At 39.7% G+C, this 124230-nt stretch overlaps 4 long non-coding RNA genes and 1 other non-coding gene across 5 annotated transcripts; 4 read left to right on the forward strand and 1 right to left on the reverse strand.

The window, feature by feature from the left end:
- Window positions 1-323: 323 nt before the first annotated feature.
- Window positions 324-92199, reverse strand: LOC148001098 (uncharacterized). Its single transcript, XR_015639022.1, has 3 exons — window positions 92019-92199; window positions 87883-87970; window positions 324-395 (listed from the first exon to the last, which is right to left on the reverse strand). It is a non-coding gene; the product is annotated as an uncharacterized LOC148001098 (long non-coding RNA).
- LOC120097237 (small nucleolar RNA SNORA17) lies at window positions 19920-20051 on the forward strand. Its single transcript, XR_015639193.1, has one exon. It is a non-coding gene; the product is annotated as a small nucleolar RNA SNORA17 (small nucleolar RNA).
- Window positions 40127-60758, forward strand: LOC148001099 (uncharacterized). Its single transcript, XR_015639021.1, has 3 exons — window positions 40127-40364; window positions 56776-56870; window positions 58124-60758. It is a non-coding gene; the product is annotated as an uncharacterized LOC148001099 (long non-coding RNA).
- Window positions 65601-70249, forward strand: LOC148001100 (uncharacterized). Its single transcript, XR_015639024.1, has 2 exons — window positions 65601-65771; window positions 69648-70249. It is a non-coding gene; the product is annotated as an uncharacterized LOC148001100 (long non-coding RNA).
- LOC148001101 (uncharacterized) lies at window positions 89962-98199 on the forward strand. Its single transcript, XR_015639023.1, has 3 exons — window positions 89962-90182; window positions 95855-96036; window positions 96160-98199. It is a non-coding gene; the product is annotated as an uncharacterized LOC148001101 (long non-coding RNA).
- The last annotated feature ends 26031 nt before the right edge of the window (window positions 98200-124230 follow it).

Genomic DNA, 124230 nt, shown 5'->3' on the forward strand with positions numbered 1-124230 from the left:
TTGCAGTGTTTGTGGTGGAGCTTGGTGGTAGAGCATTTGCCTAACACACAGAGGCCCTGGATTTGAGTCCCAGGAATAGCCATATACACATATGCATACATATGCACACATATACACTCACTCCACAAAACTGCATAAAGATGGTGGGTTTATAGCACCAGAATCATTTAAAAAACTAAACGTTCTTCCTAATTAAAATCTTGCACTGCAATCAATCCTAAATATTTGTGACAGGGGAGAAACTTTAAGGACTAAAAATAATTCCTGTTCTCTGTGGAAATGTATACCTTCATATTAATTATTAAAAATTGGTGTATAAAAATATTGAAAACTATTTTATTTCTCACGTTTCTGCCATTTCTTCAGGATGAAATCTCCAGTAATTTGTAAAACATCTAGGGAAAAAGCAAACCCATAAATTTGGGAGAGGTCATTTACTCTTTCCTTGATTATCAGAAAGTTAAATATTAAAAGGTTTTTTTGATAAGGTCTATTTTAAATATATAATATGTCTTCCACAAGGGAACTCCATGAAGGGAACTAACACACCATTCATTGCTAACACAGAGGCCCAGAACATGTTGCAGGAGACTCATGGAGAATGCCCTGAGTTCTTTTTTTTTTGTATCTACATGCTAAATATGCTCACCAGACTATTCTGAAATGCTTGCTTAGACTTTTCCATAGTACATCATTTACAGTGATGTGTTGGAATGTATAGCTTCAACTTTTCCATATATTCCAACTAAACAATCCAACAAGCTGCTCGAATTCCTCCCGTGATTCTGGCTGTAAATCGACGGTGATATATTTGGATTGGAATCAAGCTCTAGGCTCATGTAGCAGACTCTATATTAGACAAACTCCAAAAATTTTTACCAGGCTTTACATGCTGCAAAACGGAAAGGTAAAATTTCAGGCTTGAAAAATAAATGCGAAATGTAAAGTCCTTTATAGTGCTTCTTCTACAACGGGGGAAAAAAAGAGAAAAGAATATCTTTTTGTGGCAATAGATTGTTGATTGGTCAACCTTTATTTTTTAAATTTATCTTTTAAAAAGGCTTTAAAGATTTATTTTTATTATTTTAAATTGTGTGTTTGGGTAGGGGTATGTCTCGGTGAGGAGGGTGGAGTTTCAGGCTGCTGTGAACCAACAGATTACGAATGCTTAGGATCCGAGCTCTGTCTCAAGACAGTGTGGTCCCCTCTCTTATCTACTTGGCTATCTCTCCAGCCAGATTCTTTGATGGAAATGAAAACAGAGAAAGTAAAGTACTTCAGAGGAGAAGCAAATGAGAACAGCATGCAAGGGAAAGAAGCTCTGAGGAAGGACTCTCATGAGTCCCAGGAACTGAGGTGGTCTGGGGAAAGCAAAAACCACTTTTTCAAAGAGAATGAGATACGAGTCAGTGTGCACAGAAGAGTGGGACCCTGCCACCTTTATTTATGTTGACCTGGTCTGAATTGTGGTTTCTTTTCATCTTCGTTCTTTGGAACAGCTATGCAATGTCTTCTGCCATGGGACTCCAGTTGTCTAGTAAGCCTGGCTCCTCGCGTGTGTACACAGTGTACACAAGAGTCCCAGCGTCTTTTGTGGGCAGCTTACTGACGTACACAGGAAAAGTTGCCATGTAGGCCTAACTAAACGAAATGACAAGTCTAAACAAGATGGCGGCCGCAGAAGCGTCATGTGATAGGACCAGCTTAGTAAATTCCGGATTATCCAGGAAGTCAGTCCCAGATGAACCATTGTAATGGGAAAGAGCAGAAAGGGAACTGAGGCTGGAGAGGTGGCTTGGCATTAGAAGCATATGGCTTATAACCTCTTCTGACTCCTGCTCCAGGGGATTCACTTCCCAATTCCAGACTCTGCAGTGCTCTCACACACACATACCCACACAGACACAGAAACACCCATTAAAAAAAAAAAACTTGCTAAAAAGAATAAACATAAAGCAAATCTTAAGGAAGTTCCTACTGTTCTACACCGCCCCCCCAAAGTGTCATGTATATTCCTCTCAACATTTTGAGTATGCAAAATTTCCCAAATAAAAAGTATAATTTTAAATTTGCATCGAATCAAATCAAACTCTGTTTTCTAGCATGTTTTTCCCTTTTCCTACTTGTTATAACATTGAAGCTATATTTTTATGAGTACAAAAGCCCTTTGTAATCTTCCTAATGTAAATCATGAATACATCATCTGTGATTCCAATAATCCTCTATTGACACACATTTCCCATGCTTCCAAGGTTTTTATAGAACATCCAGTCAATAACGAGAAACACATTGAAACTACATTTTTTCATGCTTGTTCTATTATTTGTTTGAGACAAATTGCTAGGATTGAATTTATAGGAATGATTACTTGAGGACATTTAAAGTAATACACCTTAAAATTCCTTAGTGTGGGTTTTCTTAGTACTTTGTCATTAAAAATGCTTTTGTTTAATTCCCTTTCTTGTCTCCAAACTGAAAAAAAATAGTATATTAGTTCTATTTTTAGGTGAAATTTGTCTTTAACTAGCATGCTGTGTATGGAAGCTTTCTTCTTGGATGCTTTTTTGGTCCATGTTGAACCTGGCTCTTGGTGTAACTTCTGTTTTCGAGGTTGTCTATTATTGGTTGATTTTACGAACCTTTTGTCTCTTATCCTTTATGATTGAGACATATCCAAGTATGGAATCTCTTTAATGCTAATTTGTTTTCAACAGTCTCAGAGGTCAGTCACCTCTCAAAATATTGTCACTGCTCCAACTTTCTCCTCTTTTGGAATCATCTTCTCATTACTTTTATGTTCCTATGTTTTATACTTTGCGACTTTTAATCTTTGTGTAATTCATTTTGGTGAATCTTCTGGAATGCTTATTATCTCTTATTTTAAAAGTTACTTTAAACTCCCCTCACATTTTTCTTCTTCCTCCCTCCCTCCCTGTCTCCCTCCCTTCCCTTGAGAACATATTATCTAAGTGTATATCTGTACCCTTAACCATTTTCTTTTCTCGTCTTCTCATGATTGGTAACAACTTTCTTTTTCTTACATGTTGTTAGGGTCAGGTTATATGACCTAGTGTTGTATGTCGGTCCAGTCAACATGAGGTGGGAAAGAAAGCAGTCTTATGTGCTGATGCTATTAATTCACATAGACATGCTTTTGGAAAACAGCAACTTGGGCTGGAGTTTGTTGCTTCAGGGAACTTTCCAACCCAAGTCTGTTCTTTGCATCTGACCCTTACTTGGGGCTCACATCTTAGGAAGGCATATAACAGAGGTGGTCAGGGAGAAAGACAGGGCTCACATCCAGACTCCCAGCTCTCAAGTCATTTCTTTAGAACTTGTCTTTGCTCGGTTTCAGGTTCTTCATCTCTTTTACAGCATGGCCTCAAGGATATTTATGAAACATCAACTTGGTTGAGAAGAGATAGCTGCAAGTGTGTTTGGCTAGGTATTCAGTTATCCTCTCCTTATCTGTGGGGAATTTGACTGAGATGATCTCCTTCCCCATCACGGATCTCAACTTTTGCAATTTCAACTTAATAATTTGTTTGGCATATGGAACAATCTAATTTTACTTTAGAGATATCTATACCTTAGACAAGTTCTGAAGGGCAGAAAGTTGGTATTTGGACTTCTCTTTGACATTGGAACAAATTCCTTTATTCTATAGCTTGACCTTGAAATGTCTTCCAAAGCCCATGTGTTAAAGGCTTAGTCTCAGTATGGGACTATTAGGAGGTAGAGAGCACATGAAGAAGCAGAGCCTACTGAGAAAAGGGTAGGTCACAAAGCCTGACCTAACGGGGATTTTGGGATCTACTTCTTTACCTGTTTACTTCCTGGCTGCCTAAGGGTCAACAGCTCACTCTACCAGAAGCTTCTCCCATGATGTATTCTCCATAGACCCCAAACGATACAATTCGGCATGGTCAAAACTGCAAACTTACTATTCAAATTGAGTGACTAACTAACTAACACACTTTATTTTCATCTTTTTCTGAATAGTAAGTCATGATTTTGACTTTTCAGATGTTTTTAGTAAGTTTCATAGGCAGGAACAGAGTAAATGCTTTTTTAAAATTCCATAAATTTGTTTCTGCAGTCATTTGATCTCCAGGACCTGCACTACAACACTAATACTGTGATATATATATATATATATATATATATATATATATTCCATATAATGTTTTATATATAAATATATATTCCATAAATATGTATTCCATATAATACGTTTTATATATTTGCCTCATCAGCACTCTACATAATTCCTCCCACATCTCCACATCATCTTTTTTTAAAATTTACTTTTATGGTTTTGGTAACTGACTAAATAAATATAGTCATGAACACATGGCCATTTTCTGGAGTTTGGTCTTCTACGAGGGAACATAGAGTTAATGAAAACTAACTCTTCTCCTGTGAGAAGCCACCCACTGTAGTGACTATGTAGACTTCATTCCTGAAATTGTACCAGAGTCTAGCACAGAGCCTGGCATATATTATAAAGTCCAAAAATGGTTGAATGACTTAATAATGATTTAATAAAGATAAATACATTTTATTTTTATTTTTGGTCATTATAGCATTATTGCTCTTTAACAATGAGAAAAAAAAAGCTAACCCCAGTTGATTTAATAAAAAAGTACTTTCAATCGTACAAGTCAAGTGAAGAAGCAGCTAAGATCCCCCCCTTCATCTTTTTGTGTACACACATATCTCTTTGGTAGTGTTATACATCTCAAAAGAGGTTCATTCATCTGTCTAGGCTAGATGGAAAAGAGGAACGAAGGGTAGGTTATGAGTGAACAGTATTGCTTTAAATATCTCGGTCTCGTTGAGATATGTCTTCAAGAGTGCACACTGAAACCCTTCCAGCAGAATAGAACATGGCTTTGTTTGAAGACAATAAAGCTAAGTATATTGCAAATAATATTTAAGCATTTGTCAGTAGAGATTATATTGCAATATTTGAAAAATTCTAATCTAATTATTTTTTGAGACAAGTTCTCAATATGTAGCCCAGACTGGCCTAAAATTCATGACATTTCTGTTTCATGTCCCACATTTTAAAAGTAGATGAGTGCATACTTACCCTCTCATCTAATCTGATAGACTTATATAATATGATTTTGCATTCAAATATAGTTATTGTTGTACATTTGCATGTATTTAACTTTGAGCCTTCATCAGATCTTCCCCAACACAATAGTTTCCAAATGACGGGGTCAAGAGTAGTAATGGGCAGTCTATTATTACATTAAGAATCCAAGATCTTGCCATTGAACTATCCCTGGCACCCAGAAAGGCTTTCCCAGGGCCATTGCTCAAGTGGAACACGAAAGAGATATATATTCCTGGTCCATAATGCTTGGGGTTGTTATATCCTATGAGTTGTGTGATGTCATGTCTAAGCTAGTCAGCATCAATGTCCAGATATCCCAGTGGGGCGCAATCTGGGTCAATGTTCTGTGTCTCTTTGAACAGCAGGGTTTTGCCTCTGTGCTGCTGATTCTGTCTTGGTGGCATGAGGTGTGAGTGTGTGTGTGTGTGTGTGTGTGTGTGTGTGTGTGTGTGTGTTAGTCAGACGAGGATGGCAATCATAACATCAGATCTCTCAGTGCAGTTTCTCACATACTGTGCCCGTGATTACTTAAGGGAGATTGAACTCAATGCATCTTCAGGCCCTTAGTTGCTGGAGGAGGACTTCACAGAAGGAAGCGATGAAATGCCAGTCACCTGGACCCTCCTGCCCTGTCCTTCTCTCCTGAATTTCTGACAAAAGGCAAGGTTTTTCTGGGACTTTACCCTTTCACTGAAGATAAAGAATTCCATGTATAAATGAGGGGTAGTCCCACTGATATTGTCCTGACAGTTTCATTCCCATTAATTCAGACTCTATATGAACTAATGATGGAGCAGAGCTGTCAACGCTTCCTAATGAGTTGTAGGAACAAATAGCTTTGATTATTTCCTCATTCATGTGTTCACTGAAACAAGAATTAATCACAGGCCCTGGACTACCACTGAGATAATAGATAGGAATAATATCATTTCTAGACTCTCAAGTCTCTTATTATAAGATTTCTCATATCCAGTTCAATGTTAGTTAGTTTATTTTTCTATATAAAATTTAGGATCTGTTAGTTAGTTTTCTTTAAGTCACCCAACCAACAAGATTATTGTACAATACACACAACTGATATGAAATAATAGAGAGTTAAAGAGAGGAAACATTTGTTCTTCCTCTTTCATTTGAAGGTTTGTCATTGGTTTTGTTATGATATAATCTATGACCCTTTCCAGTATGTAACTGAAGGAACATAGCTGTTTGAAATGTTTATTAGGTAGTTCGGAACAATTGTATGATGGGGCCTACTAGAATAGAAGTACTTTCTTATTTTGAGTTATTAACATTTTTCATCTCTCAAGCCATTTTATATCTATTATTTTCTGTTATAAGGAACAAATATCACAAATAACAAGTTGAGTCTAGGAGGCATACTGCTGTAATTTTACCAAATATGTAAGGATAATAATTCATCAGAAAAACATTGTTTCCCAAGAATTGGCAGGTATTTGGAAATACAATTTCAATCCCTCAAACAAATGAGAAAAGAAGAAATATGCACAAAATAGGAAAGGCAGAACATTGGTATTTTCTTCAACTTCATTTTTTATTTGAACAAAATACTTGGGAAATCTGGGAATTTCAACCAATTAAAAGCATCCCTAATATTAAATGGTTTTCTCGAGTGTATATTAATCTGTCAATAATGAAACATGTAAGAATTAAGAGGTTAACATATATGACAGTGAACAAACAGGAGGATGTTTTAGCTCTGTGAACCTTAGAAAGAATTTGGGAGTACATGGATTATGTACATAGTTCCTGAATCGACTCATCCTTTTCCAAAGTTTCAGTTACTTACTGTACAAGGGATATAGCCAAGTTTAGAGTGAACAAGTGTTCCTAATTTATTTCCATAATAGACTTTTGCTTTCATACTATAATAAATTTCTTTCTTTCTTTCTCTCTTTCTTTCTTTACTCTTTCTTTCTTTCTTTCTTTCTTTCTTTCTTTCTTTCTTTCTTCCTTTTTCTGACAAAGCTACAGCTTATAAGGGCATAGTTACATTTACTTTCACAACAATCCTTCCAAATGATTCTGAATTTTTACCTCTTCTCCATAAAGTATTGTGTAGCCCTAGCCTGTATTGTGATTATTTCTAAAGGGTAATTACTTATTTGTACAGTATCCAGAAGTGATAATCAGTCATTCATTTATTGAACATATGCCATTTACCAGGCTAATTAGAGACACGGGAAATAGAAAGGTCACCGGAATCAGTCCCTTACCCTTGAGAGTTTTGTTGTTTATTGAAAGGCCTCTGATGCATAAACAGGCAAAGTTGCAATAAAATTAGGGTGCTATGAAAAGAAAGGTAGAAGTAATATATATTATAAATATTGTGAAAAAATAGTTCTGTCATGGAGAACTTAAGTAAAATTGATTCTTTTCATATATCTGGAAGGATGAAGAACTACTTAAATTTAGAAAAAGGAAAATTCCTTTTAAAAATTTATTTAAAAAATTCTACATACATACAAATGTAGATCTCTTTACCCACTGTGGTCACCCTTTATTCTCTGGTTGTTCCTCAGAGTGTCCTCTTCTTCCCAATTACTCCCCCTTCTACATTCTTAAAAATTCTTTTACAGTCACTGCCTTTGATTTAAGTTTGTAATGTGACCTTGGATGAATGAAGGGTCATTTAATGGAGCACAGGCAGCTGACCAGTGACTGCAGTGCTGAAGAAAATGACCGCCCACCCCTCACTGGCAACTATTAACTTGGATTAGCTCCTGTGGAGAGGGTGGAGCATCTTGGGTACCTCCCCATCCATGAAAGAATGTCCAGTCTCGTGCAGGTCCTTGTGTAAGTACTCATCGCTGCTGTGCATTTATGTTCTCCATGGCCTTGCTGGATACTAATGGCAGTTAAGGAAAGGAATTTTCAAGACAGAGCAATAATGCAGAAAATGGTCATAAATGGGTGGTGTTCAAGGTCATCTCTCGATTATGAACAAAAGCTTGATGCAACTGGAACTGAGGGTATGATGAGTAAATGCTGCATTCTGTTCACATGCAAAATATCCTTTTATGCTCTTTTTCTGAATTTGTTTTTTCTCCCTTTTGTAATATATAGATATCTGAAAATTTAAGCAAATACGTAATAGGAATCTATTTTCTTTTTAATGGAAGACAACTTTGGAAGCTGTGTGGAAGATGCTTAATGAAAGGGTGCTGTAGAATTAGAGGACTTGTTTAGTCATCAGTCGAGCATTGATAGAGACATGAATAAGAGAAGCTTATGGCTTAGAAGGAGAGTCTCAGGAGAAATTCAGAGCAAGAAAGATCATGCTCAGGACTTGCTATTTACTCAGGTAGAAAGTTTCCAGACAAAGAAAACATCATGTTTGGAGTATTTTTGGCTTTAAAAACTAGGTATAGAAAGATGGCAGGTAAGGGAAGCAGTCTAGCAGTGAGGAAAGGAGGGTTTAATTGTGGATGTGTCTATTCAACAGGTGTGTGGGACAGCCTCATGAATGTGTCCAGCAAGCTGTGCAAATATGATCTCTGCTGGGTTGATAGATTAGGGATGGTGTTTTGGGACTCATTAAAAAACAGAACTCAATAAAAATTATGGGCTTCAGTGAAAGCACAAACAATAAACCAAATATAACCAAGGATGCTCATGTATCAGTAGTTTTAGCAGAGTTCTTCCTCTCTCACACCATCATGTCTGTGGCTTACATCACATCAAAGTTCTAAGTTGCCTTGACATATTTTTTGTTTTTTGGTTCTTTTTTTTTTTTGGAGCTGGGGACCGAACCCAGGGCCTTGCGCTTCCTAGGCAAGCGCTCTACCACTGAGCTAAATCCCCAACCCCGCGTTGACATTTGTTTTCTGTCTTTATTGAAGACTTCTACTTCTTCCAATGTGGTTGTACCACGATAGCAGATACATTCTTTGTATCTCCTTATATATCTTTCTCTTTAACATGTCTCATAGGTTATGATAGTGTCAACTGCTGCTTCAACTTTGATTCTTGTCTAAAGTTCTTTTCTATATATAGTCCAAGGGGCCATTGTGAAGAGACCTTTTCCACACTTCTCTTCCATTCATAGCCAATGCTAACAATGGTAGAAACCACTTCAGTTACAGCACCAGCTTCACATGACTCTTACTTTTTCAATAAGAGTGAAAAAGAGGGATAACTCATGGATGTTAATATTTCATTCTGATAATGAACACATAACCATAGAATGAGAATAAATATATATTCATACATGCACATACCAAATGTGATTCTGTCTGATACCTTAGGATAATATACAATCTTGCCTTTAGAATCATTTTTAAAAACCATTTTCTGTTTGATAAAAGACATCTAGCCAAATTCGATGGACCTTAGACAGGAGTGAAGATCAGTGTGGTAAAGTTAATCATTTACTTGTAATGCCCTTTTCATGCCTTTGGAAGATATAAAAAGAGACAGACTGTCATGAGAGAATGTTATTTCTGCAAAAACATTTGTATCTTTACCAATTTTTAATATCATTTTTCTTCATTTTGTGTTTATTTTACTTGTGACTTGTATGAAATTCAGAAGGCTCCATGTCTCCTACTGTCGCACACACAGACACACTCTGTGAACACTATGCTGAAGTTTCTGAGATCGTGTTGTATGATTAAAATGATGGAAGGCTTTGAAAGGGGTCATAAATTAGACTGGGTGGAAGCATCCCGATGTGAGCTACACACGAAAACAATGATTTAAATGATTTGATTCATGACATGGGATGAATGTATCATCTTTCAATAGAATACATTACATATCTGTATGGTTGTAGGATATCATATGATTTTGTGATACCCTAGAGCAACTGTTTAACTTTATGCATTAGGAAATATTGAGGAGAAAGATCAAGTGCCTTTTCCAAGGTCACACAGGTACCAGTAAAAATGAATGCATATGGGAATTTGAGCTGTATGACTCTAGACCAAAGGTTTGTTTTCTTCTTACAACAGCATTTATATTGTTTGGATTCAACACTTTCATTTTTACAGTGAGTCTGTTTTAACACAGATGGAAACAAGGGGAGTGTGCCAGAATTAAATTCTCCCTCACAAATCAGGACTCTTGATTCCTAAGGTACAAGTATGCTTAGAGTATAGCTTATGGATCAAACTTATTTTTTTTTCAAATGTGAAGGTTACATTTTAGTACGCTGTCAATTTTTATGGTTTTGCTTTAGTGGGCAAAAGAAAAATGAAGGAAAGCAAGCCCTAGTGCTCAAATATCCACCATAAAATCCTGAGGGCCCTTAGTACAATGAAGTCAACCAAAGATAAATACAGGGCTGAGGTTGTAGTTCGGCACTAAAGTGCTTGCCTAGCACATACAAGTATGGGTTCATTAACCGACACACACACACACACACACACACACACACACACACACACACACACACAATGTGGGGATCGGGGAGAAGATATTTATATAGAACTTGGTATTTTAAAACATGAAATGATGCAGACAATTATAACCATCTCCTAAGAAGATGAAACCAAGGGAACACGTAAACCTTTGAACTTGCTGGTTTGAATGACTATTTACTGAGCAAAATGAGCTATGTTTTCATATCCCCAGCCTCCTGGTTTCTGAGAGCCCATCCCCAGTTTTGTTAGCATCCTGTGAACACACAAAGGGGATTAATGTTGAGCAATCAGTGCTTTGAATGCAGGCAAAAGCATGTATTTAGAGCACCTTTTCACATCTTACAAAGAATACATTCTTCATGTATAAGATCTCACCCTCCCTGAAGGTCCTCTGATTCTGGAGTCATTATTTGTGGTTTAGAATAGTCAGTCCTCACGGGCTCTACCTGTGATTTACTTTGTCCTGTGCTGTACCCAGCTGCTTGGAGAAGTGAAGACATGTGGGAGAAGTTACTACATGGCAAGGAAAAAGTCTTTCTTGTCGGACTTGAAAGGGTGAGAGTTTGGAAGAGGCTAGCGTTTTGATGATAATCTTAATTAAAGAAAATTATCCACTCATACTAATTCTGCAAGAGTCATCTTAAATAATATGTACTTCTTTTACATTCCCAAACTTAAAAGGTAAGTTTGCAATATTTTCCTCCCTTAGATCTTGAAGGGCAGCCTGGGAGCCAATAGCCGAGCCCAAGAGAAGCACAAGGATTGACTAAAGGGCAGAAAAATCTCACAGAAATGAGTCCTGGTCTGCTTTTATGTGTACTATTCTAGCTGGGTCTTTAGCATGTGCAATTCTGGGCTTGACTACCTCCAAAACAGATGTGATTCCATGGTCTTTTAAAGCACAATGGAAAAGGAGGGTCTAATCCTAGTTTTGGCCTTTTGTTGGGAAAATGGGTGGGCAGTGAAAGCATTCAATTTTTATGAACACCACTTTTCCCGTCTTTGGAATGAGGTGGTAGCATGTTTATTTTTTAGTTTTGATAATGATTGAAGTAGGTCAGGCACAGAGTAGGTACTCAACAAACAGGAGTTTTTGTTTAGTGTGCTTTATCTCTTCTCTTTCAGTGGTAAGTCTACCTTAATCCAGACTTTTGTGCCTATTGGACACTTACCTAAGTTGGTAGAGATTGCTTTGTATAGAAGTGAGAAAATAAAGCTGCCTTTCTTAGTGATTCGTTGACAGCACTTGACTCGGGTCTTAGTCTGAGAAACATTCCTTCCGGCCATTTATCTATATTTGCTGCCAAGGATGATTGCATAAAGCACATCTCATTTCTCTTCCATATGTTCATTTCCGGTTGCCCTCTCTTTCACACATTTCCCTGAATTTTTTTCTGTTGTAGACCTTCTCGGTTGCTTTGGCTTTAGGCAGCAAAGATAGCAATTCATTATACTAGGCCCTGCCAAAGACAGGTCTCAGTTTTTGATTCTGTTCTTAGTTGAGCTACCCTTGTCTACAATACTGGGAGTTCATGCCTGATATGGTACTGCCATGTGTAACCATGTATATGGTTCATTCTATTTCTGCTTATAAATGAACTTAAAGTAGCTCCCAGACATGTCACCCTGAAATGACTTCAGGTCAGAGTCCATGTCACTCTCTTTGTCCCCAGTGATTCTAACAAGAACATAGGAGGCTTATAAATATATTGCTGAGCAATTGAAAATACGAGAAAGAAGAGGAAGAAATATGCACATTTTTTGTCAACCTTCCCTTAACTTTGGACATTTTAACGTCCTTGTGTGGCTCTTAGGGTCCAATAACCATATTTAATAAAACCACCTTATTGAATTTTAGGTCAGATGTTTGAGACTCACAGACATTAAGGAATATTAAGTAAACACTTTGGAATCATGAAGGTTGATGCATGGAGAGACTGAGGCAGGAGGGCGCAAGTAGGAGACTATTTTGGGCTTCATAGGGTAAGACAGTCTAAAACAAACAAGCAAGAAAACCAGAACAAATCCCCTAAACTAACAAAAATGTATTTTTTTGAGAAATTAACTCTACATTTAAAAGAATGCTGTGGTTTAGGTTTGAAAGTTTCTAACCACTGAAAATTGCAGATGAATCAGCAAAGGTATTTTTGGTAGCATTTGAAAAAAATCAAAGTTATATGCAACCCTTTTATGCCATCAGATGTTTACTTTTTTCTATTCCATGTAGGTTGGCAACAATTAGAGTAGGAATCACATTCCATTGTAACAAGAGACTCCAGTGAGCGAATACATAGTCTCCCAATGGAAATCAACCACTGGTTTCTTCTTCACAGCATCAGGAAGCTAGGATTCTATTGTTCTTATCTGGACCACTGTCAATCAGGTTGAGAAACAAGGATACCCTATTAAATAAAACAAATGCGCAAACAAATATGAGGTTTAAGTTTTGAGGAAGGTACTCCCTTGACACACATGGGTTTTCCATGAAGAGCTACAGCCTTCAATGTAGTGAGACCTTTTTGTGTGAAAGCTTGGAGCTTGGCCATTTCCATCCCGTGGCCTCCAGCTCTCACCTTTCTCTCCAGTGGGTGTCTTGACGAGCACTTCTGCAGTGGACAAATGGGCCAGAAGAAGCTGGTGGCACATATCCCTGGCAAGAAGCTCCCAGGAGTGCCCTGGGGACTTTCTTTTGTAAGCAGTGATAAAAGGTGTTATTAGCAGTTCTCCCCAAAGTATATTTTCTCATTCATATTCATCATCTACAATGATAAAGTACCAATTTCTTTGTTTGCAACCATGTAGTGTTGTTTGGGAGAGCATGGGAACTTTTAAATAAAATTAACTTAAGAAATACACACATGGGGCTGGAGAAATGGCTCAGTGGTTAAGAGCACTGACTGTTCTTCCAGAGGTCCTGAGTTTAAATTCCCACCAACAACATGGTGACTCACAACCATCTGTAATGGGATCTGATGCCCTCTTCTGGTGTGTCTGAAGACGGTGACAGTGTACTAATATACATGAAATAAATAAACAACAACAATAACAACAACAAAAAGAAGTGCATGCCTAAAATATTTCATCTGGTAAATAATCCATTTAAACATAAATAAACAAAATAGCTTTAATACGATTGGATAATACCCTAAATAGAATTAAATGTAGAAAATTCTTTGGTAAGAACGTTGGCACTTTCTGAGCACTCTTAGATGGTCTATGATAAAAGATGTGTTGCAATGTTTTCCTAACAGGTGAGGGCAAAGTTGCAGTATATGAAATTAGTGTTTAAAAAAAATCGAGCACTTTCGTTGTATGTCAGAAAAGAACCGATTGGGTTTGAATTAAAAAGCGCCTTACCATTAAGATTAGCAATGATGAAATGAAACTCATCCTCATATACTTAGATATGAACAGTTGCTGTATCAATGACTTGTGAAAATGATAAACTATTAGTACTGGGTTATGCATTGTATACAATGTATTGAACTAACATGAGGATTCATCACAATGAATCTGGGGGCCAGAAAGCAGGTAGAGACTCTCTCTGAACCACACATGTGCTTTCTTTTAAAAATAATACTAACGACAACCTGAAGCATCAAACCTATTAAAAGTAAATACCACCTAAGGGATATGTGTGTACCTATGATGTTTCCCTAGTAACCATAGCCCATAGGTAAGACTCATCCCAACATTCAGTAGAGCGCACGTGGTCCTTCTTTGGGAAGAAGCAGAATACGGTGAGTAAGAGCCGGCTTTGTAAATAAGACAGATCTGGATCAAACTCAGAACTCTCCGACTGACAGAAGCGGAATGAATCCAAACAAGTGGCTTTAATTTTTTTCCTGGACCTTATCTTTATCATCTGTAAAGCATGGATGACAATAATTCCATCATTTAAATGTGATTGCGATGGCAATTCACTTAAACACTGTGTGACACAGTGTAAATGTCCAATAATGGATAATATCCAATCCTTAATGTATGAAGCTACATTGAAGCACTGTCCTCATTTTCAAGCTAACAGAATGGACTGCACAGTAAGGAAGGTTATTGGAAGAAATAACATCTTTCTACAAGGAAGGAAAAAGTTACTCATTTGTTTGGCTACGTATACATTAAAGGGCCATTTACTAAATGCTACTCATGTTACAGATTTTATTTGTAAAAGATGTGCTTCGGAGGATATGTTTGCTTGCTTATGTCTGTCTGTCTGTCTGTCTGTCTGTCTGTCTGTCTCTCTCTCTCTCTGTGTGTGTGTGTGTGTGTGTGTGTGTGTGTGTATGATTGTGTGTGTATAAGAGATCCACAAAAGGGTGTTGGATCTCTTGGAGTTGGAGTGACAGGTAGCTGTGAGCTGCCAATGGATTCCGGGACTGAATTCAGATTGTCTAGAATGGCAGGAACTTTTCATGACTGCTGAGCCATCTTACCAGCCCTAACTTCATAGTTTTTACTGCTCTCATTTGTCACCAAAAAGTTATTTTACGCAATTTTGTCCTTGCTCACACTTGCTACACATGCATATAGACGAATGTATATATTTTTATATTTTGCACTCCATTTGAAATTGCTCTCTCTTTTGTGTAAAGTCAGTGGAAAGGTGTGGTTTTACAAGTCAGGAAGTACACGTATTCATATACAAAACCCTACATAATAGTTCCATTCTAAATTTTTACCACACCACTAGTTTTGTTGAGACGGCTGATGAGAGTGTTGGCCAACTCATGAAAGCAGACATATCCCAGAGCTTTAAGGGGCATGGAGAGTATTTTAACCCTTCCATTCAAGCAAGACCTGAACTTTCATTTCTCTAGTAACTACACTTGGTTCAAGTCACAGAGCATTAGACTGGGGTGCTGGTGAGACAAACAGGAAGTTCTGCTTCTCTCCTTTGAGCAGGCAGTGTAGGTTCAGGAATCTGGATGTTCCCCACCTTGTATGGGTAGGGGGCTGTAACTTCAGAGGCAGAGTGCTGGCCTAGCATGGAGACAGTCCAAGTTCATTCCCCAGTACTACGTAAACAGGTGGTACAAGCCTGTAATCCGAGAATCAGGAGGTACAGACAGGAGGATCAGATGTTCAAAGTCATTCTTGACTATGTAGGGAGTTTGAGAGAACAGACTATGATATATGAGGCCTTGTCTCAAGAAGAAAAAATTAAAAAGCCTGGCATGTTTATATTTATGTCCTTAAATATTGTTCTAGATTTTGCTTTAAGTTAAAGTTCTTAATAACATTAACAAAGGCATTGTAATAGAATGTCAGTGGTGGCGCTTGGAAACTCAAACATCTACTTTCATTTTCTGCTCTCAGTTCTCCAGAGAAGGGACATAGATGCGAGTGTTCATGGTGAGGACTGAGCACAGGCATCTTGTATACACTAAGCATGTACTGCTGAACACACGAGTCCTGTACACACTTAGTACATGCTTTGACCCTAAGAGGTATCCCCAACCCTAAAGCCCCATGTCTTTTCTCTTATTCTTCCCTGATGCCTAGGATCAAACTTAGAATCTTGTGCTGACCATGCACGCCCTTACCAAGGAGCGAAATCCCTAACCTCTCCCCAGCCTAAAGAAGAAATATTAAAAATTCTTCTGCTCATTTCGTACACTGTTATTAGAGAATTAAATTTCAAAACAATTACATATTTGCCAGGCTGCTTCTTCTTCTTTTTTTTGAGTTTTTTTTAAATTTATTTAATACTTAATAATAATTCTTTGGTTTCCGGGCAAACATCTTCCTCCCCCCTCCCCTTCCTTATGGGTGTTCCCCTCCCAACCCTCCCCCCATTGCCGCCCTCCCCCCAACAGTCTAGTTCACTGGGGGTTCAGTCTTAGCAGAACCCAGGGCTTCCCCTTCCACTGGTGCTCTTACTAGGATATTCATTGCTACCTATGAGGTCAGAGTCCAGGGTCAGTCCATGTATAGTCTTTAGGTAGTGGCTTAGTCCCTGGAAGCTCTGGTTGCTTGGCATTGTTGTACATATGGGGTCTCAAGCCCCTTCAAGCTCTTCCAGTTCTTTCTCTGATTCCTTCAACGGGGGTCCTATTCTCAGTTCAGTGGTTTGCTGCTGGCATTCACCTCTGTATTTGCTGTATTCTGGCTGTGTCTCTCAGGAGCGATCTACATCCGGCTCCTGTCGGTCTGCACTTCTTTGCTTCATCCATCTTGTCTAATTGGGTGGCTGTATATGTATGGGCCACATGTGGGGCAGGCTCTGAATGGGTGTTCCTTCAGTCTCTGTTTTAATCTTTGCCTCTCTCTTCCCTGACAAGGGTATTCTTGTTCCCCTTTTAGAGAAGGAGTGAAGCATTCACATTTTGATCATCTGTCTTGAGTTTCATTTGTTCTAGGCATCTAGGGTAATTCAAGCATTTGGGCTAATAGCCACTTATCAGTGAGTGCATACCATGTATGTCTTTCTGTGTTTGGCTTAGCTCACTCAGGATGATATTTTCCAGTTCCAACCATTTGCCTACGAATTTCATAAAGCCGTTGTTTTTGATAGCTGAGTAATATTCCATTGTGTAGATGTACCACATTTTCTGTATCCATTCCTCTGTTGAAGGGCATCTGGGTTCTTTCCAGCTTCTGGCTATTATAAATAAGGCTGCGATGAACATAGTGGAGCACGTGTCTTTTTTATATGTTGGGGCATCTTTTGGGTATATGCCCAAGAGAGGTATAGCTGGATCCTCAGACAGGTCAATGTCCAATTTTCTGAGGAACCTCCAGACTGATTTCCAGAATGGTTGTACCAGTCTGCAATCCCACCAACAATGGAGGAGTGTTCCTCTTTCTCCGCATCCTCGCCAGCATCTGCTGTCACCTGAGTTTTTGATCTTAGCCATTCTCACTGGTGTGAGGTGAAATCTCAGGGTTGTTTTGATTTGCATTTCCCTTATGACTAAAGATGTTGAACATTTCTTTAGGTGTTTCTCAGCCATTCGGCATTCCTCAGCTGTGAATTCTTTGTTTAGCTCTGAACCCCATTTTTTAATAGGGTTATTTGTCTCCCTGCGGTCTAACTTCTTGAGTTCTTTGTATATTTTGGATATAAGGCCTCTATCTGTTGTAGGATTGGTAAAGATCTTTTCCCAATCTGTTGGTTGCCGATTTGTCCTAACCACAGTGTCCTTTGGCCAAGCTGCTTCTTAATCTCCTTACAAATATAAAATGTTTGCTAATGATATTAGCACTTGTGGGAAATAAATATTTTAGTTGTATAGTCAATTTTATAGAAGGCATACCTCATCTAACAGTATGGACAGTAATGAGTTCGTACGTCGTTGTAACTTTTGACGGACATATACACTTAATAGAACAGGTGGCACATCTGATTTCTTTGAGAAATCTATGCTCAAATCTCCAATAAGCTCTTGCTCTCTCATATGTGTCAGGCATTGGGCTAGATGCTAACGATATGAAATATTAGCAGTTAGCTATCTATGTGAAAAATGCACAGTCTAAAATAGAAGGGTTGATATTTTAAAAAATATTGTATTACACTAAGATGTGTTTATAGGACCGCAAGTGTGCAGAACTTCTGGACATGCAGGGGATGGAGCCTCCTGATGCAACTGTATTGATTGACAATGACAGAGAATTCTCTAGGAAGGCATCTTGGGATAGGGGCTTTAAAATAGCACTAAAGGTCCCTATCTGGAATAGGTGTGCGGAAGAGCTGGATTGTGAGAAGTGTAACCAGAATACGCATGCAGTATGTAAGATGCCCGAAACCAGTACAGAAGCTTCATCATAGGCACTCAGTGTCTGCACCATGACTTACCATGATCTCTCTTTATTGTTTTAAATGTATAAATGCTGAGGTTAAAAAATCTGAATGTGCTTTCATTAACAGAGTTTCAGAAAGATTGAACTGCAGGACATTCAGCAAATGAATCATGATCATAGCTCCTTTTGTGGTGAATTATTTTGCTTTTAACCTCAACCTCTGAAAGTAAAACACGCGGCTTACATTCCCGCAGTTGACTTTTTGGTAATTGTTAAGAATTTCATGTTTTATCAGGATTGCGGCCTAGAGTCTGCACTCTATCTTTTCATGCTTACACTACTCTTTTACCAGAGACACCACAGAGCAGGCCAGAACCTTTAATTCTAAATGATGGGTGGTCTTGTCATTCCTGTACTAGAATACCTAGGGCCTTCGCATCACTAACAGGGCTACATCTTATTGTGATAGACAATGCTGTCATGGCATTGGCCATTGACTGACTCTTTCAAACTTTACTTTAAATGCATCACTTTCACCTTCCAAACAAGCACATTAGGTTTATATCACCGAGGGCTCACCATCCCTACCATAATATATATGCCCTTCTATCTCACACCTCTAGGCAGAACAGGTTGGCATAAAGGTAACATTCAAGGTTGAAGTCCTGTGTGGTATAAGAGTAGAAGAAAGGCTCTTGAGGTCATAATGTAGACCAGATGATAAAGAATTATAAATGCTTCTGTAAGAAGGCTTGATTTTTTTTCTGTACTTGTCTAAACAATTCCAAAGCAGAAGAACATCCTGTCTTTGACCATGACTCTGGGTGCATGGCCTGAAATAAACTACTGCAACTGAAAACTATTTGGATCTTCCTCTATGACTTGTTTTTGTTTTGCTTTTCTTTCTTTTACTAGTATTCACTAAAGCAACATTGTGAATTTTGCCATCAATTCAAATCAGAATTTATTGTGCCAGGTCTCCAGTTTATGCCAGGTCTCCTGGGAAATGGATGTCCACATTGGGAGGTATGTGTGGGTGACAGGGAGACACTGGGGGATTGTCAAGAGGTGTTGGTAGCAATCAACTTGGATTACATGTAATTTTAAAATAAAAATGTCACTATGGATGTGGTTATTAAAAACCATAAAACTGGACTTTAGAAAAGTTACTCCAGTCATAGCCTGGATGAGTGACATCCTGGAGGACAGAATAAAGGTATCAGGAAGACAGAGGAAGAAGGCACAATCGGGCCACCAGCTGACTCTTTAGAACAAGTTTCAAGAAAAGCTCCCCATTCTTGGTTTTAGTATCTGAGTTATTATTGTTCTGTTAATTGTTCAGAGATATACCAGACTAGAACTGGCTTTTTAATTTTGAACATGAACCTGGGAGGTGAATTTGACATACTCAGGGGAAGGCATAGGAAAGTGAACATAAGTTTTTAGAACAGGAAATGCTAATCTATCAGCCAATCAATAACTTAGATCTCTGTGTTTCTATCATCTATCTACCACCCCCACCTGCCTGACTGTCTCACATCTACTTATATGCATTTATGAATCATAATAAAAAATAGAGCCATTGGAGGACTTTTGGTTTTTTAGGAAAATAATATAGACTGAGAGGGGGTGGGGGGGGAGTTTTTTCATAAGAGATAAGGAAAAGGAAGGTCCCCGCCCCTAGAGGCATGGCAGGTGTGGTTTCTGTGTCACATGTGCATCAGTAGGTGACAGAGAGGAGAGATGATATGTCTATACTCAGTGTTCTGACCTATGAACATCTGAATGATTAGTAGTCTAAAATTCCATTGAAAAAAAAAAGCAGGACTGAGATGACCACCAGTCTGGAGTCAGAGGGCCCAGACAGGGAACTAGCCTGAGAAGACCACCAGTCTATTACAAGGCAGACCCAGATATGCTCCCACAGTGGGGAGTAAGCCAGAGACCAGAAAAACCCCACCTGGGCCCAGGGCTCCAGGGCAAGAGTGAGCCCAAGGCAGATGACATTTGCAAAGGGCCACTCAGGCAGGCCGGGCTATGAGTGAGCCCAAGAGAATTACTAGACATTGAGGCCTGGACAGGGATCTAGAGTGAGACTACCCCAAGTCTGGTGCAATGCAGGTCTGGGTGGACAGAGCATGCTTGAGATGAACCCTGCCCTGCGCCATAATGCATGAGCAGGGCATAGTACACCCGAGATCACTCTTGAGATGATTGTAGTCATTCAGAGACGCAAGCACCCCTAAGAGGAGCAAGTAAGTGATGAAGAAATGGAAGAGAAAGAGAAACAGAGGGATAGGGAAATGTCAAAGAGAGAGAATTGGAGACATTTGAGGATAGTGAGGAACAGCCTGATGTGATCAGCTGGTGATGCCACCTGGGACCATGTCCTAAGTCTGTGCTGTCATTGGTGGGCCATATCTGGGTCTGTGGTCCAGCAGCTGCAGGGGTCTTTTAGGGTGAATGTCACTGGTCTGGTCTGATGTTTGGGGATGTTGATGTCTGAGAGCTGTGCAGAACTGGCCCCACCTCTTACCTGGACATTTTGGGAGATCTGGCCCTGATGGCATGAGAACAAGAGAGCTGACCTTGTCCCTAGCCAGCTGTAGCATTCTGGAGAATGGGCCTGGTACGATGTGAGAGTTGCAGGTAAGCTGGACCCAAGGATAATATAACTAAAGAGCTGGCCATACTTCTTATCTCCCGTGTGGTGGCATGAACAAAGGAGAGATACCCTGTCTTCCCTTACCCTCACCACCTGTGGCAGGTAGGACACCTAGCCGTAGGGTCATAAAACCAGGAGATCTGGCCCTGCCCTTCAGCAGCTATAGTACTCAGGAGAGCAGGTTCACTTTGCCTGGATAACACAGTAGAACTGACCCTTTTGGTAATGGGGGTAGGGAAGGGGCAAGCTGGCCCAGAGGATGTGAGCATGGGAGAGCTGGCTTGCCACAATGAACATTTGTAAACACAGAAGAGTGGACACAAGGCTATACTGTGGGACACACTGTGACTCACTGCACTGCAACTTCCAATATGAGATTTTTTTTTCCTCTGTTGTGGGGGAGGTTGCAAAGGATGAAGAGCGGGGGAGATGAGTGGAATTGGGGTACATGGTGTGAAATTCACAAAGAACCAACCAACCAATAAACAAACAGTCAGACAGAAGCAACAACAACTCCAACAAAAGAAAATGAAGGAAAGCGAGCTAGCAAGAATAAAGAGAGGCCTAAAATGCCAATGCTATAGATAGATTTAGAACCTTCCCAACAGATTTTACCACTTGACAGCTTAGGAAGTCAGGGCTTACAAACACCAAGTGGCGCTCAATGTGGCTTACTTCATGTTCTCATTCCTGCTGCAGTGTTATTACCATGTTTATTGACCTGGTCTTATCAATAAATTTGTCATGTTTTATTAATATCGCCTATGCCACAATGGTATTAGAAGGTGCTTTTGCAAAATATAGCCACTTATACATATTTTTTTAAAGAAAGAAAGAATTTTTTTAAGAGAAAGAAGCCAGTTATCTCTTGGAAATAAGGAGGTCATGAAGTTCAGAGAGAGATGGAGTGGGAGTTCCCAGGTAGAGTTGGAGGGACGAGGTGGTGCATGCGTCTGCTCAAAATAATCCTGTAAGTGATTGAAATTTTCACACATTAAATAAACTAGTATTTTTAAAGAGGAAAGTTTTATTTTGAACAGACCAAGCTAAGAGGAAAGAATAATAGTCAAATTTTACAAATTGTGATAATACAAATTACCAACTGTGTATCAAAAACACAAGTGAATGCCAAGGAGGTCCTATGGCAGGGGCTGCTCATGAGTTCTGTTTCCTAGACACATTCTACCTGGCCAAAGCTTGTTCGTGGCATTCATGAAACCTTGTCTGGAACTTCTGTCTTTGCACCAAGAGGTTTCCTTCCCAAGCTCTGGTAGATGAGAGTGCCCTAACCCTCCCAATTTGACACTACAGCCTGTCTTATTACAACTGTAGTAATAAAATACCAGGAGAAACAGTGACCAACTTCAAATCTGTTCCTCTTATTAGCGATACACTCTGCTTTTAGGAAAATTACAATTCCCTATTCTCCGTACACAGGTTGTACCACCCAATAGAAGGGCTTGGTCAAGTTCTTCTTAATAGTTCCGGGGTAAACTAGAAAGGGCCTGTTGTTATACTCCGAGTCAGAGGTCGATGCTCCTCTATGAAAATGACATTTCCCTGTCTTTTAGAAGAGCAAAGAGGAAGCCCTTTGGATGTTGCCTCGGTTTAGTTCCCTGATGTCAGCAGCAGCAGTGGGCTGAGTTCCTTGCTGCCGCTTTCGAAGTAATGGTTAGATGAAGTCAGGCAGTATTACAAGTGTAGAAGGGAGCCAGCTACTCTGCTTCCAAGAAAATTGAATATGGCTGCTTGCCAGCAAATAGTGGCCTTGATGGGTAGGAGAAATTAAACAGGCCTAGATAAGGATTCCCTCCAGTGCTCCAAAGAAAGATTGGGTAGACAGCAGGGATCATCACTTTGGTGGAGATTCCATGAGAAATTCAAGCCTGAGTTTGGGGAGCCATTTGCCATTGTGCTGCAAATGGCACCTGCAAGTCAGGGCACTGTAGCCGAGGTTTGCTCTATGGGGCACAGATAGACAATCCCATCTGTCACGGTGGTAATTATAGTAGTTCAAAGGGTTAAAAAAGATGTGGGATGAGAATAGGGAAGTTAATTATTTACCACCAACACTTGGAATACTTCAAGAATAATCCTGTATTTTCTCATTTATTTTAAAAGCAACTCTTAAGTTTAAATAAATGATTTCTCTCTGTCTCTGTTTCTCTATCTCTGTTTGTGCCTCTCTCTCTCTCTCTCTCTATATATATATATATATATATACATACATATATATACATATATGTTCTAATATATAATATATAAATTCTATAAAAATTATCTTATTGTCTGAATAATGTGCTTGGAGCTCAGCAAATTCCATTTTGGGGGCTGTCTAGATTCCAAAGAAAGTAAATTGTGAGTGTAGAAAAAGACAGATCTGGGAAAACACCAGAGTTGATAGCTTTGGTTTTCACCCTGTGCTAAGATGGGTGTGGCAGATGATCTTGATGATGTAGGTTGTTCTAGACTGCTTTGAACTAAAAACTATTACAAAAAAATATTTTCTCCATTGTTATCAGTTTCCTGGTACATAGGGATGACTTGGATTAAATAGTAATATTTCTCTGTACCAAGGTCTTTGTAAAAACATCAGGCACAAGAGCATCATGGAGAGATCATTTTCCTCTTATTTGAACATTCTTTTGTTATCAGTTTTTGTTATTTATCAGAAGGTACCGGCCCAGTGCCTACGTGAAGAAGGGGAGGAAGGACACACATGTGCTGCTTGGTTTTCCTCGTCTTGCCAAGTAGATCTTAAACACATTTTCCTCTTACTTCTATGGACATCCTCTACTGGTGTCCTTATATGGAGACCGAGGAAACAGAGTTCTTAAAATTGCCAACTCTGTGGCCTGGAACTGAACTCTGGGGACTGACCTGTGGATCCCAGGAATATAGCAGCTGAGTGTGTGAACTCACTTCAAACAGAGAATGGCTTTCAGATTCTAGGAGACCTAAGCTTAACTAAATTAAAGGAATTAATATTATTAAAGATGGATATGTTCAGTATCAATACTCCATATAGGGTGAAGCAACGAAGCCCAAAGCGACCAGAGCTCATTAAGACACTGCAAGGAGGGTGAGTGGGGACCAACAGATCAGAACTCCATCTTTTTAGGAAAGATGATCAAAACCAAGAGGCTGAGTCCCATAGGTGAACTAATGCCTGACAAACACAGGCTAGCATCTTTGTATGATTCAAAACTCCCATATCCTGATTATTATTTGGCTTCTACATAGAAATAGCTGGCTATGACATCTCCGATATTGGGAACATTGTGGTGAACCTGATTCAAGGGAAATTCTGGCTTTCTATGTGTGTTTGCTAATTTAATTATCCTAAGTTGCATTGAGGGAGTGTTTGCTCTTACTACCCTGAAAACATTTGTGTTTTGACGCTATACTACTTAGCTTTGTCTGTATCCTCCTCATAGCTGAGAATCACCAGGGAAGAAAGCCTTAATGAGTTATGTTGATCAGTGAAAGGGTGTGCCATGTCTACGGGGAATGCCCTGATAATTAACTGATTGGGTAGACAGCAGGGATCACTTTGGTGGAGATTCCATCAGAAATCCAAGCCTGATGTGGGAAGGCACAACCTATTATGGGTTGCGCCATTCCCTAGGCAGTAGTTAACAAATCTACTCTGGCTTACAGTTCACAGGTCTGTGGTCCACTGGAAGGTGGAAAGTACGGGAGAAACACTCAGTATGGGGATGTGGGATCTTCTAGTGAGGCCTTCTCACATCGTAGTGCACCATAAAACATAAGACTGCCTGAAACCAAGGAACAAGACAAAACCTTACAAAACCACCACTAGTGACTTACGTCTGCCATTCAGGCCCACTACATAGAGAGCTCACAGCCTCGGCAGAGCGCATCCCTGGCTGAGGGACACGAGTTGAAAGCACGGCCTATGGGGCTTATTTCCAATTTGAACCCTAATGATTCCAAAGAAGACCAAGCAAGCAAGCTTGACCCGACTAGCTGGCTGTGACACAGGGGTTAGTTAGGGCACCTGAAATGTAATATTCTTCCTGGCATAGAGACTTCTGTTGACCTCCAAGCTCAATGACTTAAGACAGAACTGGGCACCGTCCAGACCCCGCTTGCAATGCGCAGAGGCAAAGCTTCTAGTTCTGCAAGCCTGAGTAACTGATTGGTCCTCAGATGGGAGTGGCTGAAAACCCAGATGGCAGGTAATCGTTAGGGGAGGTTGGCAAGGGGCTAGGCCAGGCTGCAACTGACAGCTGTGGCTGTGATTCACTCCAGCAACCATCCATTTCACTACGAAGGACCTTATAAGCTGGATCTTCTCGTGTCAGGATTTCTTTATCTTTAACCCTATGTACTAACAATCTTAACCAAAAATTATGCTTGTGTTATTTTTCAAAGGATTTTAGATCTTTAAAGCGTATCTTGTTTTCCCTGAAAGATTCTTATGACTGGGCTCAACTTTTCCAGCGACCTTTAGCCCGGGCTAGCAGCAGGGCATGCCACAGAAATGTGGTGCACTCTGGTCTCAGACACTGTTGCAGACAGACCACTACCCCTGCTGTTTCTAGATTCAGCATTGCCCGCTGTATCTGGCAAGGTAGATTCCTAACACACCAATCTAAACAAAATACTGATTCTATCACCTAGCATTGCACCCCTCAGAGGCCTGTAGTGTATCACAGTGTGTAGGTTCCATATAGAAAACGGGAAGGAGCTAGAGAGGGCGATCCAGAGGGTAACTATAGTCTTATTCCTACAGACGCAGCTGTTATCTTCCTCAGGAACTGAGTTCAGGGTCCTAATACAAATTACTTAGCCACAGTAATGATTATATATGATACAGTCTTCCTAACCAAAAGGAAAAAGAAACATTCAACTATGAGGCATCCTTCCCTCCGTACTTTTAGATTTTACCCATTTTCTTTTTTTTTTCTTTTTTTCAGAGCTGGGGACCGAACCCAGGGCCTTGTGCTTGCTAGGCAAGCACTTTACCACTGAGCTAAATCCCCAGCCCCTTTACCCATTTTCTTACAATTTAAACGTGTGCGTGTGTACCTGTGTGAGATTATGTACACCATGTGAGTGCATGCTAGAAGGTGGCACACTAATTGTGCCTTTAAAGGGAAGAATATGCTGAGTGTTTGCTACTTCTTTTTAGCCTCAAAAATCATAAGACGTTATTAATCCAACTTTCCAAAGAGATGTGGATATTTACAAGTTGCAGTTTGCATAGATATGCCAGAAAGCTAGTATTTGAATTAGTTTCTCTCTGACCTCAAAACACAAGATTGCATCCTTCCATCCTTTGTTTGACGAACCCACAGGTCTGGGCTGTGCTTCCACACCATCCAGGTTTAAAGATGGTCAAGTCCATATGAAATGAGGCAAGGAGCTGGGCAGGGAGAGGACTCCCTAAACATTTATGTGCTAAGCTATGTCATCTTGCTCCTGGTGCCTTGTGCCTATATGTGAGACTCGTTTCTCCTTTCAGTATCCTCCAGTTAAGAAACAACATATGAATGCTAAGGCTTTACCTAGTTGTTCTATGAGAAAGAAAAAAGAAGAGAAGAGAAGAGAAGAGAAGAGAAGAGAAGAGAAGAGAAGAGAAGAGAAGAGAAGAGAAGAGAAGAGATGGGCCACGGGAAGGAGGTCCTGCCGAGGAAGAAGTTCTTCCCTTCAGAACTGGAATCATCAGCCCCAGGTGTCTGGCGAGTAGGAGAACAAAAGACAGTAGTGCCCACTAGAATGGGCTGCTTTACAGCCTAGCAAGATGTTTGCTGTAATATCTATAACTTGCATCTACAAATATGGCATTGAAACATCACATCAATGAAAATACTTCGCTGCTTTAAGGAAGGCACAATTTTATATTCTCCCCTTTGAGACCTCCATAATGTTTAGCATGGTCACTTGTCCCAAATAGATGTTCCATGCATATTACTTAAGGAGAGGATAGGCTTGCCCGCAGGTTACTGAGGGAGGGCACTTGGATGCCAATTCTCACATGTGACAGCTGAATTCTGGTAGTGACACTGAAGGATCACGTCACTGTGTGTGGAGGACACTCATTTGCGGAAGGTATAAAGAGAGCTGGGGTTTTAGTTGCTTATCAATTAAGTGACATTTAGCCTTTTATGTTGCATCATTCAGCAGCAGGCTACTAATCAGAAATTCATTCAGCTCTCAATTGCTTGATAAAGTGAGACGGAAAATGGATATCATTTTAGGAGGTTGCTTTACCAAATTATTTTTGACCCGAGAAGGATATCTGCCAAGCAGTGACTTGTAGAGTCTATTAAGTTGAATGGCTTCTACATAATTAAAATTGTGTTTGTAGCCTAGAAATGATCTCTTAAGAGATCCTTTCTCCATAACTGAGATTGTTATATAAGGAAAACCAACTCGTTCTGCAGCCTGCTGCTGTTTACTGAGGGAATAAATATACTCCATAAAATCCAAATAAAATATTCTATGTTTCCATCTAAGCCTATCATCTGTTGAGATGATGCCTGATCCTCTTATTGAAGTCAAGAACGAACAACTCCAAGCTTCAGAGAAAAACATCCTTGATAACGCTTAACGTCGAAATCAGGATGGCCCTATGCATAAAACGCTAACAGAAAACCATAAGCAGAAGGGAACAATCAACATTGGTTAAATAAAGCCACCTGCACTGCAGTCCCCAGCTGGCCCTCTTTTGTGCTCCCTGGGTCTCTGTTCCTGTTCATTACAAATCAAGAGGCTGGAACCCGTCCTCACTGTGATGAGGGTGAAAAGTTCCCAAGTACCATGCAGGTCTGGGAGAGACTGTATGAAAGATTGGTGCAGTAAAACAATCATAGTGAAATGACCGGCAGGGGACACATAGATCAGCAGGTAAATTACTGCGGGTGGGGGTGGGATAAAGCTGCTTGGAGCCTCCCAGTGGATCAGCAGCACAGTAGAGCCAGCGCGTCGGCTCCTTGGCGGTACTTGTACTGAGAGTTTATTTGTATTAAGTTTTTCTTTTATTAGGGGATGGTTCTGGGCAGGGGTTCTCTAGTATTTCATGATGGTTGTCATGACATTTTGGAAATGGATTTGCATTTGCAGAGACTCACACTCACACACTCTTCCATTTTTAATCACGTCTTGATCTTACATTACACATGCAATGGTAGAATGATAATTAAGTCTTGTCTCACTGTCCTTTGAGGCATATTTTTATAAATTAATTGTTGACTAACCTGCTTTTCAGTCTAGCAGTTGTTAACTCACGGCATCTTCTCTATTTAAGCACCTAGTATTTGAGGTATCGAAAAACCAGGGAAATGTCTTAAATTTTGGCTTTGTGGAATCTCAAAAGCTGGGGTCGAAACTCAAGGCAAGATGTGGAAGGATATATGGTTACCTAGCATCAGTCTTCTTAATCACACCATTTGTGCATGGGGAGGTTTGTGGTCCAGGGTAAGTGGGAGCTCTGGAGTTCGGTTGTTTCAGAGAGCCCTTCTATCTTTACCTGTGGCCTGAGACCCAGGCTGGAAGGGACTGCAAACCTGAGACACAGTAGAGACTAGTGTTGCTTCTCCTAGTAGGGACTGAGAAAGCAGTATATTCTCTGAGTTCTTCTGTGGTGCAAAAACCAATGAAACATCATGGCTGACCTCTAGGCAGGCTGCCTTCATGAGTTCTAAAGCTCCCATTCTGCTCCACATAGCAGGGCTTAAGGCAGGCCCAGAATACACAAACAATGACATAGAAAGTCAGCATGTAGTATGTGGCTAAGGTCATGGTTTGCCTATGAAATATCTCCAACAAGCTCATGTAGCATAGCTAGAGGAAGCAGATTGCTGGAGGATAGGCTTTGAGGTTTATAGTCTGGCTGCACTTCTTACACCAGCTCAGGCTCCTGATCCAATCTGACACAATCAAGTTCCCACCAGCTTAGCTGCAGACAGCTTCTGTGGCAGTGTCTTCCAACCACTATGAACCATATCTCCTCAAATCATGGGCCAGAATAAATCTTTGCTCCCTTTAGCTTGTTTTTGTCAGGAATTTTGTCAGAGCAATGCAAAAAGTAGCCTAAGATATGCAAAGTGAATCAAATGTGGAGGGAAATGGAGTGGACGAAGGACCAAGATCTAGGGTTTATTTCTCCTGACGCTCTGACACATCATTCGACTTCCCCGAAACCCAGATGCATTATGGAACATCAGAATTTGATAAACATTAAGTTTTCCCACCTTAGAGACTGTGAGCTTCCTGGGGAAATTAATTTCAGTTATATGGCAATAAGAGACAATGCACTTTTTACACATCTGATTTGTGGACAAAAATTAGTTTCCACCACTCAACTGCATTAATATTCATGAAACTCCAATGCAATTTTAGTTGTCTTTGGTGCCGTCTTTGGCTCTAGTACAGCTTCCATGATCTCAGTTTGAATTCTCAGCCCCAGTGATTGCTTGTCCTGATAGCATTTAACAGCTAGTATTTATATTAATTAGGCAGACTTGTTTGTATTAATAATAAATAACAAAGGTCACCTCACTACATACCGTGTCATCAACAGAGGGAACTGAAGTGTATCTTTTACACATTAAGTTAGCTTTCTAATCCAGGAAACACCACAGGGCAAGAGGTGAAGTTTTAGAATTGTGTGAGACATGACTTCTCAGTCTGTGCTCTTTTGGATGAAAGACAGGGAGTGTGTAGGGTGCCATGGTTGTTGACAAGCCTAGATGATCTGAAGGATAACGAAAATGGAGTGCCTATGGGTAATGGAATTCCATTCAGCTGTAAAGAAAAGAAAATTATGAAATTTCCAGGTAAATAGAGTTGGAAAATATTGTCCTTAGGGAGTAACACTCTCAATCATATGTAGATCTAAACATAGCATCTTCAGATGCATGTGTGTCCAGTTTGGAATACCTGTAGAATTCAGTACACTAGGAAGGGACTGTAGGTTGCAATTCACACACACACACACACACACACACACACACACACACACACACACACACACACACACACACACACACACAAAGACCTTAAGGGAGAGAAGGTGGAAGAACACAGGTGATATGAAGGGAGTAACGGGAAGGGGAAGTTAGAGGGGGAGGGAGATGTGAAGGTAGGGCAGAAGAGGTGACTGACAGTCATATGGAAAACCAGTCTACATATAATCTAATTCTCCTTACTTATGCAGTCTGCTACATCTTCATATGTCAGATATTAGGATAAAAGTATCTTTGGGGGAGCTGTTATGTAACAACACCAAAACATCTTTCTATAAAGTTTTTCAAGTTAAAGAAAAAAAAAAATCCTGTTCTTCCACTGTTACTAGGATGACTTCCTTAAGTATTTTCTCTAGTCTGTTGCCATATCTACATATGAACACATTGTCAATAAAGTAGTGATTCCCTGTTAGTTTTTAAAAGTTTTCTTGCTGTTGTCATGTAGCTGGGGGATAGGTGCACAGAACAGAGTCTGAGAAAACAGCTTTGTCCCTAGGCCTCCAAAGGCTTTCTGAGTACTTCCACTGGAATGGTGTCGTTTCTCTGAATTTTAGCTGTGTTGTACGTAAAATGAGCGATTTGAGTAAGTGATGTTGGATCTTAATTAACGTAGAGCTGCTTCTCTGAGGTTCACTCACCTTGAGAAGGAAATCAAAAGTATCTGAAAACCAGTAACTGGGGCTCAGGTATGTAGAAATGACGAAAAACTTTATTTCTATAAATGTCGATACAGGACAATGCTAGTGACTGTGCTATTGGCATGTTGCATACGCAAAGCAGTGGATAAACAGTGTGATCAGGGGATGCTCGACAGGTGAGGTGTTGCCCAGGTGTTAGAGCACTTGACCTCTCAAGAGGCGAGTGTCTCCCCATCACCACCTTCAAACACTTTCCACTTTTCTCCAGTTTTCTTAGGAACTGTGCTGTGCAAACTGAGCTATTGCAGAAATAGATCCAAGGACGGGACTTGGTGCAAGTAGTTTGTTTACTGGGAGGTGAGAGTGGAGAAGAAAGAAAAATTTTGCAAACATAAGGCATTTCTCCCCACTGGAAACACCTGGAAGGCTGAGCAGAGCCTGCTCCAGAGATGCTCGCCTCTGCTCGGGAATACAACCCAGGCATTAATAGCCTGCTTCCCCTCTCTCACTTGTTAATGGAGTAAGCTCTCCCAAATTATGGCCTGTGCCCCAGATAGGCCAGCCATGCTTCTGTGGCCAGCAAAAGCCCAAGGCTGGAGTATCACAGATGCTTGCGGTAGGTAGCAGGTGGTGCGTATGGAAATGGGGATGGAAATGCCAAGGGGATTTGGGCAGGACACCAAGAGCATCTGCTGGTCCACCCTACTCCAAGTCAGGATATTTGCGCAAGGACTCCTCTTCTAGCCTTAATTCTCTCCTACTCTCTTTCTTCTCATATGTCCTTATAGGAAACAACCCCTTCCATGCAAAGGTGCTTTCGAATCTTCTCGTCTCTCTACAATGTCCCCCATCAGCTTTCTCTCCTCCACTATAAGACGACACACAAAGTTTTGCTCTTGTTCCTGCTAAGCTGTTCCTTCTACTCGCACTGTATCCCTCAGTCATTTACAACACCCCATACTCTTCTCGCTACATGGAGCATTGTTGTAGAGAATGTAGTCAAGGTGTTCATTTTTTCCAGGTCACGTCTATATCTCTTACAGGTCATTCCGTTCAAAGGCTACACTCACACCCGTGTAATAACAATGCCTTAGACCATGTCTGCTCAGGTCAGGTGTTCTGCCTCCCTTTCTTACGAATCTCCTTAATGTAAACACGCTTCCATTTTGTGTGATGAGGTGCCCATTCCAAGAGTGGGTGACGCTTGGTTCTGCCTGTACTCAGCACACCTGTGATAACTACCCTCCCAGGATCTACTCTGAAGACCTTGAGTAAGATCTATGTAATATGATTTTGTTGCACTCTCTAAACCTTGTCTGCTGACTGGTGCAAAAGCTTGTGCTGCTGCGACATTGCGTGAATATTCCATGCCACTTAAGCTGATTGAGATTGTAATGAAGAGTTGACTATTTCTGAGCAAGTTCTTACCTAAAGACCTAGTAAATATATTAAATATGGAGTCTTTCTTTTGTATCCCCCGAAAAGGATTATATTTAGTGTCTGTCGTATGGTAGGAGTTCAAAAATGATTACAAATTAAATCGACTTGATAAGTCCAAGGCCTTGTATTTCTTGACATGGTGAGTGATAATTTTGAATCCCAGAGACACATGTTCCTTCCTAGGTGAGTTATAACAGCAGTTCAAATAGAGTACTTTTTTTTGTCCAAAAGAAAATAATGAATAACGTTGAATCCAAATACAGAACAATAAATAAATATTTTCTAAAATCGTGAAATAAAGGCGAAAAAGGTATAGAAACTGGACATTATTGGTAAAAGTGCAGAGAAAAATGAGGAAGAAAATTAAATATTAATGTATGTGTTAACTGGGCTTTATAATGTAACCAAAATTAAAGAAGTAAGTATAAACCAAATGAACAACCCCATCGACCCACAAATTGGTATGAAGGACAAAATCAAGTGTAACACTTTGTGGCCGTTAATATTCCAAAGAGAGATGAGAGAAAAGAAAACAAACTGAACAAGAAAAAAAATGTTATTCACTTCATATTGAGACGTATTAGAAGGGCAGAAGCTTTAAAAATGCCCAGTGTTCAACAGAGTAGTGTCAGTGATCATTATACAAAGATAGCGTCTCTGAAATGTGCTCTACTCATAAGGTACAATCAAAACTCAGCGGAAGTAAATTGCTACTGTCATGTTGGCATATGTTATCTGCTTGTGGATTTAATTTTCATTAGGTACATAGTTTTTTTCTAAATAGAGGAATGGAAATAAATATTCCAGAACACAGAGTGCTTTTGTTTAAACATTAAATTAGGAAACTTTACTCGTCCCACTCTTCAAATAAGAGGCGACTAATTTTCTTGAGTATCGTCTTTAAAAAAGAACGAAAGAGATTATGATCCAAGTCACCAACTTGAAGCAATAGGCTATTTAGCTCCTTTTGTATAAACGCATGTGTAAATAAGTATTATAAATGTAATGTAAATAAGTATAAATTTAATGTAAATAAGTATTATAAATTTAATGTATATTTTTATGTTTCCCATAGGTATTTAAAAATCCATGTTAATAAAGAAGCATATACATAGTTATACTTAATTTCTTTCTGAAACACTGTTGTTTCTACAGTTGTACTGGCTGGATTTATGTCAATTTAACATAAACTAGAGTCACCAGGGAGGAAGGAGCCTCACTTGAGGAAATGCCTCCATGGGATCCAGCTAGAAGGCATTTTCTCAATTAGTGATAAATGGAGGAGGGCCCATCCCATTGTGGGTGGGGCCACCCATGGGCTGGTGGTTCTGGGTTTTATAAGAAAGCAGCACTCCTTCATGGCCTCTGCATCAGATCCCGTCTTCGAATCCTGCCTCATGTGCCCTGCTTGAATTCCTGTTTTGACTTTCTTTGTTGATAAACAGCAATGCAGCTGTGTAGGTTCCTCCCTTATTTCCTTGCTTATTTTAATTTCTATTTCATGTGTATCAGTGTTTTGCCAGCACATGTGAGTGAAAGGTAGAAGAGGACAGCAGGTCCCCTGGATCTGAAGATATAGGTGTTTTGAGCTGCTATAGGGGTGCTGGGACCTGAACCAAAGTCCTCTGGAAGAGCAGCCAGTGCTCTCAACTGCTGAGCCATCTTTTCAGCCTTCCAATTTGCTTTTTGAACATGGTATTTTTATTGCAGCCATAGAAACCTTAACTAAGACAGGTATATTCCGTAAAATGAATGCATATAATTACAAACACACTGTAAAAGACACTGGGGAGTGATGCTTGCTGGGTACTTTTTATATACTCTTAACCAAGAAGGAGGGCTGTACGGTCAAATGGGAGTGGATGTGAGTGGGTAAGCATTAACACCACTTGTAGCACCATTCTTTGCTGTCCCATCCCTTGTCACGTGTATGCTGTTCGCTGCTGGAGTCTCGTTCTGTATTATACTGCAGTCTAATTTCCAGTTCTGAGCATCATGGCTAACAAAGTCTGAACTGGCAATTAGTTGGTAAGGACAGAGATGAAAGTATCTTGGCTGGTGATTAAAAATGCAAGTTCATACATATTTTGAAAGAATTTTTGGTCAAGTCCATGTTAGCGAATGATGATTTGCTTTTGTGTGAGTCCTAGTGAACCTCCAGCGGAGAATAATGAAACAGTGTCACTTTAGTGTTGACTGGAAGGTCCTGAGACATGTTCCAACTCCATGGGAGTCAAAGAAAACAGAAGAACATGTCTAACTGTAAATACTAATGAAGTACTCATACATAATATGTTCACCATCCAGAGTCATCTACAATCGTTGTTCTAAGGTTGTGGACCTTCTTAATAATAGCATGCAAACTATAGAGTTCCAAGTGTTAATGTCAAATGTGGATTCATTATCATTTTATTACACAAATTGTTAAGCTAGTGATTATTAACAACAAAGACATTGGCATGTATAAGTAAGAGTCAGTATTGAAACAAGTTCTTCAGATTTCCAGTTTGGGTACCTTTTATTTCTATATCATAAAGCAGCTCAAAATGTAATTGTTTGCCAAAGAGATGACTCTGTCGTTAAGAGCATTGGCAGATTCAATTCCCAGTGCATACATGGCAGCTCGAAATCATTTGTAATTGCATTTCTATGGTATCTGGTGCTGTCTTCTGACATTCATAGTCACTGTCCACATAAAATGCATAGACATATACAAATGGAACACACATACACATAAAAAATAAGTAAGACTTCATGCATATGTTTTGACTCTTGTTATCCACAAGATAACTAGAATCAGAGAGTTTTTACTTGCTCAAATCCATCCCAAAATTGGGGAAATTGAATAATCTTAAAATTTTTCTTTCACAGTTATGTTTTTACAATGTAGAAGAGATTACTACCAAGCAGAGGCTGATATTCATGCGTTCACACAGTTCAGGATATAAAGAATTAGGTTAGGATCATTGCTTTCTAAATTATATGATGATGTACCAGTCTGCTCAGTTCTCCATGGCTTCTTAATCATTTCAACATCCTGGTCCTTTCTGCCTTTATTGATTCCAGAGTAGTCAATACATAGCCTCTAATTAATATGAGTTGTTTTCTTTGTGGCCAGTGACTGTCCCTGGAAATGAAGTGTCTTAACTAGCTTGGATGTAAGCTCTAAGTGTGCACGCATGTGTGTGCATGCACGTGCACGTATGTATGTGTGTGGTCCGTCAGGAAAGTGAGAGTTTGTTTCATACCTGGCATTACTGGAGTTATAAGCAGAAAGCATGTCATCATGCCCATGAAGGACAGATGACAGACGGTGGTGGGCAGTAAAACAGTAAACTTTCCTGTCATCACTTGGAATCCATCACACACTGCAACAAAGGCTCTGGGTATCAGTTTGCTGGTAGTGAATAACAGCTGGAGATATTCAAGTGTTTGGGGAGTAGATGCTTTAAACCACACTGGGTGGCCATAAGACCAAAGAGAAATATGGCGTTCTTAAATGAAAAATCTTCACCTCAAGGGCTATGGCTGTGCTGGTTGAATCTTTTGATATGAACAGTTATAAACCAGAGTGGGCTAAGAACAACATGAAAGGCCGATCGTGGTCTGCCAAGTGTGCACATTATGTTGTATTTCTCCTTTCCAGGCTTCTGGTAGAAATGTTAAAGTATTACATGGGACAGAATGAGATATGGAATATTGAATTAGGAATATCTGGAAAGATTTGAATGTTTTATTAAATAGTTATGGATGCCAAAAATCTTTACCCCCCCCTCCATTCCTCCCTTGGTTGAGTTGGTTCTCTTTAATTGCTCACACTCTGTCCTTCATGTTCATCTCAAATCAATAGCTAGAGTTGATTTTCAGCAGAGTCAATTATGATGACAATCTTTATAATAGGTTTCTATAACAAAACAAATCCATCTACCAATTTATGTAATAAAACACCTAAGGGGAAAATAGATGGTACTAAATTCTGATCCTGCTCAATCACAAAGCAGAGAAAAAATTAGATTTAAGTTGGTCTAATCCCGTTTCCTTGTTAAATAGAAGCATGGAACAATTATCTGACTTCAGAAGGCGAAGTAGTTACAGTGGCTGGCAGGAAGGTAACGCCCTCTTTTCATGAGCTTGAGCACATGGCTTCAGTTGGTGGTGATATTTGTAGAGGTGGTGAGGATGGGTGGAGTTGCTGGAGGGAGTATGTCTTTGGGGGTGGGCTTTGAGATTACACGGCATGTGGTAAAGGATGTGTGGTCTCAGCTTGCTTCCAGCTTTAGCCTTCTCTCTTCCCACCTCAAACGACTTTTCTCTTCTGGGACCATAAACCCAAATAAACTCTTTCTTTTACACTTTGCCTTGGTCATGGTGTTTTATTCCAGGAACAGGAAAGTAATAAATATAGTCATCGTTTTAATGTTGTTTTATAGTCCTTTGCTGGATTAGGTGACTGGAAACTACTGGAATGTGATTGGCCTAAAAAAGTTAAGCTCACATAAATTATTTGCCGTATTATGCAGAGAGAAATTGAATGGCATAATTTATAGTATCAATCTCACATTGTTCCTAACTGTGTTTCAGTAGTGGACACAGAAGATATCCCTTTTATTAAAGTTTTGGGAAATACTCTGGCACTGGAACCAGTTTTATCACTACTCTATGCGGTTCAGGATGTTTTCTGGGAATCATCAATATGGGGATGTCCTTGCTCCTTCCAATGGGAATGTCAATCCTGCAGTAGAGCAAGGCAGGTGCAGGGACTGGTCAAGCAGTCAGTCTCTAGAGACTGGACTTTCTGCTTTCTCTAGCACTGACCTATTGATCTTGAAACCTACAGATGGGAAGTGTGTGGGAAAAGTCACAAAATCCTTATCAATTCTAATTTCCGTGTCGGAAGACAAGCTTATAAAAACAGGATACATAGCCACTACACTAGCTACACTATTTTGTGGCTTGTTATCACTTTGGTGTGTAAATATATGCTGATAGAGGGAATACATGTAAACTGTATACTTGTTTCAGGATACTGACTGCAAAATGGCTAATCGTTTTGGCAAAGCAAAGTGTGATTGTGCTTTCTCATGATGGGAGCCGAAGAACATACAAGGAGTTCTGGTAAAATAAATTTGACACAAGTGAATCTCATATGAGGCCCAGGGGGCGCTGCAACACATCTTCATTTCACCTCTACTTTCTGTGTGTAGTTTACAAAAAGACAGCCTAGGCAACTGGCCATTGCTCACAAGGTTTCCTGTTTTATAAATAAGTATTACCTTTTCAGAGCAGCCCAACCTTCCTGTAGAACCCCACAGATTAATTCTATCGAGAAAGGCTGAAAAGATAAGGAGTGGTCATTTCCATCACAGTTCCATTTAACTCCCCAATTAGGCTGATGCAGAAGACAGATGGGTCGTGGAGAATGAAAGTAGATTATCATAAGCTTAATTAGGTGGCATTTCTAGGAGCAGCTGCTGTTCCAGATGTTGTCTACTGACTAACTCCAATCAATACAGCCCCTGACTATCAGTCCAGGCTAGAGTGCAATTACCTCTACCTGGCAGTCCATAGGACCCAGCAGATCCAATGAAGGCTTGACTAGTTGGTAGCAGATAGAGATGTTTCTGGAGCCCCAGTAGCAAATTCACAGTCAAGAGGCCATGTATTGTTTTTGTAATACAAAACAGCCTCCTCAGCAAACTACTTTCATTTCTTTCTTTTTTCTTCCTCCCTCCCTCCCTTCCTTTTTTTTAGTTCTTTCTGTTTTCTTTCTTTGAAGCAATTAGATGACTGACCTTGTGATTTTAGTTTCCCATAGTTAGCTTATCTTGAGATTGTTCACCAAGAAAAATAAATAAATAACAATAATATATGTTTATGAGCATGATGCTTCTATCAAGCTGAGTACACAGGCAAAAATCTTGAGTGCGTAAGTTAAACTAGACAGGTTCCTCATTCTCCACATACATGTCTTCTTCATGTTACTTTTTCTCAAAACCTTTAAAGTGGACTTATGGAAGTGTTCTAGTGATTAGTCAGTATCCTAAGGAGCAAATAAAAAGACAAAAGTAAAGGTAGGCAGGTAGGTAGATGGACTATAGGTACACAGAAAGATAAAAGCCTGGTTTGTAATTATAAAATACAAAATACAAGTGTTGATTTCCTGGGACCAACATGCATTTATTATCTACTCAACCCAGTGCTAGTCCCAACTGGAAAACATCTTGTCTTTATCTCCTGAACAAGTTAAGGAATTGGCTTAAATAATGATAGAATTAGTTAGTAAAAGTTAATAGTTTCAAGAGGTGATTGAAAATTTGGAAATATAAGAATTTTGCTTGAGAATAGTTGATAACATCAGAATTTAAATACAAGGGAGACATTCCCATATAATTTAAATGCTTTCATAATTCTCTGAAGAGTCTAGACTGAGGGCAACCCACTTCCTACATGTCAATCATCCTTGAATTCTGAATTTCTCAGTCCTTTCTTAATGGTCCCATTAATTATGCAACATTAGTGATAGTTATGAAACCTACTATAATAGACTTAATGACTCCCCATTTCCCAAATGTATGTTTACTTTCCAGTATCCAGAACTTAGAACTCTGATCTTGTTTGAGAAATGATGGAATTAAATTTAAAGTAAGATCATCTGGATTTCATGAGTGGACCTTAAATCCATTGAAATGCACCATAGGATCTCGGGATAGAGCTTAATCAATAAAGTGTTCAAAGTCAGCACATAGACCTGAATTTGACTCCCTAGAAGGCAAGATCATAGTGTACACTTGTAATCCCATCACTGAGGTGGTGGAGACAAGGACTCACTAACCAGCCAGTCTAGTCTAATTGCTGAGTTCCAGGCTAATGAAAGACCTGGTCTTGAAAGAAAGAAAACAAAAGGGAGAAAGAAAGAAAGAAAGAAGGAAAGAAAGAAAGAAAGAAAGAAAGAAAGGAAGAAAGGAAGGAAAGAGAGAGAGAAAGAAGGAAAGAGAGAGAGGAAGAAGGAAGGAAGGAAGGAAGGAAGGAAGGAAAGGAAGGAAAGGAAGGAAGGAGGAAAAAATAGAAAGCAACAAAAGTTCTCTCTCTCTCTTTCTTTCTCTCTTTTTCTCCCCCTCCCTACCCCGCACCACACACACATACTTATTTAAAGAAAAATATGTTTACAAGGAAAAGAGAAAATAAACACAGAGAAGGCTATGTGAATATAGACTGTGAATATGGCAATTGGAACCATACAATAAAACCCAAGTAACAAATGGATTCTTCAGAAAGGCACACATAAGGAACAACTTTTCCGAGTCTTCACAAGGATCTAGGCCCTAGGTCTTCTTACTTCCAAAGCTGTGAGCGAGCATAGTATGTATTTTAAAGCAGCCATGTTTGTGGCGATTTGTTATGGCAGCCATAGAAACTAGAATACCAAGCTCTGAGACTTCTCTGCCTTGAGGCTGAGTTTGCTCTGCAGTTGTTATTGTTGAGGGCTTGGTTACCTATCCTGAACTGAGACTTAGATCTGGATTGGAAGTCATGTTTGCTTCATTTGGATAGCTTCCATCAAGTATTCATGAAATTGGGCAAAACATTCAGGATATGGATTTGATTTTCCTCCCTGTTATTTTTCTGGAAGGACATTTTACCAATCATGGATTTTCAGGTGATGCTTACATTATTGAAATACACTGTTCCAAGCTTCCTGGCTCTGCGCTTAGGTTTCAGTAAAAGAAGCTAGGAAAGAAGCTGCTGCTTAGAAGACTTGGCTTTTATCATGTAATCTAGCAACCCAGAACAGCTCATGTCCAGAATTTCTCAACAGGTTCTTTAGAGCCACCTCTGGTCCCAACACAACCATCTCTGTGTGAGATGGGATTGACCACTCACAAGGATGCTATATGGAATGTCTTCTCTCACAGAGAGAATATGTAAATTGGGCAGAAATGGATAACAGAAGTGTTGATGTTGCTCAAAGTGACACCTCATGATGTACTATAGAAGCTGTGTTAACTGCAATGCTGTACTTAGAGGATTTAGTAAACACGAGATAAACATGACCAGCCATCATTACAGAAAGGTCAGGAAGTTGGAGGTAGAGATAGTCACTTGGCCTTTTAGGTTTCTCACTGTGAGTTGAGTATCATTTTGAGAAGAGAGATGCTGTGTTGGGAGATGAGTCATATGCTGAAGGGAAAATAGAGCTTCGAGTTCACAGTGGTACAGAAGGGAATGTAGATGGAACCAGAGAAGGACACAGTAATGCAGTGAGATTGTATTTACATGCTCAGCAACAAGACAACGGTGGTTAAAGATGACTTCACCGATTTTCTTTATTTTGGATTAAATGACAGAAATGTATTTGCTCTAGAGACTGGACATCCAAGGGTAAGGTGTCTGTAAAATTACTTTCTTCTGGGACCTCCCTCTTCCTCTCTCACTGTTCTTGTCTATTTATTTGTTTGCTTGTTTATTTTATGTGCATTCTAGGAACTGAACTCAAGTCCTCTTACTTGTAAGCTAAGCATTTTGCTGACAAAGATACCTCCCTGTCTTATTTTTATTTTTTGAAGTGTTGTGCTGGGCAGACATTTGACTACTGAGCAGAATCCTGACCTACTCGTTGACTTTATTTAATTTTAAACGTTGGTTAGCATACAAAATTGGCTTTTCTTTAGAAGATGTTTGATATAAATATTATTAGCTATTGTTTCTTTTTTCTTTCTTTTTGCTTCTCTTTTTCAATATATGATTTTTCTGTACAGCTCTGACTGCCCTAGAACTAGCTCTGAAGACCACGATCAAGCTCAGAAATCTACTTGCATTTCAAGCTCTGGCTAAAACACCACGCTTGTCTGTACTTTGTTCTTATTAACCTCTTTGGTCCTCTTCTGCCCTCCTGTTCTCTTGTTGAATCTCTTTCACCATGTTCCCAAATAGTCTTTTTTTGCTTTTTATAACAAACATATTCCATTCTTGTATCTTGCTACTCCAAGAGTACAGGCTTGAGTTATGAGGTTGAATGATAGTGGCATCATGGAAGGATAATGAGATCACCTCCATGATTTGCAGGACAGAAGTGTTTCTATATTATCTGACTTGCTTATTTGGTGTCTACCTACATATGCATTTATATATTTGATGCACTATTTATGTACTGTTTGCTCACACTGTTCTCATCTTAAGGGTGTAGGTTGAGGAATGAATGATATTTTGTAGAACAGAGAAAAACATTAAAAGAAGGATAGGTTACAGTTTTATAAGACTGGAGGGAGACCTTTAGTTGGACTTGTACTGACTTTGGATAACCCTATAGTTGTATGAGTGAAAAGACAGATTGTAATTATATAAAAGCTGATAACATGATACCCAACAGAAACACATTTTTGAGAGAAGGGAATATTGTATATTGATTTTTAATTGACGGAAGAGGTGCATGTAGGGAAATTGTCATGCTTTGGCTGCTGGGGACCCAGTTTCTGGTTTCAGGAATTCCATTATTTCAGGCAGAAAGCTCAGTGTGAAACCTGAGAAAGAAAAAATGTTTCTGTCTCCATGAGTCAGGGCTGTGCCATAACTTATAGATTTGGATGCAGTAGACTGTTCCTGGCTAGGAATTTTGGATCTGGGAGGCTCAGAATAGATGATGTAACGTGTGTCTAGTCAAAAGGAAAGGGCCAGTGCTCAGCACTCGTGCTATCTGCTGTGAGAAGTTGATGGGAATAGCACAGACATGGCTAATGTCTTCAGATAACTATTCCAGTAGAAAGGTCCTAACTCTAACCTTTCCTGTTAATTTCCTCAGCATGATTCTTCTGTATTATTTACCACAAAATATGATCGGTTATTAGCCTGGTTACTATTTGGGAACTTAGAAGCCCTTGGAATTTCCTCTTTGAGTAGCTTTGTAGTCATGATGGTCCCTTTAGATCATGCCTGATAGTTTTAGGCTAAAGCAGTGATCTAGCTATGCCAAAAAGATGAAATAAATGATTAGAGAGATATAATGATACCAGCCCAATCTATTTACCCAACCATGTGAACAGTGATTTAACCTATCAGAATACACATAAACTCCACATATCCAAACTCAATTCTGGATGATCCAAACCTACCTGGATGATAACCACATGCAAGCATGCAGAGTGAATGAAACAGCCTAAAATCATGGAAGCTTTGTGTTTAAGACACCTTCAGATGCTCGCATACACACACACACACACACACACACACACACACATTTTGTTGGTCCTGGTTTGTATTATTTTGCTTTTTGTTATTGAAAAATAGTTTTTTCTTTCATTTAATATATCCTGACTATTTTCCATTCCCCCTACTCTTCTGAGATCCTCCCTATATCCCCACCCACCCAAATCCTCACCCTTTCTTTCCCTCATTAGCAAACAAACATGTATGTAAAGTAATAAAATCAAACCCATAATAGATAACTTATATTTTAAAACAAACAATTATTTGTAATATAACGCCTTCCTGAGTTCTTATAGCAAATTGTTGATCCTGAAAGGGTAGTGCTAACATTGAATTTATAGCTGGTTGTTTAGATATGGTTATGACTTGAAGTAAATTGTCTCCCATAGACTTAATGTGTGTGAATATGAAATTTTCAGCTAGTTGTGCAATTTGGGCATGTTTTGGAGCCTTTGGTGAGACCCAGCTGTAGAAAATGATTCATTGCGTGGGGGGAGGGATGATGGGCCTTGAGAATGGTAGCGTAGCTCTGCATCCGGTCCTAATTCTTCTGCATCCTAGTCTTGGAAGAAGTAATTAAGCAGTCTCATGCTTTGGTTGCTGTGTCTCCACCATGATGGACTGTATCCCCTCAAACCGTGAGCCAAAATACATCCTTAAATTCCTTCTTGATTTACCAAGTATTTGGCCATAGCAATAAGAAAACAGGTAACTGCAAACATACAAAGGGCCTAGAACCCTTGAAACCTGTAGGTTGGTATCTGTATTTAGAGTCTTATAAAGTTCTGTAGCTTTCATATGGGATATCTGACCTCACTTTGGTAGTGAGAATCAAAATTGCATTCTGCCGAACTTGACTTTCAATTTGAAGAGACATTTAATACTATACTAAAAAATTCCCTCCTCTGCTTAGGTTAGAGCACCTTTCTGATATTTTTAGTTAGCAGGAAGCATAGTAGCTTAAGGGATAGTCGAACAAAACTATATTAAAATTTAATAGGAGCCAAAGTAAGCTTTGAACATTTTGAAAGATCACTAATCATATAATTTTGTTCAAGCAAGCTTATGATCAATAGTTAATAAAAATGTCAAACAATAGTAAGGTAATTTTGTATTTTTTCATACCATGGGAGATAGATACTATGGAGTTGAAGAACCTCTTAGAAAATAATGGTGAGTCCCATCTATGATAATATTATGTTCGCACCAGGTGAAACTTATACTATTAATTCTGGACAGCACCGTCTAAAATTATCCTTGTTTAGAACTTCATATCAAAGTGTTTTTCCAAACCATATCAGTCAAAAGATGTTAGGCTGTTAGTCACAGACACCTAAATAACAATGGAATTTAGAAAGGGTTAATTTTTCTCCTAGGTGACAGGGAGAGTGGTAGGTGTGCATGATCTGGAGTAGCAATAGATATTAAAGCTCATACTTTGTCTTTCACCCAAAATCTCCATGATGTGAAGGTGGCTGTTGTCCTGCTGGGACTGCTGACTTGATTAGATTAAAAGGAAGGTTAAAGGGCAAAAGAAAATAACACGCGTGTGCAGCCAGTTCTTTCTAAAAGCTTTTATGGAAGGCCCTTAACCAACTTCCATTTATATTTGAATGCTCAGGATTGAACTTTACAATTCTTAGTGCAAGGGAGTCTGAGAATATATTCTACCTTTTGTTGTGCACATTAACATCACAAATAAAAAATAGAGTTGGTAAGAAAGTTGATACATTGTTTTTTTATTGTTGTTTTAACTTTTATTGAACTCTTTATATCAATTCTTATATAAACTACTATTTAATCTAGGACATATATTTGTATTTCTAACAGGTTTTTAATACACAGATACTCAACTTAGTACCTATTAATGTTAGGAATAGTTGTGCAGGAGGAGATTAAGCCTCGCATTCTGTTCATTCTTTTGGATCGTCACTAAAGATCAACTGGGAAGATGGTGTTACAGTATTATAGAAGGGAAGATGGGGCAATAACAGAGCTATTGAGTAAGGTTTCCTTGTTGCAAATGAAGTACATGAAGCATATCATGTTAATGGCTCTGAGAAGGCATATGTCTATACACAGAAATCTGAAAACAAAACTTCAGACATGGGATGGTCCGAGAAGGAGGATGGAAATCTGACAAGACTCTGTGAGGGGCAAGCACAGAATACTATGAAGCACTTGAAGATCAAGTGCAGTAAGAAACAAGAGTGAATTAAAAAAAGAAAAAGAAAAATCTACCAGATGGACAAGAGTGAGAAAGGATTTGGAGAATGCAATCACAAATGCTTAGGAATAAGCTTTGTGTCCAGAAGGAAAAGTGCGGAATATAATGAAAATTGTTAGATTGAGTTCAAGCAGTCAGGGGAAGAGAAATTCTCTGAAGCCAGAGGTCTGATGTGTACACCAAGAAGTCCTTGATATACCAGGTCCCTGGTTCCCTGAGCGAGACAAACAAGATTGTGGCCAAGAAATTAAGCGAAAGGGAATTTTGGAAAAGATAGGCCAGCTGGGAAGGTTAGGACCTCAGAAGCAACTGCACACAGCCTTCATATAACAGGCAGGCGAGGTCAAGCAACCCGGGGAAAGTACAGACATGGAGAATCTTTCCTCCTGGAAGGGGTGAGCATTTTGACTTTCTCTCAAATGCTGCTTGTTTTAGTTTAGTTTGGTTTTGTTTTGTATTTGTTTCCTGATTGAAAATAATTGGTCAAAAAACGGGCCTCAACAGGTACAGAAAGATAGAAATAATCCCATGCGTGCTATCGGACCACCACGGCCTAAAACTGGTCTTCAATAACAATAAAGGAAGAATGCCCACATATACGTGGAAATTGAACAATGCTCTACTCAATGATAACCTGGTCAAGGAAGAAATAAAGAAAGAAATTAAAAACTTTTTAGAATTTAATGAAAATGAAGATACAACATACTCAAACTTATGGGACACAATGAAAGCTGTGCTAAGAGGAAAACTCATAGCGCTGAGTGCCTGCAGAAAGAAACAGGAAAGAGCATATGTCAGCAGCTTGACAGCACACCTAAAAGCTCTAGAACAAAAAGAAGCAAATACACCCAGGAGGAGTAGAAGGCAGGAAATAATCAAACTCAGAGCGGAAATCAACCAAGTAGAAACAAAAAGGACCATAGAAAGAATCAACAGAACCAAAAGTTGGTTCTTTGAGAAAATCAACAAGATAGATAAACCCTTAGCCAGACTAACGAGAGGACACAGAGAGTGTGTCCAAATTAACAAAATCAGAAATGAAAAGGGAGACATAACTACAGATTCGGAGGAAATTCAAAAAATCATCAGATCTTACTATAAAAACCTATATTCAACAAAATTTGAAAATCTTCAGGAAATGGACAATTTCCTAGACAGATACCAGGTATCGAAGTTAAATCAGGAACAGATAAACCAGTTAAACAACCCCATAACTCCTAAGGAAATAGAAGCAGTCATTAAAGGTCTCCCAACCAAAAAGAGCCCAGGTCCAGACAGGTTTAGTGCAGAATTCTATCAAACCTTCATAGAAGACCTCATACCAATATTATCCAAACTATTCCACAAAATTGAAACAGATGGAGCCCTACCGAATTCCTTCTATGAAGCCACAATTACTCTTATACCTAAACCACACAAAGACACAACAAAGAAAGAGAACTTCAGACCAATTTCCCTTATGAATATCGACGCAAAAATACTCAATAAAATTCTGGCAAACCGAATTCAAGAGCACATCAAAACAATCATCCACCATGATCAAGTAGGCTTCATCCCAGGCATGCAGGGATGGTTTAATATACGGAAAACCATCAACGTGATCCATTATATAAACAAACTGAAAGAACAGAACCACATGATCATTTCATTAGATGCTGAGAAAGCATTTGACAAAATTCAACACCCCTTCATGATAAAAGTCCTGGAAAGAATAGGAATTCAAGGCCCATACCTAAACATAGTAAAAGCCATATACAGCAAACCAGTTGCTAACATTAAACTAAATGGAGAGAAACTTGAAGCAATCCCACTAAAATCAGGGACTAGACAAGGCTGCCCACTCTCTCCCTACTTATTCAATATAGTTCTTGAAGTTCTAGCCAGAGCAATCAGACAACAGAAGGAGATCAAAGGGATACAGATCGGAAAAGAAGAGGTCAAAATATCACTATTTGCAGATGACATGATAGTATATTTAAGTGATCCCAAAAGTTCCACCAGAGAACTACTAAAGCTGATGAACAACTTCAGCAAAGTGGCTGGGTATAAAATTAACTCAAATAAATCAGTTGCCTTCCTCTATACAAAAGAGAAACAAGCCGAGAAAGAAATTAGGGAAACGACACCCTTCATAATAGACCCAAATAATATAAAGTACCTCGGTGTGACTTTAACCAAGCAAGTAAAAGATCTGTACAATAAGAACTTCAAGACACTGAGGAAAGAAATTGAAGAAGACCTCAGAAGATGGAAAGATCTCCCATGCTCATGGATTGGCAGGATTAATATGGTAAAAATGGCCATTTTACCAAAAGCAATCTACAGATTCAATGCAATCCCCATCAAAATACCAATCCAATTCTTCAAAGAGTTAGACAGAACAATTTGCAAATTCATCTGGAATAACAAAAAACCCAGGATAGCTAAAGCTATCCTCAACAATAAAAGGACTTCAGGGGGAATCACTATCCCTGAACTCAAGCAGTATTACAGAGCAATAGTGATAAAAACTGCATGGTATTGGTACAGAGACAGACAGATAGACCAATGGAATAGAATTGAAGACCCAGAAATGAACCCACACACCTATGGTCACTTGATTTTTGACAAAGGAGCCAAAACCATCCAATGGAAAAAAGATAGCATTTTCAGCAAATGGTGCTGGTTCAACTGGAGGGCAACATGTAGAAGAATGCAGATCGATCCATCCTTATCACCCTGTACAAAGCTTAAGTCCAAGTGGATCAAGGACCTCCACATCAAACCAGACACACTCAAACTAATAGAAGAAAAACTAGGGAAGCATCTGGAACACATGGGCACTGGAAAAAATTTCCTGAACAAAACACCAATGGCTTACGCTCTAAGATCAAGAATCGACAAATGGGATCTCATAAAACTGCAAAGCTTCTGTAAGGCAAAGGACACTGTGGTTAGGACAAAACGGCAACCAACAGATTGGGAAAAGATCTTTACCAATCCTACAACAGATAGAGGCCTTATTTCCAAAATATACAAAGAACTCAAGAAGTTAGACCGCAGGGAAACAAATAACCCTATTAAAAAATGGGGTTCAGAGCTAAACAAAGAATTCACAGCTGAGGAATGCCGAATGGCTGAGAAACACCTAAAGAAATGTTCAACATCTTTAGTCATAAGGGAAATGCAAATCAAAACAACCCTGAGATTTCACCTCACACCAGTGCGATTGGCTAAGATCAAAAACTCAGGTGACAGCAGATGCTGGCGAGGATGTGGAGAAAGAGGAATACTCCTCCATTGTTGGTGGGATTGCAGACTGGTAAAACCATTCTGGAAATCAGTCTGGAGGTTCCTCAGAAAATTGGACATTGAACTGCCTGAGGATCCAGCTATACCTCTCTTGGGCATATACCCAAAAGATGCCTCAACATATAAAAGAGACACGTGCTCCACTATGTTCATCGCAGCCTTATTTATAATAGCCAGAAAATGGAAAGAACCCAGATGCCCTTCAACAGAGGAATGGATACAGAAAATGTGGTACATCTACACAATGGAATATTACTCAGCTATCAAAAACAACGAGTTTATGAAATTCGTAGGCAAATGGTTGGAACTGGAAAATATCATCCTGAGTGAGCTAACCCAATCACAGAAAGACATACATGGTATGCACTCATTGATAAGTGGCTATTAGCCCAAATGCTTGAATTACCCTAGATCCCTAGAACAAACGAAACTCAAGACGGATGATCAAAATGTGAATGCTTCACTCCTTCTTTAAATGAGGAAAAAGAATACCCTTGGCAGGGAAGGGAGAGGCAAAGATTAAAACAGAGACTGAAGGAACACCCATTCAGAGCCTGCCCCACATGTGGCCCATACATATACAGCCACCCAATTAGACCAGATGGATGAAGCAAAGAAGTGCAGACCGACAGGAGCCGGATGTAGATCGCTCCTGAGAGACACAGCCAGAATACAGCAAATACAGAGGCGAATGCCAGCAGCAAACCACTGAACTGAGAATAGGTCCCCTATTGAAGGAATCAGAGAAAGAACTGGAAGAGCTTGAAGGGGCTCGAGACCCCAAAAGTACAACAATGCCAAGCAACCAGAGCTTCCAGGGACTAAGCCACTACCTAAAGACTATACATGGACTGACCCTGGACTCTGACCCCATAGGTAGCAATGAATATCCTAGTAAGAGCACCAGTGGAAGGGGAAGCCCTGGGTCCTGCTAAGACTGAACCCCCAGTGAACTAGTCTATGGGGGGAGGGCGGCAATGGGGGGAGGGTTGGGAGGGGAACACCCATAAGGAAGGGGAGGGGGGAGGGGGATGTTTGCCCGGAAACCGGGAAAGGGAATAACACTCGAAATGTATATAAGAAATACTCAAGTTAATAAAAAAAAAAAATAGTTACTATCCAAAAAAAAAAAAAAAAAAAAAAAAAAAAAAGAAAACAAAACTCCAGAGAGAAACAATCAGTGAGTAGTTATTACAGATTGTGTATGTGTGTGTGTGAGTTTTTGTGTGTGTGAGTTTGTGTGTGTGTGTGTGTGTGTGTGTGTGTGTGTGTGTGTGTGATGCTCATGTGCTGTTCCTGGAGGAACAATGCCAGATTGCATTTGTTTGAAAAATGAGAATATTTGAAGTTTATTAAATATGAAAATAAGAGTCTTTAAGTTGTAAATAATGCAGTAATGTCCTTTCTACTTTCCAAATAAGCAATTTATAGTCTTTCTTCTTGGGTTCATTTTTTTCCTTGGTAAATATATCTGTGCTGCCTTGAAAAATGATTAGAATCAACTGCATGTTAATCTATCCCTGTAACACAGTTTTGATATCCAGCTTTTTGTGTGTGTGTGTACAAATCTTTTCCTTGTAGTTGCAAATGCTTCTCTCATGTCAGGCTTTCACAATGGTTGAGCATCCTCCTAGGGAACCGTAAAAATAGTATGTCCAGGAATTTTAATGGTCCTAGTCTTTGGTGCTAGGTAAGAATACCTTAACATTTGTATTCACAAGAACTCTAAAAGAGTTATAAACTAGAAACTGGAAAGGGGACCTAGAATATTTTTGGCCTCTAGAAAGACTAATGAATTGGTCACTCTCAGTTTTCTGGACTAGCTGAGATTACCCAGAGGATTTCAAATATTATTGTGGTTATGTCGTGTGTGGCAGCTGGTGGGTGGATAGATCCTTCTCCTCCAATTTTTACTAAGACATCTACTTCATTTGGACAGTAAAACATAATCCTGGGTTATTTTAATGAACTGGGATAGAAGTTACTTTGATATGAGCCACTGTCAAATGTGTTGATCAGACATTAAATGTAACACCAAACCCCACCTCTTATATGCGAAAATCATCTTAATTTGAAAAAAAAGTCTTTCTATGACAAAAGACTTCTGAAAATGTGATTGTATGTCCCCTTCTTTGTCTGGTCCCCATGTTTTGCAAAGCTTCTTGTGAGGAAATACTCCCTTGTATTTCACCTAAATCCCTATGTGGAAGCTTAAGGCCACTGCTTCCTCTTAAAGATGAAGGGAAGACGCAGTGCAGCTGCCACTACTAGATGGCTCTTAAAACACACACACGCACACACATGCACTCACACGCACTCACACACACATGCACACACACGCACTCACACACACAAACTCACACACACATACATACACACATATACATACACACACAAATTCACACACATACACACACATATACATACACACACATATACACACTCATACACACACATATACACAACACACACACATACACATACACATACACATACACACACACTATACACACATACACACATATACACAGACACACACTATACACACATATACACACATACACACACACTATACACACATATATACACACATACACACACACTATACACACACACGCGCGCGCGTGTGCACACACACACACAAAGCTGCGCTTGTTTAGACATTGTCAGCATGTACAGTACTTGCCGCTTCACAAGCAGGAGTAAGATGCTTTGCCTCACATTCCCCTCCTCCCTCTTAGGTTACGTATTACTCGTTTACTGTATCTTTGGAACTGAATCTCTCCACTTGCCTCTAATTATTTCCCTATGACCAATTTCCATAAGTGAAATTCCAAGGTCAACGGAAAGCACATTTTAACTATTTTTACCTCATGTTGCCCTCTTCCTCTTGACAAAGGGCTGCTCTTTGTGCATCTCCAGGCTGTGTAGGGTAAGAAGAGTTTTCTAAGTCCCATTCTTCTCTTTAAGGTGGGATGCTTTTTTCATGTATTGGCCATTTGATTGTACACATGGGCAAGAATTCTATTTACTCTTCTCCTGTCCATATTTGCACTGGTGCTTCTATTATATGTAATAGAGGTTATTTTTATTTTAAAGAAATTAACCTTTCCTCAGAGCATATTATCAGTACTGTTCTTCCAGCTGTCCCTGGCTATTTAAGTCTAGTCATACTTGGAGCTCACAGATGTTTTCTGTCTTTATGTTGCTAAATTTATTAGTTGGCAGTCTGTGGCTGAATGGTTAGGAAAGCTGTTTACACTCATTTATGTCTTCTCTCTTTTTTTTTTTTTTTTTGATGGACTGAGACCAGCTTGACGGAATGACATTTGGGCCAAGTACTCAAGAAGGAGCAAGCGTTTGGGGGAGGGAGTCACCAATGTGAAAGTCATGTGTCTGGTACTTTTTTCTGTTGCCTGAGGTTAAGCATCAGGGCCAATATGTTTGAGGCATAATGGTAAAGGTGAGACCAATATGAAATGAATTTAGAAGAAAACATGGCTTAGATTATGTAGGTAGGACCCTCAAGGGGTATCGAACCCTTTGCCATGAGAGAAGGAAAACCATCAAGAGTTTTAAGGAGGGCAGTTATTTGACTTAACTTTTACTGTAACAGAGAAATTCTTCACTTTTTTAACATAGCATAATCACTTGTCTTCAAATTATTTGCTGAAAAATATTTATTTCCAATCCTAGAAGGTCATTTTAATAAAATATAATATAAAATTATTAAATTCTTATGTACACTTAGGTTTCATTTATGAATTTTTATTTTATCTATTTTAGTTTATTCTTGCTTTAATATAACACTGTTAATGTATTATATTTAGTGTATATCTAAATACATTAGTCTATATTAAAACCTTAATGTATATTTAAAATATAGCAGAATAGTTTCTTTTATTTTAGTCTTCTCTCAAAATATTTGCCTCCTGGGCACTTATTTTCTCTCGATAAAATTCATCGTGTTCACGTCTTTAAAAAAAACTCATTGGTTTTTATAAATTAATCACGTGGTGTTGAAGGTGAGTTAAAAGTCTATTCTATAAATCTTCCAGTAACACAGACCTTAAAGTCCTTTGTTAAGGTTGTATTGTCTTTAAATCTTGTCTATTACTCCTTAATTTTTAGGTTTATTCTATGGCTTTATGATCCCTTAATGTGTTCTTACCCTGATTACACTGTTATAAGTAGTACCTACCACATAATAAAGCATTTTATGGAAGACTCATGGTTTTCTGTTTCATTTGCTTGTGTTTATACATAAGGGCATCGTTATCAGTTCGATGTAAGGGACAGCCATTCCAATGAACAAACAAAGGTTTAGAACAAGATTAGGAGTGTGGAGTATCACAGGTATGAGGAATAGTAAACTATTAATCTTATTTAATTAGTCTGACTTCGCTGAACCCATCTATCAGCCATTTCCATTCTCTTCCAGTTGGCTTCTTCTTAGTTGTGTGTGATATTTGCTTCCCATGGCTTTCTCTTTAACTCCCAGTACAAGGGAAAGCTAATTCTCATGCCTATAAAAGCTGATGGCCAGAGATGCAAAGTTCTTTGATACCAGCATCAGGATCTTAGTCTATAACTTCAGGATAGGCCCTGCTCTCTTTTCAGTTGACGGCTTCGTCTTGGCGATGCTTACAGTACTGCCCTGGATGAGCCTCTGGTGTGTTTCTCATCCACTTTCCCCCCAAAGGATTAATCTGTTTCTCTCAGGACCTACCAGCCATAGGATGACCTTGCACTCTCATTGTGGCTACCCTCTTACTCCATTCTGATTTACTACAAGATGTCACACCTGGCTCCCCATAGCCACCCTCAGAATGGTCACATCTTTCATTTATGAAGGCCAGTGGGTCTTCAGCAATACATTTCCTCCTGCTATTGTATCTTCTTTGAATTCTGTGAGTGCAAATAAATACCTGGTACAACGATACTGGTCTTACATGGACACCTGAAGTATTTCCAGGTTTATGAAATCTTCTTTTTCTATCCAACAGGATGTGGTTAATCATGTAACTTTCAGTATCTGTTCCTCAATAAGGATGGAGTTCTCCCTTGTATGATCCACCTTGTAGGAGTTAGGTGCCAGAATAGGTCAAGACTGGGCAAGACAGAGTAGCTGCCACCAGGGCTACCAGAGAAGATGGAGAGGCATGTAAAGTAACTATGGACAGCCTGTTGTCCATACAAATGCAGCTTTCAAGTAACTGAAAATTATTTTCTAGAAATCCTTGAGATACACCCTATAAGTTTACTCCCTTCCCCTGGTTAAAATCATGGCTTTAAAACTCACTCCCTCAAACCAGGAAAGTAAAAAGGGGCAATGGGGTGAGGATAGAGAGGCAAATAGCAAGATATAGGAGACATGAAGGAGGGAGTGAGAAAATGGGTGGTGGGGTTTAATTGGGATAGAGGAGGAAGGTAGATACAGAAAGGAAGGGCTGGATGAAGGAAGAATAATATAAAGGATGTTTTATAAACCCTCAATGAACTAAGTTAGTTTATATTTACCTAAAATTGTCTTAATACATAAAAGAATTTGTATGTACATGCATGTGTGTGCACAAGCACACCCATACACCCCTACACACACCTTAAATGAAATTATGCTACTTGGGCTGACAAGGTTACACATGGTCTATGACAAGTGTCATAGCCTTTGTAACAGAATCCTCCAGTTCCTGTCCCAAAAAATCAAACCAAACCAACCAAACAAATAAACACCACCAACAAAAATATTAAAAAGTTCAATTTGAGTTGCTGTTTAAGCTAGTCTGAATGACTCCCAAAACAATTTATGCTATTGCTGTTGCCTGGTCTACAAAGTTCCAGGACAGCCAGGACTATACGGAGAAACCCTATCACAAAAACACAATAACAACAACAACAAAAAGGGTCCATGAATGCTCTCTCATCTTAGAATGACAGCACCATAAATGTCATCGCATGCTTCTGCTTTCCCACTGATGCCTCTCCCAGTGACATCCAGATTTGCCTGACTACGCAACTTCAAGACTTGGATGCATGTTATTTGTGGAAATGTCTTGCTGTTCTAAGGGGTGGGGAAAAGGATAGGAGGAAAGAATGGCTGGACCAAGTTGCTTCTTGCAATCTGCTACATGGAGCTCTCCTCTGCCTCACAGATGCTCAATGACAATGCTTCCTAGTACAGGTACCTGTGCGAGGCCTTCCTTTCCTCCTGTAGCTTCACCTCATTCTTCTCTTGATTGGCATAATGGGTGAAGACTTCTCCATCTAGTTGGGCTGACTAGCCTCTGTTCTCAGCTCTGGGGTATGATAATACTACCAGGTTATTTCTGGCCCAACAGATACTTCGTTCTTTGCCTATACCCATCTTTCTCTCCCCTCACCTAAATGATTGATCTATCTATGAAAGCTGATCCAGCAGCAGTGTGCTTTTACTCCTTTACTCTGCTGCCTGCAGTCCCTCTTCTTAGCCTTCCTCACCTAGCAACAACAAAGGCACCAGTGTTCCAATATCACACATTGAGTTAAGGATGGATATTCAATATTTGAAGTTGCCTTTTAAGAAACGTTTTCTTGGCCAGAGACAGACTGCTCTGCCCTCGCCCAATCACTGTCTCCAAAATCCTGTCTTTGTTTCCATCCCCACTTTCACCAGTTTCTACTCTCTTGTATGTGTGTGTGTGTGTGTGTGTGTGTGTGTGTGTGTGTGTGTGTGTTTGAGAAAAATGTGTTGTATAATCCTGACTGGCTTTGAGTTCTCAATTTTCTGACTCAGCCTCGCCAGGGACCGGATGACAGATATGCACCCACACATCTGGCTGACTTCCGCTGAACTTGTTCAAAGGTCTGCTGTCATCTCAGGGCCTGAAAAATAACTTCCTCCTATGGTACAGTGTTCAAAATCCCACTATTGTTTTCATATTTCAGCATCTCACTTAAACATCCTTTTATATAATTATATTAGAATATCACATCTAAGAAGAACGGCATATCCCTTGGGTCATTTTTATGGTTGAGGGAAGATCATCTAGCTGTTGTATTGGGAAGAGGAAATACTTCTTTTCTCTCCTTCCCAAGGTGACCTACTCATGTGAATTCTAGGGGGAAAACTGTACACAGATCCCAAGTACTAATAAGGTTACACCGTCAAAAAGAGATGTGGACTGTATTTCAAAAACGATGAGGTCACAGTTTCATCCCATCTGAGGTCACTTGAGTCAATGTGGGGTTGTAAAATTTGAGCAACAGTAAGAGGTTCTGATTGTTCAACAACCAAAAACTCTATTCAAAATCAAATTTATAATCCAAGGTGTATCTGGCAAGGCTCATTCTTATTGCTTCTCATGACTTCACTTCAGTCTAAGTTTTAAAACGCAACATGTGCATTTTATATACACATGCCATCACGCCACACAACGCCAATGAGTGTTGCCTGCAATGTCGTGGCTTAGATTCAAGTCTGATGTATGTTATGAATTATAGTGTTTTTACTGCACATATAAAGTTTCTCCTGTGATACAGCATAATGGTTTAATTATGGAAAACTAAGACATTTTAATATTTGGCTGATCATCACTTCACAGCATGTAATCATTAGCACCGTATTAGAATATCTTGAAATTATATTATGTTGGAATGTTTGCTTTTTGAAAAGTTGCTGTTTGAGTTGTTGACTTGTTTTTATGAAAAAATCATTAGGTGAATTTTTGGTTCAGGATTAAGACACAATTTGTAACAACTTTTGAAATTACATCTAAAATATACATCTACCATCTTGTAGATGGCACTTATTATGCATTTACTCAATATGTATTTATTTAAGGCAACATTTTCAAAATTGGTGATGAAATGAGGATACCAACACATTCTAAAAAAAAGCTGAAGATACTCTATATCTTCAAATAGTGAATATTTAATTTACTTCTTTATGTAAAAGCAAATAAGCACATACATTTTATTAGTATTCAAATCTGTCTTTATAGTTAATAAATTGAAAATTTATATGTATGACACATAATTGTTTAAAATAAAATTCTTATGATCTTTATCAGTGTATTTAATTTGTAAATTTATTTTATAGAAGTATATGTCCTGAGTTATCTAAAACTTTCTGGGAGTAAAAATGGGAAAACATTAAGGCTTTGTACCTTGGATGCCCCTTTCCCTGTTAGAATGACAGGCCCTTTAAATCCCCCAGAGTGAGAATCTTCCAGGTCAGCACTGGGGCTTCAGCCTTAACAGGAGGCAGGAAGTCCTACTGTGCTCTGTAGTTGTCTGACTGTGCTTTCCAGTTGTTACTCAACAGCTTTACCTGACCTTTGTACTTGACTTCTGCCATTGTTCTTAGACTCTTGGCTGCCTGGAAGAAATGTTAATGGGCTTCAGAAACCAAACCTTTTACATTGCAAAGTATGATCTGAGTTTGAGTGGGTAAGAAAATAAAAGAAACCAAAAAAAAAAAAAAAGAATGACCCTACTTTTCTGCAGCATAATTCAGCATCTTTCACAATGGATTGAAATAAACAGAGATTTGTTGACATTTCTTTAGTCATAAGTGCTCCTTGAGGAGGGTAATTAAAGGGCAGAGTTTAATTCAGCATGGGAAGCACAGTAATGGGAACATTAGGTCTGTAACCAATGGACAAAAAAAGGTGGAGACAGTCCAGGCTGAGAATTTAGCTGGAACAAAAACACAGGCAGAGGAACACATACATCAGAGGGACTGTCTGCCCCCTCGCCTCACCAGGAGCTCAAAGAGAAAGCACACAGGGAAGATAATGGGGAAGGGCAAGTGATGGCAAGTGTTAGTAGGGCAATTTGGTCTGGGGTTCTTAAAGGTCCCCAAATTCTTTGTGAAAACCTTACAGGCAACACAGGGCAAACGCTTGGGCAAACATGACAGAACAGAGGAATGTTTGAGTGCTAATGGATGTAAACGGGTTCTACATTAAGCAGAGAGAGCGCTCTCCGCCCTTGTGAGAAGTCCCTAGAGGAGAAATGGGTGTGCAGATCTTCCTTTCTAAGTCCATGTCAGATGCTTGGTGAACATATTTGTACTTCTCATCCTATATTTAGTTGCTACTGTGCCCAAGGAATAACCACCTGTACTGAGGAGAGCTCCAGGAACCTGGACCTTACTTCCCCATGTTTGAAAATGCATTTCAGAGAAGGTAAGAAATCTTCCCAGCTTTCCAAGGTCATGACTGAAAAACCAGCAGCATCTAATGTTCTGAGTACAGTCTGATGACCAGCTTTGTCTTGCTCATCTCCAAAAGCCAAGTCCAGGAAAACCCTGGGAACATAATACATTTACAAATCAGTTCCCTGGACTACCAATAAGTGGTCTGGTTAGGGAAGTGAGCTTCCCTTATGACCCGATTTAACTGTAAGAAATAAAAGATTCTATGCAAGAAATTTACAAATATATAAGCAGTTATTTCCCAATGGTGAAAGCTGTGGTTTTAGTTGTTAGGGAAGGCCAATGAAAGAGACACTTGTAGGGCATCACTCTAGGATCCAAGCGTGATCTTTGCTTATGCTCCCCATGTGTCTACAAGTTGTTAGTAGAAATCACTCTAGTGGATGACTACTAGTTGGGGTATTTGAGCTGCAGCCACCCCTTGAAGTTCACAAAGCACTCTCTTCTGTGTTATCTGCATTTTTCTCTGAGGCTTCTGAAAAGTTTAGCTACAGTGGAAGCCACACTGAAAGTTTTTAGTTAACTATTACAACTATAAAACGTATACAGAAAGGACCCTAGAAAAATAAACCCAAGAATGTGCTAATCCTCTTCAGTCACAATCGACTAGCCAATGTCTGGTGTGACTGAAATTCTCTCCTGTGATTTATTCTTACTGGGAAGACATCTATTTGTAATCCATTACTAATTGGTCATTAGGTTTATTCTAAACTGTAGCTCTTTCCACAGGCCTTGTAGCCTACACTTCATTCTATTTTATTCTTCTGCCTATTTTTCTTTGCTTTTAATTTTCCATGTTTTAAAAATAAAAATAGCAAACGTGTTATTTTATATTTTTAAAGGTATCAGGTGTGTTGGGTGCATGCTTGGATTCCCAGTACATGAAAGCAGAGTCAGGAGCATCGCTGTGGGTTCTAGGCCATCAGGGCTGCATACTGGGCTAGAGAGAGACATCGTCTCAGACAAAATGCCCAAACAGCAAAATGTCCAGCAACAATAACACCCTCTGCCCAACAATAACTTAAAAATTACCATCTCAAGTAACCCATGTGGGTGCTATTTCTGGTCATACTCTGTGGGCTATTTGGGGAGAAATTGTGTTTACTGTGAATGCCCTTGACTTTTATGATAACGTGAAAAGTAGCTAGAGTTCCTACTGCTTGATAAAACATTATAACAAAGTGTAACTCTGGGACAAAGGGGTCTTTTCACTTACATTTCCAGGTATCAATTCATCACTGAGAGAAGTCAACTCAATAACTTCAAACAGGGCCAGATCCTGGAGGCAGGAGCTGATATAGAGGCCATGGAGGCATGCTACTCTCTGGTTTGCTCACCATGGCTTGCTTGGCCTGCTTTCTTCTAGCACCTGGGACTGCCAGCCTAATGGTGACACCACCCATAGTGAGCTGGGTCCTGCCACATGTGTAATCAGTGGAGAAAATGCACCACAAGCTCGCTCACGGGACATCGGGTGGAAGCATTTTCCCCACTGAGGTTCGTTCCTACTTCAAAAATGACGGCAGCTGTGTCAGTTGATATAAAACCAGCCACCATGGTAGTTTTGCAGTGACTGTCATCAAGGAAGTGGTTAAGTTCCTCTGCCTGTCTCAAAACAGAGAAAACCTAAGAATGGAGAGGTGGAAAGGTTCATGTTGGATGTGACGGATAGTTAATTAAACAGAAATGATCATGTAAACCAAGAAGCACTAGAATATTCCTATATGCGTATGTATACGTACTAAGCAAAGCTGTAAATAAATTTAAAATTTAGCCAGAAGTCAAATTTAGGAAGAGGCAACTATTTTTTTTCTGTCAAGGCAATGGAAGAAGGCTATAAAATGAATAACACTGAAATATGTACAAGTTGTGTGGCTCATATAAATCCAATTTTGATCTATGTGCTTGGTTACAAGACGCTCTCCGTTTTGGAAGATTGTTGCAATCTTCTTGGTGGGTAAGGGATATATTTTTCCTGCACAATAATTCAATATTTCTCACAACAGTTTGGAATAAATGGAAACTTGGTTGACATTTCTTTAGGCAGAAGAAGAATTGTTCATGCTAACAGTCTGCAACTGAGAGTTTTTCCTTGGAAAAGGTTTGTAGACAGTTCCTCTTTGCCTTTTCACAGCCACTTTCCTATACACCCTATATACCTTTAAAAGCATCCCTCAGCCTGGGAAGACCTAGGGCCATCTCTAAGGTCTAGAGGGTTCAACCTTAGAGGGTCAGTCAAGTACCAGTCGAGGCTGAAGGGAGCTGGGAGGGAACCTGCAGTCCCTCCAAAGCTCTCACATGTATGACTCAATTTCTGGCAGCCACAAGCTCAAAGCTCCTCATGGGGGTGGCTTCATAATTAAATGTTAAAATGAAAGTGTGCTTCTATGAAGGAGCACACACTGCTTTCCAAAGCCTAATTTAATATTCGTCTTCAGAGCTCACAGCTTAGTTGAAAATTCAACCTTAAGATTCTGCACACTTAAGCAGGTAGGGTGTGATTAAGAGGAGGCCTTGCTTTCTAGACACGGAAATCCAGAGCTCTGCACTGGCACATAGGTAGTTTATGGATATTGACAACTGGATCTGTGGATTTTCTTCATGCTGATATGCATGGGGGGGGGTCATCATGCAGAGATGGGGATGTAAGTGAAACATGTTAATCGTTGAAAGTTCTCCACGCCCTCGGGGTGGTGATGTTTAGGCTTTGCACACCACCTTGGCCTCAGTGTGCAGGAGACACCACTCCTAAGACTCCCCGTGATGACAACATCCACCTCTGGTTGACTGACCAATAGCCTTGGAGAGGGATGGAAATAATAACTTCATGGGAAGAAGAAACAGCAAGTCAAAGCACAGAATGAAGCAAAACCCCCGAAACACATGGAAAGGAAAATCCAAACCAGGCAGATCGAAGAGGTTGGGGACCACCATTTAAGGTGTCAATCCTATTGCTGACGCTGTGTGGCTTAGGACAAATTGCTTCTCCTGGTCTCAGTTTCCCTTTGTGGATGCCTTTATATGATTCATAGAATGCTTTTATAATTCCAATATCCTAGAGTTCTATTTTCTCATGTTAATTTTTGGTATGTTGCTTGATTTTATTATAGTGAAATGTAGTATGTATGTATGTATGTATGTATGTATGTATGTATGTATGTATGTATTTATTTATTGGTGCACTGAGATGGGTTAGCAAGAGATTTAGTTTAGAAGGCACCCAAAGTCTCAACATTTATAAATTCTGCAACCTATCACACACACAAAAAATTCTGCACTCAGTCTCTGCAAGGTGAAAGCCTTTCTTATGCAAAATTCCAGATTATGCTGTTTAATACTTATAGGGCCTTTTCAAGGCTTCTTCCTGAATATGATAATGTAACTAGGATGCTTTCCGTTGACTACTGGGGAGCAGCTCTGAGGGTAGTCCCAACAGCCTGTGAAAATCTCACATCCATTACCTGCTGAGACACAACTTGGAAAAGCTAGCCAAAGAAACTCAATTCTTATATCTAAGACTCTTAAATTAATAAAATAAAAGTCACTTTTGAGGTGTCAGCTAAGAATTCATGCACAGGTATGCAGTCATGTCTTCTGGTGGGAAGGTCTGAATTTTCCCTAACTAATGAGAGGCGTTCATGTGCAGATGAAACTTGAGGCTGGAATATAGGGTACTTGGGCCGAGGCTGGATTCAACTGTGTTTGGCTCCACTATTTTCAGCTCCCGTGTCTCTGTCCCCACATCTGGAAACACGGCTAAGGAGCTGGGACTCTTATTCAATGGTAGAACAGTTGCCCAACGTTCATGAGGAACTGGGTTTAAACCCCACTGCCATTAAAAGTTTCAAGCTTTGTCTATGATCTTGTATGATCTTTATTTAAAAGTAAATATCTCTAGTTTTTATTTAATATTTTATTTTAATATTTCTATTTTATTATTGGACTGGTTAAGCGTATGTGTATGAATGCATATGTCCCTGCCTGGTCCTGGTCTTATTCCTTCTACCATAGGGAACCAGGCATCGACTCAGGTTGTCAGGTTAGGGGTGTTGTGCGTTACAAAAGGAAAAGAGTAACCAGGGATACATTTGATGGAGGCACAGTATGGTTTGGGGGAGGGGGTGACTCTGCAGGCCCATGCTGAGGCATCCCTTCTCCCTGAGGTACCGGCCATAAGAAGGTATAGTAGAGAATAGGGTTTATTTAGGGCATGGGGAGGGGAGTTGAGGGAGTGAGACAGAGAAAGGTGGGGGGCGGGGCACGTGGAGAAAGAGAAGGGAGAGGGAAATGGGAAGAGAGGGGGAAGAGGATAAGAGACAAGGGTGACAAGACCAAGAGAGTGAGGATGGAGCATACAGCCCCTTTTCCAGTGAGTCAGGTACAGGTTACTGTGGGACAGAGCCTAGACAAGCCAACAGGAGGTAGGCTATTTTCCTGTCCCACTGATCTGTCTCACCAGCTCCAACTAGGCTCACTTTTTATGCTTTCAGTCACCCAACTTGCCTAAACCGGGGAATCCCACCATTATGCCTAATGACAGATAAAACTGTAGGGTCAGCAATCCTATCCTTTTTTTTTTTTTTTTTTTTTTTTTTTTCCGGAGCTGGGGACCGAACCCAGGGCCTTGCGCTTGCTAGGCAAGCACTCTACCACTGAGCTAAATCCCCAACCCCATAATCCTATCCTTTAAATAAACCCCCAAATCAGTCTTGGTGAAAGGTATAAATGTTCCTCAAAATTTAGTATTCAGGAGCTCTTGGATAAGCCTCCATTCCTGAAGAATAAACATGAGATGCTGTTTGCAGAACACAGGACACCTCAGGATGAGAGAAGCAAATATGGAGGCTGCCTGAACTCTTGCTTGGCTGGGCCCTGTGGCTTCTGATTCATTCCTCCCCTAGAGAGAGGCACAGTAACCTTGAGGCTTTGAGAATCAGGGTGATTCTTGAGGTTGGAGAGTCATCGGAGGAGGTACAGAAAAGGGGTTTCTGCACAGCAACCCTGTTCTCAGATCTCAAAAAATACTTTGAAGCCCTTCAAGTATATTTAGAATATGTCCTAGACTTACGACACGATTCTTTTTTTTTTTTTTTTTTTTTTTTTATTAACTTGAGTATTTCTTATATACATTTCGAGTGTTATTCCCTTTCCCGGTTTCCGGGCAAACATCCCCCTCCCCCCTCCCCTTCCTTATGGGTGTTCCCCTCCCAACCCTCCCCCCATTGCCGCCCTCCCCCCACCAGTCTAGTTCACTGGGGGTTCAGTCTTAGCAGGACCCAGGGCTTCCCCTTCCACTGGTGCTCTTACTAGGATATTCATTGCTACCTATGAGGTCAGAGTCCAGGGTCAGTCCATGTATAGTCTTTAGGTAGTGGCTTAGTCCCTGGAAGCTCTGGTTGCTTGGCATTGTTGTACTTTTGGGGTCTCGAGCCCCTTCGAGCTCTTCCGGTTCTTTCTCTGATTCCTTCGACGGGGTTCTGTTCTTATTTAGTAAACAAACCCTACTCCATTTGACAGTAGAAATATATTTGTTTTTACTCATATTGAATATGGCCTTTTGGGTAGGTCTGTGCTTTCTGAGATGAGAGCCGATAAATTCCATGGGCCCGGCCATGAGATTAGAGGTTTATGCACATTTCTCTCAACTCACATAATTTCTCTCTATATGGCGAAGTAAAAGGAGTTCCATATAATTCATGGGGCTCGGGGTTTTTCTTGTGGGAAAGTAAAATTTATTTGGACCGCTTATACTCTTATGAGATGAAATCTATATCGTTAGACTTACCTGGTTTTTTGTTTGTTTTTGTTTTTACTCTGAGGAGAATTGGCTGTTAACTGCGTGTGCAGCCTCAAAGCTCTTTACAGACTCTTTCATAAGTGATATTAATAGCAATGGTAGGTTTTTTTATTAATAATGCATAATAACAATAGCTCTCATTAAAACAACATCAGTTAAGTGATTAGAGAAATGGTTGGCGTTGTGGTTAGAGAATGGGCCTGGAGTCATCAGTCCTGCTGAAGTCATTTAGTTTTTCCTTATCAAATAGAGACAACTATAATGAGCGATTAAGAGCTTAATAAAATTCTGCCCTAATTGCATAACTGCAGACTGGGGGGTTTTGTTTGTGGGAGTGTCCTTGGTGATATCTTAAGATGAGATTTCCCCAGGAGAAAGAATGGAAAACAGGATCATTTGCAAGCTGCTCCTAACTGACTCACAATTTTCTTCCTGCTTCTTGCACTATGGCTACCGGGAGTCTTGCTGTTCAATTCCAGGTGACCAAATGACGATGGCTTCGAAGCTTGGTTTCTCAGACGTGTCTAGTGAGGATTCCATCAACTTCGTAGAAATATCTATCAAGGTGCTCTCTCAGCACACCCTGGCCATTCCCTCCTTTGCCCAGAGACTCTCATTTCTGGGTTTGTAGTCTGCTTTTCTTCTGCTTGGGCACCTTCTCAGGCACAGGGAGGCCTCCTATGGCCATACACGCTTAGACTACCGCCACTCCAAACACCTCTCTGCTGGTTCGCTCTTTCCACCTACCGACCCCCCACCCACCCCTCCCGCCAGACAACTGAGGATAAGCAAGATTAATGAGTTCACCCTAAGGAGCTGAGTTCTGGGAAAACCAGGCCACCTCTTGATTCTTTCTCCCCTGTTCCTATCTTCGTTATATACATGTACTAAAGTAGGTATGAAGCAATATCTATATCTCTATCTATCTATCTATCTATCTATCTATCTATCTATCTATCTATCTATCTATCTATATTTATTACAGATGTTAAAATTCTACAATGATCAATACAAGGTAGCAGGCCACAGTGAGAAATCATGTAAGAAAAGTTTGGTAGAAAGTCGACTGAACTCATAAAGAAAATTTTAAGAACTGAACTTGGAGGAAGACAAAGCAAATTGGGGAGCAGTAAAAGTATTCAGGGAGATGAAGTCTCCTGAAGGTCTAAAACTTAACTCCTAGGGAAGAAAATTATGTTTGTGTGTATATCTATGTGTGTGTATTTGTGTGTGTAATGTATATAGCATATATGTGTCTGTTATTTGTGTACATATATACACATATAGTCACATTTTCTAGATGAATAAATTAGACAGTTAATATTAATATAGTTTTTTAAAAAGTGAAATTCATACTTCATATAGCTTTGTCCAAAAAAGTATTAAGCAATAATAAAATCTGAGCTGACTTGATTGATACAGAGGCTCTTGGGAAATTTGCAGTTTTAGAGTGCCATCTTAACCCCCACAAAGCCAGCACCTATGTGTTTAGTCAGGAGGCTGACCTAGTCGGGCAGCATCAGGATAATACATCTTTGTATTTGCTTTGGCTTGCCACTTATATACTCCCATTCCTGGACTCCGTGCTCTTTGCTGCGTCTTTCTCCTAACCCTGGCTTCTGCTATTTGGAATGGAGACTCACAAATGGAGGGAAGCCCTTGATGGTCCAACATCTCTTCATGTACAGCTAAGCTTCAGCATTCATTTATAACTTCCCTTAGGCGGAGAACGCGCATATTGTCTCTCAAAAATATTTGAAGGGAAGCTTCATTAATCACACTGCACGGCCACTTCTTAGCCTTAGTCCCATAGGTCTGGTAAGCATTAAATCCCCAGTGACACCTGCTGGGCAGACCTCTGCTCCCACTACACCATTCCATCATCCTGCTTCTTCCTTAACATACACAACTGCTGGCCAGGAGGCGGCTGGCGGCCAGCTGCAGCCACCTCATGGCCCATCCAGTCTGCTCTCACACAGGTGACCCTCGCCTGTGCAGAATATTCTCAGGGGTCCTGGGTTCCTACCTACCTAGGCCCCAGGAATCAAGTGAGGAGCTACTAAAGCAAGGGGAGAGAGGAGAAACATGCTGGGGGAAGAAGGGAGGGAGAGGAAGAAGGAGGGGGAGGGAGGGAGAGGGAGAGGGAGAGGGAGAAGGAGAAGGAAAAAGTGGGCAGAGACACTGACAGAGAAACGAAAAGACAGAGTGGGACAGAGAAAAATTCAACATTCGCCACTCCCCCTAGCCCAGCCCTAAGTTACTAAACTGCTTCTTTGTCTGTAAACTCTGGGGTGAACGATGCCACTCAGCCGTATGTTTTGTTCAAGCACAAACCAAATTATGCTATACTTTGCGTATATCTGAACATATTGGTTTATCTTACATAGAGTTTAATTGATGCAAACTTGAACTTCAATATGTTAGATTTTCAGGGAAAACACCATCCTGCAATTCGGAGTGTTATGTTTTTCCTTTGAACAAAGAGGGGGAAAAAAAAGGAACAAGGCAATTAAAACCCTGCATTTTTTTTTTCTTCATCCACACTCTCTAACCACTACAGAAATCATGTTTAACCTCTTGGGGTGTGACCTCTTCTGTCCTTTCCTGTCCAATGGCAAAATTTCCCTCTGAGCCAACATCTGCAGCCTCGGACAGATGTACTTGTGTGCAAAGTCCACGTTAGCTGACCAAGCGTGGCTTTGTTTGCACGTAATTCATTGCTCGCCCACCACTGCGTAAGTGGTTTTGCATATTAACTAAGTGCACAGTAACCTTTCTTTACCTCCTTAGAGCTCCACCCCCTCCCACCCGCCGGGGAAATCAACACTGTTACTCGCCTAGGAGGCTGCCAAGAGGTTGCCATGGCAACTGTTCAGCTTTCAGCAGCTACTTTTCTGGTTGGAAGGGGAGGGGAAAGGAGAGGGAAGAAAAGGCACCCTACTCCCAACAAACTGAGGAGAACTAGGCAGCTTTCTGATCAGAGTTCAGATGAAGAAGGTCACAGTAATGTGTGGCCGCTGACTAAAATAACCCCGTGGATGGGAGAGTTAACCACATTAGAAGCAAACTAAAAAGGTAAGACAAGAAAGAGGCAGTCATTAAGTTATTTGGTGGTGGTCACAAGCTGAAGCATTTCAGATTTTATCAGCCCATGCCATCTAAGATGTTATCTCATGAGTCTTTTTGTTTTCATCCTGAGCCAAACAAAGATAATTCCAAATGTCAGTGAGGCAGTGCGGGAGGGTAAGCGAGCTCCAGAGGGGGACGCTCACATCTGAAAGTCATTTCTGCAAAACTTCATTTAACTCATGAACAATGCAGCTCTCAGGCAGAAGAAGCTGGAACCAGGTGCAGCGCCAGGTCAAAAGGCAGCCTCCCAGCTCCTCTCAGTGGGACGCTGTCTAGGTGTGCCAGGAAACAGTCTGATTTCAAAGGAAGGGCTGGGTAGGGCTAGGCAGGAAAGGGGCAGAGAGTCAAGAAATGGAAGTTAAGAAACCTAATGCCGGTGGGTTGTGGAGACACATAAAGCTCGGCTAGTCAGTCTAGACTCCCATATCGTCAGAAGAAAGGAGCTAAGAGCTCAAGAGGACTCTTGGCAGAGAGCTGCAGGGCGGGGCAGGGCGGGGCTCTGAGAACTAGAGTGGAATGACTTGGAACTCGTGTGGAATCCTTTCCGTTCCTGCCTGCCTGCCTGTCTGTCTGTCTGTCTGTCCCAACTGCTTTCCACTGGCCATCGGATTTCCCAGCACCCTCAGCATTCAACTTCCTCTGGCATTATTGAGCCCTTTTAAGAAACAACATAGGAAGACATTCTGCCGTAGCCCTCGGCCCACAGGCTACTTTCTCAATCGGGGATGTGTTCTTCAGAACCCAGCTACAGCATCCAGGTACATTTAAAGGAGCCGATAATAGCACAGAAACCAAACCAAACCAAACCAAACCAAACCAAACCAAACCAAACCAAACCGGGAAAGAAAAAAAAAAAAGCACAGATGGGCCTGGTCTGGCAACCCCTGTGCCCCAGTGCTGTTTCTAACACTTGTTTTCTTTAACATTTTACTCAAGCTTTATTATTATTTTTTTCACAAGTCTTCATGAAGTAGTGAAGCGACATTGTACTCTCACGTACCCGTCCTGTTAAGGAGGTAGCCTTCTATACCACTGCAAGGTATCACCCCCTTTCACTGAATGATGGTAGGTAATTCTAGCCTGCACCAACTTGTTCTCTGACCTGAAATACAACTGTCTTTGCCAAGCTTCCACTGTCCGTGATGCTACTCACTTGCATTTCTGATTTGATTTTGACAAGCAGGAAAGAGTTGGGGGGTAAGGAAAGAGGTGGTGGGCAAGGCCGGGAAAGAGATGTCTATAAACATTGAAGCATTCAATGACTGAAGTCAATATTCTTCCAGGTGGAGGTCAGAAGTATACAGGATGTCTAAGACCTTCACAGATGACAAGTCCCAAGGAGATGGGAGTGTGTAGAGGTCGAAACAAAAAGGACTGGGCACCTATAATAGCCATTTGTTCTGGCAAAGCTGTGCCAAGTTCTTAGGACTAAGAAGGGCACTTGATAAGGTCAGCACCCTTGCCTTGATGCTGGATATTTCCCTGCAAAGCTGGAGTTGAGTTTTGAGAGTGAAAGACAGAGCAGAACCATTCCTATGTCACAGATGTAGCTGGAGGCCCTGACTTACATAACCGTCACAGGATACAGAATGACAGTTCCTCAGCCTACAGTAAATGTGATTAAATTATCTCATCAGCCTCGTTCTCCTGAGGATTTCTACAATTTCAGAAAACCATCTGTTAATATGACCTGTCTCCTAGACCCCCACACAGCACAGGACAGGGATATTAGTATTCAAAGACACTGCTCCCTTCGGCGAGCCTTTGGAGGCCTACCAAGTTCGGTCTCTGTAGCCAGTTGAGGCCAGGAACGAGACGTGGAGAAACGACAGGGAAGGCATGAGAACGAGCAAAGAGAAAACTCAGAAATTTGTTGTAACCCAGCCACAATTCTTTCAGCTGACCTGATCTAATTCCAGCAGCAAGTCTCTCTGAAACCCTGCCACAGCTGAATTTATTTTTATTTTGCCTGCTCAGAGGCAGCGTACGGTGAAGGCAAGAGCACATCAGTTCAGGAAAAGTACTGCAGTGTATTACTCACCCCGCCCCCACCGTGTGGAAAGGTTAATTTGAATAAGGCTGCTGCTTCCACAAATAGAACTGTAACGGCACACAGAAGCATGGCCAATGAGAGTGGCTTGTAGTGATGTCATACTTATACCTGCTTCATATTATTTGCTGAATGGTAACAATGCGTGCCTTTAATCTTACGTTTCATTGGTTAAGAGCCCTGCCACTCTGAGTACTTCTGGAGAGTTTTAGACACTGCGGTTTCTTTACATACTCAGATTTTTTTTTCTTTCAGTTTTTGTACCTCTATAAACTGCTGGAAAGTGAACATTTTAAACATTTGTTCTGAAAATAAATATAGCAGACTTTATAGTTTCGGCCCGGCCTACAGAGTCCATGATACTTGGTCCATCTAACAAGTCAGGGACAGTGTGAGAAAGGATGCTTCATTGACTGCACCCCTAGAAAGAGTACCTGGCCTCAGTACTGTCCCTCTGATTTAACGGAAAACAAACAAACTTATTTAGTTTATTTTTGCAAGGTAGTTTTTCAGGGAGCAGGGCTTTCTTAAAAGCACCAGATCTAAGCTTTCCTACTGTGCAGGATTGAGATCATCAGAGAGAGGGAGATCTCCATGTCTTAGTTTTGTCCTAAGTGGTTTAGAGTTTTCAATCAATTAAATTTTATGTCATTAAAATGCGTCTCAGATCACTCAGACTCCGGGGCTTTTCTGGAGAAATTCTTCCAAACAAGCTTGGAAAAACCTTTGTGCCTTGAAGTGAGGGTAGATTAGTTATTCATTAGTTAGGCATTAACCAGCCCACTAAAGGAAGGAGAGGAACATTCTGGTCAGCATGAGATACAAACGTGACTGGGAGGTCAGAGGTAAATGTCCTTATTCAAAAGTTTTGCAGTGTGTGGTGGTGAGGGCATTGGACAATCCTCACCAGGCAAAGTCAGATCCTCAAAGAACCAAAGACAAAGTCGAGCTGTCCACACTTAGCCAGTAAAGCAGAACACAGACACAGAGGTTAATCCGTGGCACTGCCAAGACAGCATATTAAATGCTCCAGTGAGGAGGGCAGGGCATTAAAGGACCAGTTAGTTTCTAATAGGCACAAAGGAGAAGCAAGGGGTTCTTGGGGAGGGAGTGGATGCCTGCATATATCTTCAGCAGACATTCCTGACTGGAAGTATTATTTTGAGAGACGTGTTGGGGAAAAAAAACAGGTGCACAAATTAGCAAGAATGATTCAAATTAAGGAGAACTAGAAAATACCAAGTGTTTTGACTGGGTTTGAAATGGCTTCGTGTGAGCTTATGTGTGTGTTTGAATACTTGATCCCCAAACATTGCTGATTTGGGAGATTGTCAACCCTTTAGGAGATGGAGTCCAGCTAGCAGACTGGCTAATAAACACAGGTCTTTAAAGGTGGTATTCAACTCTGGTTTTAATCTGGCTCTGCATCCAAGTGTAATATGTGAACGGTCATACCACAATCTCTTAGTACTAAAAAAGCTGCCTCAGCTATCAGAACTTCCCTGCCATCTGACGTGATGAATCAGAATGAAGCTCTGCTTCCTTATGTTGCTTTTTTCAAGTATTCTGTTTAAGGACAAGAGAAGTAACTAGCGTACAAAGCATTTTGAACATCTACATCTCAGACAAGTAGCCAACATCGATGAGTTTTGAAAGTGAAGTTTCTTTAGGTTTGTATGCCATCGTTTACTGTCTTCACCGTCTGATGAGAGGTTAATCTAGATGGCACAAAATTTTGATTTTCATCGACAATATCACCCCTACACTTACAGATCAGGAAATATTACAGAAGTTGTGGAAAGATCTCAAGAACCAGAAGATGCTGACATCTGCTTTGCTGTTGTGTCTTTTATGTATGTCTGGAAGCTGCACCTATGAGATCATACAGGTAGACTTGCCTGAATAAGATGTGTGTAATGGAGAACACCAGTAGATATTCAAGCAAAGATGGGGAACTCTTACAAACTCCTCCCTTAGCTGAAGAGCTCCTCATGACTCCTGAGAGAGGAAACTTCAGTCTTCTCGAGGGACAGGCCTCTGGATAGGGTATCCAATTCTAAGTGTCAGTCCTAAACATATACCAAGGGATTGCAGACTGTATTCACACACACACCACCACCACCACCACCGACACCATCAGCAGCAGCAGCAGCCGTAAAAACAACAACAACAACAACAACAACAACAACAACAACAGAAGTAGCCAGGTATTTAAGAAAGATTTCTGAGGAATCATGGGAGATTGGTTGGTTGGAGGAGGGAGGAGGCTGGAAGATGATGTAAGTAAAGTTCTCATGTATGTTATTCTCAAAAAAAAACTTTACAATTTTTTATTTTCTTATACCCATAAATAAACACATGTATGGACACTGAATTGTGGTCTTTCATCTGGCAAAAGTATGAAAATGATTAAAAAAACCACTGAATTTCCTTCAAAACTTTCATCATGAAGTCGTGCTGGATTTTGTCAAATATCTTTTCCTCATATTTTGTTGAAATGGTCATATAATTTTTGTTCTTAATCCTATTTATGTGATACGTTACATTTATTGCTTTGGGTATGGTAGATCATCCTTACATATTTGTGAAGAAGTTGACTTGGTCACGAGTACAATTTCTTTTTTGGGATAGCATCTCTCTATGTAGCCCTGTCTAGCACAGAACTCCTGAGTACCCACCTGCATCTGTGTTGCCAGTGTTAGCATGACAAGAAAATAAGATCTTTTAAATATCTTCTTGAATTTAGTTTGTAAGATTTTGTTGAGCAAATGGCATCAGTGTTCATCATAAAGTTTGTCTGTGGTGTTGGGGGTGTTTTGATGTGCATGACTTTTGTTTTTGTCTTTACAGAATGAGTTTGGCAGCGTTCTTGTGTTATTTCTCTCAACGAATCAACTAATGTTGTGGGGCAGTTGAAAAGAAAGAAATTAGAGCATCCTCTCTTGTAGTCTCACAAAACCAATCCAAAATGGATCAAAGATTTAAATTTAAAACCCCAAAACTTTAGAACTCAAGGAGAAAACACTTCCCTACATAAAAGTACAGGCAATGATTTTTCTGGATAGGACATGTGATAGTATAAGAGAGAACCCCAAGATTGGCAAATGAATGAGAAGAAATTAAAAACCTCTATACAGCCAAAGAGCAAATAGCTGGACTATAGAGTGGGGAAAATCTTTGTCGGCTATATTTCACATAGGGGGTAATAACTGGAATATATAAATAACTTCAAAAATTAAAAACACACACACAATGAGAGACAGAGGCAGACACACACACAGATAGAGAGAGAGAGAGATATCTTGCTAATTAATAAATGAGCTACTTAACTAACTAGGGAGTTCTTAAAAGAAGAAACACAAATGGTCAATAAATCTTTAAAAACATATTCAACATCCTAAGACACAAGGAAAATGGAAATGAAAACTGCTTTGGGATTCCATCTCACCCTTATCAGTATATTTAAGATAAAAAAACACAATTGAACACAAATTGTGGTAAAGATAGAGGCAAAGAAGAATTTTATTTACTGCTGTAAGAAGATGAAATGTTGGAGGCATTATGGAAATCAGTATAGTGGTTCCTTAAAACATTAAAAATAGAAAAACCATATGACCCAGCTGTTCTACTCCTGGGCACATACCCAAAGGAGTCTACATCCCACGGCAGAAATATTTACACCACACTTGTCACTGCTGTATTCATGGTAGCCAGGAAGCAGAACCAACTCAGACTTCCATGGATAGATAAAGAGGTAATAAAAATGCAATATACATGGAACTTTATTTAGTGATAAACAGAAGTAAACTATGACATTTTCGGGGAAATGATTGTATCTGGAAGTTACTCAGATCCAGAAAGACAAATACATCTTGTCTCTCATATGCAGGTACTAGCTTCTAATTTTTTAAATGTGTCTATAACTGGGTATGGTGGTACCTGACTTTAATCCCAGCATTCAGAAAGCAGAGGCAGTGGAGCTCTGTGAGTTTGATTCAAGCCTGATCTACATAGTGGATTCTGAGTCAGCAAAGACTATGTAGAGAGAACATATGTCTAAAAGCAAAAACCAAGCGAACAACAACAAAATAAACACAAATATGTACAAATATGTGTACGTGATCTTGTATATAAGTCATGAACTAGAGCCAGGCAGGGCAGGGAAACTAGATAGGCATGGTATGAAAGCAGAAAGTAGACTTCTGGAGGCGTTAGTGCACATGTGAGGGTGTTAGGGGATGTGTGTGAGGGGTGGGGAAGGAAAATGAATCAAACCAAACTGGGAAAGAACATGTCTTGACAACGTCTCTGATTCTATAGACTATTCAGGAATGAACAAGTAAAACAAATTTAAAACTTGTGAAATTTAATTTTGGTATAGTCTAGGATTAAGTCCTATTGTTCTGTTAAATTTAGAAGGTGCTGGAACCTCACAGTGCTTTCGCCATGTACATTGTGACTGGAGAGAGCTGCCTACAGTAACATCACAAAAGTGAATATAGTAGTTTCATGCGAGACAAGCTAGCATTCATATCCCACTTTGATACTTAGTTATGAATTTAGCCGTTGTCTCATTCAGGGTTTCTATTCCTGCACAAAACATCAGGACCAAGAAGCAAGTTGGGGAGGAGAGGGCTTACTCAGCTCACACTTCCACATTGCTGTTCATCACCAAAGGAAGTCAGGACTGGAACTCAAGCAGATGAACCCAAGCTCAACAAGCAGGAGCTGATGCAGAGGCCATGGAGAGATGTTACTAGCTTGCTTCCTCTGGTCTGCTCAGCTTGCTCTCTTATAGAAGCCAAGACTACCAGTCTAGGGATGGTACCACCCGCAATGTGCCCTCCCATCCTTGGTTAAAAATTGAAAAAATGCCTGACAGCTGAATTTCATGGAGACATTTCCTCAGGGGAGGATTCTATCTCTGTGATAACTCCAGCTTGTGTCTAGTTGACACAGAAAACCAGCCAGGATAACAGTGACCGTGAATATCTCGGAGTCTTACGTTTCTTGAGAGATGATGATAATATTGTTGAATATGAGCATTGTGAGTGTTAGACTGAGGAGTGTGTGCATGCTTCATTTATGTAGCACCTGCCTCAGTAAATGGGAGATTCATTATCTTAACATTTTGTCCCAGAAGATTTTTACATGCCTCCAGTCTAGCCATTTTCTCAGCATCCCTCTTATTCTACTGCTGACCATCTTGAGCCTTTCCGAACACATCTCGTGCCTAAAGAACTTTGTCTCCCCAGTTCCTTCTATTTGGTATTCTTTGTTTACTAACCCTACTTCCATGACTTCTTTCAGTTCTCACTTAAAATATCAACATTATGCACTAGTCTGATTTAACACCTGTTGAAAATGGTGTTCCTGGTGCTTTCTTTCCCATAATCCTCTACTCTGCTTCTTTGTTACCACTCTCCATTACTTGACATTTCTTTATGGCTATGTATTTTGATTTGTTTATTGTTTGTGGTAACACATGTAGGTGATCCAATAACTAACAAAGGGTTCCGAAGTCTCCTGCCTCATTCTCAAAGGTAATCAAGCTTTTCCCATTTGCCCTTCATGAATAACAATCACATTACAGCGCTATTACTCTGTATTGTCCCAATATTCTTTCCACACAGGGAGCCAGTGTTAAGAGTCAATAAAGAGAAATGAAACCAGTGTTATAGAAGGGATTCAAGGAAAGCTCTGGGTAGAAACTATGAACTTGTGTCTCCTTTCTTAGAACTACTTATTTTATTTTCCCTCCCACCTTTCTGAAACATACTCATAATCTTTTCTGAATCATTCAGAGAGCAGAATTAGTAAATCCAGGAAGCAATAGTAAATTCCAAAATGAGAGGCATTCTCAACACACATTGAGATACACAAACTTAATGGAGAGAGGAATATGTTTCAAAGATTATTTTAAACTTTTCTTACTCCGTCCCTCTCTGAGTCAATTGTGATGATAAAATAGACTCCAGGATCTCTATTTCCCAAAGAAAAGAATTTCAACCTGAGATGAGGTAGAGCTTAAGCATCATTTCTTCTGACATTCCAAGTAGACAGTCCAAATGCAATCTAGTCAGCTGCATTTCTCATTCTTCTTTTAAATACGAAATCTGAAGGAACATCTGCCCTTCACCTCTCAGCTATGTTCGTTCGCACCTGTGGTCATCCCTTCTAGAATATTCCCAACTCCACAGTCCAATGTTGGAGATTCAAACTAGGGCCTTGCATGTTTCAGGCAAGGGCACTATTGCCAAGCTACATGTCCAGCCCTAGAAAATTTTAACATAATAATAAAAGAATGAGCAATCGGGATGCTCATTAAAGCCATGAGATTTATGGTTCAAAATTAATTGGCGTTGTTCTTCCACCTACTCCTTGCATGATGCTCAACCTCAGTACTTTTACGTGAGTGTTTCTTAAGCGACAGAGTGTATATAGTCATCCAGAAATCATAAGACTCTTTAAAATCACGTTGTTCTAGAATATCTGAAATAGGACGATTTGAGTTTCTAACAAGGTCGAGGGTAAAGCCATGCACTGTGCTCAGAACAGCAGGAGTTTGGAAATTAGCTGGCATCACACCTCATCTGATTCTGTGATTTCAAATCTGTATCAAGTTTTTGAATGTAGCACTACAATTCTTCCCCATACGTCTCATTGGATCTGGAGTCAGAGATCTTATGCTGAGTGATGCTCATTTCGAATTGGTATTCAAACCATTGAGAGTGCCTCTTAGAAGGTGTCTTCCTGACTGCCCCTTGCAGGAGCTGCTTTAGCTGGGAACCCCACTACCTTTCCCTGTAAAGCTACAATGACTTCCAAGTTATCTACCAAGCCCTGTTCTCACTCACCTCCCTCTACTTTATCACCTCATTTTATCCTGTTACCTTGTTTTCCTTTAAGAGAATACATTGGATGAGGTCATTCCTTTGATTAAAGACCCCTGCTGGTTCCCTTGCTTAAAATAGAGGTTAGATTGGCATATAGGCCTGATGGCCTGACACAGTTGGGCTGGAATCCAAGCAGCTCCAATTTCTTGGTATGTGACCTTGGACAAGCTGTTCAGCTTGTGCAAGGCACACTTTCCTCATCTATAAGGCAGAGGTAGTACTGCTATGCTTTTAAGAGGCTGCCATGGGGTGCAGGTGTGATCACTAAACTACCCAGTGGTACACCAGCCACTGTGGAGGTTTAAACGTGTATCCACCCTATCATTTTCTTTCTTGCATAATAATGATGCAGACTGAACACAGCATTGTTCGGCAGCTCTGAATGTCTCATTTCTTCATTGATTTATTAAAAGACCCCCTCCTACCCTCAATCCAATGAATCCCTTTGGATTTGTTCCCTCTATCATCCTAAGAAGTGCATGTTTGTACCGGGGAGCATTTACCATTCTTATTTTTTCTTTTCTTTTCTTTTAATGGTCTTCCTGACCCTGTGATGACAGCGCTCCTTGTTAATGTTACTGCGATGTGCTCTTATGAGAGTGTGATATACATTCAGACAGTCCCAGGACTCATAAGGTCTAAGCAGGTAGGTGGATCTCTGAGTTGAAGGCCAACCTGGTCTACAGAGAAAATTCCAGGACAGTCAGAGCTACACAGAGAAACCCTGTCTCAAACAACAACAGAAACAACACCCAACAAACCAAACAAAAAATTGCATTGTTTTCAATGTAAATAAATTCAACTCCAAAAGTTTGCCTACAAAGCACTCACAGTAGGGTAAACTACAAATTCATCTTTTCTAGCAAACTCTATTTTTCAGGACTCATTTTGAGTGTTTTCTATAGATTACCTCATATTATTCCCTTGACCACTCTTTTGTTGTAGGTGTTGTAATATGTGTTTCATGGACTTGGGAGATGGTAACTTGGAAGGTTAAATATTGGAAGGTTAAATAGCACAGCTCCAAATTTACAATTGCTATGCCAAGGGTTTGAATGTGTGTCTTTCTTATATTAACATTTCTTTTATGCAATTCGCTGCCTTAGTCTGGTTACAAATTCTTCCTTAGTATCTACTAAAGTACTCAGAGATCTTGTGGATTGCCTTGGTGGTGCTGTTTGTATTTTGATGCTAATTATGCTTCCCAAAGAGGGACTGCCTAGGATGAGAAAGGAATCATGTACTAGGGTGACTTCATTGGAACCTTCTCTCCATTTTAACTTATAAAATAAAGGCTAGAGCTGGTGATTGGACAGGGAAGGGAAGGTAAAGCTGGAAAGTTTGGGGGAGAGAAAGAGAGAAGGGAGAAGAGGACAATGAAGGAAGAGGAGGTGGAAGGAAAATGGAGCTGAAGCACGTGGCCTGGAGAAACCACAAGTTATAAGGGATCTCCTAGTGGGGAACAGAGTAGTGCAGTGGTAGATCTGCCCAATGTAGGCACGCAGTTTATATTCATATTAACTGAGTTGTTTTCTTTGCACAGGCATATTTGGGTTGAAGAGGTTACTGCACCAAATTGGTGCCCAACCTATCCATGAGAATGAAACTAACCTGAGACAAAAGTTCACTGCTCCCCACCCCCACTCCCACCCCCACCCCCATAGGACTTGGGCATCGATCTAGGTTACCGAAACAAGATCATTCCTGAACTTATAAGGCAGACAAGAGCAATCTCCTGAAGGCATTACATATTGAAATGTGGTGAAGATACCAGTGTGGAGATAGAAGCTAACTTGGGACTGTTCAGCCCTAAATTCTGGACCCCCTCATTTCTGGTCATTATTTATTTGAAAGATGCGCAGAGCAATCTTGCCTCTGAGGGAAGACTATTTTACCTCAGGGTGCATTTTTATAAGTAACTTCCTACTTTCACCACATAATTGCTTCAGAGAAGATCTTCACAGAGATAAGTTCTCTGGACTAAATCACCCAGAAGAGTTCATTCCTTCAAACCTAGAGAAAAGAAATCAAGCTAACACTGAGGCCTATCCTGTAAACATCTCTGCTTCATCCCACTGTGAGAATCGTACTTCGACATGTTGCTTAGGTATTTTCAGTGGGAAACTTTGGCCTACAAGAGCCTACAGTTACAAGAGAAAATTCCATACCTGTCTCTGTAACTGACACACTTGTAACCAGTTAAGCATCTGGGATTTCAAAATAAAATATTTGAAGCTTCTTGGCAAATCGACTGTAAACTTTTAGAAAACTTCTTAAGTGGATCTCTGAAAAAACCACAGTGGGATTCATTCATTCATTTTTCATCCATCTATTTTTGAGGGGCATTAAATTTTAGCTTTTGAAAACTTTGTACAATGAGTGCACTAGATTTACATAACTCCCACCTCTTCCTCAAAACTCCTCACATATCTCTTTCCCATATTCATGTTCTTTTTTTAAAGTGTGTGTGTGTGTGTGTGTGTGTGTGTGTGTGTGTGTGTGTGTGTCTTTATAGGTACGTACATATATACAACCTACTAAGTATATTTAGCTGTGCTAATATGTCTGTACATGTAGACAGGTTTAACCCATTGGTTATGGGCACCCTAGGTAAGAGCTGGCCCTAGAGAAAACTAATGTTCCCTCTCTCAGTAGCTACTGGCTACCTGTAGGTCTTCCTCCAAAGGTGGAACCACATGTAATTTCCCTGTTGGTATGCCAACCCCTGTCCCTTTACCTTCATCTTGTTTAGTAACCATATTTTTAGGTTTCAAGTGTATGTTTCCTTTGCCATACCTAGGACATCCTATCAAGCACGAGACATCCTGGGCCCCTGGCTCTTACAGTCTTTCTACTCCCCTGCAGAAGAAGGAAAATTATCTCCATTTACTGATAATATAGTACACCAAAAACATCCCCCAATTCCATCAGAAGTTTTCTAGAAATGACCAAGGCCTTTAGCAAATGACAGGTTGAAAAAATTATATTAAAAACCAGTCGCTTTCCTTCACATGAACACTAAACATGAGCTAGAGATCATAGAAATATTTCTATTCACGATCGCATCAAAATATCCCAGAGTAATTCTAACCCAGGAGGCAAAGACCTTTAAGATGAAAACTTTAAATCTCTGAAAACTTGTTTGAGAAAGATAGCAGAAGATGGAAAGATAGAACTCCCATGTTCATGGATTGAAAGAATTAATACTGTAAAGATGACCATCCTACCAAAACCAAATTATAGATTCAATAAAATTCCCCCAAAAGATCCCATCACATTCTTTTCAGAAATTAAAAAAAAAATCAACCGTACATGTTATTAATCTTTTAGAAACCTATTAAACCCAAAACTATGCAGCACCTGGGCAGAATTCAGAATACAATATATCTGTAGATGTTGGGGGTCTAGAATATGCTAGAACAATTGGAAATTGGGTATTGTTTCTGAGGAATAGCTGCAGGCCTAGAGAGCCGCAGATACCCCACAGATAAACACTGAGTTTAAAAAGCCAGTGGTGTCTTGGCTACTAGAATCTGGATCCTGGCTCTCCTGGGAGAATAGGGTTGCTGTATTTTCAACTTGTTTTGTAAAAGGAGAATCCCATAGCATCTGCAGGAGAGAGATGCAAACCAGACAAGTCTGTAGGAACTGTTGAGCTATGTGCATCTGTAGCTTGTCCCTGGGGCTTTCCGTAGTTTTGTTTCCAGCTGGAGGCTAATATCCTACTCACTGATATAAACTATTGTAGCATCTCTGTGCAGATTGGACATGGAATAGAGTAAAGAAAGAATCCGTCTTCAAAATGCAAAGCATCAAGATAAATAAAACTTCGATTGAAACCACTAAGACGATGTATGTCTATAAATATAAAGAGAAAAAAATAAAAATAAAACATTCTACACAGCACCTTAAACAATTTAAGACAGATGAGTTTTCGTGTGTGAGCTTGACATTTAAAATTTTCTCACAGTCAACATGGTTAATTTTCAAATAATTTCAAATTATCCCAAATAATGAAAACCGACTGAAATGCGAACTTTTAAATTTTATATACAGCCATTTGTGGTACTGTAGCACTCAGGTTATCAAGGGTTTGGTGTCACTGTGTGGAAATCGTGCATTTTAAGTAATTCTGTAGTGTGCTCGAGAGGGATTAAATTAAATATGGTCTGCTATTGTAACAGCCTTCTAGATGGTTCTGTGTGAACATGAAGTTCTGGTTCTATCATATTATTGATAAACATGCCTCCTTTCTCCACACAGCTTAAGGTTAGACATCACAACTTTCTTTGCAGCATCTGAATGCTTTCTCAGAAAGCTGCAGAAGAGACACTGAAGGTAATAAATGATGTGTGCAAGGAAGAGAAAGGGCACACACTGAGATGTGCCAATTGATGCTGATGACAAAATTGAGCAGGTATCACGTAGTTCCTCTTCCCTTCTTCCTTCCTTCCTTCCTTCCTTCCTTCCTTCCTTTTTTCTTCCTCCATTCCTTCCCTTCCTCCCTCCGTCCCTCCCTTCCTTCTTCCCTCTCCCCCCCCTCTTTCTTTCTTTGCATGTAGTTTAGCTGGACTAGTGATGGTTCAAATGTTCCATGGGACAGCTGATTTCTGTGTGGAATGCGTCAGTTTGGCCCATTTCCACCACAGTGACAAGATCAATCAGTAGCAGTGTTGATAGATGAATTTCATCCCTAGGAGTCTTGCAATAGTGAGTGGGTAAGAGAAGAGAGGTGAAGGTTTCGTCGGTAGAGATTAGTTTCTGAGGCTATTAAAGATGAAAACGTATAATGCCCTAAATTCTTTGGAAGTTTAGAGCTCTTGATAAAAAAGAATTTTACGCTTAATAAAAATGAAGAATAAAAATACAGGGGAAATGATGTTAACCTTTAGCTCTCCATCAAGTATATCCTTGCTTCTCAGGTTAGCACCGTTAAAGAAAGGAATGGGCCTGTTTGTTTCACCATGTATCATTTGCCTGGCTAATAAAATCCAGAACTTCTGTGCTCATATGGCTGCATAACTTCACTTTTAAGAGCACCACCAGTCCATTGTGTTTGCCCAAAGACCAGAACTAAAGCAAGCTGAAAACACAGAATTCAAAAATGAAAAAGTAGAATAGTAATTAATGCTGGGGCCAGGACAGACAGACAGACATTCGAGTATTTGGTGTGCAGTGTCTGTGGTTTTAGGAATGCAAACAGGCATGGAGGAAATATTAATTCCAATTAAACTAGAATCTATAAGATGTTTTTAAAAAGAAGACAATAAAAATATGTTATTTTATAATCCCATTTCTGGGTATATAACTCAAAGAAGTGAAATCAGTATATTGAAAAGGTAGCGGCAGGGCCGGAGTGAAGTTTAAAGCCACTGGCTGCCCTTTTGGAGGCCTTGGGTCCAATTGTCAGCACCCTCATGGGGTCTTACAACCATCTGTGGCACCGGTTTCAGAGGATGTCTTTCGATGTCTTCTTCTCAGCTCTGAGGGCATCAGGCATGCATGCGCTGCACAGAGACACATGTAGGCAAAACACCAACACACATAAAAGCGAATAAATAAAAAAGGAAGGTTGCTGCTCTGTGTTTGTTGAATAATCAAAATATAGAAACTATTTAAATGTCAACCAGTGATATTAACCAGGCACATCGAGGCCCAGCCTGCATGCAGACACTCGGCAGTGCAATCTAAAGAAGTGACCTTATAAGAGTAAGAAGTAGAATAGAGGCTGGGCAGGTGGGCAAGGATGGGGGTGCTGTTGAATGTCTTAAGGGAACTGGAGGAAAGATGATTAATGGTTCCATCAGAAAGGGGTTGCAATGCTCGTGTTCTATTGCACAGTAGAGTGACTATGACCAATAGCTCTGTGGTAAATACTTCAAAAGAGCTACAAGAAAACCATTTGAATGTCCCAAACAGGTTTGACTGCTGGACATTCTTACAGTACGGTTACATAAGGGACTAGAACACCATGGTGTAAGCCACAAACATGCTCAGATTTATAGCGGGAGTGAAGAGAAGAGAGGCTACAACATTTGGTGCTTTGCCCAAAGAAAATTCAGGCTGAAATGGACTTAAGATAATTGGTATGACTGAATTTATCCTTGTTCTTAAGCAGAAAAATAGAGAAGGGCAGTGTGTACATTTTTTTTAGAGAGGTAATATCGAAGGGGTTATGTTCAGAAAGCACCACACTGGTACACTGGTATCTAATTTTGAATATGAAGAAGTTCAAAGTTAACATTTTAGTGTTAAAAATATCTAATTACAACATTGCTGATTTAAGATTTGGGAACAGAGGCAAGAGTAATCTTTTTATGAAGACACAAAAACGAAGAGGTTTTAGAAATCTAAAATTACCTTACTATTTCTAATTTGGAGGGTAATTATTCAACATATATTTGCAGAGTCCCTTTGTGCTGGGCACTGCTCTGGACACTGGCAAAGGAACCATGATCTGTGCCAAGCTCCTGGATGAAGCTTGCTTTTCAATGGGAAGACAGATAATAAACTAATTGGCAAATCAACAAATACACAGAATTTTCGATATTGTGTCTGTTCAGGAAAAAAATAAAGACTATGGAGACCAAGAATATTGAAATAGCAATTCTCCTTAACTGATTGTGGAGGCTGCTACTTTCTATAATGTTGAGAAGAACTGACTGAATACACACAAGTTTCACCACAGATCTGAATGTCTTCAACTGGAGAAACTCTGTTTTTGACATCCTAGGTTGTTTGTGCTGAGGTTCTCAGGCTGACACATGCTGTCCCATGAACAGCAAGTTCTGTGTGGCTGGCACTGAGTGAATGAAACAGAGAGGGAGCTGCTGAGATCTTAAAGGAAGAAGCAGAGAGCAAATGACAGTCTTGGCCTTCTTAATGATTTGGGCTTTCTGTGAAGGAGATGGGAAGACATTGGCCATTTCTGAATGGAAGAAGAATGTGATCCGACCCAGGCTCTTGAGGAATCTCTTCTGCCTCCTTCCCAGGTGCCTTTTAATCTGCTTGCCTCATAATTGTAATGGGCCAACCTTATAAACTATTTAGATGCATTTAAGCACCTGTAGAATTTCTATCTGTTCTCTGAGTAGTCTATCTCTGTGTGTGGCATGTGCGCACACACAGATGTGCATACATGAGGATGTGCGTATGTGTGGAGGCTAGAAGTTGATATTGGGTCAATATCGATATATCGTCCTCAGTAGCTCTGCACCTTGCTCTGCGACAAGGTCTGTTACTGAACCTTGCTGTGTTTGCTACCAAAGGAGCCTCAGGTATCCTCCTGTCACAAATTCCCCAGTGTTGCGATTACAGGTACTTGCTGACCTATCTGGATTTTTACATGAATTCTAGAGAGGGAACTCAGGTCTCTTGTCTGCATGACAAACACTTTACCGACTAAGCCATCTCCCCAGGCCCCTCAATTTGTCTTTAGTTATATAATTGTCATCAAAATTAAGGATTGTAAGTTTTCGCATACCCCCTCTTCCCCAGTACTTGATCACTTTAAAATAGACTATCTCTGCTAATGCCGGTAAGCTATGTTTTGAAAAAGAATTAGCATGGAGAGTTTTGATGGGAATCTTTCATTGTCCCAGAGGGATCAGAACTGGGGATCTGCACCACATCTCTAGCTCTGTGTCTTTGTTCAGGAGAAGTGAAGGAAAGAGGTAACAAGAAAGAGGAAACAGGGTGATCAAATACGACCTCTAAGGTGAAGTTCAAAAGGAGCATCCTTCTAGGGTGGAGTGGTGACCAAAACCAAATATGTGAAATTCATGCTCAAGGTGGTGGTGGGACTGTAGTGATAAACAAAACCATCCCTTTAAATGAAGTACCTCACGCCCTTAACTTAGAATCGATGTCATTTCTCACTGCTTGTTATATAAAATCCACCTTTGGTAGCTTGAGACTCACTTTCTGTTTGCTATCTGCTATGAATCCTGAAGAATTAGATTGAAAAGTTTTTTTTTTAATAATCATACCCAATAAAGAAATGCAAATCTCAGACTCAGCTCTGGAAACAAGTTTATGCAGAATTATGTTAATGGGTTCCTGGGGTAGGATTGAAAAGTCAGGCAAGCTTTGAGCCTCAGGGCTCACTGTGCTTATCCAGACAGGTTATGGTCAACAAAACAGGTCACTGCCTGGGCCTCCTTTGTCTTAAGACAAGGATAAAGCAAATAATGTCTTGAGAGGAAAATCTCAATCAGGTTCTGGAAGTTACAGATTGACTGTCACATGTATTTCCAAGTGACAGCTAGATTTTAATGCAGTTTAGCTAACTCTGCTGTGTTAAAAACAAACATTTGGCTCACCTAACTTTTATCTATTTATTTATCTATTTATTTACTTATTTATTTGGTAGGAATCTTCAAAAAAGAATGCCACCACATACCTGCTTACTTTTGCGGTTAACAGTGTGATCCCAGAAAAACTCCTGAAGAGAAATCTTAACCCTAAGGCTTCCCAGTTCTGAGCTCTGTACCATAAAGATTACTCAAAATAAGTCAGTGTCATTTCAGTGAGGACAGTCCCCAACACATAGGTTACTATTCTTTCCTTCCAGTTCCAGGGATCTTCCAAGATAACAGCCACATAGAGATGAAATGCGATTTTAAATGAATGCTTACACGTCTCTCTGTTTTCATCTTGGTTTTTATTTTTATTTTTTTTCCAGGCCAGTGTTGAAAGGTTATCCTCTGTAAGATTTAGCCAGTGAAACACGTAGCATAAAAATCCGAACCCTGCAGTCAGACACGGAAAGAGCAAAGGAGGAATAGGAGGGGGTGTGTGCCCCCCTGGGCTGCAGCGTTTGAGTGTATGTAGGAATGATGTCATTTGTTTTCACAAAACCCGGTTTAAATTTGTTCATGCCTTTCAAGAACTGCAGCGCGGAGCATCTGTGGAGACTTCTGCAGACTATATTTCAGGCTGTTCGAGAGTGCGCGCTGCATCAAAATCCAGCCAATAGCAGGGGGAGCCTTGCCCTCCCTAGCCTCCATTTGTTCCCCAAACTGAAGCAAGGGTGTGCTGCAGCAATGAGGTGACCGCGCAGCCCCCCTCCAGGCCCCTCCTGCCAGCCTAACTGCAGAGGCATTAAGGCTAGCTTCACCTGGTTTAAAGGAGAACCCTATTAATATCAAAGCTGACTTCTGGTCACCCTCACACGCTTGTTTCACTGGCCCGTAACATCCAAGGGAAGGTGTATCTGTAAAAGATGATTTGGTTGCGCGCGGGGGTGGGGGCGTGGGCGTGGGGGAGGCGTTAAATTCAAACTTTGCAGTTTACTTTGCAGCCCCTGGTGCAATAGGGGAACAATGTTAAGAAGGAAGGAGGCAGAAATCATGGGTTACTGGATGCTCGCCGGCAGACGCAGGACCTCCGAATTCTATAGCTCTAATTATCTTTCATAAGCAAACCCATTTCCGTGTGTATATTTGTAGAGGATGATTGGGAAGTATGCAGCAGAGAAAGATCACCAGTTCAATCACAGAAATCAATGGGTTAGATACAGAGTGGAAACCAAAGTGCTGAGCGACAGGCCACCTTTCTGTCCCTTAGTACTTTCCCTCCAGGAAGAAATTGACAATGGAATCAGTGTGGGTTCTTTGGCCAGAGCAGCAGAAACTGAACTCTGGTTAGTTTCTTATTGAAAGCCTATGAGGAAATTCACAGAATAAAAGGAAGACCGAAGAAACTGACTCTGATGCCAGGGACACACTTTGACAAAGTCTCGAGACACTCTTTGGGACTGTAACTTGCTGCTGCTGGATGGACAATCACCAGTGCCCTATTGTCTCTCTTCTCATCACACTCGAGTGGCCTGAGTCTTAGCCCAGTGTCCCTTTGTCAATGAGCACATGGCTGTAGGTTTGGCGAAAGCAGAGTTCTCCCTTTGCTGACTCCCAGAGTCACCTGGGAGAAGGAAAAGAGTCAGAATGCTCGCCCGGTGCTGCTCCTAAGAGGATGGGAAGCGTGAACGTTCTTCCTCTTCCGTTGACACATTTACTGCTATGGATGCGGCCACTATACTCTTCATAGTTGGGTTAGTGATTTTTCCTTTCCAGTTTATTACTTTTCAGTACTGTGGGTGGAACCCAGGGCCTCATGCATGCTAAGTAGCTCTCTACCTCTGAGCTGCGTGCCCAACCCCCATCTCCTTTTAAAATTCATTTTGGAGAGCGGAGCACTCCAGCCTCGAACTTGCAAACCTACTACCTCTGCCTCCCGAGTAGCTGTGATTACAGGCATATGCCACCATACCAGGTTAACTCGGATTTATAACCTTGTTTGCCACGGCTACCCGTTTGTGAAGGTCAAATGGACTTAGGACAGTGAACAGACGTGGTTTTGATAACCTTTGCCAAACTAAGCATCTCTTTTTGTGCTTAGCGTGGTGTGTGACTTATGGACGGTTACTACGGTATTACCATTCCCTACATTTCTATGTAACTGAGGAGCCATGGCCAACTCCTTTTCCTCTTGCTGACAAGACCTTATCCCAGGCCATGTCTACTACACGATACTGTGACTTAATGAAGAAAATGCCTTTTGGTGACCAGAAAGGTGAACTATTAATGTATTTTAATAGATTAGGATCTGTTATGGAATTTAAATGGGCACTACCACAAATTGTTACTAGATCCTTTCATAATTCTTCAATTTTGACAACCTACATGTTTCTAGCTGGTCTTTCAGAGATATGCAGCCTTCAGATTCCAAGAACCACTGACTTCGGCCGCCGCCTTCTCAGCCAGTGGCTTTCATCCTTACTGATACGGTGACACTTTAAAACAGTTCCTCATGACGTGGTGACCCCCCAACCATAAAATTATTTTAGTTGCTACTTTTTTAACTGTGATTTTGCTACTGTTATGAATCATAATGTAAATATCTGACATGAAGATATTTAATATACAACCCCTGTGAGGGGGTCGTGACCCACATGTTGAGAACCACTAAATCTACTTAGTACACAAGATCTGCTCTGGACAACGTATGCTGCGGCTCACTCTATCCTCAGGATTAGTCACAGAGATTTCTACCTGGTCCTGGTCAGTGTCAGGGTAGACTTTCAGATTGCCACTAAAGCAGTCTCTTCCTTCAAGAGTGCTGTTTACTGGAATTCCTGAATTTTCCTGCACACTTGCATCCAAGAGTGAGGATCAAAGCGGTTTCTTAGATCAAGCAGAGCCACACGCATACTCCTCTCAGCCATCGTTGAAGACCAACTTAAGAGGCTAATGAGTTGTGCTGCCTCCAGGCTCAGTCCCCTTTGTTTCCTGCTGGGCATGGTGGACATCAGGAGCCCAAGTCTAATGAGCCATAGATGGATGCGCTGTAGCTCTGTGATAAAGGAGCAAGTGCAGACTAAGGTCCCTAGGACCAATAACTACTGCCTCAGAAAAGCAGGTCATCTCACCATGTGGGATGTTGTCAACGGTCCCCACCTTCCCCTCACAGTTTTCCTATCAGTCACTCTACAGCACTGCGCCATCATCCTCTTCATCCAAGGGCGTTGCGGCCCTCCTTGTAAGTGTGAGGTGGTCCCCTTCAGAACTTAGGAAGCAGAAAGCGAAGCGTGGGATGCTACTGAAATGTATCTTTTATGGTTCTTCAAGGACCAATCATTTCATTAAAGCAATGACAGGGAAAATTGTGGTCATTAAAGAAAAATGAATCATATTTACAGTATGCTGATTAGTATTTTTAATTTACACAGGATTTACTTTATAATAAAACCATTCAGCATTGCGATTATTAATTTGAGAAAAAAATGTGTTTACTGTGGCATAATGACAGGAGACTAACTCCGGGTAAGGGGGAGAGCGACTTAAGATCCATCTAGAAGGCCTGGTAGGAAATGGCCACCATTACGGTCACACAAAGTGAAGGGATGGACATGCATGGAGTGGACAGTGATGTGTTCTTGATTAACTCGGCAGAGTAGAGTAACGTTCAAGCTGGAAAGTTAAGCTGTTAGTGAAACCACATGCAAAATGAGCTCTGTAAGACACAAGCTTTTTCCTTGTTGGAAATCACCACACATGTGGATATACTGTGTTGTTTGCTATGATAGCAGGTGTTTCCAGACTCTGATTGTGGACACCCTTCTCTGAGTCTGTGTATATAGGGTCTGAGCTGAGCTAAGACCTGAGTATAATCCAGATATGTCCATGAGTAGAGTTGGAGATTCATAACTAAGCCTCCTCTTGTCGATTGATACTCCTTACCTAGAGCCAAGAAGCCAACATTGCTTTCCTGGGCTTATATGATGCGAGTGACTGTTTTCTGGCTTTCATGTACCCAGGATAGATACTGGCCTGACTAATATTAATAACAACTTAAAATTGACACATCTGCAGAACGTCATGGAATGCAAAAAAACCTGCATTTCCATTGGTTGTGTTTGTTATATCATTCACACTTTAAAAATACTAAACCATATTCAAAAGTTGCTTAGCTATTCCATAATAGACACATCATGAATTAGAGAATGATTATTTACTTACATTTAGCTTTTTTTCACTTAATTTTACATATCTTCCAGGTTCACAAAAGGCTTAGCTTATTTTCAAATTGTTTTTAACTCCATTAAAAATGGAAAAGAAATAGTCTGTCTCGGGATAAACCCTAGGAGGATGAGATCTATGTGCTCTCTCTTTATAATAAATATTTGAAACTTTACCTCATTGTTTACAGTGCAGTGGGACTCACTCAACGATATCAGCCACATTCAGTGTCAACCTTTCCATAGAAATCTCTTCCATCTCCCTGAAAATATCTCTCTAGTAAAACTTGTTTGCTAAATGACTGAAGCTCCCTTAACACATAAAATACCAGTGTTTGTTGCTCTTTTTCTCTGAAGCGATGACAAATTGTCGAGGAGTAAAAACCTTCAGACTAATAACAGAGGAAAATTGACTCTAAGATCCCATCATTTTGTTTACCAGCTGTCTTTACAATTCTATAATAACCCAGCCCACGTTTTTAAAAAAAAAATGTTCAGAGATAGGAAAACAGACCAGAAACAAACGATCTCTCTGCTGGAATTAGTTTACGCACTGGAACAGGCTGGATAGAAAAATATGATTCAGAAACTTACCTAGCTCTCAGGCATGAGACCCGGTGACCACATACTCGGCTGAAGCACAACTCAGGAGCATTACATCATCGTGATAAACTTTCATTGGCTGCAGAAACCCCAAGGATAACACAGGCTTGTAAGGTGCTGTGAGAAAGCCCCTGTTGGCTTTCTTTATCAAGGTTACAGCTAAAATACTGAACTCAAGACTTTCCCTTCATTAAGCCTGCCCTGGCTGACCTGACAAGACATTGTTAACCATTTCTTAACACGCTTATCTTCACTTTAGACACTAGTTTTATATTTAACTCTAAACTGTGAGGAATTTTTTTCTTGTTAATTTTTTCTTTAAAAATGCTTTTTAAAAAATTAGCTTGTTTTTAATATAACATTTACGGTACAGTTCTGTATGAATGGCAGAGGCCCCCTGTTAGTGTTGAGGCCAGCTTTCTTACTTTAAATACCATATTTGAATCAATGAATACATTTCCTCTATATGAGTTAGTTTGTCCTTATTTTCTCTAAGAGGAAGGACAAGTACCCATACACATATTTACTTATTTATAGCAATCTGAATGGAGTAGCACAGGCAGCCCTCAGTTCCCAATTATTCATTTTGATTGTCAGAATTTTTCCCCTCTATTGAACTGTATAAGTTATTTATTTCATGCTATTACCATGGTGATTTATAAAAGGAAACTATGTATATAATTTGAGAGCAGGAGGGAGGGATAGGATAGGGGGTACCTCTGCTACCCATCTCCACTCTACACCTATCCTCACTGCCTTTGGGGAAAGTATTTGCTAAAGAAGACACTACTACTATAGAATGTGGAACCTTTGGGCAATCACATCCCTCCCTGAGGAAGCAACAGTAATGTGGCCTCACTGGTTCCTGTCAATCTTCCTGCTCTGAGTCTCTGCCTGCCTCTGTTTGTTGTCTGCCTCTATCCCACAATCAGAAGAGCAGAGGTGGGACAAGCTTTGAGGAGGAGGAAATCATATTATTTACTTTTGGATTTTTCTGTTTTTTTTTTTTTTTTAAAGGAGAGTCTCTTTATGCAACCCTGGCTCTCCTGAAATTCTCTATGTAGACCACACTGTCCTTGAACTCACCAAGATCGGCCTGTCTCTGATTCCTGAGTGCTGGAATTAAAGGCATATGCTACCACACGCTCAGCTTAACTTACTATTAAAGTAAATGTTCACACCTCCTCCTTAATACTCGATTCTTTAAGAAAGCCGGTAGTGTACACATACTAATACCCCATGATATTTTCAGAGCTAAGAACTGAAACATACATTTCTAATGTATGTCTGGGCATCAACAGCTTTGTAAAGTGTCCTTTCAGTTTCTGCAGACTCTCCTCATCTGAAGCCCTTGGAGGAGGCCAATCCACTCTCGCAAGAGCTGTAGTTACTGAGAATGTGATCTCTAGGGCACCTTTCTATCACAGGGCCTTAGGACTCTGGCTTGCACATAGTAACTAGAAGAAATTGGAAGACTCAGAGGCCCCCAGTTGAGTTTTTATATATGTGAGAGTGGGAGAGTAGGGAGAGGAGGAAGAGGAGAAGGAAGAAAAGGAGAAGAGGAGAGAATTTCATTTAGAAGTGGACCCAGGCTAGCACTAGTCTCTAGTTCTTGCCGAAGCTGGATAAAAATATAACAGTTGCACACACGCACAGGGTGAGGGGTATCAGCATGGGCGGGAAGCTCCACAATAAGGGGTGGGTGAGCTTATATTTGAAGAAGTAAGGCTTTCTTAGGCAAAAAGGAATGGGGTGGGGGTGGGGCAGGATGCAAAGCAAGGGCCCGGTGTGGGTATGAGTATGACAAATGGTGATACTGGCTTGAGAAACAGAAGAACGTTTACATCTACGGAAAGAAAGGATAATGTGGAAGCCAAGGCTAGATCCACAGAGGTGAAGGGCTTGTCAGCCAAATGAAGAGAAGTCAACTTTAACTGGGAAGCTACTCCAGGTTGCCCCGGGCCTATAGTCAGATTGGTGACTAAACTATGTTAGTCTGGCCTATCCTGGAATGGAGGGGAGTGGGTGGGCCCAGGAACATGAGTTAGCTAATGTTGCACTTAGAGGCGTGGCAGGAAGCAGATGGTGCTGCTCAAGGGCTGAACTAAACAGAGTTATCTGAAAGGACCATGCCCATGCCTACAGGCAGGGGAAGAAAATGAACTAAAAAATGGCAAAGCAGCCACCCACCCACCCACCCACAAAAATAAGAAGTTGTTAGGCTCTTTAGTTCCTAGGCTCAAACCTGAAGCTAACCTCAGCATGAAGTCACAGAAAAGGAAAATGTACAGGTAACTGGGAAGTAACATTTAGTTTTGTGAGGCAAAGAGAAACAGAAGAAATATAGAGAAAATGGGTGAGCGTACTTGAGATAGACTCAGCAATACTCTCTCTCTCTCTCTCTCTGTGTGTGTGTGTGTGTGTGTGTGTGTGTGTGTGTGTGTGTGTGTGAAGGGAGGAAAGAAAAAAGAGTATTTAATCAAAGTAGGATAAGTTGCTAATTTTTCTTTATGTTTTAAAAACTGTTATTATCATTATTGTGTGTGTGTTTATGTGTCTATGTTGTGTGTCAGAGGACAGCTTAGTGGTGTCACCTCTCTGTTTCAGCCTTCACACTGTTTCGGGAACTCATGCCCTCCAGTGTGTATAGTAAGAACCTTATCTACTGAGCTGTCCTGTCAGCCCATGAATGAATACACACACACACACACACACACACACACACACACACACACACACACACACACAACTCAATGCATTGTGATTTCATCTTAAAGCATCTTTTCTCCCACGTGCCATCTTCAGTGTGGGAAAGGTTCTATTTGAAACTCTTGGCATAGCTAGAGAGAAAAATCAAGTAGTGAACTCAAGTGAAAATTAGGTTCAAAAGAGAAGAATCACCTTCATTGTTGAGGCCATGCGTGCACATGAAATTATCTTATGGGGAAGAACAGTGGGAAGAGAGAGGAACTTGGGGACACCGATATCAAAGGCAGCTGGAGCTGAGGCCTTGTGAAGAAAGAGAAATAGAAATGCAGAGGAGGAAAAGGAAGCATAAAGAAGGTTAGTCTAAAGTCAGCTGAAAATGTTTCCAAAGGGTGTGGCCCAGTGGCCCAGGATTGAGCAAGGATGGGTAATAAAGAAGATGTTCCTATTAGATTCTGTAGAATAGAATAGGAATTGGTAGTAAGAGAACAGTTAGAATACAAGGTTTAAACTATGGCCCAAGTGAAACCTCGCCTGTTCCTTTTTTGCTTGTGACTAGTGTTTAGTTGTTTTATTTTTTAGATGGTTGAAAGTGAAACAAAAGTAAATTATTGCTTTCCAGATATGAAAAATTCTATTAAATGTCAATGCAGTGATAATAGAAATTTGAATACAGCCAATGTCACCTAGCAATGTTGGATTTTGAGCTACAGTGCTTAGCTTAGGAGTTCCAACAGAAGCTCAGTGTCTGCTTGAAAGACCTCAGAACTTTCCAGAAGCAGTTTGCTGCCCCCTTGTTGGGGAATTAGTACTACAGATGCCCAATTACAATGGAAGGGTCAGGGATGAATGATGAATTAAAGGAGCCAGTGGAATGAAGCCATCTTCATCTTCTAGAAGGTTGCTGAAAACAGTTTTTTCCCCTGTTAATTTGTTTTTTCATCAAAACACTCTTATTTGAAATTGGATAAGGTCAAATCTTATTATGTTTCTCTCTCTCTCTTGAGGAGAGAGAGAGAGAGAGAGAGAGAGAGAGAGAGAGAGAGAGAGAGAGAGAGAGGGAGGAGAGAGAGAGAGGAGAGAGAGAGAGAGAGAGAGAGAGAGAGAGAGAGAGAGAGAGAGAGAGAGAGAGAATAACACGGAGTTTGAAGCTAGAAATGAAATGTTTGAAATTGAGGAAAATGGGAGAGGAAATTGAAAAGAAAGATGGGCAGCAGGAATTGGAGGTGATAACAAGTTAAACTTGTCTGATTTTTTTCAGTAGCATTGGGCAGGGTAATTGCTAAGGTGAGGAAAGGAAGCAACAATATCAGTTCAGCTTTGGGGATTTTGTAAAGCAATGCCAGTAGGGGTCAAACATGAAATAGGTTAAGTGAAGGATGAGTCGCGGGCTTGTTAACAGAGACAGATGTAGCTTTCACCTTGACTTTTCTTCTAGGATGGTATTAGGTCTTGCATCTGAAACACCTGTATCCTGCAATCTTACATTGGATGCTTTTTCATCAAATGGTATCACTGTCTTGGGAGGCTGAAGTGGTTTTTGGAAGTTAGAACGTTGCTGGCAAAAGCAGGCCATTTGGAACAGACCTTTGAGCATTATACCTGTCACTGGGTCCTATCCTGCCCTCTGTTCCATTATGATGCAAATAGATTCTGATGCAGGTTCCTTCTTCCACCACGCATCTCCACAGTGGCACACTGACAGGCCCTAAAACCATGACTCCGTGTAGGTGTCTCCTTCCCTGTGCTATTTCTACCCTGAAATCTACCACAGTGACCCAGAAGAACAAACACACCCAGTTTGCAGAATGTCACTTGGATGGTCACAAATTTCTTATTGGGTGATTATCTCTTGTGGACAGCTGGAAACGACTTTAAGGGATGGGAGTCGATAGTGTACGGAGTAAGTAAGGTAGTGGGGGGGGGGTCTGTTCAGGAAAGAGAAGAATTTGGACCTTATCGTTTTAAAGATTATGTTGAGAGTATTAGACAGCCAGAGCATCCATAACAAAATACCAAAGAATGAGTGATTTATAGAGGAAAACTATTTTCTTGCAGTTCTATAGGCTATGTGTCCAAGACTCATGCACTGTTGGTTTCTCCCAGGCTTCACGGTAGGCTTGCAAATATCTGAATCTGTCTGTTCTCACTTGGGTTTCCTTCTTCAGATTAATCATACTGGATTTGGGCAACATATTTGTGACTCTATTTAACCACAGGCACCTTAAAAAAACCTTATGTCCAAATATAATTGCATGGACTTCAGCATATAAAGTGGGATGAGGGGGGTACACGATTTAGTTCGTAACACATAGGCATAGTATAGACTCTAGTGAGTGGCTGAAGTAACATGTAAAGGATATTGTAGGGCTTAAGACCAACAATGGTTAGCAATATACTTAAACCATATGTCCAGTTGGACACTGGACCAGCACAGAGCCACTTGTCTCCATGTGTGCACATGTGTGTTGAGGCCAGAGAACCATAGTTTCATTCTTCAGATGCCATCTACCTCTTTTGAGATGTTCTCCCTTTGCCTGGGAACTACCAAGTAGGCTAGGCTGGCTGGATGGCGAGTACCAGGGCTTCCCTTGGCTCCATCTCTCCAACATTGGAATTACAAGCATGTGTTACAATACTCAAAACAGTTACGGTTATTCTTGTTGTTTTGCATGGGTCCTCGGTATTCAACTCTGCTCCTCACGCTTACAAGGAGCACATTTTACTAATGGAGCTTCCTCGGCCTTTTAAGTTTCTTTTTCAGGGTATTTTTGTCACAACTTGAGAAAGCAACTAATGGGAGAGCCCATATGATGTGCTTACTTGTCTTTTATACTCGGGAGTCAGATGGATCATTGAATGATGAGAAACTCATTATCTGTTCTTACTTCAAATCCCTATGTATTCATGACCTTTACCATCTAAGACTCCTAAAAATATCCAGGAAGTTGTTCCTGGAGAAGGTAGAGTCTCTAAGTATGGTGCCATAAGGAATTGTAACTTTATAGGAAGAATGATATCACTGAATCGGACCACTCAGAGCTCCCAGGGACTAAACAACCAATCAAAGAGTATACATGGTGGGATCCATGGCTCCAGCTATAAATGTAGCAGAGGATGACCTTATCTGGTATTAGTGGGAGGGAGTCCTTTGGTTCTGTGGAGGCTTGATGCCCCAGCATAGGGGGATGCTAGAGGGGTGAGGTAGGAGAGGGTGAGTGGGTGGAGCAGCTCCCTCATAAAGGCAAAGGGGAGGGGGCACTTGTGGAGGAGAAACCAGAAGAGGGATAACTTTTGAAACGTAAACAAATAAAATGATTCATAAAAAAAGACACAATAAATTCTCATGTATGGTAGCAATTCTGATACCAGACCTAGTACATGAGTGTGTCTGGGTGTGCCAAAAAGTACAGTAGATGTTTCAACATGATGTTAACTATATTTGATTAAATTAACTGTATCATAAATGAGAAAGCAATTGTGTACATTGTAACCAAATACTATTATTATAAAGATGTAAAGATAATTAGAAACCACCACAAATTACCACAAGTTCAGGAAAATGATTTCTTAAAGGAGGAAACATTGAGGTTCAAGACATGATGACTATGTGTAATAATGATAGGAAAAATTAGTTACAAAACAGTTACTCCTGAAACTCAATAAATGCCAAAAGAACCTTTGAATTACCAGAGTCTAGAGCAGAGATGCATAGGAGGTGAAGATCCAGAGCCAGGTTCCAGGAACATGGTTCAGACCTGGAACACTCATGTTAGTAGCTAGTGTGGTTTTAGCTCCAATGATAGCTATTATTACATGGTTCCAGTTTCCATGTGCAGACTTCTCCCCTGAGACCAAGAATATATATGCTTTTAGTACCTTGAAAGAAAGAGTTCAACAACAACAACAACAACAAATGAATAAAAAAATAAAGAGGCCAAAGGTATCCCAAGGGTGTATGAAGAACCAAGATGCTGATTTTTTTAAAGTGCTAATTTGGCTGAGGAAGAATTGTCACTTAGTTGGTCATCCAACCTTAGCTGGTGTCTTAGAAGGATTTTTGATGAGATTCCAAGCAGCACTGTTTGAATACAGATTACCCTGTATGATGGACATAGGTCTTATAGGACTAATGGAAGGCTTTCATAGAGAAAACTGTAGCTGCACTCCAAGTCTCCAACTTGGATATAACAGCCTCATGTGATCCATTAAAAAACCAAAAACTGTCTCTCTTTCTCTTCCCCCCTCCATTCCCCCTTTCCTCCCTCACCTATTAGTTGTGTTTCTCTAGAGAAGTCTGACAGTGCACTCAAGTTCCACTTAATATAAAAGGAAAGCAAGGAAGACTTTATGAAATGGCAGTGAATTAGTAGTTTTGTACATTTTTAGTTAAAATTTGAATCTGGAATATGCATGTAGAAGTAACTTCAAGGGTGAAGAAATTGATTAAAACAAGCACAAGTATTTTACCAATTTTTGGATATTTTGTTGTTCAACAGAAAAGTAATTTTTTGGTTGTTTTGTTTTCTTTTGAGACAGGCTACCCCATGTAGCCCTGGTTATTGCTCTGTAGACCAGATTGGCCTCAAAATCAGAGATTTTTCTGCCTCTGCTTCCCCAGAGCTAAGATTAAAGTTGTGAACCGCAATCACCTGGCGAATTTTTAAAAATTAATTTAAAGCAGAGTTTCATTCCACACTCCAGCTTGTTTTGGAAATCACTATATAGCCTAGACTCCTTGTCTAGAACTCATGGCAATCCTCCTGCCTCAGTATGCAAAATTGTAGAATTCTTGTCATGATTCACCACGACTGCTATAGCAAAATAAATTTCTAACCATCATTACTTTCTTGTTCCCTCTGCACGTTATCTCTGCCAAGTTTGCTTCCTATTTTACAATCTGGATTCTCATGAGGCAGTGATGAAGAGCAGTGGGGATGCGGCCTCTTCCCTCCCTGTGTGTGGGAAGTGAAGGGCCGAGGGCTTACTTGCCTTTTGTACTGCACTTACAGTTTCCTGACTTATGCAGAATATATTGTTGCGTTGACAGTTTTAACAGTACTAGTACCCCTTTCCACTAAATTATCCCTGACTTTAATTGTCACAAGGTTCCAGATGATTTAGAATAAATTGAGTAAGTATTGAAGAGAAATAAGAACTTTTTTCGCTGATGGCTGGGTTTTGAGAGTCTTAGCGGTTGATTTTCAAACAGCCTTTCATCTTCTTCAATTTCTCCAACCATCTCCACTTACTTTAGACTCAGATGCCAACTCCTTTTGGAATCATGGAATACAGATGGACATGACTTCCACACCAGGCATTATTAAAAAGGAGTTTTCATATATGCATTTGGAATTCGGTCTTTGAATATGGCTCAGCGTTCATGTTCCAGAGAGGAAGTCTTATCGCTGCTGAGTTATGGCGAATACTTCAAAGCAGGTATTCTTTATGGACCAAATCCCTAATTTTCACCAAAAGGGATGCCCGCCTCTCCAACAGGAACACAGTGCTCCCATTTTGCCTTTCAGAAATAGCTAACTGCATATGTATTTGATTTTTCAGTTGCAGATCACAAGTTTGAGAAAAGCAAGTGTCTTCAGAGGTCTGGATGTCAGTACAGCAGGGGAGCGCATATAACCGAGATCAACCCTTTCCTGGGGATTATCTCTCATTGATGACTATTGGACACTTCCTGGCCATGCAGAAATCAAGGCACTATGTACACAGAAACCATCTGCTTCTCTGTTGCACGTATTGCCAGTACATCTCCAAAGCTCACTTCTTTTGTCAAGAAGTGATTTCTCCCATTTATTTGAAAATATAGTACTTCCTTTACTCATGACACCTCAAACAAACATGACATCGTCCCTCACCCAGCATCCATCAGACATCAGTAGTCAAAAAAGAGAAAATAGCAGGGCAAGAGGCATAGCTCCTACATATCCAGCAGTCTACTTAGACTAAGCTCGTGATGCCTTGGACAGAGTAGGCTATTCTAAACAACCAGGGAGGTGCTGCTTACCCTGTTTCCTCTAACCACTGAGGATAATTTATTTTCTTAAAACTTTGTGGTTTAATACAATATGTCCTGGTATATATTTATTGAGCATAATAAATGGAGCCCTTGCTATACACATTATGAATAATTACATTAAAAAATGCTTGACCTGGAAGAAAACACGGTATATAAACGATCACAGAAATTACCTGCAGGCAGTATGCTTCAGTTTCTAATAACTCCTTATTTATTTATACCAAAACATCGATGAAAAAAATATCCTATAATATGACGACTAATTAAGCGAATACAAATTAGACTTATGACATTTAAGAACTTGCATAGCTATGATACTGTAATTAGCAACTTGGGTAGTATGCCGGATCCTTTGAAAGCCAATGCAACAGTGTACAAATTGTGTGCTTTCCTTCTAGAACTCTGTCTGTTGCTGCTCATTTGGGTTAATTTCAGTTACGTGTCAACTAGAAGAGCTTTGACAACATTCACTTTTATGGTACCATCACTAGGGAGAGACTCATTTTTAGGCATAGTGACAATGTGTGGTTGCATCCAGAGCCTCTGTCAGATGTTCCCATTCTAGCCCATGGAATGCCAAACATGCCAAACAAAGATCTTCTTATTTTAATTCTAAGGTTCTGGAGTAGTTGTTTTGGTGCATGGAGTAAGACTTTTTGACTTCCTAGACTAAAAGAATCTAAGCTAATAAATATTGGAGAAAGATAATATATTATGAAGGATGGTTTGTATTAGAACTTAATGGTCATAGGCAATTTAATAGTATTATATATAATAGTATTTGCTTAGTAGGATATAAAAGCATGTAATGTACGTAAGATGCAAGTCCTCACCTGCCTTGTTATGGTCATTGATGTCTCACTTGATAAACAGTAGGTAGCAGCATGATGTGAAATCTGATGGTAGGACCAACATCGGTCAGTGCTCTGAGTCTGCTGACCACATCAACTTAGTTAATGTCTTCAGCCCTGGTGGGCAGAGATGCAGCTTGCTCAGTGTGGAGGGGCGGAAATTTCTCAGGTCTGTCTTATAAAAGCTATATTCAAACATACCCCAAACCACTGTAAATATTATGAAGTCGCACAAAAGCTCTAGGAGAAAAAAAAAAAGAATGCTGCCTTCTCCATTGTAGAGTAATCCCAGCCATGGTGATTAGAAAAAGAGTACAGCTAACTGATTGAACATACAGAATTTGTATTTTATGGAAGTGTTTCATCTCATGACTTCCCCAAATGATAACACTAGGATATTTATCTACTAATGCCTTCAAAAGCAAATATAGCCATGGCGAGCATATATCCATGCCAAGTTGCTTGGCTCTGAAAACTCTAAATCCATTCACTATCCACTCCACTTCCAGTACAGAATTATTCTTGTGACTTATCTGAATTTCTGAAGATGCCTCAGGCAATCAGAACCTTCTTTCTCCTGTATGCCTCAGGAACTTGCTTTCTGTGAAAAAAGAATTCCTCATTTCTAATCATCTCTTTTATTCCACAATCCCACAGTTCTTAGAACTCCTATAGCATTTAAGTTATGATGATATAAAATAAAAGTATCTACATATTAATCTATGATCTTATTTTGTTGCCTCAACTCTAGATGCTATCAATAGGTCTTGACTTAAAACTTTTATGACATTTATTTATTTGTGTGTCCATCTGCCACTTGTATGTATGAAGGTCAGAGGACAGCATGTGGAAACTGGTTCTTTCTCCACATAGGGTAGGCCTTCTGGATCAAATTAGGCTGTCAGGCTATCTTGCCTCTATCTTTTCTTAGGACCTGCCTCTACTAATTAATTGATAACTTGTTGGCTTGACACACAGGTATTTCTTGTTAATTACACATGAGACTCGAATGTGGATGTTCTAGAAGAAAGCTAACTGCTCCTTGATGTGTGAGTCGGATAAGGCCTGTTACTATTTAGTGATTAAGATGATCATAGAAAGAATAAATTAATTCAAATCAGAATTAGATTAGACCACATTTTATGAGAGGAATGAATGGTAAAACCTTCAAGTGAGCAAGTCACATAACGAATTAGCTTAAATACTCACTACTGGTTTTCACTCTTCTTCGCTATACGAAATGCGTGTTCAATATTCATTCACTCTATAAGAGCGTAATTTTAAGCATTCCAACCATAGACCTAGCTGCTATTCCCTACCATGCCTCAACATTTATCATACTCACATGAAACCACATCCTCCAGAAAGGATTTATTACCCAGATCCCAGCTACACTGCTTTCTTCCAAGTCTCAATCCCATGTGTAAAGTTAAAATAACTGTTTAACTCAATGGGTTGATAATACATTTTTTATCAAGGGGAGGCAATACATTTTTTATCAAGTGGAGTGTTTCCTCATTAAATTTACGATTTTTACAGGAAGAGAGGAAGTCCACATTTCTTTGAATTCTCTGTAATATCTTATGTTGTGTAGGTTTATCTTCCAGTAACTATTTGCTGGTAAAGTTGTATAGTATCAGAGATAAGAGAATAAATTACAGGTATAGCTTGAACAACCATCACAGAGATGACTATGCAGTTATCATCATTTAAAACCAAAAATTAAAAACATTCTAGTATGCTCAATTGCCGTATAGCTTTCAAAAATATTTTCAATAATATCTCCCCTTTGTATTGCCATGGGCAGTGTGCATGATTCCAGTCTTTCCACATTTGCAGCACTATCTGTTCTGTAGCTCTTAGCATTTGTTACTGTATACATTGACTTAATCTGTAACTTTCTCTTCTGGATCATTTTCATCTTTGTATCAATACTACATAGTTTTTTTTTTTTTTTTTCCGGGGCTGGGGATTGAACCCAGGACCTTGCGCTTCCTAGGCAAGCGCTCTACCACTGAGCCAAATCCCCAACCCATAGTTTTAATTACTATAACTTCACTGGAAAACTCATACATTCTCCACATTTGCTGCTTTTCTTCCTTTAGAGTGTTTTAGTTAATTCATAATTCATAATTTAGGAACTGCCTTTTAAAACTTTTACATTTTCTGTTTTTGGGCAGACGCTTACACTGAAATTTAAAATCAATTTGGAGGTAAGTGTTAGTGAGTCTTATGAAACAAGAACATGGTATACACTTCCACTTTGGCATAATTTAATTTCTCTTAAATATTTTATAATGTTTGTGTTTCTTTTAAATGCATTACTTTTAAATTAGATTTATTACTGTGTTTTATGTTTCATGTTGCTATTATGAATATATTGCTTCTTAAGTTTACTCTCTACATATTTATTGATGCTATTTTACAAATATTTTATTTATATTCTCATCTATATTTAAATAACTTTTAAATTTTGATGCTATAATAGTCTTCATTTAATCCAGGAGAAAACTAAGACAGAGAGGATTGGCTACTCTGCCCATTACCACACAGTCAGGTCTAGAACTGTGACTCTGACACCACAGGGCTACACAGAGTCTTCTCTCAGTGTAGAGCCCAGCACCAGCGACTCTAGAAGGGAGCTGTAGGATTGGGGGTTCAGCATGAAGAAACTGAATATATATGCCATGTACTCAATTCTAGGATTGTTGATTTTACTGATAGAAAATGGGAAATCATATAAAGCCCCAGAATTCATAAATGACAGAAATGTAGCTGGAACTCAAGATTTTATGAGTTCAGCTTGATACGTTACAAATGAAAACAGTGGTGTTTGTAAAAAAGGATAAAAGTTGTATTTTGCTGCATCTGAGTAGAAGATATGCCTAGTATGTATAGTTCCCTGTTAATAACATCCTCCCTTGAATACTGATAGATTAAAAACCATATGAGATAGAAGATATAAACCTTTTGGATAAAATGTACACACACATGCGTGCACAAACTTGCACATACACACTATACACTAAACATTCATATCATATGCACATGCATAATACATCATACATATAATGTTTCTACTAAATCTGTATGTTGTTAAGAAAACGTGCTTTGATTTATAGAGAGATGCTGCTCTTTGGTTTTTGAAAGCTAATTAAATCCTTTAAAGTATTTGTTGTTTATAACCTATCCTCTGGTCACTGCATCTCCCAATCTTTCTACTATTATTAACTCAATCAGTTTACTAGTCTGGGTAGTTCTTTATTCTCTATTTCACAGTATATGAGTTCTCATTTTAGCAGTGTCTACTTATGTCAAGTATATACATTTATGTTTTTCTCAAGTGCTTGAAGGCTGAAATTGGAGACTGGTTTATTAGTGGTAATTATTTATTATTTCAAAGTTGGATTCCTGGTCTTTGGCAGCACCAGTAGTCTATAAGAGGTTAAATAATCTTTAATACGCTTTTACCTAAATTAGTCATTTTTTTTTTCAGCTAAAGCAATTTTGAGTGCCAAACTCTCCTTTGTGGTCTGACTTCATCAGATTTTGGTTATAAAATTCTACATTGCCATATTATATTTTATTTACTTGAGTTAAAATAAATATGTTACTTTTATGATTTTTGTTATTCTCGGTGAGAGAAATAGTACCTGTAACTAATCTGCTATGGAAAGAAGAAACCTCATGTTTGTCTTGGCTTAACTGCTTCCTTGGTTGAGTAATAGTCTGAATGAACAAATGAATGAAGTAAGTCATTGCTCAGGACAAAACATGGAAACATTCAGCTTCAGAGTCCACCACAATATAGAGCCCGCAATAGTGACTCAACTCGACATGTTTATGCACTGAGGACTCTGGGTTGTGACATTGCTACAGGCATCCCCATCTCTAAAGGCAGCCCTGATTCCCTTTTCAGATCCTCAGTGAAGCTAGGACTATGCCATGTAGCCTTTCTCCTACTGAGCTTGCAAGCCTGCAGTAGTGGGAACTCAGGAAAACCAGCATCGACAATAAACATCCAGGTTTATTGAGTCCACGGAAGATTCGAAAGGGCAGAGCTCTATTTAATTCTCTGGTGAAATACACTTTCCTTGGTTTGTGGCCCGTAACTTAAGCTTTTATTTAGGATGATGTGAGCGTCTTCAATATAATTCTACCACTATAATGATCATTTCTTGAGAAAGCTCATGACAGAAGTAAATGCTTTGCAATAAACCGCTAAGTTTTCTATGTGTAACAATGGAGGACACTCAAACAGCAGTTACCATGTTCCAGACGCTTCCTTAAGTCTTTACATTCATTCAGTACTTGTATCTTTATGGGGGACACACTTGGATGTAAAGAAAAATATTTCTTAAAATTGGACATCTAGACATGAAGACTGTATAAGAGATCTCAGAAAACTTTGGAATAGATTTTCAATATCCCATAACCTTGCAATAATGGTCCTCACTCAGACATTTTGAAAGATAACCTCTTTCACCAGAGGAGTGAAGACTGTTTCTTTATAACAAGATCTCTCATTTTAAAGGAGAAACTGGAGAAAATAATAAAGAGAAACATCTTGGAAAGGAATTTTTAGATCATCAATGAGATCATTTTCCCAAGGGTTTAGAGCAAGTGTCACAGCTGTTTGAAGTTGGTCTGATCACAGCTCTAGAGAAGAATGATGTCCCCCAAAAACTAAAGAATCACTAGTTTGTACGAGATGACTGACTATGGTGTATAAGCACTTTGGCTTGGTCTATGATTTACACAGTTTTCATTCACAGAGAGCTCTCAGTGTAGACAAGAACAATGCTACCTGGCTTCCCTGTAGAATACATTCAGATTCCCACTCTGCCTGCTGTCTGCACTGCTGCCTGCCCACTGAGACTATGAAAATCCTGTGTCCTTTTGGTTCTCCTACTGGACAGTTCTCTAGACCAAGCAGAGCAGCAATACATGCAGACCACTTGCAAAGGGACATCATGCCAAGTACGTGTGGGAGGCCTACGTCCAACTTATGTATGTTATTTGGCTGGCAGTTCAGACTCTGAGAGCCTCAAGGATCCAGATTAGCTGACCCTGTTAGTCTTCCTATTCCCTCCAGGGACTACAATCCTTCCTCCCATTCTTCCATAAGAGTCTCCAAGCTCCACCCACTGTTTGGGTATGGGTGCGTCTGTCTAAGTCAGGTGCTGGGTAGAGTCTCTCAGAGGACTCCTGCCATGCTAGACTCCTGCCCGCAAGCATATCAGAGAATCATTAATAGAGTTAGGAATTGGTGCTCGTCCATTAAATGAGTCTCAAATTAGGTTAGTTATTGGTTGGCCGTCCCCTCAGTCTCTGCTCTCTCTCCCAGCTCTACATTTCTTGTAGACAGGATAAGTTGGGTCAAAAGTTTTGTGGGTGGGTTGGTGTCTATCGATCCATTGGGATTCCTGTCTGACTAAAGGAGGTATCCTATTCATGTTTCATGTTTTGAATGCTGTGAGTCTCAGCTAAGGTCACCCCCATTGATTCTTGGGCACCTCCCTTATCCCAGGTCTCTGTTTTGTCCTGGAGATGACCCCTAACTCCCCATCCAGTCAGTTACAGATTTCCATTCATTTTCATGGCCATCTGACCATCTGTCATGTCCCTCCCCACACCTGATCCTGAATTCCCCCGTTCCCCTTATCTCCTCTCCCACCTCCTTCCCTCCATTTGCCTCTTATGACTATTTTAATCCCTATTCTAAGTGATTTCAATCATCCTTGCGTGTGCCTTCCTTCTTGTTTAGTTTATTTGGGTCTGTGGAGTTTATCATGGGTACCCTATATTTTATGGCTAATATCCATTTGGGACTGGATTATCTCATTCAACATGATATTCTTAAGATCCATCCATTTACCTGCAAAATTCATGATGTCTTTATTTTTAATAGCTGAACAGTAGTTCATTATGTAGATGTACCACATTTTCTTTATCCATTCTTTAGTTGAGGAATATGTAAACTGTTTCCAGTTTCTGGCTACTATGAACATAGTGGACCAAGTGTCTTTGTGAGATAGCATAACATCATTTGACTATATGCCCAGGAGTAATATAACTGGGTCTTGAAGTAGAACTATTCTGAGTTTTCTGAGAAACTGCCAAATTGATTTTCAAAGTGATTGTACAAGTTTGAACTCCCACTAGCAATGGAGGAGTGTTCCCCTTGCTCTACATTCCCAGCAGCGTGTGCTAGCTCTGAGTTTTTGATCTTATGGCTATATTATTAATCCATCCTGAGAAAAAGATGACCCTGATATAATTAACTCAGTGTTTGCTTATGAATATAACATCATTCTTTTTCTTTTTTAAAGAAAAAGTCAATTATTTGCCTTTGTGTACCCAAGTACACCATGTGTGCTGCATCCATGGTGCAGAAGAGAGCACCAAATTTCCTGAAATGTGTTGCCATGTGGGTACCGAACCAAACCCAGATGCCCTTAACCACCGAGCCTATCTTTCCTGCTCCCTCTGTTTATTATTTAGGTAGGAAAAAAAATCCTGTGATGTCTGAAGGACATAGCAATATACTGGTTCCATGTTTTAAAACAAAATAAAAAACAAACCAAAACGAAATAACAACCAAACAAAAACCTTTCATTTTTTTCATAAGAATTAAATTTCCTTAAAATTATCATATGGAAATTATATCCAATTAACTTAGTAAATTGTAACACATAACAGCAAAGTTTTGGGAGATAATATTGAGATTGTAGATATTAGTTTGTTATAATTAATAGAAAAATGTAGTACTAACTTCATTTCGGGTGATTTATTGAGATAACTCAAATATAGCTTAGGTATTTAAATTATCTATATTTTTACAGATTGTTAAAATAAAAAAGATACATTTTTATTTAAGTGCATTAGTGTAAGTTATGCTGTGGTAATAAACACTCCTGGGATATTATTGGCTTTCAGTTGCAAGTGTTTGTTCCTTATTTGCATGACGTAATGCAGTGCAGGTTTGTTAGAGGACCTGACTCGTGAGTCTTTGGTCCACGGTGGAGTGAAATGGCAGATACAGCTTTGGAGTTTGTTGTTGAGTAGCATAACTGGAATGAAAATGTAAATTTTCTATAAATTTCTTTTTCTTTTGTCCCAGGCTGCAGTCACACTCTACGTAACCAAGGATGACCTTGCATTTCTGACTATCCTTCTGTTTCCAACACATGAAGGCTACAGATTATTACACACGTATGGCATCATAGCTGCTTTATGCAGTGCTGGGAATCAAAGCCAGGCCCTGAGGCATATTAGTCAATATTCTGTCCATTGAGCTAAGTCCCAGCCCTCTGCACTAATTAGTATATTTCTACTTGTAGATAAAATATATCACTTCAACCAAAGATTATTGGACAAGAAATAAACAGGTTTTATCATGCATCCTGACAGAAAACCAGAAATTTTTGGTGAACAGCATTAATGAATATAAACTAACACATAAATCCTTGATCTACGTCAAGGATTTGGAGAACTTTTGGAGCCCTCACTTCCTCCCACAGCCAATAGCATGCCTTGTGTCCAGCTTTAGGCACACCGGACATATTTATTATAATGAAATAAGCTTCCTGTTTATACAGGGCCTTTTGTTTCCCTTGAAGGTGAGTGATTGGACACACTCTTGGCATCTATAAATGTACCGTTACCCAAACAACTATTACCATTTGAGCTATTTCCCTCTGTGGGCCAAACGGTAAATTAAGGAACAACTGTATCAGCACACACCATAGCCTGCGTCTATGATCTGAATGCAACCAGAGCTCACAGGGAAGATGCACATGGTACTCGAGGAATGCCATGTCTCTTCCCAAATCAAGGTGTGTCATCATGTGACATTTGTAAATACAACACCTAGCCCAAACAGAACTATTTCACGTTCTTGGGTATCAAGGAAATTTCCCAACTTTATCTCCCATCATATTTCCTGGAAGTGCGATCTTTTGGCATAGTCTTTGCTTAAGTGCCCTCACTAAAGGTGTGGCTGTTGTCAAGAAGGAGAAAGTGTGAAGTTGTTATAAGTCATTGCCAGTGTAATGTGAATTTGTTTTGCAGAGTCATGATGATTGAATGAAAGCCAGGGGGTCACTTTTCTGTTTGCCTGTTTTGAGTGAAATGGAGAAAGGAAAAAAAAAAACTATGTTGTAGCACAAACCTCAAGGAAAATAGACCCAAGCAGGGTGCTCAAACATCAGTATTTAGAATTATTTATTTATGAAGAGCCAAGATAATGAAGTATATAACTTCACATTTCAGCACTATTCATTTGTATCTACGAATGCTGGCTTGATTCATTAGACTTCATCTGTGAGGAAGGCCAAAGGATGCTGAAAAAGACATTATTTATATTACAATTCAAAACACAAACTCAATGGATTTTTAAGGACTACTTCTGCCGTGGGAATACTGAGTTTAAAAGTGTAATACCTTTGGAACGTAGAAACAGGTATTTTGCATAGGTAATTTTCTTGTGAGGGAAAACAGTCATGTTGTATTCAGGCCCATGATTCCTTGTCTATGACAGGGTAAGCTGAGCGGATGGAGGAGCAGACCACTTGCCTGGTCCTGGGCAACAAGGCAATAGAATCTGAGGAGTCCATTGTGCGAGACTAACACAGTGGGAGGAGTTTAGATTAGGTTACAATCCAGAATGTGGATGCGAAAAGGTGTTAAGAAGGCTTTTTATATATGAAAGCACAAAGGATTTAAAGGACATTAGAGCTTCACTTTAATTAGAGGAGAGCATATTGACCTAATGTTCTACTAAAATTAATTAAAATCCATAGTAGTATCTGAAGATTAAAATAAATCCTTAGGGAAGGCAGCAAGTGAAGATAACTCAAAAGGTGGCATTGGGTTATAGGTGAGTGGATTGAGTCACATAACCAGACGCAGTGGGAGCTGTGGAAAAGTTGGCCACTATAGTCTGAGGGGCAGTTCATGACATACATCATAGAGTGAGTGTGAAAACAGTGCATTGTAGAAGGAACGTGGTTTGAACAAAAATGCTAAAACACCTGATAGCGGGAAGCAAAGGGCTGTGTTGAAGGTGTAGGCTAAAGCTCTAAGTTTTTAAGGAAGAACCTGCCCCATTTACATTGTGGACAGGGGTCTTACATTTTGCAGGTTTACAATGATGTCTCAATGAGATAATGTGTGTGAAAAACAGTGAAGTCAATTGATGTGTCGTACACATGCAATACAATGTACAAAAGGCTAGTGATGATGATGGTGACAAAAGAAGTGCTTTGTTTCCGTCCTCTAGGAACTCGGACCTAGGGTCTCACTGATACTCAGGTCCTCCCGATGTGAGGATAGCATGATAGGGAAGTTACATCACCTCCTTAGCCATTTATTGGGGCTTAAAACTTAAGGTAAAGTGTGATCCATTTGCTTGGTGGCATTTCCTCCCAAGAGTAATCGCAGAGAACACCTACTTCTTGATCATTTATGAAATTATCATCAACTAGCTAGTAAAGGACAAGCCTATTAAACATGGAAAGAGAGCATGCATCTTAGGTACTGCCCATAATTAGAAGACATAAAGCACTCTCCCAAGAAATGAGAAAGCCCAGTGCATTTGCAATCTAGAATTCTCTAGTCTTGGAAATGACAATCAGAGAAAGCTGTCAACACCTACCCTCACAACTTTAATAAGTCTAGTCAAGGAAGCCAGAATTCTTCTCTGCATAGTATTATCACAGGGTAACTTTTAATAACGAAATTTCATAGTTGCACATTGTTTCTGTCTAGAATAACAATGACTGAAATTCCCAATCACTTTTATTCACATGTTTGCTATTATGCATCATCACTATTAAAATCAAACTTGAGTGGAAAATGAAAAAAATATGAATGGCAAATCATACATAGAAATCAAATTGGTTCAGTGCATAAAAATATTCCATTTTCAAATGCCTGGCATTATAAATGAAATAGATTGAGTAGTGCTATTTTAGGGTTATCTTCTGCTCAGCATTTGTGATGAGATTTCTGGAAATCAGAGGCAACATTCAGCCTCGTTCAAATGCTCCTGAAACATCTTACCAAGAGGGCTTTAAGAGATGTCTTAAGAAATCCATGTCAGAACTATCAATGTGTTTAGGTAACTTATATCTTGAAGAGTTGAAATTAGAGCTTTGACTTTTAAAATTGTACTCATGAACTGCAGGATGTTAGTAAGTTTGTTTGTTTGTTTGTTTGTTTGTTTGTTTGAGAAAGAAGGAGTTTGGACATTTCGGTGAATCTATTACATGGCAAGTAATATATTCAACCAAATAGTAGATAAACTCAGTGCATCATTTCCAGTCTGGTCACAAATATTTTACATTACTAAATTGGTTAATAAGTTGCTGGCTAGATGACTCAGTGGTTTGAGTACTTGTTGTTCTTGCAAAAAAGTCAGATTCAATTCTCAGCACCCACATAGTGGTTTACAACAATATCTAAGTCTAATTTCAGGGGACCTGATGACCCGTTCTGATCTTTGCAGGCACCAAGCATGCATGTGGTACACTTAAGTGAACTAACTTGTATTTGTTGAGTGTGTGTTACATAGTCTCTGCCAGGTGCTCTAAAATTCAGTGTATAAATCTATTATAGATTACAATCCTTGTCAGCTTGGGGCCTTTTGTCACATTGGGAAAACAAACATGGGAGAGCACATTTAATAAAATCTTTTGTGGTGAAGGTCAAATTATCAAATCCATAATACATGAGGGTTGGGCAGTGTACTGAAATCCTCAGAGGCCCTAGAGACTGTGTTTGATCTGAGTCTTATGAAAAATATAGTTTGAAAGAAGAGTGTGACATTCAAGAATCCAGGAAGAAAACAGGAGTTTTCATGTGATAACCTGAAAAGAAGTAAATGAGAGGTGTGTCATCTTCTTCATATTGTCATGCACTTAATAGCATCCCATTAAAGGCTTATTTTCACTATAATCATGATAGGTCACATATTAGTAGTTATCAACAGTTCACTGTGTACTACACACGACAACTAGTTGATTATTATAATTGTTGAAATAATCTATGGATAATGTGGTAAATCCAAACGCTTCTGAAGAAATAGATGAAAATCTCCACTCTGCCTCTTATGAGCACTCTTAGCAAATTACTTAACCTGTTCGAACTTAACTTCATTTGTACATGGATCCAAATTTCTTCCCTCCCAAGAGTCATCTAGAACACTAGACTACTCACTCTTCCCATTTGCTCTCGAGCCCACTTAGAACAGCCTGAGCAGGTGTGTTATTATGTAGCTGCACATGTCAGGGATGAGAGGACTTCATCGCCCTTTGGATCATCTCCCTCTTTCATATGGACTCACCCTTTGAGTCTTACCTGCACTTAGTGCCTTCATGGTTTTACAGTTGAAAATACTCTTTCGATAGGCACAGGACTGTGTAGGGTTAACAATTGCTTCATGGGTAGACAGTTTGTCACCATTAAAGTAGTTATTTAGGATATCTAAAGGTGATTCAAAGAAGTTAAGGATTCAAATCGAAGAAGACCCAAATGTGCTGTGTCAGGGACAAACAAACAAAGAAACAAAGCCCTTCCTGCTTAGTTCTTGTAGAAACTTGTGTTATGAAGGATGTAATTTGTTCAAAGCAACATTTTGCAGCTAGAGATAGAATTTTGCTTATACTGTATAATAAGCCAAATGAGACTTGTAGAAACAAGAACATAATATGTTGGTAAATCACAATCAGGCACAATTTGGGAAATTAGGAATTTGAAAATTAAAAGCCATGAATATTCAAAAAGAGACTCTTATACAGTTATATTAAAAAAAAGAGTGCTGACATGATTTTGTAGAGAGAAATAGTCTCATATATGTCCAAAAAGGGAAATACTTATGTGACTTCATGCTGCTGACATTATGGTCAACCTATGACATTTAAGAGAGGGGTAGGGAAAGACAATGTCTTAGGCTTTTACTGATATGAGCAGACACCATGACCAAGGCAACTCTTATGAGGACAACATTTAGTTGGGGCTGGCTTACAGGTTCAGTAGTTCAGCCCATTATCATTAAGGTGGGAACATGGCAGCATCCAGGCAGGCATGGTGCAGGAGGAGCTGAGAGTTCTACATCTTCATCTGAAGGCTGCTTGGAGAAGACTGGCTTCCAGGCAGCTAGGATGAGAGTCTTAAAGCCCACGCCCACAGTGACACACCTGCTCCAACGAGGCCACATCTATCCAACAGGGCCACACCTTCTAATAGTTCCACTCCCTGGGCCAAACATAACAAACCATAAGAGACAACATCCTCTGATCATTTATCACAGAAACTGTAGAGGGTGATATGAGGAACTCCTAATAATTCTGCTTTGTAAGTGATGAAACGGGTATGTTTCAAAGTGGATTTGCACTTATACCCTGGCTGTGAGGTCGTAGCTGGGACTTACAATATAACACAATAACTCAGGACATAAGAGGGTAGATATCACCTGAAGTCGATTTTATCCTTTCAGTGTCAACCCTGATGAAATGTACCATTCTGCACAATTCTCCTTGTGTCCTCTCGTACATTTTTACTTGTATCCTGACCTTATGGCTGCATAGTGAGTGATCGTGTTTCATTGCTTCTTTGCCTCTCAGAGTGACTTTGTGACTACTTAAGTTAATGGAAATCTAGCAGTTATCACTACCCTTCTCCCTGGTACTCTAGTTTTCAATATTTTATAGTAAATATTTTATAGTAAATGCCCTAGGCCTGGGAAGATTGGGGGTGGCGGGACACAGTCAGAAATCTGAAAGAACCCGAGTATGGGAATGACTGTAGAACCAAGCTGCCTAGCAAGTTTGGAACGGCCTGCATGTTGGGTGGAGAATACATTCATGTGTACTTATGCCTATAGATTTCTTATTATTTTGTTCAGTCCATTTGGGTTTTACCCTAATTATTAAATATTTTATTTGTGGTTGATTATTAGAATGTATAGCCAACTGGCAATCAAAAAAATCTAATGTGAACTTCTTAACATCAATACTTCCTAAAAGACATATATGAACTTGTATCTCTTTTGTAATTTGTTGATAGTCAAGTTTACTTATTTACCTATTTTATGTATGTGAGTATATATGTACACATCCATGCTTGGTATCTGTGAAAGTCAGAAGAGGGTATTTGATTCCCTGAAACCGGAGTTAAAGAGGCTAGTGAGCTACGATGTGGGTGTTGGGACTAAACCCAGTCCTCTGCAAGGGCAACAATGTTGTTAATATTAAGCTACCCCTTACCAGTAATATCAAAATTATTTGAATAATTTCTGTGGCTGAAATTTTTTCATAAGAAACACTAAGTCTACTGATATTTTTGCTTAATTTTCATAACTCCAAATCATATATACTATAGTAATATATAAAGGAATATATATGAAAATAAATATACTATATGTATTTTATATATACTACAGAGAAGACACTAAAGGAAAAATTAAAATAAGGTTTCTGATTTTGGTAAACATAACTTCAAATAACCCCTAATGAGTCATATCACCATATAACCCATGCCCACTTTGAGTAGGGAAAAAATTGAGTGAAAACATTGACTATGAAGAATAGTGAAACTTTAGGTCATGTGTCATGTTTGTGCTAGATCTTATTAGACTATCTAGGCAGGCTGCAGTGGATATTCTCTATCTGGCTTTATAAACATAAAACTCAATGATCAAAGTACTCTATAGTGAGGAAGATGTAGCAGGAACCTTCTGTAAAGACTTTCTAGACATAAGAATGGCCTTCACCTGATAACTAGAAAGAAATGACAGCTGTGCTATTCAACTCTAGGAAAATGAATTTTTTGATTTGGATTACCAAATGGGGGACTCCTCCATGGCCAAGGCTAGTTTTCCATTTCTCAGCAGTTATTAGCTGTAGAACTTTGTTTACGGGTGGAAGTGTGTGAATCTTCTCACATTAGCACACATATTGGCATTGGCACAGTTTGGGTTTTGTTTTGGCAGTCATATTGTTGAAGTAACGTAAGTGTAACTTCCCTGTCATTTCAAGGAAACACAATCTTACAACAGACTTCATGGTCTTCTGGTCCTTACAATCCTGCCAGTCTTCTTCCAAGATGTGCCCTGAGTCTTAGGTACAGGAATTCTCTTGGTGAAATCATATATACACAAACCATATTAAATGGACTTATCAGGTTATATGTATATATTTACAAAGTATATTTAACAATAGTGATAAAAAATAGACCGTCAGCTTCAGAAGGAGTAGGTGAAGCTAGAAAACAGAAAGGAAAGAGAAATGAAAATGAATTCTGTCAGCAATCAGGATGGTTGTGACTTGATTTTTCCATAGTCAGGTTTGCTAAGGAAAGGACCTACAGTCATTGTATTTGTACATTGCAGCCTTGAATTTTCTCATGGAAAATCGAGTTATGCTATGCCTGACTCCCAAAGCACAGACATTACCAGGCAATAAATAGCTGGGTGTGACTTGCAGTTGCCAGGACTGTGGTAAAATTTTGTGGTAAAATAATGTACCCACGGTGATGGGTTTTATGAGAACAAAGACAACAAGATTAAAAAAACAAGACAAAAAAAATCCTTCGCAGATCCAAAATGCTGCCTAACAAATTCATTTTGCATCTGGATGACAAGAATTGCTACCCATGCCCTTGTAGTTATTGTCCTAACCTGTTAGGATTAAAAACAATGAAAATAGTCACTAAAATAATTGAATTATCCAGCACAGATATAACAAACAGCTCGTTTCATGTTACCTCTCCATCTGGATGGCTAATTTTCATGATGAGATTTCTTCTATTTTACTCCTTTGAAAAAATTGTCATCTGTAAACCAAATTATTTTGACCTGTTCTTGCTTCCTCTTTTAAATTAGCTGTTGCTCTTTGATGTAGCTAATTGTAGTAATGGCAGAGAAAAAGAAACTATTTTGACCTTGGAAAAATGCTTTTAACAATTTTTAGAAGTTACATTTTTTTTTGTAGCAATAAGCTCACTAGTGGAAAGTTTATTTTTCCCTCCCTTTGACTTTTTTTTTTGAAATTTTTTATTAAATTAATTTATTTATTTATACTCCAAATGTTGACCCCTTTTCAGGTTCCCCCCTTTCAGAGTTTTCACCGCCCCTCCTTTGCCTCTGACACAGTGTTCCCCCAAACCAACCAATCCCTCATTCAACCTCCCACCTCCCCCAAAGCCCCCTCAACCTCTCTGTTTCCTGAGGCATTAAGTCTCTACAGAATTTGGCACATCTTCTCCTACTGAGGCCAGGCAAGGCAGTCCTCTGCTACATATGTTCCAGGGGCCACTGACCAATCCATGTATGCTCTTTGGTTGGCAGCTTAATCTCTGGCAGCATTGAAGGGTGTGGTTTAGTTGATATTGTTAGTCTTCCTATAGGATTAGCATCCTCTTAAGCTCCTTCAGTCCTTCCCCTCCCTCTTCCATAGTGGTCCCTAACTTCAGACCAATGGTTGGCTGTAAGTATCTGCATCTGTCTCAGTCAGCTTGGGTAGAGCCTCTCAGAGGACAACCATGTTAGGCTCCTGTTTGCAAGCACAACATAGCATCAGTAATAGTGTCATTGTCAGAGTTTGGTGCTTGTGCATGGAATGGATCCCAAATTGGGTAGCTCATGGGATTGTCTTTCCTTCAGTCTCTGCTCCATTTTCCCCCCTTCATTTCCTTCAGGCAGGAACAATTCTGGGTCAAAAACTTCACCCATGTGTATGTAGTGGAGGTGGTCTCTTCGGTCTCCATCTTCTCACTGGTGAGCATTTTGGCTAACATTTTTATACCTAGAATAGGCATTTAGCTTAAGAAACTGTGAATATAAAATATTTATAATTAGATACACTTAAACTTCGAAAATATCTTACTAAATTAAAAACCTGTGGCTTTGAGGCTTAGAACATCATTAATTTGGTAACATTAAGGAAAAATTGTTTTCCTTAGTAAATATCAAAACTCATTATTTCTCCAATGGCATGTCTAATGATAGCAAAATTTTGCTCTCATAAATTGTAAATGGAAATATATGCAGGTGTAAAACTTTTAACAAGAAGGCTATTAACTCAGATGATAGATTCTGTCCCTCAGTTCTCAAATTCCATCTCTGTTATCAGAAATTGTGGTTTAGCAGGTCCCTATGGCTTCCGAAATGAGGACAGAGAAAGACAAGATGCTCATGCCTCTGAGGTTTTACTAAGCCTCCCTGCAGATTCTGAGAGACTCTCCCGTCTGAGAATCCCTGTCTTATTTAATCTCAGCTCAGTTGGTCTGCTATAAAATCCAAGGATTCCCAGTGTCTCTGGAGTGACAAGAACTCATTTCTTCTTAGCATGAAATGTTTAACTGCTGCTTCATGTTTCCTGAATTCTCAATAATCAATATAAATAGTGTCTCTGATTAGTAGATCATCTGTCTCCTGTATCAATAATCAGTAATTGGAGTCCCTTGTAAGTAGAAGGAAGAGAATAAGAAAGAGCGGGTAAATGCTTCAGTGTGTGAGCGCCTCACTGTCTAGCATGCATTCACCCTTCCAGACTCAGGTCCGTAATCAGATCCCTGAGAAACACTCTCCTTCCTCAGAAGAACCGTAGAACACTAGATCTTCACTCTTAGGCTCCCCTAATAATAGTGCTGATGTGCTCCTTTACCATTTAGCATTGACTTTTTCTTTCACCGACGTGATGCTTGGGGTTGTAAGGATTTCACCTGTGTGCTATAGAGTGTGGGGTTTGGACTCATTCTCAATACATTCCAGAAACAGGAATGTGTAAGTTATGGAGACAATTTAAGTTGCAAAGTATGTAAGAGTAAAGAAAGGGCCTGTGGATAATGTTATAAACCCAAATGGTTTCTCTGTACTCTTTATTTATTTGCAGTTGGCCTCCCGTGGCTTTTTATGAAATCCCTCATTTTTCCATCCGTCTTGTATATCTTTTGAATGTTAATGATGAAGCATCTTTTTGATGTTGCCTCATAGTGATGTAGCTTCAATATTCTTCTTGATGTTGAAAAAGTTGTTCGGAATATGAGTTTGATCATTATTGTATTTTGTAGTTTCTTATTTGGTAATGGAAGTTAGGTATGGTGGTATGCACCCTAGATCTCAGCATTCAAGAGACAAAGACACATGGATCTCTGTGAGTCTGAAGTCAGCTTGGTCTACATAGTGAGTTTCAGGCTAGCCAGACATGCATAGTGAGGCCTTTAAAAAAAAACAGATTTAATTACTTTTCTAAGGTGGACATAGCCACATGATAGAATGAGTTATCCTAAGAAATCAAGGAAATTTGTTAGTTTGGGGGCTTCTATTAAGTCTTATATACTAGAGAAGAAAGCAATATTTAGGTTATTTGCTGTAAATTTCCTATCAACAATTGGGATAGGCACAGTCCCCTACAAAGGTATAATCAGTGCCAGAGAATTACAGTTAGTGAACATCTGTATTAAAATTTGGAAACAGATATTCACTACCAAATTCTTGTGACTGAGCCCTTAAAATCCTGAACTGACTTTGAACATCTCATGCTGAGTAATATAAACTATATGCGTATGCTTAAGAACGACCTTGGGAGCTGTTCCTCAGGTGCCGCATCTCTTGCTGGTCTAGAACTTACTAAGTATGCTAATATCAGTGGTCAGCAAGCTACAGGGCTCAGTCTTTCTCTGCCTCCCCAGTGCTGAAATTACAGTGCTATGGTATAACATCTGACCTTTTTCAATTTGGGGCTTTGTGATTGAGCAGCGGTCATCATGGTTAATTCCCCATTCCACATAACAACCCCTTCATGTTTCCATGCCCTGACATTCCCCTACACTGGGGTATCAAGCCTTGGTAGAACCGAGGGCTTCTTCTCCTATTGGTGCCCAACAAGGCCATCCTCTGCTACATATGCAGCTGGACCCATGGGTCTGTCCATGTGTACTCTTTGGATGGTGGTCTAGTCCCTGGGAGCTCTGGTTTGTTGATATTGTTGTTCTTCTGGGGTTGCAAGTCCCTTTAGCTCCTTCAATCCTTACTCTAACTTCTCCAATGAGGATCACTATTCTCAATTCAATGGTTGACTGCTAGTATTCATCTCTGTATTTGTCAGGCTCTGGAAGAGCCTCTCAGGAGACAGCTGTATCAGGCTCCTGTCAGCATGCACTTCTTGGCATCAGCAGTGTTGTCTGGGTTTCGTGCTGTATGTATATGGGCTGGATCCCCAGGTGGAGCAGGCTCTGAATGGCCATTCCTTCAGTCTCAGCTCCAAACTTTGTCTCCATATCTCCTCCTATGAATATTTTTGTTGCCCTTTAAAGAAGGACTGAAGCATATGCACATTGACCATCATTCTTCTTGAGCTTCATGTGGTCTGGGGATTATATCTTAGGTAATTCAAGATTTTGGGCTAATATCCACTTACCAGTGAGTGCATACCACGTGTGTTGTTTTGTGATTGGGCTATCTCACTCAGGATGATATTTTCTAGTTTCATCCACTTGCCTATGAATTTCATGAAGTCATTGTTTTGATAGCTGAGTAATATTCCATTGTGTAGATGTACCATATTTTCTGTATCCATTCTTCTGCTAAAGGACGTCTAGGTTCTTTCCAGCTTCTGGCTATTATAAATAAGGCTCCTATGAACATAACTGAGCATGTGATCTGGTTGTATGTTGGCGCCACATTTGGGTATATGCCCAGGAGTGGTATAGCTGGGTCCTCAGGTAGTACTACATTCAATTTAAAGAGGAACCTCCAGACTGATTTCCAGAGTGGTTATAACAGCTTGCAATCCTACCAACAATGGAGGAGTGTTCCTCTTTCCGTACATCCTTGCCAGCATTTGTTGTCACCTGAGTTTCTGATCTTAGCCATATTAACTGTTGTGAGGTGAAATCTCAGGGTTGCTTTGATTTACATTTCCCTGATGACTAAGGATATTAAACATTTTTTCAGCCATTCAATATTCCTCAGCTCTGTATCCCATTAATAAGGTTATTTGACTTATTAAAAGAATGGGATTCGTACTTTCCACTGGATGGTTTTAGCTCCTTTGTCAAAGATCAAGTGAGCATAGGTGTGTGGGCTCATTTCTGGGTCTTCAAACCTATTCCATTCGTTTACCTGCCTGTTTCTGTACAAATCCCATACAGTTTTTATCACTATTGCTTTGTAATACTGCTTGAGGTCAAGGATGGTGATTCCCCTAGAAATTCTTTTATTGTTTAGATAATTTTTGCTATTCTGTTTTTTTTTTGTTATTCCAAATGAATTCGCAAATTGCTCTTTCTAACACTCTGAAGAATTGAGTTGGAATTTTGATGGGGATTGCATTGAATCTGTAGATTGCTTTCAGCAAGATGTCCATTTTTATTATATTAATCCTGCCAATCCATGAGCATGGGAGGTCTTTCCATCTTCTGAGATCTTCTTCAATTTCCTTCTTCAAATACTTGGAGTTCTGGTCATACAGTTCTTTCACTTGCTTGGTTAAAGTCACACCGAGGTATTTTATATTATTTGGAACTATTGTGAAAGGTGTCATTTCCCTAATTTCTTTCTCAGCCTGTTTATCTTTTGAGTAGAGGAAGGTTACTGATTTGTTTGAGTTAATTTTATACTCAGACACCTTGCTTAAGTTGTTCTTCAGGTTTAGTAGTTCTGTGGTGGAACTTTTGGGGTCACTTAAGTATACTATGATATCTATAAATAGTGCTATTTTGAATTCTTCCTTTCCAATTTGTTTCCCTTCAATCTCCTTTTGTTGACTGATTGCTCTGGCTAGGACTTCAAGAACTATATTGAATAAGTAGGGAGAGAGTGGGCAGCTATGTCTAGTCCCTGATTTTAGTGGGATTGCTTCAAATTTCTCTCCATTTAGTTTGATGTTGGCTACTGGTTTGCTGTATACTGCTTTTACTATGTTTAGGTATGGCCTTGAATTCCTGATCTTTCCAAGACTTTTAACATGACTGAGTGTTGAATTTTGTTAAATGATCATGTGTGTTTTTTTCTTTGAGGTTGTTTATATAGTGGATTACGTCGATGGATTTCCATATATTGAACCATCTTTCATCCCTGGGATGAACCCTACTTGATCATGATGAATGATAGTTTTAATTTGTTCTTTGATTCGGTTTGCAAGAATTTTGTTGAGTAATTTTGAGTTGATATTCATAAGAAAAGTTGGTCTGAGGTTCTTTTTCTTCGTTGTGTCTTTGTGTGGTTTAGGTATAAGCAAACTTGTGGCTTCATAAAAGGAATTTGGTAGTGTTACTTCTGTTTCTATTTTGTAGAATAGTTTAGACAGTATTGGTATGAGGTCTTTTGAGAAGGTCTGATAGAATTATCCACTAAATCCATCTGGTCCTGGACTTTTTTTTGGTTGCGAGCCTTTTAATAACTGCTTCTTTTTCTTTTGCAGTTATGGGACTGTTCATGTGGTTTATCTGATCCTGATTTCACTTTGGTACCTGGTATGTCTAGAAAATTGTCCATTCTATCCAGATTTTCCAGTTTCGTTGAATATAGGCTTTTGTAGTAGGATCTGATGATGTTTTGCATTTCCTCAGATTCTGTTGTTAAGTCTCCATTATCATTTCTTTTTTTTTTTTTTGTTAATTTGGATACTCTCTCTGTGACCTCTGGTTAGTCTGGCTAAGCGTTTATCTATCTAGTTGATTTCCTCAAAGAACCAGCTTCTGGTTTTATTGATTCTTTGTATAGTTCTCTTTGTTTCTACTTGGTTGATTCCAACCTGAGTTTGATTATTTCCTGCCTTCTAAACCTCTTGGGTGTATTTGCTTCTTTTTGTTCTAAAGCTTTTAGGTGGGCTGTCAAGCTGCTGATATATGCTCTCTCCAGTTTCTTTTTGGAGGCACTCAGAGCTGAGTTTCCCTCTTAGCACTGATTTCATTGTCTCCCATATATTTTGGTATGCTGTTTTTTCATTTTCATTAAATTCTAAAAAAGCCTTTAATTTCTTTCTTTATTGCTTCCTTGACCAAGTTATCATTGAGTATAGCATGGTTTAACTTCCATGTGTATGTGGGCTTTCTGTCCTTTTTGTTGTTATTGAAGACCAGCCTTAGTCTGTGGTTATCTGATATGATGCATTAGATTATTTCAAATTTCTTGTATCTGTCGAGACCTGTTTTTTTGTTTGATTATATGATCAGTTTTGGAGAAGGTACCATGGAGTGCTGAGAAGAAGTTATATCCTTTTGTTTTTGGACAGAATGTTCTATAAATATCTGTTAAGTCCATTTGGTTCATAACTTCTGTTAGTTTCTCTATGTCTCTGTTTGATTTCTGTTTCCATGATCTGTCCATTGCTGAGAGTCAGGTGTTGAAATCTCGTATTATTATTGTGTGAGGTGTAATGTGTGATTTGAGCTTTAGTAAGGTTTCTTTTATGAATGTAGGTGCCCTGGCATTTGGAGCATAGATATTTAGGATTGAGCATTCATCTTGGTGGACTTTTCCTTTAATGAGTATGACGTATCCTTCATTATCTTTTTTGATTTCTTTTGGTTGAAAGTTGATTTAATTCAATATTGGAATGGCTACTCCAGCTTGTTTCTTGGAAGTATTTTCTTGGAAAATTGTTTTCTAGCCTTTTACTCTGAGGTATTGTCTGTCTTTGTCACTGAGGTGTGTTTCCTGTATGCAGCAAAATGTTGTGTCATCTTTAAGTATCCAATCTGTTATTCTATGTATTTTTATTGGGATATTGAGTCCATTGATGTTAAAAGATATTTAGGAATAGTGATTGTTGTTTCCTGTTATTTTTGTTGTTAGAGGTGGAATTATGTTTGTGTGGCTCTCTTCTTTTGGGTTTGTTGTAAGGAGATTACTTTCTTGCTTTTTCTAGGGTGTAGTTTACCTCCTTGTGTTGGAGGTTTCCATCAATTATTCTTTCTAGGGCCAGTTTTGTGGAAAGATATTGTGAATTTGGTTTTTTTTTTTTTGTGAAATATCTTGGTTTCTTCATCTAGATGAATTGAGAATTTTGCTGAATATAGTAGCCTGAGCTGGCATTTTTGTTCTATTAGGTCTGTATGACATCTGTCCAGGATCTTCTGGCTTTCTTAGTCTCTGGTCAGAAGTCTGGTATGATTCTGATAGGTCTGCCTTTGTATGTTACTTGACATTTTCCCCATACTGCTTTTAATATTATTTCTTTGTTTTGTGCATTTTGCATTTTGACTATTATCTGACAGGAGGAATTGTTTTTTCTGGTCCAGTCTATTTGGAGTTCTATAGGCTTCTTGCCTGTTTATGGGCATCTTTTTCTTTAGGTTAGGGAAATTTTCTTCTATAATTTTGTTGAAGATATTTATTGTCCCTTTAAGTTGGGAATCTTCACTCTCTTCTATATCTATTATCCTTAGGTTTGATCTTCTCATTGTGTCCTGGATTTCCTGGATCTTTGGGGTTAGGAGCTTTTTGCATTTTACATTTCCTTTGACAGTTGTGTCAATGTTTTCTGTGGTATCTTCTGTCCCTGAGATTCTCTCTTCTATTCTTGTATTTTGTTGGTGATGCTTGCATCTGTGACTCCTGTTCTCTTTCCTATGTTTTCTAGTTCCAGGGTTCTCTCCCTTTGGGATTTCTTTATTGTTTCTATTTCCATTTTTAGATCCTGGATGGTTTTGTTCAATTCATTCATATGTTTGGTTCTCTTTTTCTGTAATTCTTTAAGAGATTTTTGTGCTTCCTCTTTAAGGGCTTCTACTTCTTTACCTGTGTTGTGCTTTGTTTCTTTAACGGAGTTATTTATGTCCTTCTTTTTTTTTTATTAACTTGAGTATTTCTTATATACATTTCGAGTGTTATTCCCTTTCCCGGTTTCCCGGCAAATATCCCCCTCCCCCCTCCACTTCCTTATGGGTGTTCCTCTCCCCACCCTCCCCCCCATTGCCGCCCTCCCCCTAAACAGTCTAGTTAACTGGGGTTCAGTCTTAGCAGGACCCAGGGCTTCCCCTTCCACTGGTGCTCTTACTAGGATATTCATTGCTACCTATGAGGTCAGAGTCCAGGGTCAGTCCATGTATAGTCTTTAGGTAGTGGCTTAGTCCCTGGAAGCTCTGGTTGCTTGGCATTGTTGTACATATGGGGTCTCGAGCCCCTTCAAGCTCTTCCAGTTCTTTCTCTGATTCCTTCAACGGGGGTCCTATTCTCAGTTCAGTGGTTTGCTGCTGGCATTCGCCTCTGTATTTGCTGTTCTCTGGCTGTGTCTCTCAGGAGCGATCTACATCCGGCTCCTGTCGGTCTGCACTTCTTTGCTTCATCCATCTTGTCTAATTGGGTGGCTGTATATGTATGGGCCACATGTGGGGCAGGCTCTGAATGGGTGTTCCTTCAGTCTCTGTTTTAATCTTTGCCTCTCTCTTCCCTGCCAAGGGTATTCTTGTTCCCCTTTTAAAGAAGGAGTGAAGCATTCACATTTTGATCATCCGTCTTGAGTTTCATTTGTTCTAGGCATCTAGGGTAATTCAAGCATTTGGGCTAATAGCCACTTATCAATGAGTGCATACCATGTATGTCTTTCTGTGATTGGGTTAGCTCACTCAGGATGATATTTTCCAGTTCCAACCATTTGCCTATGAATTTCATAAAGTCGTTGTTTTTGATAGCTGAGTAATATTCCATTGTGTAGATGTAACACATTTTCTGTATCCATTCCTCTGTTGAAGGGCATCTGGGTTCTTTCCAGCTTCTGGCTATTATAAATAAGGCTGCGATGAACATAGTGGAGCACGTGTATTTTTTATATGTTGGGGCATCATTTGGGTATATGCCCAAGAGAGGTATAGCTGGATCCTCAGGCAGTTTAATGTCCAATTTTCTGAGGAACCTCCAGACTGATTTCCAGAATGGTTGTACCAGTCTACAATACCACCAACAATGGAGGAATGTTCCTCTTTCTCTGCATCCTCGCCAGCATTTGCTGTCACCTGAGTTTTTGATCTTAGCCATTCTCACCAGTGTAGGTGAAATCTCAGGGTTGTTTTGATTTGCATTTCCCTTATGACTAAAGATGTTGAACATTTCTTTAGGTGTTTCTCAGCCATTTGGCATTCATCAGCTGTGAATTGTTTGTTTAGCTCTGAACCCCATATTTTAATAGTGTTATTTGTCTCCCTGCGATCTAACTTCTTGAGTTCTTTGTATATTTTGGATATAAGGCCTTTATCTGTTGTAGGATTGGTAAAGATCTTTTCCCAATCTGTTGGTTGCCGTTTTGTCCTAACCACAGTGTCCTTTGCCTTATAGAAGCTTTGCAGTTTTATGAGATCCCATTTGTCGATTCTTGATCTTAGAGCATAAGCCATTGGTGTTTTGTTCAGGAAATTTTTTCCAGTGCTCATGTGTTCCAGATGCTTCCCTAGTTTTTCTTCTATTAGTTTGAGTGTGTCTGGTTTGATGTGGAGGTCCTTGATCCACTTGGACTTAAGCTTTGTACAGGGTGATAAGCATGGATCGATCTGCATTCTTCTACATGTTGACCTCCAGTTGAACCAGCACCATTTACTGAAAATGCTATCTTTTTTCCATTGGATGGTTTTGGCTCCTTTGTCAAAAATCAAGTGACCATAGGTGTGTGGGTTCATTTCAGGGTCTTCAATTCTATTCCATTGGTCTATCTGTCTGTCTCTGTACCAATACCATGCACTTTTTATCACTATTACTCTGTAATACTGCTTGAGTTCAGGGATAGTGATTCCCCCTGAAGTCCTTTTATTGATGAGGATAGTTTTAGCTATCCTGGGTTTTTTGTTATTCCAGATGAATTTGCAGGTTGTTCTGTCTAACTCTTTGAAGAATTGGATTGGTATTTTGATGGGGATTGCATTGAATCTGTAGATTGCTTTTGGTAAAATGGCCATTTTTACTATATTAATCCTGCCAATCCATGAGCATGGGAGATCTTTCCATCTTCTGAGGTCTTCTTCAATTTCTTTCCTCAGTGTCTTGAAGTTCTTATTGTACAAATGTTTCACTTGCTTGGTTAAAGTCACACCCAGGTACTTTATATTATTTGGGTCTATTATGAAGGGTGTCGTTTCCCTAATTTCTTTCTCAGCCTGTTTCTCTTTTGTGTAGAGGAAGGCTACTGATTTATTTGAGATAATTTTATACCCAGCCACTTTGCTGAAGTTGTTTATCAGCTTTAGTAGTTCTCTGGTGTAACTTTTGGGATCACTTAAATATACTATCATATCATCTGCAAATAGTGATATTTTGACTTCTTCTTTTCCGATCTGTATCCCCTTGACCTCCTTTTGTTGTCTGATTGGTCTGGCTAGAACTTCAAGAACTATTTTTAATAAGTAGGGAGAGAGTGGGCAGCCTTGTCTAGTCCCTGATTTTAGTGGGATTGCTTCAAGTTTCTCTCCATTTAGTTTAATGTTAGCAACTGGTTTGCTGTATATGGCTTTTATTATGTTTAGGTATGGGCCTTGAATTCCTATTCTTTCCAGGACTTTTATCATGAAGGGGTGTTGAATTTTGTCAAATGCTTTCTCAGCATCTAATGAAATGATCATGTGGTTTTGTTCTTTCAGTTTGTTTATATAATGGATCACGTTGATGGTTTTCCATATATTAAACCATCCCTGCATGCCTGGGATGAAGCCTACTTGATCATGGTACAAAACATGGATGATTGTTTTGGTGTGCTCTTGGATTCGGTTTGCCAGAATTTTATTGAGTATTTTTGCGTCGATATTCATAAGGGAAATTGGTCTGAAGTTCTCTTTCTTTGTTGGGTCTTTGTGTGGTTTAGGTATAAGAGTAATTGTGGCTTCATAGAAGGAATTCGGTAGTGATCCATCTGTTTCAATTTTGTGGAATAGTTTGGATAATATTGGTATGAGGTCTTCTATGAAGGTTTGATAGAATTCTGCACTAAACCCGTCTGGACCTGGGCTCTTTTTGGTTGGGAGACCTTTAATGACTGTTTCTATTTCCTTAGGAGTTATGGGGTTGTTTAACTGGTTTATCTGTTCCTGATTTAACTTCAGTACCTGGTATCTGTCTAGGAAATTGTCCATTTCCTGCAGATTTTCAAGTTTTGTTGAATATAGGCTTTTATAGTAAGATCTGATGATTTTTTGAATTTCCTCTGAATCTGTAGTTATGTCTCCCTTTTCATTTCTGATTTTGTTAATTTGGAAACACTCTCTGTGTTCTCTCGTTAGTCTGGCTAAGGGTTTATCTATCTTGTTGATTTTCTCAAAGAACCAACTTTTGGTTCTGTTGATTCTTTCTATGGTCCATTTTGTTTCTACTTGGTTGATTTCAGCTCTGAGTTTGATTATTTCCTGCCTTCTACTCCTACTGGGTGTGTTTGCTTCTTTTTGTTCTAGAGCTTTTAGGTGTGCTGTCAAGCTGCTGACATATGCTCTTTTCTGTTTCTTTCTGCAGGCACTCAGCGCTATGAGTTTTCCTCTTAGCACAGCTTTCATTGTGTCCCATAAGTTTGGGTATGTTGTACCTTCATTTTCATTAAATTCTAAAAAGTTTTTAATTTCTTTCTTTATTTCTTCCTTGACCAGGTTATCATTGAGTAGAGCATTGTTCAATTTCCACGTATATGTGGGCATTCTTCCCTTATTGTTATTGAAGACCAGTTTTAGGCCGTGGTGGTCCGATAGCACGCATGGGATTATTTCTATCTTTCTGTACCTGTTGAGGCCCGTTTTTTGACCAATTATATGGTCAATTTCGGAGAAAGTACC

This window comes from Rattus norvegicus, chromosome 15 (genome assembly GCF_021556685.1).
Source record: "Rattus norvegicus strain SHRSP/BbbUtx chromosome 15, alternate assembly SHRSP_T2T, whole genome shotgun sequence".
Taxonomy (NCBI): domain Eukaryota; kingdom Metazoa; phylum Chordata; class Mammalia; order Rodentia; family Muridae; genus Rattus; species Rattus norvegicus.